This window comes from Nerophis ophidion, linkage group LG23 (genome assembly GCF_033978795.1).
Source record: "Nerophis ophidion isolate RoL-2023_Sa linkage group LG23, RoL_Noph_v1.0, whole genome shotgun sequence".
NCBI lineage: Eukaryota > Metazoa > Chordata > Actinopteri > Syngnathiformes > Syngnathidae > Nerophis > Nerophis ophidion.
The window spans coordinates 26275153-26385152 of NC_084633.1; the positions used below are offsets into that span (position 1 = coordinate 26275153).

General features: G+C 40.4%; 2 protein-coding genes across 5 annotated transcripts in view; both read right to left on the reverse strand.

Moving 5' to 3' along the window:
• Positions 1-8486, reverse strand: part of LOC133541795 (serine/threonine-protein kinase N1-like) — a 140538-nt gene extending 132052 nt beyond the window's left edge. Inside the window, exon 1 of the mRNA XM_061885388.1 lies at positions 8008-8486. Coding sequence (XP_061741372.1) covers positions 8008-8034 — 27 coding nt within the window. The 5' untranslated portion in view covers positions 8035-8486. The remainder of the gene's footprint in view (positions 1-8007) is intronic.
• A 25220-nt stretch (positions 8487-33706) lies between these two features.
• Positions 33707-101106, reverse strand: prr36b (proline rich 36b). 4 transcript variants are annotated; one of them, XM_061885406.1, is made up of 6 exons: positions 100879-101106; positions 67820-67938; positions 66409-67086; positions 65971-66052; positions 42650-42855; positions 33707-38192 (listed from the first exon to the last, which is right to left on the reverse strand). In XM_061885406.1, exons 3-6 carry the CDS (start codon positions 67007-67009, stop codon positions 34732-34734), a joined length of 4350 nt encoding a protein of 1449 aa, XP_061741390.1. In that variant the 5' UTR covers positions 67010-67086; positions 67820-67938; positions 100879-101106; the 3' UTR covers positions 33707-34731. The 4 variants fall into 4 exon arrangements, with proteins under 4 accessions (XP_061741390.1, XP_061741389.1, XP_061741386.1 ...); XM_061885405.1 differs by lacking the exon at positions 100879-101106 and adding an exon at positions 89272-89454; XM_061885402.1 differs by lacking the exon at positions 67820-67938.
• Positions 101107-110000: the final 8894 nt, after the last annotated feature.

Sequence of the window (110000 nt, forward strand, 5' to 3'; positions counted from 1 at the left end):
TAGAGCGGCCGTGAACAGCAACTTGAAGGTTCCAGGTTCGATCCCCGCTTCTGTCATCCTCGTCCCTGCCGCTGTGACACTTTACCCACCTGCTACCAGTGCCACACACACTGGTTGGAAAATGTAACTTAGATCAGTGCTTTTCAACCACTGTGCCGTGAGATATTGTACAGTCTGGTGAGCCGTGGGAGATTATCTAATTTCACCTAATTGGGTTAAAAATCCTTTTTGCAAACCAGTAAGTATACACTCCAAATTATGTGTTGTTGTTGTTGAGTGTCGGTGCTGTCTGGAGCTCGGCAGAGTAACCGTGTAATACTCTTCCATATAAGGTGGCAGCCGGTAGCTAATTGCTTTATAGATGTCGGAAACAGCGGAAGGCAGTGTGCAGGTAAAAAGGTGTCTAATACTTAAACCAGAAATAAACATAAGGTGACCGCCCCTAAGAAAAGGCACTGAAGCTTAGGGAAGGCTATGCAGAACGAAATTAAAAGGCTACTAAGTAAACGAAAACAGAATACTGGACGACAGCAAAGACTTACTGTGGAGCAAAGACGGCCTCCACAATGCACATCCGAACATGACATGACAATCAACAATGTCCCCACAAAGAAGGATAAAAACAACTGAAATATTCTTGATTGCTTGTCACGGTTTGGTTGCGGCTTACTGCGTGGTTCGTTCTCCCAGGATGCAAAAACGGGAAGGTAGGATTTGATTGGTTCTTCATAAATCATCTAAACTTCCAAAATACAGGCAAAACAACAAAAAGGCTCGCGTGCCTAACACACAGGAAGCTAAGACATAACATAGGTTAGGAGCAACGTTCCCTCTAAGTTGCGCGCCTGCGCAATTGCGCACTACTCACGCGTCCTCTGCGCAGCAAATTAATGCTGCGCAGAAAATCAAAAACCCCATCTGCACTTTAAACAAAATAAACACATTACAATTTATTCTGTGATTTTGCAATGCAAGTCTATGAGTGACAAGTGACAACAAGAGTGGCCCCGATGAATAAAACAATCTTTGTCAACACAGTTCAATTTACGGACAGGAATTCCATCAATCACTTTATTGAGCAAAACTGTTTGTAACCACACCAAAAACATGAGTGAAAAAACTTGTATCTATAAAAACTGGTAATTTTCTGCCATACAAACCAGGCTTAAACCAACTTTGTCACCCGTTGTTTCAACAGAAGCCGCTCGCTCTTTCACCTGCACCAACACAAGCACTCATGGCACTTAGCCTGTGTTGCGTTTAAGGCCACACAAAAAGTAGGACAACCCCAATGCCACACAATGTGTAAATGCCAGGTTGTAACACTCAGACTCCTCAATCAGATGTGTGCTTATTTTACTGACATTTATTAAGAATGTTAATCTAAGGATATTTTCCATGAAATATTGTCGCTAGATTTCATAAATGCTAATAAAAGGATGTATTTTACAGACAGAAAATTTTTTGGGCGTATCGATACCAAGTATCGATACTGGCGTGATGGTATCGATACTTCACCAAATTAAGCGAATCACTCCGATTTTAAAAAAAATGTGAGCGCAGCGCTCCTCACCACTCCACCCTGCTCCCTAGTGATGGGTCGCGAACGAGATTTAAAAACACTTTAAAAATTCATCTTCAACCCATGGTAAAATAAAATGAATACAATTAACATCAGTATAATTCGCTCCGAGGTTCACTCGGACACGCACACACACACGGGTGCGTTTCCAGTGCGACTTAATGTCTTGGTTATAAACTGTCAAGTATTTTATTGCACTAAAATAACGATAAGAATTTCTCAGTTCTTTGGTTTTGTGTTCATTTTTACAACTGTTTAATAACTAGTGTTTTCTTTTTTACTTACGTTCTTGTGTGTTGTAAGGCGACTAGCCAATTTCAGTATTTGTTTTCACCTTATTTGCACTACTTACTTTATTGTCATTGATAATATTACTTTTTTAATTTGAATTTCTCAGTTCTTTTGTTTTGTGTTCATGTTTTCAACTTTGTTCAATAACTACAGTTTTGTTATTTACCTTAAGTGTTTGTGTGTTTTGAGGCGACAAGCCAGGTTCAGTAGTTGTTTGCACCTTATTTGCATTACTTTATTGCTATTGATATTACTTTTGTAATAATTTTTTTTTTTTTACTTAAATCGTCGTCCTGTGTTGTATTATTATCATAATGAATTAATAAAGGCAAAAGTACAAATTTGTTTTTCAAAAGTATCGATACCCCGAAGTCCCCCCCCATCAGATGACGACACTTCCGGTATCGGTATCGGTATCCCGCTGATACCGATACCGGGATCGGTATCGATACCCAAATTTGAGATATTGCCCACGCCTAATCTCTGAAAGGGGTAACATTTATTTTAAAGGCAGGACCCGCAGCCAGACATACAATACTAGCACATAGTTCATGAAAAACATGTTTTTTGTTATTGTCATTGTAAGAGGGCAAAATCACTTATATTGGAAAATTATTTTAATAAAACATTTAAATTGTTATGATATCAGGTTTGGGACAGGTGTGACGCTGGTGTGGCCACAGTGTGCACGTCTGATGTTGCTCACATGTGCTCCACTGAATGCTCAGGGTGTTTGTGCGTTTGCTCACAAAAAATTAGAGGGAACATTGGTTAGGAGACAAGCAAAACTTAGCACTGGAATCATGAACTAACAAATCTTACGTGACAGTTGCGGGAAGCATAAAAAGAAGCCAGCAAAGGCAGGCTGCAATAGTGTCTCTTGATTACAAACAGGTGAGTGTCCAGAACAACAGAGCCAGGTGAAAATCATAAGTAACCATGGTGAATAACTCAGGAACTAAAGGAGTCCAAAACAAACAGAAAACACAAAACATGATCCGGACCATGGATCATGACATTGCTAAAAGAAAGTATTCGCGGGAAATATCGCTCAAAGGAAGACATGAAACCGTCACAGGAAAATACCAAAAAAAAGAGAAAAATCCACCAAAATAGGAGCGCAAGACAAGAACTAAAACACTACACACAGGAAAATAGTAAAAAACTCCAAATAAGTCCCGACGTGATGTGACAGTACACCTACTTTGAGACAAGAGCTATAGTGGTGCATGCTTGTTATGGTTTAAAGTCATATCCAACAATTACGACAACCACTTTTTATTGTCAACTGAGTTTCGTTTTTTAATGATTTCTGCTGGTGGTATGCCTCCGGATTTGTTCAACGCAAAAAGTGCCTTGGCTCAAAAAAGGTTGAAAAACACTGACTTAGATATTGGGTTTCACAATGTAAAGCGCTTGGATTCACTAGAGAAAAGCGCTATATAAAAATATAATTCGTTCAAATACACCACTGTACTTGTAACTGTAGTAGCGCCACCATGCAAGGTCTGAATGGTAAATATTAGATAATATCGGCAGTCTGATATTATCGGCGGATAAATGCTTTAAAATGTAATATTGGAAATTATCGGTATCGGTTTCTAAAAGTAAAATGTATTACTTTTTAAAACGCCGCTGTGTACACGGACATAGGGGGAAGTACAGAGCGCCAATAAACCTTAAATCCACTGCCATTGCGTGCCAGCCCAATCACATAATATCTAAGGATTTTCACACACACAGGTGAATGGTCAACAGCCATACTGGTCACACTGAAGGTGGCCGTATAAACAACTTTAACACTGTTACAAATATGCGCCACACTGTGAACCCACACCAAACACGAATGACAAACACATTTCGGGAGAACATCCGCACCGTAACACAACATAAACACTACAGAACAAATATCCAGAACCCCTTGCAGCACTAACTCTTCCGGAACGCTACAATATACACCCCCGCTATCCCCTCACCTCATGCTCTCTCAGGGAGAACATGTCCCAAATTCCAAGCTGCTGCATGTTAAAAAAAATAATGCACTTTGTGACTTCAATAATAAAAATATGGCAGTGCTATGTTGGCATTTTTTTCCATGACTTGAGTTGATTTATTTTGGAGAACCTTGTTACATTGTTTAATGCAGTGGTTCTCAAATGGGGGTACACGTACCCCTGGCGGTACTTGAAGGTATGCCAAGGGGTACGTGAGATTTTTTTTTAAATATTCTAAAATTAGCAACAATTCAAAAATCTTTTAAAAATATATTAATTGAATAATACTTCAACAATATATGAATGTAAGTTCATAAAGTGTGAAAATAAATAATTCAGTGTTGACAGCTACATTTTTTGTGGACATGTTCCATATATATTGATGTTAAAGAGTTCTTTTTTTGCGAAGAAATTTTTAGAATTAAGTGAATGAATCCAGATGGATCTATTACAATCCCCAAAGAGGGCACTTTAAGTTGATGATTACTTCTATGTGTAGAAATCTTTATTTATAATTGAATCACTTGTTTATATTTCAAGTTTTTAATCCTTTTTATATCTTTTTTCTAAATAGTTCAAGAAAGACCACTACAAATGAGCAATATTTTGCACTGTTATACAATTTAATAAATCAGAAACTGATGACATAGTACTGAATTTTATTTCTGTATCTCTTTTTTTCATCCAAAAATGATTTGCTCTGATTAAGAGGTAATTAAATTAAAAAAATGTTCACATCACTGAAAAAAGGTTGAGAACCACTGGTTTAATGCATACAGCGGGGCATCACAACAAAATTAGGCATAATAATGTGTTAATTCCACGACTTTATATATCGGTATCGGTTGATATCGGAGTCGTTAATTAAGATATTATCGGACTTCTCTAGTAAATATACCAACATCGTAACTTGATTTGAGCACAATAGTCTTTTTTTTGTGTGTGTTAAAGCAGGGGTCACCAACCTTTTTGAAACCAAGAGCTACTTCTTGGGTACCGATTAATGCAAAGGGCTACCAGTTTGATACACACTTAAATAAATTGCCAGAAATAGCCAATTTGTTCAATTTACCTTTAATAAATAAATCTGTATATATAAAAAATTAGTATTTCTTTCTGTCATTCCGACGTACATTTTTTTTCCTTTTGCGGAAAGTTTTTTGTAGAGAATAAATGATGAAAAAAACACTTAATTGAACGGTTTAAAAGAGGAGAAAACACGAAAAAAATGAAAATTAAAATTTGAAAGATAGTTTATCTTCAATTTTGACTCTTTAAAATTCAAAATTCAACCGAAAAAAATGAAGAGAAAAACTAGCTAATTCGAATGTTTTTGAAAAAAATAAAAAAAATAATTTATGGAACATCATTAGTAATTTTTCCTGATTAAGATTAATTTTTGAATTTTGATGACATGTTTTAAATTGGTTAAAACCCAATCTGCACTTTGTTAGAATGTATAACAAATTGGACCAAGCTATATTTCTAACAAAGATAAATCATTATTTCTTCTAGATTTCCCAGAACAAAAATTTTAAAAGAAATTCAAAAGACTTTGAAATAAGATTTACATTTGATTCTACAGATTTGGGGAATTTGCCAGAATATATTTTTGATGGGCTTCACGGTGGCAGAGGGGTTAGTGCATCTGCCTCACAATACGAAGTTCCTGCAGTCCTGGGTTCAAATCCAGGCTCGGGATTTTTCTGTGTGGAGTTTGCATGTTCTCCCCGTGAATGCGTGGGTTCCCTCCGGGTACTCCGGCTTCCTCCCACTTCCAAAGACATGCACCTGGGGATAGGTTGATTGGCAACACTAAATTGGCCCGAGTGTGTGAATGTGAGTGTGAATGTTGTTTGTCTATCTGTGTTGGCCCTGCAATGAGCTGGCGACTTGTCCAGGGTGTACCCCGCCTTCCGCCCGATTGTAGCTGAGATAGGCGCCAGCGCCCCCCGTGACCCCAAAAGGGAATAAGCGGTAGAAAATGGATGGATGGATATTTTTTTTAATTTTAATCATAATAAGTTTGAAGAAATATTTCACAAAAATTATTTGTCGAAAAAACAGAAGCTAAAATCCATCCATCCATTTTCTACCGCGTATTCCCTTTTGGGGTCGCAGGCGGCGCTGGTGCCTAGCTCAGTTACAATCGGGCGGAAGGCGGGGTACACCCTGGACAAGTCGCCACCTCATCGCATAGACAGACAACATTCACACTCACATTCACACACTAGGGCCAATTTAGTGTTGCCAATCAACCTATCCCCATCCATCCATCCATTTTCTACCGCGTATTCCCTTTTGGGGTCGCGGGCGGCGCTGGCGCCTAGCTCAGCTACAATCGGGCGGAAGGTGGGGTACACCCTGGACAACTCGCCACCTCATTGCATAGACAGACAACATTCACACTCACATTCACACACTAGGGCCAATTTAGTGTTGCCAATCAACCTATCCCCATGAATAATTAAATTAAAATGTATTTATTATTCTTTAAAATAAAAAAAAATAATTTACTTGAACATTGATTTAAATTGTCAGGAAAAAAGAGGAAGGAATTTAAATGGTAAAAAAGGAATATATGTGTTTAAAAATCACAAAAATATTTTTCTCTTTCTCTCTGGCACTTATCGAGGGTGGACGCTCCCCTTTCCTCTCCCTTATCTCTCCAGCTTGCTTCTTTGTTTTGTCTTGTCTTTAACTTTCTTGTTGCCTCTTTTTGCACTGCTCTCCAAATCTAAACATTGGAACTATTTAACTGGCCTCAACAAAATTGACAAGATCTTGGGTTTGGGGGAACCTGCTGTCGTGACGGAGCGGTTGTTGCTGGACACACGACGGACTCTTGGGAGAAGAAGGAGTGCCGTGTGCCTGGCGACCCTTTTCTGGGGACGACATGAAGATATCCACCTATTCGGGATTATGACAACAGGACATCTGCTGATTGGAGTACGCGTTGCTCTGGTTTGTCGACAAATTGGAAGTTGCTGGCAGTCTTCAAAGTACCCCAAAGCTGCCACAAAATGATTGGAGAATGCGGGAAGAACTGTGGATTACATCGGACTGTCTACCCCGCAGTTTTTGAGGACCAGTCATAGACAATTTAGAGTGAAAAAAACATTTTGTTTTCACTCGCATACAAAATCATTCTAACTTGGATTGTTTCCCTGTCTTTGAGACTCTCCCGAAGAACAGCGCAGCGAAGACACAACAAACTCCCTTCTTGTCTCTCATGGACACACACCTGTTGTTGTTGACTTAGGACTAGCGATTGCACAATACATCAAGGCCGCGGAACAGAGACACACTACGGGCTCACACACACACACACACACACACACACACACACACACACACACACAAAAAAATATACGCCACACATACACCCCCCCCCCCCCAACCCAACGCCCTCGACGCAAATCCTGTAGGGGCGATGAATGGATGGTCAGCGCCTGAGAGCTGCGGCCTACCACCATGACCTTGAACTATCTTCCCCCTGTTGCTAGATATCTCGAGATGTATGTTGTAATATGTATATGTGCTTTGCTCTAGAGGTTTTTTCCCACTCCAGACTGGGCCCCCTTAGGTGCCCAGTCTAGATTGTAATTTTTTTACTCATCCTTCCCCAGCGTTGACCTTTTTCCCATCTTTTACGGGGCGCTTTATGGCGACCCATCAGCGTTCTTGTTCTGTAACCCTGTACACTGTTTATTTGTCTAATCTTGAACAGGTTTGTGCTGAAAACAAAATTTTCATTGTACTTGTGCAATGACAATAAAGACCTATACTAAAATCATTTTTAAGGTTGTATTTTTTTCTCTAAAATTGTCTTTCTGAAAGTTATAAGAAGCAAAGTAAAAAAAATAAATGGATGTATTTAAACAAGTGAAGACCAAGTCTTTAAAATATTCTATTTGAGTTGTGTCTCTCTTCGAATTAAAAATGTCGAGCAAAGCGAGACCAGCTTGCTCGTAAATAAATTAAATTTTAAAAATAGAGGCAGCTCACTGGTAAGTGCTGCTATTTGAGATATTTTTAGAACAGTCCAGTGGGCTCTCCTTATCTGCGTTGGTGACCCCTGTGTTAAAGATATCCCCCAGTAAAAAGATGAAAAAATAATGTAAATAGTGAGGAACTTACTTGGAGCTCGTTGTTGTTGGCCATCATGTGCTGGTTGGCAGGTGACTTCTATTACTGCTGCACTTCAGAGGTCAGATCATGGTGAAGTCCTCCTTCTTGTAGTCCCCGGCAAGTAAACAAAAACAATAACAATTGAGGAGGGGGAAAAACGGTCAAATGTTGGATGTGCTGCAGTCAAAAGTCCAATTGACGAGTCGGGGTAAGTGCGAGCTTCAAGGCTGACAGGAGATGGAGGGAAGAGGACCGCAGGACGCCTGCTGGACTCCAAGCCGCATCACAGTGCGCCTTGTCCCGCCGTGCTGTGAGCAGCGCTGCCTGGCTGTCGGCTCATCCTCCGGAAGGAGTGCCGTGTCTCAGGGAAGAGTCACCGCCGCACTCGACTCCACCACACGCGGACACCTGAGGCCATGCTGCCGGCTTCAGAGCATTCCCGGCCGGCTTGGTGGACGCTGACAGCCGCTGAGTGAGTCAGTGGCGGAAGTTGCTCTCAGACGGAATCAGATAAACACTTCCGTTTCGCCCTTTCAAAGTAATGGGTATCTAAAGTCAGGTTGGGCCAGGGGTTTGGCAACCCAAAATGTTGAAAGCGCCGTATTGGACCAAAAATACAAAAAAAGTCATCTGTCTGGCGCTGCAAAAAATTCAAAGTGTTATAATGGCAACACATGATGTAAATATGCCTGATAAGCACTCCCTAAAGCAGTGGTCCCCAACCACCGATCGATTGGTACCGGGCCGCAGAAGAATTTTTAATAAATGTTTGTTATTTTTTAATTTTAAAAAAAAATATATATATATATTTTTTTTTTTTATTAAAACGACATAATATACACAAGGTACGCTTACAATTAGTGCACCAACCCAAAAACCTCCCTTTTTCATGACAAAGGGAAAGAAAAAAAAAAAAAAATCACCCCTCCCCCCCCTCCCCCCTCTCGCCCCCTGCTGGGCCGCGGGACAAATTACCAAGCGTTGACCTGTCCGCAGCTACAAAAAGCAGTGGTTCTCAACCTATTTTCAGTGATGTACCCCCTGTGAACATTTTTTTTAATTCAAGTACCCCCTAATCAGAGCAACACATTTCTGGTTGAAAAAAAGAGATAAAGAAGTAAAATACAGCACTATGTCATCAGTTTCTGATTTATTAAATTGTATAACAGTGCAAAATATTGCTCATTTGTAGTGGTCTTTCTTGAACTATTTGGAAAAATATATTAAAAAAACTAAAAACTTGTTGAAAAATAAACAAGTGATTCAATTATAAATAAAGATTTCTACACATAGCAGTAATCATCAACTTAAAGTGCCCTCTTTGGGGATTGTAATAGAGATCCATCTGGATTCATGAACTTAATTCTAAATATTTCTTCACAAAAAAAAAAAAAACTTTAACATTAATATTTATGGAACATGTCCACAAACAATTCTAGCTGTCAACACTGAATATTGCATTGTTGCATTTCTTTTCACAGTTTATGAACTTACATTCATATTTTGTTGAAGTTTTATTCAATGAATATATTTATAAAGGATTTTTGAATCGTTGCTATTTTTAGAATATTTTGAAAAAAATCTCACGTACCCCTTGGCATACCTTCAAGTACCCCCAGGGGTAACCGTACCCCCATTTGAGAACCACTGCCCTAAAGGCCTACTGAAACCCACTACTACCCACCACGCAGTCTGATAGTTTATATATCAATGATGAAATATTAACATTGCAACACATGCCAATACGGCCTTTTTAGTTTACTAAATTACAATTTTAAATTTCCCGGGGGTTTCGTCTTGAAGACGTCGTGTAATGATGACGTGTACGCAAGACGTCACGGGTTTAAAGGATATATGAGCACTGCACACACACACAGCTAAAAGTTGTCTGCTTTAACGGCATAATTACACAGTATTTTGGACATCTGTGTTGCTGAATCTTTTGCAATTTGCTCAATTAATATTGGAGAAGTCACAGTAGAACGATGGAGTTGGGAAGCTTTAGCCTTTAGCCACACAAACACATGGTGATTCCTTGTTTAAAATTCCCGGAGGTGAAAATTTACTATGGATCAGAGCGCGGTCAAGCAAACATGGATCCAGACCAAGTGTCAACCAGCAGGTTTCGTGAGAAAATTGTGGTTAAAAAGTTGCTTCTTACCGGAGAAAAGCTGAGCTTGTGCCGTCCATGAAGCTGCCGTCGACTCCCCTGAGACATTGGTGTGAGGACACCCGTGGAGATAGCGAATATCAGGCACTTTAAAGCTTTTTTTACGGATATTCCGGGATGGGTAAAATTTTGAAAACAACTTCAGAAAATAAAATTAACCACTGGGAACTGATTTTTATTGGTTTTAACCATTCTGAAATTGTGATAATGTTCCTATTTAAAGTCACTTGTTTTTTTGTGACTGTTGCGGCCTAAATTGCCAGAATTTGTGGCCGATTTCTCAGTAAGTTGCGACAAAGGTTACAATGTTTTGATGCTTTTATTTTTTCAATAACATTGAATTAACTTAAAGTTCAAGTTAAATTACCACTGATAGTCACACACACACACTATGTATGGCGAAATTGTTCTCTGCATTTGACCCATCACCTTTGATCACCCTTGGGAGGTGAGGGGAGTAGTGAGCAGCAGCGGTGGCCGCGCTCGGTAATCATTTTGGTGATTTAACCCTTAAATCCAACCCATGATGCTGAGTGCCAAGAAGGGAGGCAATGGGTCCCATTTTTATAGTCTTTGGTATGACTCGGCCAGGGTTTAAACTCACAACCTACCGATCCCAGGGTGGACACTCTAGTTGTGATTTTATGAATTAGTTAGGGTCCTACCGGGCATGTAAGATCCAACAACGGTGCCATGTTTCGGTACCTGGGTTGTGCACTTAGTGATCACTCCAGCAGCACTGAGAGCGGACTCGGCCAAATTACCCCAAGTGTAATGTTGCAATTTTCAATGCCAACAAAGAAATTAACAAAAAAATCACTACAACGCAAGTTAAGTTAGGCTCCAATTTTGCCCCAAAAATACGCAAGCTTGATGCTAAAATACGTTGGCTTTGCTATCCCATGCTACTGTTTAGCATTAGCGATTTGAACATTTTAAATTCAACACCCTCAGATTTGTTAATGAAAACTACAATCAAAATGCACATTACATTTAAACAGCTACTGCTTGATAAGTACAATACTTACAGTATAAACATGTTGTAAGGCGCAACAGACATCGACGACTAAAATGACCAACACACCACAAACTAAACACGACTGCCATCTAACGTTTTGGTCTTGCAACTGAGGAAACTATAACAACTGGACAGCTCATTTTTAAATGTTGCAATAAAAAAATAGATATAACAAAACATTATTAATATTTGTTAACACATACAAAAGTACATAAAAATGTACCTATTGAGTATTGGTTCACATGTGAACGGTACCCATCTCTAAGTAAAAGCACATACTCAGAGTTCCTTATCAAATTACTGTACAGTGGGAGAGCGGCCGTGCGCAACCCGAGGGTCCCTGGTTCAATCCCCACCTAGTACCAACCTCGTCACGTCCGTTGTGTCCTGAGCAAGACACTTCACCCTTGCTCCTGATGGGTTCTGGTTAGTGCCTTGCATGGCGGCTCCCTCTATCAGTGTGTGAATGTGTGTGTGAATGTGTGTGTGAATGTGTAAATGTGGAAGTAGTGTCAAAGCGCTTTGAGTACCTTGAAGGTAGAAAAGCGCTATACAAGTACAACTTATTTATTTACTGTTGTCATTTATCTACAGCAGTCATTTTTGTTGATAAATGAGGGACGAGGAGAGATTATCATCACACTTCAACATCTCTAACATGTAAAAGCGACCACTTGGCCATGTCAGCATTACAAACGAAAATATATTCTTAATTGTCATACCCTGGATGCATAAAGCTAAAATAAATGAACTGTATAAATACACAAAAAGTTAATGTTTTGTACTACATTACCCAGAAGGCTTTGCAGCGTAGACCGGAACAGGGAGTAGGATGGCAGTTGTACCAATTGAAAACAACATGTGTTTTTCTTCTTGTGTATTATTTGTATTTGATATTTCTGATATTGTAATCTATGGTCAACAAAACAAAAACATAAATAGATAGATAGATAGATAGATAGATAGATAGATAGATAGATAGATAGATAGATAGATAGATAGATAGATAGATAGATAGATAGATAGATAGATAGATAGATAGATAGATAGATAGATAGATAGATAGATAGATAGATAGATAGATAGATTGATAGATGGATAGATGGATGTATTATAAAATAATTTGGCCTTTCCACCACAAACAGGTTCTCTATGAGGCCAAATGTGCTATTATTTTGAAAAGCTCACCTAATTTCCTGCACTTCACCTGTGTGTAATAGTTGTAGCTTGATTCAAGAAGCGTGCGCATGTTGACAGGAGGAAACAACAGTTGCTGCACAACATTTTTGTGTCATCTTCAAACAGGCAATACATCACGCAAACCATCTTATGATATCTTATGATAAACATCTTGGATAACATGATGCTGCTCACAGGAAAAATATCAGTGTTTACAATAGGGTTAAATATGATCCGAAAGTGGTATTTTTGAGGGGGCGCCACAAAGATGGGGGGGGGGGGGAATCATTCTTTTTTTTCTTTTTTGGTGAAAATTATTTTGATGTGTCCGATTGGCGCCCTCTATAGTCATTCAAACACACATATATATATATTCATCCATCCATTTTCTACCGCTTGTCCCGTTGGGGTTCAATATATATATATATATATATATATATATATATATATATATATATATATATATATATATATATATATATATGTGTGTGTGGGAAAATCACAAGACTACTTCATATATATATATATATATATATATATATATATATATTAGGGGTGGGCAAATTAACGCGTTAATTATGAGTTAACTCATCAATCTATTAACGCGGACAATTATTTTATCGCACATTTGCGTATGTTGTTTACATGCTTTTATTTTGTTAACGCCTTTTCTTAACAAGATGGCGTCGCCCTGATGTTCTTCGGAGTCAAGGAGCTCTTGGTAAAGATGGAACATTTGGCAAAAATACAGCGTGGTCACTCCGGGATCACTTACGACCGCCAGACAATTCTGAATGTGGATAGATCGGGCCGTTTTGGACTGAATGACGCGTGTTTGCTAGACCGGCTAGCTAGCATGGGAATACTTTGCCGGCTACATCCAGCGGCCTGTGAAGCAGCGGAGTATATGTGTTGTCTGTGTATTTATGAATAATGCAGACGAGGAGTGTTGGCTGAGTTCTTAACGTTTGCTTTCAGAGCGTGCATATCACAACATACAAGATGCCGTCATGGCGACACAACCTATACCGGGCTACCGCGCATGCTCGTCACTCCTGTTGCATGCTGGGTAGGGTAGTTCTTTTATTCCCTGGCTCATTACATCACAATATAGTACCATGTATTTGCGTTCAGTTTATCAAAGCACCAGGCAAAAAATCGGAAAATTCCCATCATATCAATTCCTAGATATGGTCATAATTATTTGAAGTGCACTACGCAGAATAAACACAACATTATTAATATTGCTACTACGGATAATTTGATCAAAAATTCCCTAAAACAGCCCACTACCTATAATATAGGTTTTTTAAACATAAGATCCCTGATAAAAAAAATGTTCCTGCTGTTACCTCAGAAATTGCCTGTTCAGATGTTATGATTGTGGCTCAGAGATTTGTATGTAGATTATATTTATTTTCCATAACAAACAGGATCACTTAAATACCCTGGCAGTGGCAATAAGCTTAAATGTTTTTATTTACATTTTTTGAGTTGATTTTCATAAAATATGCTATTTAACTGGTACTGTTTAACAAGGACTGATTTAAATTGTGTTTGCACAACAAATGTTTTGGCGCTTTTGTTCATGTGGGAGAATATTCCAATAAAGGTGCACTACACTCTACTTTTGAATTCATTATTGGGCTTTGCGTATACAATGCAGTTAATAGCGATTAATCGGAGAAATAGTGCGATTAACTTCGATTAAAATGTTTAATCGTTGCCCAGCCCTAATATATATGTATATATATATATATATATATATATATATATATATATATATATATATATGTATCCATCCATCCATCCATTTTCTACTGCTTATTCCTTTAGGGGTTGCGGGGAGCGCTGGTGCCTATCTCAGCTGCAATCGGGCGGAAGGCGGGATACACCCTAGACAAGTCGCCACCTTATCGCAGGGCCATATATATGTATATGTACCGTGGGGCAAAAAAGTATTTAGTCAGCCACCGATTGTGCAAGTTCTCCCACTTAAAATGATGACAGAGGTCTGTAATTTTCATCATAAGTACACTTCAACTGTGAGAGACAGAATGTGAAAAAAAATCCAGGAATTCACATTGTAGGAATTTTAAAGAATTTATTTGTAAATTATGGTGGACAATAAGTATTTGGTCAATAACAAAGATTCTACTCAATACTTTGTAATATAACCTTTGTTGGCAAAAACAGAGATCAAACTATTACTATAGCTCTTTACCAGGTTTGCACACACAGTAGCTGGTATTTTGGCCCATTCCTCTAAGCAGATCTTCTCGAGAGCAGTGATGTTTTGGGGCTGTCGCTGAGCAACACCGACTTTCAACTCCCTCCACAGATTTTCTATGGGGTTGAGGTCTGGAGACTGGCTAGGCCACTCCAGGACTTTCAAATGCTTCTTACGGAGCCACTCCTTCATTGCCCGGACGGTGTTTTTGGGATCATTGTCATGCTGGAAGACCCAGCCACGTTTCATCTTCAAAGCTCTCACTGATGGAAGGAGGTTTTGGCTCAAAATCTCATGATACATGGCCCCATTCATTCTTTCCTTAACACGGATCAGTCGTCCTGTCCCCTTAGCAGAAAAACAGCCCCAAAGTATGGTGTTCTTGGGATGCAAGTCAGTATTCTTCTTCCTCCAAACACGACAAGTTGATTTTAAACCAAAAAGTTCTATTTTGGTTTCATCTGACCGCATGACATTCTCCCAACCCTCTGCTGTATCATCCATGTGCTCTCTGGCAAACTTCAGACGGGCCTGGACATGCACTGGCTTAAGCAGTGGGACACGTCTGGCACTGCAGGATCTGATTACCTGTCGGCGTAGTATGTTACAGATGGTAAACTTTGTTACTTTGGTCTCAGCTCTCTGCGGGTCATTCACCAGGTCCCCCTGTGTGATTCTGGGACTTTTGCTTACCGTTCTCATGATCCTTTTGACCCCACGGGATAAGATCTTGCGTGGAGCCCCAGATCGAGGGAGATTATCAGTGGTCTTGTATGTCTTCCATTTTCTGATAATTGCTCCCACAGTGGATTTTTTCACACCAAGCTGCTTGCCTATTGTAGATTCACTCTTCCCAGTCTGGTGCAGGTCTACAATTCTTTTCCTGGTGTCCTTTCGACAGCTCTTTGGTCTTGGCCATAGTGGAGTCTGGAGTCTGATTGTTTGAGGCTGTGGACAGGTGTCTTTTATACAGATAACGAGTTCAAACAGGTTCCATTAATACAGGTAACGAGTGGAGGACAAAATATCTTCCTTGTCTGAAGTGACCAAATACTTATTTTCCACCATAATTTACAAATAAATTCTTCAAAATTCCTACAATGGGAATTCCTGGATTATTTTTTCACATTCTGTCTCTCACAGTTGAAGTGTACCTATGATGAAAATTACAGACCTCTGTCATCATTTTAAGTGGGAGAACTTGCACAATCTGTGGCTGACTAAATGCTTTTTTGCCCCACTGTATGTATGTATATATATATATATATATATATATATATATATATATATATATATATATATATATATATATATATATATATATATATATATATATATATATATATATATATATATTCATAGTTACAAGCGGCGTCTAGACCTTATATATATACATACAGACTATATTGCCAAAAGTATTTGGCCACCCATCCAAATGATGAGAATCAGGTGTCCTAATCACTTGGCCCGGCCACAGGTGTATGCAATCAAGCACTTGGGCATGGAGACTGTTTCTACAAACTTTTGTGAAAGAATGGGCCGCTCTCAGTGATTTCCAGCGTGGAACTGTCATAGGATGCCACCTGTGCAACAAATCTAGTCTTGAAATTACCTCGCTCTTAAATATTCCAAAGTCAACTGTCGGTTTTATTTTAAGAAAAGTGAAGAGTTTGGGAACAACAGCAACTCAGCCACCAAGTGGTAGGCCACATAAACTGAAAGAGAGGGGTCAGCGGATGCTGAAGCGCATAGTGCAAAGACTTTCTGCACTGTCAGTTGCTACAGAGCTCCAAACTCCATGTGACCTTCCAATTAGCCCACGTACAGTACGCAGAGAGCTTCATTGAATGGGTTTCATGGCCGTGCAGCTGCATCTAAGCCATACATCACCAAGTCCAATGCAAAGCGTGGGATGCAGTGGGGTAAATCACGTCACCACTGGACTCAAGAGCATGTTTCTGGAGTGATGAATCACGCTTTTCTATCTGGTAATCTGATGGACGAGTCTGGGTTTGGTGGTTGTTAGGAGAACGATACATTTCAGACTGCACTGTGCGGAGTGTAAAATTTTGGTGGAGGAGGAATTACGATGCGGGGTTGTTTTTCAGGAGTTGGGTTCCAGTGAAAGGAACTCTGAATGCTCCAGGATACCAAAATATTTTGGACAATTCCATGCTCCCAACCTTGTGGGAACAGTTTGGAGCGAGCCCCTTCCTCTTCAAACATGACTGTGCACCAGTGGACAAAGCGAGGTCCATAAAGACCCGGATGACAGAGTCTGGTGTGGATGAACTTGACTGGCCTGCACAGAGTCCTGACCTGAAGACCTTTGGGATGAATTAGAACGGAGACTGCGAGCCAGGCCTTCTCGACCAACATCAGTGTGTGACCTCACCAATTTCCTTTGGAAGAATGGTGGAACATTTCCTATAAGCACACTCCACAACCTTGTGGACAGCCATCATATTGAACCCTATGGGTTAGGAATGGAATGGCACATATATATATATATATATATATATATATATATATATATATATATATATATATATATACATAAGACTGGTGGTTAAAGGAAAGTCATTTTATTTTAAACAAATGTGACAAACACTTTTAGACAACTTTATTTAATATTTTTAAACAGTTGTGGGGTTGTCGTTTTTTTTTCCACGTCATATGCAAAACACCAAAATGTGCAATACAAAATCTACACCAAACAATATTATTTTGGACGTAGACATTAATATTTCACATGAATGAAGAATAAATAGAATCACTAACACTTTATTCAGATATCAATGGAAAAAGGGGAAATGGAGGCGTCGTAAACACAATAAAATAACATATACAATAAAATATGTCTAATAGTAGCATGCTTTGCAGGTGCAGAATGTCCTTAATTGATCTTCACGTATTGCATTTTTTTTTCATGATAAAAAATAATAAATAAATACATAACTTAACTATATAGCAGCTAGTAATGTTTTTCTCATATCAAATGCATTACTCATATATATGTTCATGTACTAAAATATAGCAGCTTTGCGTGTTTACTCATCTTTTCTTATCATTTTATAGATCACACAAGTAGAAATGTGGAAGTTCAAAAATCCCAAATATCATATTCATAAACATGTCGCATAAAAATATGTTTCTAAGTATGAAATATTACATTAAGATTAAAGATACACTTACACATCCAGCCTCTAGAGGACGCTGCTGTTCTTCTTATCACACATCTTCACTCTGTAGGTGCTTTTTCCCCCCCATTTGTAATAGATTTAATATTATATAAATGTTGTTTTTTGAACATACAGTACTGTGCAAAATTTGCAGGCCAACATTAGATCATTTTGAATTGTTAACAAAACAAACAAAAATACTTTATATGTCAATTGGTCACTTTTGGACAGTGCAGGAAAAGTCATTTGACATATAACAATATGAACATATTCATGCATGCATTAAAAATAATGGGGGGGTGGATACCAAAGAGCAAATAGATTTTTTTTTTCACGAAATATTAGGAGTTAATGTCCAAAATGTGTTGTAGCGTACAGTAAATAATTGGGCGTTTATAATAAATGTACAATAGTCAACAGTGTGGAAAATAACTCAAGTTGCCACAAATGTACTTTAAATGAAATTAAAGAATATATTTTATTCCAAAATAATGGTTTTAGATATTTATGAACGTGAGCATGTTTTTGCTTTAATGACAAAAGACTTCATTGCAATTTTTAGGCTAAATTAGCTCATTTTGAGACTAATATATTCCTGGAGTGTAGAACAGTTGAACTGGAATATCGGACATATTATTAAAGAGTTACATTAAAAAAATAAAATAAAAAAATAAATAAAAAATTAGCTAGCATTCTGGATTTGAAAAAATAAAAACGAATTAATGTTGTTGATCAATTGATATGTGTTATTATTTATTGAGTGTATATAATTGGATTTTTTAAATATCAAATGGTCCAAGTCGGTCAAAAAATACAAAACCCCAAACCAGTGAAGTTGGCATGTTGTGTAAATGGTAAATAAAAACAAAATACCAATATTTCCAAATCCTTTCCAACTTATATTCAATTGAATAGACTGCAAAGACAAAATATTTCATGTTCACACTGAGAATCCTAATTTGTTTAGCAGATAATCATTAACTTAGAATTTAATTGAAAAAAAGGTGTCACAGGGGCATTTTTACCACTGTGTTACATGGCCTTTCCTTTTAACAACACTCAGTAAACCTTTCGGCACTAAAGAGACCAATTTTTGAAGTTTTTCAGGTGGAATTCTTTCCCATTCTTGCTAAGTACAGCTTCAGTTGTTCAACAGTCCGGGGTCTCCGTTGTGGTATTTTAGGCTTCATATGGGAGACAGGTCTGGACTACAGGCAGGCTAGTCTAGTACCCGCACTCTTTTACTATCAAGCCACACTGTTGTAACACATGGCTTGGCTTTGTTTGCTGAAATAAGCAGGGGCGTCCATGAAAAAGAGGTTGCTTGGATGGCAACATATGTTGTATGTACCTTTCAGCATTAATGTTGCCTTCACAGATGTGTAAGTTACCCATGCCTTGGGCACTAACACACCCCCAACTTTGCGCCTAGAACAATCTGGATGGTTCTTTTCCTCTTTCGTTTGGAGGACACAACGCCCAGTTTCCAAAAACAATTTGAAATGTGGACTCGTCAGACCACAGAAGACTATTCCACATTGCATCAGTCCATCTTAGATGAGCTCGGGCCCAGCGAAGCGGACTGCGTTTTTGGGTGTTGTTGATAAATGGCTTTGGCTTTGCATCGTAGAGTTTTAAGCTGCACTTACAAATGTAGCGACCAACTGTAGTTACTGACAGTGGTTTTCTGAAGTGTTCCTAACCCCATGTGGTGATATCCTTTACACACTGATGTCGATTTTCAATGCAGTCCGTAATATCATCGCTTACTTGCAATGATTTCCCCAGATTCTCTGAACCTTTTGATGGTGAAATCCCTAAATTCCTTGCAATAGCTTATTGAGAAATGTTGCTCTTAAACTGTTGGACAATTTGCTCACACATTTGTTGACAAAGTGGTGACCCTCGCCCCATCCTTTCCTGTGAATGACTGAGCATTTCATGGAAGCTGTTTTTATACCCAATCATGGCACCCACCTGTTCCCAATTAGCCTGCACACCTGCGGGATGTTCCAAATGAGTGTTCGACGAGCATTCCTCAACACTCTCAGTATTTTTTGACACAGCTTTTTTGAAACATGTTGCAGGCATCCAATTCCAAATGAGCTAATATTTGCAAAAAATGACAACGTTTTCCCAGTTGGAACATTAAATATCTTGTCTTGGCAGTTTATTCGATTGAATATAAGTTGAAAAGGATTTGCAAATCATTGTTTTCTGTTTTTATTTACCATTTTCACAACGTGACAACTTCACGGGTTTTGGGGGTTTTGTACATTTTTATTTGATTTCTGCACTAAATATTTTTGCTACAGACTAAACACACTTATAATAAAGATATTATTTGTTGTAAGTTGGTATATACTGTAGTTTTTTTTTATGTTAATTAGAATACAATGTTATGCAGAGGTGTACTTATAACAATTTTATAGACAAACTATTATATTTTTCGTCATGGAGTGTAAACAGAAAATAATGGAGAAGCTCTGAGTGAGGAACGTAGCGATTGGCTGTTGTAAACGTTGCTAAATGACATCACCATCTTATTTGCATAATTAACCGAACCCAATTAGCAGACGCTCATTCCGCTTCTCTGATAGCTGCCCAACAATGTTTTATTATTATAATTAGAATGATTATTTTTTGCAAGAAAGTTCATATCTCGTCTTATGGCAACTGAATTAAAGTCACGCTTAAAGCTTCAAGAAGACATTCCAAGTGTGTCTTCTGCTCCTACCAACCATTCATTTTTGCACATCTTTCCTTCACCTTCACACACAACATGACAAAACAGTCAGAGTAAAGTAAAAAAAAAAGTGTCACGAATAACATCTTATAAATAAAAAGTCTCATTAAGAGAAAGCATAATAAATAAAGTCTTTGTCAGTTCTGCCCCTGACAGTTTGTCTATGTTTTAGTTTTTCTCTCTGCATTTGTCTTTTTTTTCCTCTGTGTGTGTGTAATGTTTTCTGTCAGCGCTCTTATTTTGTCTGTTTCCTTTGTTTCCCCTCAGCTGCGACTGATTGGCACCTGGCCACACCTGGCATCAATCAGCCCGATTCCTATTTGTACCTGCTTTGTTCCTCCAGTCAGTGCTGGATTATTGTGACGTAATACATGTTACTTCTGTATTGTATTGTCGCTCCTGTCGTGTCTTGTCATTGCAGCGTAGCGGTAAGCTATATTTCTGTAGCTGTTTGTAGCTTACTGTCTTTTGTTCCCTGCTTCCGTTTTGTTTTCATACTACAAGTAACGACGTCTGTTTCCTGCTAGCTCCCATGCTAGCTCTTTTAGTTTGTTATCCACCTCGTGCGCGCTTTTTGTTAGCACCCTTTTTGTTTGTTCTTGTCCTAGTATTTTAATTAAATCATGTTTCTTTACTCAATGCCTGCCTCCTTCTCTGCATCTTGGGGTTCGTCACTAATAAACTATGACAGACTTATGAATAAAATGTCTTATAAATAAAAAGTATTATGAATAAAAAGGCTTATGAACAAAAAGTCTTATAAATAAAAAGTTGTAGGAATAAAAAGTCTTGGGAATAAAAATTATTGTGAATAAAAAGTCTTATGATATAAAAGTCTTATGTTATAAAAGTCTTATGAGTAAAGTCTTACGAATAGAAAGTCTTACAAATAAAAGTCTTATGAATAAAAAGCCTTAGTAATAAAAAGTCTTATAAAGAAAAAGTATTATGAATACAAAGTTTTATGAGTAAAAAGTATTATAATTACAAAGTCTTATTAATAAAATGCAATATAAATAAAAGTGTTATAAAGTCTTATGAATAGAAAGTATCATGAATAAAAAGTTTTATGAGTAAAAAGTCTTATCCATCCATCCATCCATTTTCTACCGCTTATTCCCTTTCGTATAATTAAAAAGTCTTATGAATAATAGTCTTAGTCATAAAAAATCTTATAAATAAAAAGTATTATGAATTAAAAGTGTTATGAGTAAAAACTCTTATAATTAAAAAGTCTCATGAATAAAAATTATTATAAATAAAAGTCTTAGAATTAAAAAGTCTTATGAATAATGTCTTATAAATAAAAAGTATTATGAATAAAAAGTTTTATGAGTAAAAAGTCTTATAAATAAAAAGTCTTATAAATAAAAAGTATTATGAATAAAAAGTTTTATGAGTAAAAACTCTTATAATTAAAGTCTCATGAATAAAAATTATTATAAATAAGTCTTACAATTAAAAAGTCTTAGAATTAAAAAGTCTTATGAATTATATCTTATAAATAGAAAGTCTTAGTAATAAAAAAGTCTTATAAATAAAAAGTGTTATGAATACAAAGCTTTATGAGTAAAAAGTCTTGTAATTAAAAAGTCTCATGAATAATCAATCAATCAATCAATGTTTACTTATATAGCCCTAAATCACTAGTGTCTCAAAGGGCTGCACAAACCACCACGACATCCTCGGTAGGAAAACTCACACCCAGTGGGACATTGGTGACAATAATGACCCAGTGGGACGTCGGTGACAATGATGACTATGAGAACCTTAGAGAGGAGGAAAGCAATGGATGTCGAGCGGGTCTAACATGATACTGTGAAAGTTCAATCCACAATGGATACAACACAGTCGCGAGAGTCCAGTCCAAAGAGGATCCAAGACACAGCAGCGAGAGTCCCGTTCACAGCGGAGCCAGCAGGAAACCATCCCAAGCGTAGGCGGACCAGCAGCGCAGAGATGTCCCCAGCCGATACACAGGCGAGCAGTACATGGCCACCGGATCGGACCGGACCCCCTCCACACGGGAGAGTGGGACATAGAAGAAAAAGAAAAGAAACGGCAGATCAACTGGTCTAAAAAGGGAGTCTATTTAAAGGCTAGAGTATACAAATGAGTTTTAAGGTGAGACTTAAATGCTTCTACTGAGGTGGCATCGCGAACTGTTACCGGGAGGGCATTCCAGAGTACTGGAGCCCGAACGGAAAATGCTCTATAGCCCGCAGACTTTTTTTGGGCTTTGGGAATCACTAATAAGCCGGAGACCTTTGAACGCAGATTTCTTGCCGGGACATATGGTACAATACAATCGGCAAGATAAGATGGAGCTAGACCGTGTAGTATTTTATACGTAAGTAGTAAAACCTTAAAGTCACATCTTAAGTGCACAGGAAGCCAGTGCAGGTGAGCCAGTACAGGCGTAATGTGATCAAACTTTCTTGTTCTTGTCAAAAGTCTAGCAGCCGCATTTTGTACCAACTGTAATCTTTTAATGCTAGACATGGGGAGACCCGAAAATAATACGTTACAGTAGTCGAGGCGAGACGTAACAAACGCATGGATAATGATCTCAGCGTCTTTAGTGGACAGAATGGAGCGAATTTTAGCGATATTACGGAGATGAAAGAAGGCCGTTTTAGTAACGCTTTTAATGTGTGCCTCAAAGGAGAGAGTTGGGTCGAAGATAACACCCAGATTCTTTACCGTGTCGCCTTGTTTAATTGTTTGGTTGTCAAATGTTAGAGTTGTATTATTAAATAGAGTTCGGTGTCTAGCAGGACCGATAATCAGCATTTCCGTTTTTTTGGCGTTGAGTTGCAAAAAGTTAGCGGACATCCATTGTTTAATTTCATTAAGACACGCCTCCAGCTGACTACAATCCGGCGTGTTGGTCAGCTTTAGGGGCATGTAGAGTTGGGTGTCATCAGCATAACAGTGAAAGCTAATACCGTATTTGCGTATGATGTCACCTAGCGGCAGCATGTAGATGCTGAAGAGTGCAGGGCCAAGGACCGAACCCTGGGGAACTCCACACGTTACCTTAACGTAGTCCGAGGTCACATTGTTATGGGAGACACACTGCATCCTATCAGTAAGATAAGAGTTAAACCAAGACAGGGCTAAGTCTGACATACCAATTCGTGTTTTGATACGTTCTAATAAAATATTATGATCGACGGTATCGAAAGCAGCGCTAAGATCGAGGAGCAGCAACATAGATGACGCATCAGAATCCATCGTTAGCAATAGATCATTAGTCATTTTTGCGAGGGCTGTCTCCGTGGAGTGATTTGCCCTGAAACCGGATTGAAAGGTTTCACATAGATTGTTAGACGCTAAGTGTTCATTTAACTGCTCCGCAACAATTTTTTCAAGGATTTTTGAAATAAAGGGAAGGTGAGACACCGGTCGGTAGTTTACCATGAGGTCAGGATCGAGGTTAGGTCTTTTAAGAAGAGGATGAATAACCGCTTTTTTGAATGCTAGGGGAACAGTGCCCGAGGAGAGTGATAAGTTTATAATATTTAGCACTGATGGACCTAATAATACAAAGAGCTCCTTGATCAGTTTCCCAGGAAGAGGGTCAAGTAAACATGTTGTCTGTTTTATTCCATTTACACGTTGTAACAATTCCCTTAATGTTATTTCCTCAAAACGAGAGAAAGTATTTTGGAGGGCAGTATCCGCCGTATATACAATCGTGTCAGTGTTAATAGAACCCCGTTGTAGCTGGGACGCATTGTCTTTAATCTCCTTTCTAATGACTTCAATTTTCTTACTAAAGAATTGCATAAAGTCATCAGCTGAGTGGGTGGAGCTACTGGAAGGAGTCCCTTGTTGGGTTAGCGATGCTACCGTACTAAACAAAAATTTAGGATCGTTTTTATTACGGTGGATGAGATTTGAGTAATATTTAGCTTTAGCTAAGGTAAGCATGCGTTTATAAGTTATTAAACCATCACTCCATGCTTGATGGTGCACCTCAAGTTTAGTCGTGCGCCATTTGCGTTCCAGCTTTCTACATAATAATTTCTGAGCTCTAGTGTCTTCTGTAAACCACGGGGTGCGCTTTTTTGGAGCCTTTTTTAACTTTAGCGGTGCTATGTTATCAATGGTTTCGCGCAGGGCGTCATTAAAGTTGTTAGTGAGGTTATCAATAGAGCCCACATACTTTGGGAATGGTGCCATTACCGAGGGCAGTAGGTCAGCAAGAGTTGTCGTTGTGGCTGTATTAATGTTGCGGCTGCTATAGCAGTTATTATTATTATTAGTTTGACGAACATGCGTCTGAACCTCGAATTTTATAAGGTAATGATCAGACAATACTTTAGTATACGGGAGTATCGTAACTTTGGAAACGTTGATGCCCCTGACAAGCACTAGGTCTATCGTATTACCGTTGCGATGCGTGGGTTCATTTATTATTTGTGTGAGACCACAGCTATCAATTACAGTCTGGAGCGCTACGCACGGTGGGTCCGATGGGGTATTCATATGGATATTAAAGTCCCCCATTATGATTATATTATCGGCGTGTGTCACTAGATCAGCAACAAACTCTGAGAATTCATTAATAAAGTCCGAATAGGGCCCTGGGGGGCGGTAGATAACAGCCAGGTGTAGAGGCAGCGGTGTGACAGACCTCATAGTAAGCACCTCAAACGATTTATATTTATTATTTATGTTAGGACTAAGGTTAAAGTTTTCGTTGTATATTAGTGCGACCCCCCCACCCCTTTTGAGCGGACGGGCAATATGCGCATGTGTAAAGTTAGGAGGACATGCCTCATTTAGCGCAAAAAAGTCGTTTGGTTTAAGCCAGGTTTCGCTGAGACCGATGACGTTAAGATTGTTGTCTCTGATGATATCATTAACTAACAACGTTTTAGGAGACAATGATCTTATGTTTAAAAAACCTATATTATAGGTAGTGGGCTGTTTTAGGGAGTTTTTGATCAAATTATCCGTAGTAGCAATATTAATAATGTTGTGTTTATTATGCCCAGTGCATTTAGTATAGTTACGACCATATCTAGGAATTGATACGACAGGAATTTTCCGATTGTTTGATTGTTGTTTTGATAAACTGCACGCATCATGGTTAGCCACCTCAGTAACGGGGATTTTCCGATTGTTTGTTTGTTGCTTTGATAAACTGCACGCATCATAGTTAGCCACCTCAGTAGAACACATGTCCAACTCTGAATCCGTCTTCGGGATGGAGGAAAGTGGTGTTCTGTGGGGATTAGCCTTCTGCTTTGTTTTTAGCCCCGCTCGGCATCCGCGTTTCCGATCACACCGCTGGCGTCTGCTCCGTAGAATAACAATTAATATAAATAAATAAATAAATAAATAAATAAATAAATAAATAAATAAATAAATAAATAAATAAAAGTCTTATAATTTAAAAGTCATATGAGTAAAAAGTCTTATAAATAAAAAGTTTTATGAATAAGAGTCTTAGTCATAAATTTTTTTTATAAATAAAAAGTATTATGAATAAAAAGTCTCAGTAATAAAAAGTCTAATGAGTAAAAAGTGTTATGAATAAAAAGTTTTAAGAATAAAAAGTCTTATAAATAAAAATGTTTATGAGTAAAAAGTCTTATAAATAAAAAGTATTATGAATAAAATGTTTAATGAGTAAAATCTCTTATAATTAAAAAGTCTCATGAATAAAAATTATTATAAATAAAAGTCTTAGAATTAAAAAGTCTTATGAATAATGTCTTATAAATAAGTATTATGAATAAAAAGTTTTATGAGTAAAAAGTCTTATAATTAAAGTCTCATGAATAAAAATTATTATAAATAAAAGTCTTTGAATTAAAAGTTCTTATGAATAATGTCCTATAAATAAAAAGTCTTATCAATAAAAAGTTTTATGAGTAAAAAGTCTTATAAATAAAATGTATTATGAATAAAAAGTTTTATGAGTAAAAACTCTTATAATTAAAGTCTCATGAATAAAAATTATTATAAATAAAAGTCTTATAATTAAAAAGTCTTATGAATGTCTTATAAATAGAAAGCCTTAGTAATAAAAAAGTCTTATAAATAAAAAGTGTTATGAATACAAAGCGTTATGAGTAAAAAGTCTTATAAGTAAAAAGTCTCATGAATAAAAATTTATATAAATAAAAGTCTTATAATTAAAAAGTCATATGAGTAAAAAGTCTTATAAATAAAAAGTTTTATGAATAAGAGTCTTAGTCATACATTTTTTATAAATAAAAAGTATTATGAATAAAAAGTCTCAGTAATAAAAAGTCTAATGAGTAAAAAGTGTTATGAATAAAAAGTTTTATGAGTAAAAAGTCTTATAATTAAAAAGTCTTATGAATAAAAAGTATTATAAATAAAAGTCTTATAATTAAAAAGTCTAATGAATAAAAAGTCTTATAAATAAAGTGTTATGAATAAAAAGTCTTATAAATAAAAGTGCTATGATGGTGACTACACAATAAGACCCCCCCCCCACCAGCTGCCTCCCACATTGTCTCATCCCAAAAGTCCTCCTCTTCTCCTCGCCATGACATCATCGGTAACCACGGTGACTCCCTGAATGCTGGCCGACCCGGGAAATGAGGCGAGGGCTTTGGAATTCGAGAGGGAGTGACAACAACTGCACCCCCCCCCCCGCCCCCCCCCCCCCCCCTCCTGCAGATAGCGCCTTCCTCCCCCGTGACAGAAACAAGGACTTCTTCTTCTGCTCCTCCATGACTGATGACTTGATGACTCCATCACGTCACTTGGTGACCCTGCGGCATTTCCACACCACTAACAATCCTCCGGGACTCACTTCCACACCACAACATCTGAGGGGAGCGGCGGTCCCGGGGGGGGGACACTTACCTGTGCACACACCTGAACACACATGACCATATAAGGGCAAATCAGTGCAACTTTTTTTTATTTTTATGAATACTTAGGTCTACTACGCTACTGTATTTTAATGTTGTCATTATGGTGGTACTTAATGAATACTTAGGTCTACTACACTACTGTATTTAATGTTGTCATTATGGTGGTACTTAATGAATACTTAAGTCTACTACACTACTGTATGTGGGTCATTGGCGCCTCGCAACTGTTACAAAACCCCAATATTAATAAATTAATAATGAAAAACATTTCAATAGTTAATATTTCCAAAGTTTTTTTTAGGCCATCTTACTATTAAAGTTTTATAAAAACGAATTTGTCACCATCTCACATGGCAAGTATTATGACTTTCAGGTTTTTCTGACTATTTTGGGTCACTTCCTGCCCAGCGCTCTTATTTTTCCTTGTACTTCCTGTTTGCCTCCACCACCTTGTCTCTGGTCTCAGTCAGGATGGGTCCTCCGTCACCATGTTGCTCGGCTCTTCATACGCCTACCGTGCTTGCTCCTTGTGCACTTCCCAGCTGCACCTCTTCGTTTTCCTGGGTTCCAGAATTTGAAAGGGCTTTTTAATGCACTTGCCTACCGTCTCTGCCTTCCAGGATCCTGACATACACCGGAACACGACAGCATGTCCCGATAAGCAACTTTCACACTTCTGATACGATACCGATATTTGAGCCTGGATGTATTTGCTGATCGCGATATGAATAGGATACGATATCAATATGAAACGATACCAAGCCGATGCGATATCATTAACCCGAGTACACACTTCTGATCACTTTGCAGTGTGGAATGCTAGACAAGGCTGGATCCAGTAAACTGACTCGGACAACTACGAACTTCTGGAGTGTTACTTTGTTTTTTAGTCACGTGACCTTGGGAATTGTTTGATGCGGACACCTATGTTACTGGATTTTTTCTAATACGCTTCTGCCTCGGATACTTTGTAAGTTGCTACTGTAGTTATTTGATACTTTTTTCTGTTGACAATTGTTGAGTTTTAGACCGTAGCTAGACACTTACATGTCTAGCTTGTGTGCTACTGTGTGCTTAGCTGTTGTGTAGCCGCTAGCTCCTAGAAGCCTATAGCTTCCAGTGTGTTGAGCTTTTGTACAGGACACTAAAGTAGAAGGAATTGTGTGCGCTTTGGAGGACATTTAGATGCGAACTGGCTCTGCAGCTTTGCACAAGTGAAGGTGTTGCAGGACTGCTTGGATCTCAAATTGGAGATGCAAGCTGATACTGGACTAATACCAGATATCAGTATCTGTTCGGGACACCCCTATCAAACAGACATTGTATGGAACTGCTCGGATGGCAGTGGACTGGGTTAGGAGTGTATACCTTAGAGGGGATCGACTCCGGACCCCACTATGGTATACACTCCTAACTGTACTTAGTGGAGACCGACTCTGGTTCTCTCCGTGGTATCAATCCTAACTGTAATTTGTGGGCACCGACTCTAGACCCCACTAGGGTATACACTCCTAACTGTACTTTGTGGGGACTGACTGTGGTGGTCTCTAGGGTATACACTCCAAACTGTACTTTGTGGGGACTGACTGTGGTTGTCTCTAGGGTATACACTACTACTTTTACTTTGTGGGAACCAACTCTGGTTTTCTCTAGGGTATACACTCCAAACTGTACTTTGTGGGGACCAACTGAGGTTCTCTCTAGGGTATACACTCCAGACTGTACTTTGTGGGCACCAACTCTGGTTCTCTCTAGGGTATACACTCCTACCTTTACTAGAAAGAACCACAGTTTGTGCCCACAAAGTAAAGGTAGGAGTGTATACCCTAGAAAGAACCAGAGTTGGTACCCACAAAGTACAGTTTGGAGTGTATACCCTAGAGAGAACCTCAGTTGGTCCCCACAAAGTACAGTTTGAAGTGTATACCCTAGCATCTAGGGTATACACTCCAAACTGTACTTTGTGAGGACCAACTGTGGTTCTATCTCAAAGTACAGTTTGAAGTGTATACCCTAGAGTCTAGGGTATACACTCCTAACTGTACTTTGTGGCAACTGACTACGGTCTGCACTATGTATACACTCCTAACTGTGCTTTGTGGAGACTGACTCCGGTTCTCTCTAAGTTATACACTCCTAACTGTACTTTGTGGGGGCCGACTGTGGTTCTGTCCAGGGGATACTTTACAAACTGTACTTTGTCCGGACCGACTCCGGTCCCCACTAGGGTATACACTCCAAACTGTGCTTTGTGGGGACCGACTGTGGTTCTCTCTAGGGTATACACTACAAACTGTATTTTGTTGGGATCTACTCCGGTTCTCTCTAGGGTAACACTCTAAACTATACTTTGTGGGGAATGACTAGGGTCCCCACTAAGTTATACACTCTGATATTGTCTGCTTTCCAATAAGCCCGCCATCAAAGTATTGTTTTTAGCAATGCTTCCCTCAGTGCTGCGTCTCCACCTCCACCACAGTCCAGTCCCCAGGAGAGGAGGCCGCCCTGCCGTCTGGGGAGTAGCTGCTGACCGAGGTGACCGTCGCATCAGGACTGAACTGTTGCAGCAGGTCGGGCCACCTGCTGCTGTCCAGGGGATTCAGGGTGGCCCGTGTCCCCACAGGCAGCACCAGGAGGGGCGGGCAGCCTCCATCCCCGGACAGCATCAGGGTCTGGTTTATGAGCCGTTGAACAATGTCCACCTTCTTGTTCCACTCCTGAGGAGGCAGCTGCCCATGGAAGTCTTCCCTCATCCTTCTCCCTTGCACATTCCTGTTGCGCTCTCTGGGGTCTTCATCCTCGTCGCTGGTCTCCATGGCTTCGTAGATGGTGCACAGGCCTGAGGACGGTGAAAGCGCGGCTCCAGTGGGGCTCCTCCTCATCTGCTGCTGTTGCTGGATCTGCTTCTGCTGCATGCGGTACTGCTGCTCCAGCTCCAGCTGCCACTGCAGAACCTGCCGGCGCTGCCTGTGCTCCAGCTGCTGCTGCTGGAGCTGCAGCTGGAGGAGTTCCCTCCGCTGCTTCTCCAGCTGCTTCTGCTGCTCCGCGCGGAGACGCTCCTCCTCCAGCCACCGCCTTTTCTGTCGCTCCTGGTTTTGGCGGTGCTGCGTTTCGCAGAGCTGCTCCTGACGCAGTTGCTGCTCCTGACGCAGTTGCTGCCCGCACTCGTTGATGAAAGCTGGCGAGATTTGGCCAAAGTGTGCCGCCACGGCCGGATCAATGGGCCTCCTGTTGCCCGGAACCAGCGCCAGGTAGTGGCCGTTGGCCACGGCGTGATTCTGGTTCCTGTTGTCTTCCAGCGAGCGGGTTTGCAGCCACGCCTCGTCCACTTCCTGTGTCTTCTTGTCTCCTGTGAGACAGCAAGGATCACTTGGTGCGCCCATTGGATGCATGCAGAAACAGGACGGGTGGCACAAGGACAAGAAGGACCGGGTGGGTTCAGGAGAGAGCTGACACAAAGGTGCAGGTGCAACTCAAAAGAAAAAGTCAATTTTACGCAATAAACGGCACAGAAAATATTAACACAACATAAATTCATGTCAGTTGATATATTTCTTTAAAATCATTGTGGGTTACGTCTATTTTATTGCATATCGAAGAAATGTTTGTGTTTGACAGGAATCATATTACAGTTCTATTTCTACATATGTAAACACGTCCTTGTGGTCTACATAACAAGTCATGGTGCTTCTTTGGTCAACATGTTTTACAGACCATCTTTAACTTATAGACCAGTAGACCCAAACCAAATGTCCACTGCAGAGGACATTGGTTCTAAAGAAATAGACCAAAAACAAATGTCCACTGCAGAAGACACTGGTTCTAAGGAATAGACCATAAACAAATGTCCACTGCGGAGGACACTGGTCCTAAGGCATAGACCAAAAACAAATATCCGCTGCAGAGGATGTTGGTTCTAAGGCATAGACCAAAAACAAATGTCCACTGCAGAGGACGTTGGTTCTAAAGAATAGACCAAAAACAAATGTCCAATGCAAAGGACGTTGGTCGTAGGGAATAGACCAAAAACAAATGTCCACTGCAGAAGACACTGTTTCTAAGGAATAGACCAAAAAAACAAATGTCCACTGCAGAGGACACTGGTTTCAAGGAAAAGACCAAACACAAATGTCCAATGCAGAGGACACTGGTCCTAAGAAAAATATCAAAAACAAATGTCCATTACAGAGGACACTGGTCCTAAGGAATAGACCAAAAATTAATGTCCACTGCAGAGGATACTGGTCCTAAGGAATAGATTTAAAAAAAGTCCACTGCAGAAGACACTTGTTCTAAGGAATAGACCAAAAACAAATGTCCACTGCAGAGGACACTGGTTCCAAGGAATAGACCAAAAGCAAATGTCCATTGCAGAGGACACTGGTCCTAAGGAATAGACCAAAAATAAATGTCCACTGCAGAGGATACTGGTCCTAAGGAATAGATAAAAAAATTCAAAGGAATAGACCAAAAACAAATGTCCACTGCAGAGGACGTTGGTTCTAAGGAATAGACCAAAAAACAAATGTCCACTGCAGAAGACAATGGTTCCAAGGAATAGAGCAAAAAAAATGTCCACTGCAGAGGACACTGGTTCCAAGGAATAGACCAAAAGTAAATGTCCACTGCAGAGAACACTGGCTCTAAGGAATAGACCAAAAGTAAATGTCCACTGCAGAGGACACTGGTTCTAAGGAATAGACCAAAAAAAATGTCCACTGCAGAGGACGCTGGTTTTATCAGGACATAAATTGACAGGTGTGAACTCTAAATGCACTGATCAGACATTTGTCCAAAGCTATCTGGTCTCTTATTACTGATCATGTGGCTTTTTGCCTAGAAAGAGCACAAAGTAAGAGTGAACTCACTGCCAGGGGCCACACTGGTTCTGAAGGCACATCAGACACTTAACAGAAGCAAATGGGGAAGTTTATAAGACTCAGTAAACAGACTCTCAGGACCAGAATGCGAAAAGTCCAAACTTGTATGTGACTCATGCAGTACACATGCAGGGACCGTGATTGGACACAAAGGTTCCGAGTGTTGGGAAAAGGGAAGTAGGCCATGGAAAATTTACGAATAGGAATACATGAGAAAGACATGCTTTGAGGACAATTCCATTTACACCTATATGATGTAGAAGAGATGTGATTTTAGTCTCCTTGTTGTGGAGATGTAACCATAACCTACGTCACCTTTCAGACATGCAGACACCCAAAGGTGATGTGAATGTGTCCAGAAAACATCTGAGTGAGCCCTGAACGGATGTTGTGTCTTGGGGGTTGCCAACGTCTTGAAAAATAAATACGAATAATGACACAATATTGGCAGTACCTAGTTGATCCTTTATCTTCATAGTGAATTTATGTAGAAACGGTTGAAAAACGAGGGACAAAGCTGCTAGTATTCGATTTTGTGTCCTCTTCTACTGATGTTTTCCACAAGATGCTTAAGCAAATGCTGAAAGAGCATCACCAAACATAGGCTATGGTGTCTACGAAGACAAGGTAGAATGAGACGAGCAGGGGATTTCTTTTAAGCTCATAATGTAAACCATGTCCATTTTAAAGTAATCAGTGACCAGGGTGACAAAAACATGCAATGAATTGATCAAAATATAAGTTTTACATGCCTCTATTCACACTGTCTCTGCGGGGATATAGGCTCGAGATCAGGGAGCGAAATATCGAGGGTGCGTTCCAAGTATTAATCAACAACTCAATGGTGTAACAGGAAACGACTGACAGGAACTTTTGTGAAATTCCGGTCATCTGGACACGATCTGGACACGATGGGTCCTTTAATGTCCCAGAACTATGTATTATTTGTATGGATTTATCCATCAATTCTACACAAATTATAATATCTTAGATTTTAAAATGTTGACTTTATTGTACTTTCCAAGAATAGTCTTTAAACAAGTGATCTAGCTCTGAGGTTGGACAACCCAACAGTCGAGGTTGCCCTTAGTTTTGTAGTCCCTCCCCTTGCGTACAAGCATGTCATTTTGGACTATTTTGTTTTTCAAGGGATGGTTGGCAACCCTGGTCTATTCGGACCCAAGGCATGAGCATGATGAAGGGTACTGGGGTAACTTCGGGGGGAATCTCTATGATTTTTTTTCTTCCAAAATTCCATTTCAGATACACCATTGTACAACGTGTGACATCACTTCCTGTTTACCACGCCTTCCCATGGTTGGGAACAGGATGTGCCATGGGAAACCAAATGTGTGGACAAACAAACAGAGTGAAACAGGAAGGCAGTACGTTGGAGCAGCTGGAAGACTTGGGGGAGAAAATAAGAAACAGGAACAATGCCTTGCAATGATGTTTTAATGGAATTTGGAAAGACAACCTAGCGGGAACCATTAATTTACGAACATGTCTAGAGCAGAATTCCTTCAAAGTTATCAGATAGTACAGTCTTTTTGCTAGTTAAACATGCAATATATTGTTGAAAGAGTTAACCAAACGTCCACTATGAGTGTAAAGCTGCGATGGAGATGAAGAACAATCCATGGCCTCAAATCACAAAAAAAAACAAACAGGCTAGTTAGGTTAGCTGTGCTAACTGAGCTTGATATTTTAGCCACTTAAAACCAAAAGCCAGAAATACGTATTGCAACTGCATGTTATACAACTTAGCGGCCTATGCAAACAAGAAAGCCTGTTGAAAGACACATTAGAAGTTTTACCTCGACCAACTGCGATCTAAGACTCCCATACCTACCGTGACACATTTGTTAAAACCTTGCGACTAAAACATTGCTTTAAAAAGCATGGAACTATCACTATGATGCTGCTGAAGGTTGAGTGTCTATACACAAAATAGGGGCGGGGGGCCGGGTTTGACAGAAACAAAAAAGAAAATGACAAAAAATCAAACGGAAGGAGGAAAAAAAAAAACCTTCATTGACATTTGATTGGTAGAAACAGTAGGATAAATACAAGATGAGTCCACTTTGTTCCATCCGTTTTTGTTCTTATTTTTTTTTTCAGTTTAAAAGTTCAGTCCCATTGGACGAATCAGTCAGTACCCCTTCACCGAATATGCAGTGTGACTTTAGAACAACATTCTACTGGACTGTGGTCTTGGCTATTGTACATTGGAGCCGTACACTCGAACCTGTGACCATAACAGTATGAACCATGGAGGCTTGATTTCAAAATTGCTACAGTCAATATTTCCGTCTCCTTGGTCATTTAAAAAAAAAAAATTGTGTTCCTAATATCTTTCTCTCCTTGTTTTGTTCCTAACCCAACTGGAGAGAAGACAAACACTAGGTAAAGGGGGAGGGTTGCAGGGAAAAGGTGCATTCCAGGGGGTAATTGTGAAGGGCTTATACGTTACCTTCCAGAAAATCAGTCTTATCACTTATGGTAGAGTAGTAGAGCGGCTGGTTGTCATCTGTGTTTGTAGACTCCTGGGGCCCAAGGAGGTGACTGGCCTCCAACGCATCAACCTCCTCGAGGTGGTGTGAGGTAATCTCTCCCCCAAACACGTAGTGGTGCTCATCTAGACTGGGCTCTTTATCTTGCTGAAAACCCAACGGCATCAGGTCCACAGGTCGTCCCAGCAGGTCCTCCGCCTGGGCAGCAGCAGCAGCGGAAGGAAAGTTCAGTTCCTTAATGAGGGAGGGGTCCTTGGCCTCCTCGGGCAGCTGTTCCTCATTTTCCAAGGAGAATATACCTGGGCTCTTCCCACAGCTTTCAGCCATGGAGTGGGCATTAGAGTTGGATGTGGTACAGTCAAAGCCATATGATGCCACAGAATTGGCTGACTGAGGAGTGGCGCCACCTCCATCCTCTTCACCGTCTCCAGCTCGTATCACTACTGCTTCCTCATCCTCATCAAGCGCAGGTAAATTACATGTCGGAGTAGGGCTTTCAAATCCGGCACTTTCGTCCATCATCACTGGTGCATCGGGGTCATTTATCTGCATCTCACCCTCTGTGTCACTGGCCTCATCTACAGAGGTAGTAGGAGACGATGGGGCAGATGCTGGAGCTGTTGGGGGTCCTGTACCCAGGACTTCATCAGCAGGAAGAGTCTCAGCCTCTTCCTCTTCTCCGTCACCTTTCTCTAAGTGAATACCCAGATCCTGCTCCATGTCAGGCTGTACCGCAGCAGGGACTGGAGTCTGCTGTTTGTCAGAGCGAGATTCCACCCCTGAGCTGCTGTCGTAGTCCCGGAGATCCTCTGGTGTGCTTGTCTCGCTGCCGCTGTGGGCGGTTAGAGCTGTACCGCTTAGAGGGCTCGATTGGGACATGCCCACAGCTTGGGCAGCAAGCATATTCTGAGTCTCCTCAGGGTCGGAGCTCTTCGTCTCATAGAACGACTGTTCCTGCTGGCAGTCTTGCCCTGAAAGAGGAGCCAAGAAAGGGCCACTGCCATCCAAACCAGGCTGGGCAGGAGACTGTGTGGGTGTTTCAGACTCTGCTGCACCATGGTCTGAGAGAGGGCTGGGGGATGAGACAGAGAGCAGTGAGGCTGGCTGAGCCCATGTATCACAAAATGGGGTTGTCTGACCCCAAGAAGAAGCGGGAGGGACACACGAATCGGCCTGGTTGAGGTTGTCCAAATGTCCGTCCTCATTAAAGTCATCTTCTTCTGCATTCTCACAGCTTTCTGTTACTCCTTCACTGTGCATCTCTACATCCTCATCCTCCTCGTCTTCACCTTTTTCCTGTGGCTGGAATACCTTATGCTCCTCTGCTCTCTCTGAACTTAAGTCCATTTCATCCTCACGTTCGTCCTCTTCATCCTCATCTTCCTCGTTTGCCAGTGTTTCCACATTCGGAGAGCCCATGAGGTTACCATCACCCTCTGAGCCTCGGAGGCTTGAGTCGATCAGGGCATCTGAACTCTGTGTGCCTTCTAATAATGCAGTGTGCTGGGTGCTGCTGAGGTCAGAAACGCCATGTTGCCGACTGCTGGTGCAGCTGCTCAAATCCTCAGAGTCCATTCCTGACAACAGGTCATCACAGTGCCATCCAGAAGATCCACTAAAAGCTGAGGGTCGGATGTGGAACTCCTCAGAAGGCTGAGAGGTACTCATATCAGTAATCATTGAGGACAGCTGATGGCCCAATCTCCTCTGTTCCTCATCCTCTTCATCCTCGTCGTCATCTTCATTTATTTCCTCATCGGCCTTCTCCACTGCTACTTCCTTTTCACGTGGTGAGAGCATGTCCCTTGAAGTAAAGCCCTCAATGGGTAAGGCGCCCAACAATTGAGGCTCTGCCATAGTGAACTTCTCTGTGGAAGGAACAATTGTAGTGAACATATTCTCTTGTTCTTCTTCTTCTGCTTCTGCTTCCTCTTCCTCGTCATCATCTCTCCTTGTCTCCCATGTCTCAACCTGTTCATTATACTTCTCTGTTGCAAAATTCATCATACCATGGGGCTCCTGGGGAGCATCATCACCAAGGTTCGTGTTCCAGGGATCTGGTTGGACATGCATGTTCAGCAGAGCAGAAGAACTCTGAGACTCTCCGACAGGAGAAACAGTTCCTGGGGGAGAGCACGGAGGTGACATGACTGTTGTTCCCAGGGAGGGAACTGATTCATTGGCAGACTGTTCAAACTGGAAAAGGTTGGGCTGTTGTGGCAGCTGAAATTTGGAGCCAGCTTCTTGACCAAATGCAGCTCCCAGTTGTGGCTCAACTGATGGATCAAAAGATGGTTCATGAGGGACTTCAGGAGACATTTCATGTGCATAGTCCAGATATTCTTCCTCTTTGGGCGGTGGTGTGAACTCTCGTGTTGGTTCTGGCATTGAGTCATGCATGGTTTCAGGGAATTTGTCTTGTGCAGGTTCTGGAGTGTAACCGTGTTGGGTTTCGGGAGTTGGTTCATATAGTAGTTCTGGTGTAGCTTCCCGTAGAGGCTCTGGACTTAATTCTTGTACAGGTTCTGGTGTGAGCTCTTCCATGAACTCTGACACGAGTTGTTGTTGAAGATCTGGTGTAGGTTCACGACAAGGTTCTGGAGTAGATTCTCGTTCAGGTTCTGGTGTTGGTTCTCGAACAATATATGGTGTAGGTTCCCTCATGGGTTCCGGTGATGGTTCTCTAACGAAGTCTGGAGTAGGCTCCCTCATATGTTGTGTCTGCTCTTCTTGAAGGGTTACTGGTTTTGTTTCTACGACCGGTTCTGGGGTAGGTTGTTGCATGGGTTCTGGGGATGGTTGTCGAATGGGCTCTGATGTTTGTTGTCGAAGGGACTCTGATGTTGGTTCTTGCATGAGTTCTGGCGTAGGTTCTTGTATAAGTTCTGCTGTTTCTATTAGTATTTCATGTACTTCTGGCGACGGTTCTGGAGTGGGCTCAGAAGATGTTTCTTGTACTGCAAAGCTCAATGGGGTCTGACTAGATATTTGCTCTGCAGTATCAAGAGATGCCACCCCAGCCGCTTCTACAGGTGGTTGTGGTTCATCTGACACAGCAATGGTAGCAGCTGCAGTAGCAATAGCTGCGGCGGCAGCCACAGCAGCAGCTATTTCTTTTCCGGTTTCAGCAGCTGCTTCCGCTTTGGGACCACGTTTCACGGGAGTTGGGGTGCTGCTGCCCACAGTCTTCTTGGCACTGGAATTTTTGGTTGCCACTGTTTTGGAGGCAGATGTCTTAGAGGCGTCCTTGGAAGGCATGGACTTATTCTCTTGTGTTTTGGGACGGTTAGCTGTCTTGATGTCTGCAACTTTAGATGGCTTTTTGGCTGTGATATCGGATTTTGAAGTCGGTTTAGGTGACTCTGGTTTCGCCAGCTTTTTCGCAGCTGGGGTGGCAGGTTTGAGAACATCTATGGAAGGAAACACATAAGATCTATCAAAATATTATCAATTATATGGACAAAAAGTCGGCATTAAAGGAGCCTATTGCGGTAGCACAATTGAATCAAAATAACATTACTTTTTGACCTATTTATAGCAAAATGAAGGAAGCAGTGTGAAACTTCTTGTCTTACCATGAATTGAGTTTAAAAAAACAAGTTAAAAAACTTATTCGGGTGTTACCATTTAGTGGTCAATTGTACGGAATATGTACTGAACTGTGCAATCTACTAATAAAAATTTCAATCAATCAATCAAAAGTGTTTGTCTCTGTGGGGGGAGGCAGGGAAGCTATCATACACATACACAGAAGTTGAAGCTCGTAACGTTAACATGGGGTAATGTAGGAGAAATTATCAGGATTAGCCCCAAAATGTAATCACTTGTTTTTTATCCCATTTCCTGAAAGGTAGATCAAAAGCCGCATATACCTTTTTGAGCTATCTATAGCGGAATGAAAGAAACGTAGTGAACACTCGTTTATGTCTCTACTATATTTGTCTCTGCAGCGCTGCTAGCGTACACGCACACACACACACATAAGGTAATGTAATAGAAATGATCAGAATCAGGCATAAAATCTCATCAGTTTTTGAGTCATTTGAGACACTTCCTGAAAGTTTCATTAGAATCTGCCCAAAATTGTTGAATTATATTAGCTAATTATACAAACTAACCAACTAGCTAATCAACTGACATAAACAAAATGACATTACATAAAGTTCTAATAAGTTACAATTCTCCCAAGACGAGCATGTGGACTCTGAGTGATGAAATCATCAAACCGAAATTTTCGAGAAAGCGTTAATACATCACAATAGATCATAGCAATCCCCAGATACCGTAAAACTAATCTTAATGCTTGGAATGACAGCAGGAAAATATGATTGGATTTGATACTGAACAAAATTAAGGCAACGCCACTGCATTATTGCCTGTCTATCGCTGATATCACGGTTGGTCTTATTGCTGTAAAATCCACATATTTTGATTTTGTTGAATTTCACTGCTTAACAAAAAAGATCTAAAAATGTTGCACTGGGGTGAGCGTTGTATCACAATTTTAGTTTGGCTTTATAAAAGCCCGGGGTATCCAAACTTTTACCACTGAGAGCTGCATACTCAAAAATGACACCATATTTTTCATTTTCAGAACCAAAACAATATTTATTGTAACCTTTAGGACACTCAATTTTGGTGAACGCTAAACGTCATTAAAGTGTTGAAATATGTCACTTGATAAACTTGATATATCGCGGGTTTGTCTCTGTGCGATATAGAAAAGGACTGTATCGTGAAATTCGAGTATACGTTCTCACGCAGTTGCTTTTAGCTGCGGGCATTACACTACATGCGTTTCCCACTCTTTCTTGTCTCTCCTTCTCACAGAGACGTAAAACAAGCGCACCTTCTCACACACGTCACGTGTGCCACGTCACACGCTCTAGCGGAGCAGACAAGTAGCAACATGGTAACGTTAGCTGTGATGCTAACGGTGCGGGTGGTAATACGAGAGAGAGAAGGTGAGAATCCGGAAACAAATGGAGGAATAATTAACTACCAAGAAAAACAGCACAAGGTCCATCGTCTGGCGGTGGTTTGGCTTCAAGCGGGAATATGTTTAACATTTATGCGGCAAAAGCGTTGCTACAAAAAGTAGCACCACTGCTAATGTAGCATCATTTGAAAAGTCCCCCGCTAGAGAATGCTGAGTGCTTGAAACTCCGCATCAACATCTCCGGCCGGTGCCACACCAACAAAATGCCGAAGCAACTATTTCCAGATCAACACCGTATGAAAAAAAAAGAAGATAATGTCCGCAGGGACCTATTATTCAGCTAATTTTTATTTGACAGTTATTGAAATATCTTGTGTGACATCATGCACAAAAGTGCACTTTATTTGTTTTAAACTGTTGTAGTGGCGTTCTGTACAAAAAGTGCACTTTAATTTAGTGTTGTTTTAATATGTCATCTTAGTGACATCGTGCACAAACGTGCACTAATAGCTTGTTTTAAAACGTTTCTGACAATCTTGCACTTTCTGTTTTGGAAATGACATGAATGTTTGTGCCACTGCTTAATAACTGTTTAATAAATACAGTTTTGGTCAACTGACTTAGTTGTGATTTCCCTCTCTGCATGAAAGTTTAAATGAGCATATATTAATGCAGTATGAACAAGAATGTTTTAATGTAGACACATAGAATCATCATACTGCTGTGATTATATGCATCAGGTGTTCATTCAAGGATAAGGCAAAATATGAAGATATATATCGTGTATCGTGATATGGCCTAAAAATATCGAGATATTAATAAAAGGCCATATCTCCCAGCCCTACTTTCAACACTTAAATATCTATAGATCAACTTCAAATTGCCAAAAAGTGACTTTTTTCATGTTTCATGCCGCCCTTTTTTTTTTTTTTTTAAATCTTTTTTTAAGGCAAAAAAATACAAAATATCCAATATTTTTCAGAAACATTTTTCCATCCGTCCAGTGAGGTAGAGCTTTAAATAATTCATAACAACATTGCTTATGACTCATTATTATTTTTTGAAAAATGACAGTTTACAAACAAAATAAAAATCTGACTACTGTGAAGGTTTTGGGAATCCAAAATACCCTCACTCATAAAGGTGTTAGAAAGGCATATTTTAACATATATTATTTTTACTTTTAACACTTAAATCTCCATACCAACTTTGCATCTATAAGTCATTCAATTTATTTATTTATTGTTTCTGATCAATGGGCAGCACAATGAAACAGGGGTTAGTGCATCTGCCTCCCAATCCGAAAGTCCTGAGTAGTCCTGAGTTCAATCCTGGGTTCGGGTTCTTTCTGTGTGGAATTTGCATGTCCTCCCTGTGAATGCGTGGGTTCCCTCCGGGTACTCTGGCTTCCTCCCACTTACAAAGACATGCACCTGGGGATAGGTTGATTGGCAACACTAAACATTGGCTCTAGTGTGTGAATGTGAGTGTGAATGTTGTCTGTCTATCTTTATTGCCCCTGTGATGAGGTGGCGACTTGTCCAGGGTGTACCCCGCCTACCGCTGGAATGCAGCTGAGATAGGCTCCAGCCATACTTGCCAACCCTCCCTGATTTTCTGGGAGACTCCCGAAATTCAGCGCCTCTACCGAAAACCTCCCAGAAGAAATTTTATCCCGAAAATCTCCCGAAATTCAGCCGGAGCTGGAGGCCACGCCCCCTCCAGCTCCTTGCGGACCTGAGTGGGGACAGCCTGTTTTTACATCCGCTTTCCCACTACATAAACAGCTTGCCAGTAACATCTACTGATTTGAATAAAAAACTGCACACACAAGGAGACGAAGCAGAAGCCATGGCGACGGCGTCTGTAACAGAGTGATTCTATGTTGTCTGTCCCCATCTCCTGGTGAATGTTGGCTATAGTGTTATGGGGTTGCTTTTTGATTGGCCAACGATTTACGTGGTGTTGGGCACCTGACGGCAAGTGAGGGAGTCTGTTCTGAAGCTCACAGTAAAGAGACATAACTTCATCACCTCGCCTGGTTATTGACTCCAACCCAATATATTACATAGTTGACGAGCAAAATGAAGAGATAAATAGCAGAACAAAGGTTACTCAAATAGTGAAAGGTAAGTGTTTTTTTTTTTTTTAGTAACCAGCTGGCACAGTACAGTTAGTAGAACGACTGTGGTTTTATTACTGTGTATTTGATAGGTGCCGTCTGAAATTCAACTATTTCTTTTATTTATATATATAATAAAAGTAATATATATAGCTAGAATTGACTGAAAGTCAAGTATTTCATATATATATATATATATATATATATATGAAATACTCAGGTTGGTGAATTGTAGATGTAAATATATTCCTCCCCTCTTAACCACGCCCCCTGCCCCAACCACGCCTCCGCCCCACCCCCGACCAAGCTCCCCCATCCCCACACCCCCCCACCTCCCGAAATTGGAGGTCTTAAAGTTGGCAAGTATAGCTCCAGCAACCCCCGAGATCCCAAAAGGGACAAGCAGTAGAAAATGGATGGATGGATGGATGGATGGATGGATGGATGATCAATGAATGTTTTAAAGTTAAAAAAAAAACAGCCTCAATGGCAGCTTTGTTGCATTAGTGTCAATACTACAACATTTTCTTGTCATAGTCCGCCTGTTTCTCTCTTTTATTCCACTTTTTATGTTTTTTCTTTGTAGTATTATCTTAAAAATGTGCCACGGGCTGCACTATGGACACCTTTGACTCTAAGAATAATCTATTACATATTGTGTAATGGATGGCCCTTTCTTCTTACTATTTCTTAATAATACTTCAATGACCATTGTAAAGAAAAATACTTTTTGTAAAACATCAACCCATTCAACGTGTCTCGTCTTATGCCAATCCAGGTGAGCAGTCGCATTTCAACGAGCGTACCTTTTTTTGCAGGAGTAGTGGCCCGAGACGTTTGTGATGCTGGGATTTTGACAGCAGAGGGAGTAGATGAGGTGGATCTGGATGCAGCATTGGAGGCTCTGGGAGTGGCAGGTTTAGGTGTAGCTGGAGAGCTTCTGGTTGTGCTGCTGGGTGGTGGTCGTGTTGAGCCTGTGGAAGGACGGGATGCTGCCGTGCCGGTTGTGGGCCTGGGGAACGATGACAATAAGGTGGTTACAGACTGGTATGCACATTTAGAGCTCATATTAACTGGAATAACGTACAGTATGTGCAATATTGGGATTGGTAATATATGTGGAGGCATTTCTCTGACGTTTCAGCAAGTGGTCAACACTCAGTCTTTATATGACCATGACTGTTAGAGATAGTACATTTTTAATGTCTTAGAGTCTTAAATACAACATAAAAACATTCAAATGTACAAACCCCGTTTCCATATGAGTTGGGAAATTGTGTTGGATGTAAATATAAACGGATAACAATGATTGACTCGTCAGACCACAGAACACTTTTACACTTTGCATCAGTCCATCTTAGATGATCTCGGGCCCAGAGAAGCCGGCGGCGTTTCTGGATGTTGTTGATAAATGGCTTTCGCTTTGCATAGTAGAGCTTTAACTTGCACTTACAGATGTAGCGACAAACTGTATTTAGTGACAGTGGTTTTCTGCAGTGTTCCAGAGCCCATGTGGTGATATTCTTTAGAGATTGATGTCGGTTTTTGATACAGTGTCGTCCGTGGGATCGAAGGTCACGGTCATTCCATGTTGGTTTCCGGCCATGTCGCTTACGTGGAGTGATTTCTCCAGATTCTCTGAACCTTTTGATTATATTATGGACCGTAGATGTTGAAATCCCTAAATTTCTTGCAATTGCACTTTGAGAAACGTTGTTCTTAAACTGTTTGACTATTTTCTCACGCAGTTGTGGACAAAGAGGTGAACCTCACCTCATCCTTTCTTGTGAAAGACCGAGCATTTTTCGGGAAGCTGTTTTTATGCCCAATCATGGCACCCACCTGTTCCCAATTAGCCTGCACACCTGTGGGATCTTCCAAATAAGTGTTTGATGAGCATTCCTCAACTTTATCAGTATTTATTGACACCTTTCCCAACTTCTTTTGTCACGTGTTGCTGGCATCAAATTGTAAAGTTAATAATTATTTGCAAAAAAAAAAATGTTTATCAGTTTGAACATCAAATATGTTGTCTTTGTAGCATATTCCACTGAATGTGGGTTGAAAAGCATTTTCAAATCATTGTATTCCGTTTATATTTACATCTAACACAATTTCCCAACTCATATGGAAACGGGGTTTGTTTCAGGAATTCATTAAAGGCCTACTGAAACCCACTACTACCGACCACGCAGTCTGATAGTTTATATATCAATGATGAAATATTAACATTGCAACACATGCCAATACGGCCTTTTTAGTTTACTAAATTGCAATTTTAAATTTCCCGCCAAGTGTCCTGTTGAAAACGTTGCGTATGATGACGCGTGCGTTTGACGTCACCGGCTGTAGCGGACATTTTTTTCCAGCCCGATCCAAGCTATAAGTAGTCTGCTTTAATCGCATAATTACACAGTATTCTGGACATCTGTGTTTCTGAATCTTTTGCAATTTGTTCAATTAATAATGGAGAAGTCAAAGTAGAAAGATGGAGGTGGGAAGCGATGTATTGCGGCCGCCTTTAGCAACACAAACATAGCCGGTGTTTCCTTGTTTAAAATTCCCAAAGGTGAAGCTTTACTATGGAACAGAGCGGTCAAGTGAACATGCTTCCCGACTACATGTCAACTGGCAGGTTTCGGTGAGAAAATTGTGGTAATAAGTCGGCGCTTCCCGTAGTTATGAGCGGAGCTTGCGTCCTCCTGCAGCTGCGGACTATTACCTCCTCCCACCGGAGACACTGGCGGTCACCACACCCGTGGCCACACCCCTCCGACTTTCAGGTACCATATAATCTCACTAAAACACTAGTAACACAATAAGCAGATAAGGGATTTTCCAGAATTATCTTAGTAAATGTGTCTAATAACATCTGAATCGCTCTCACTGCTCTCTCCTTTTTTTCCCCTTTTTTTTTTAAACTTTTTTTTTTCTAGTCCTTCACTCTCACGATCCTCATCCACGAATCTTTCATCCTTGCTCAAATTAATGGGGAAATTGTCGCTTTCTCGGTCCGAATCGCTCTAGCTGCAGGTGGCTATGATTGTAAACAATGTGAGGATGTGAGGAGCTCTACAACCCGTGACGTCACGCACACATTGTCTGCTACTTCCGGTGAAGGCAAGGCTTTTTTATTACCGACCAAAAGTTGCAAACTTTATTGTGGATGTTCTCTACTAAATCCTTTCAGCAAAAATATGGCAATATCGCGAAATGATCAAGTATGACATATAGAATGGACCTGCTATCCCCGTTTAATAAGAAAATCTCATTTCAGTCGGCCTTTAACTCTGGAGGCAGCTCAAACTTATCTTAATGCAATGATTATGTCTATTATGTTTATTATTGTATAACATGTTTGTCGCAGGCAAGCAAAATGACACTGAGGCCATTGGAAACTTTGTGTGCAAGACCTCCACACAATTATTTACAATAAAATAATGTAATATGTAATTTAACATTAATATTATATACAATTTAATGTATTTTACTCTTAGTAATAGGGGTTATTATTACTAGTTAAGGGCGTGTGGAGACACAATTAGCTGCTAGCCGTTTTTCAGCTGGGAGACTAAAAATGAATACAGTCTCCACCAGAGGGTAATTAAAAGGCATTAATCAGCCGTGGTGATCACATAACCTTTTTCACGAAAATCGTTTGAACTGATCTGTTGTCAATCGTTCGGCACATTCCTAAAACCAACAAGAGACAGCAAAAGGGCACACAGTAGAGTCTTGGCTGAATGAGCCAGTATCGGACACTTCGGTCTCCTTATACGCATCCTCGCTCATCCATGCGGACTGGACACTGGCTTAGATTTGGTGGGCGGCCAAGGTGGAGTCGACTCTCTCGGTTGCTTTGTTGGGTCTGCTCCTGTCTCTGGCCATGCTTCCCCAACCCCAGCAGACGATGGCGTGGAACACCGCAGAGGACACCACAGTGTATATTTTATTTTTATTTTTTTTGTTGTTGTTTTACTTTTGTGGCTGTGTGTAGAAGTGGCTGGTTGCATGGACACCACAGTGTATATGTCATTTTGTTTATTTTTGTTGTTTTACTTTTATGGCTGTGTGTAGAAGTGGCTGGTTTCATCAGCTCTGCTCGTTTAATGTCTTTAATGTCCTTTTTTGTCTTTGATGTTTTATGTTTCCCACTTACACACATGTTATTGTGTGCTATGGCTAAGATCTTCTTTTTCTTCCTTGGCCGGAGTCTGGACCCTCTCTCCAGGGGCCCAGGCATGAATATATATATTTTTCTCCCCCCTTCCTCCTTGTTTCCCACCATTTTTGTTAGGGGCACCAGAAGTTGGCAGAGCCGTCAGCGATCCTGTTCTGTCTCCCTGTAATGTTTGTCTGATATTGAATGGGATTGTGCTGAAAATGTCAATTTACCCCCTGGGATTATTAAAGTATTTTTGATTCTGATTCTGAAAAGCATCAATGCCCAAAAAAAAATAACCTTGTAAGTGAAGGATAGACTAGATTAGTGTTAATTAGTGCTGACCGGAAACTGACCTTACCCAGAAGTCCAAATGTGACATCAACCCAAATCCATGCTTAAGCAGTTTAAGGAAAGGATCTGAACCCAAAAACTACTCTGTCAAGGACAGTTGGAAATCCATTATAGCAACTTGTAATTAGGATGTGACACGTTTTAGTAAGTGAATCAGCATCCGTGTCTACCTCCCTACCCGGTTGATTAGGACAAAACATTACAGTCTCATGAAAAACTTCCCTGAGGAACAGTAAAGTGGGACAGGAAGTTAACGACAATGTATGTAACCCAGCCGAGGTTCACGCAATCCTTGGTCTCTGGACAATATCCTGATCCCATGAGGGAAGAACACGTGGGGCAGTGCGCTTCAGCCTGCGTGCTGTGCTTGCTTCCTCGCCCTGAAGCGGACTGTGTCAGGTCTGAGTAAAGTCACCCACATCTCGTCGCCCTGACAAGGCTCGGGTGTGCGGTCTTGAGGCTACAAGCTACACGAACTGCCTGTTTCTAAATTAAGAAACAAGTCTGCCCCAGCAGAAAGGGAGCAGCAGGGAGAGTGAAGACACATTAATGTTTAATAGCGAACAGGCAAAAATAACTTTTCTGGTTCCCGTCGGTGGAACCATAGGCTGTGTTACAAGCCCGCTCGTGGTGCATGAGCAAATACTGGGCGAGTCACAATTTGGAACTGGTTCTGGAAACATGAGTTATGATTGAAGCCCCGAGTCAACAGGCGGTGACAGAACAGGGATGTGGTTTTTCAAAAGTACAAAACTGTGTTTTGACAAAATTGCTATGACAAGACCACTAAAAACAGATTGCTTTCATGCATGTGTCAAACTCAGGACCCAGGGGCCAGATCTGGCCCGCCACGTTGTTTTATGTGGCCCTCGAATGCCGGGAAATAATGTGCATCATCTTTCTATCAAAATGTTGTATTCCATCCATCCATTGTCTACAGCGTATTCCCTTTGGGTTTGCAGAGGGCGCTGGTGCCTATCTCAGCTACAATCGGGCAGAAGGCGGGGTACAATCTGGACAAGTTGCCACTTCATCGCAGGGCCAACACAGATAGACAGATAACATTCACACTCACATTCACACACTAGGGACCATTAGGTGTTGTCAATCATCTTCTTCCCAAATGCAAGTCTTTGGAGGTAGGAGGAAGCCGGAGTAGCCGGAGAGAACCCACACAATCACAGGGAGAACTTACAAACTCTACACAGAAGGATCCCGAGCGCAGGATCGAACCCAGGACCTGTGAGGCAGACGTACTAATCCCTTTTTCACCGTGCTGCCCTGTATTTCTTATTTAAATTTTAATAGAAAAATTGCAAGGACTGTATCAATTGCATGTCTTTTACACTTGAGAACTATCTTGACTATGCAAAAAACATTATGTCAACATAGGGGTGTCCACAGTGAAGTCCGCAGCTCTAGTTTTGTTGGCCCACAGCATTATCTTGGATAAGAAAATAACAGTGAAAACGTAAAAAAAGAGCAGAAAATTGTAATGTAATGCGAAAAAAGCTATAAATTTAATGCTAAAAATTCACGCGTGTCCAAACTTATTCCACCAAGGGTCAAATTCTGGGATTGAGGGCCTCACCTTTTCTCCTCCAAACATATTGATGGGTATTGTGGCTCCATTTTTGTTTCATCTGACATCACATGGACAAAGATAAGATCTTCTGGAGGAAAATTCTGTGGTCAGATGAAACAAAAAATGAGCTGTTTGGCTACAATACCCAGCAATATGTCCGGCTTCCTCCCACCTCCAAAGACATGCACCTGGGGATAGGTTGATTGGCAACACTAAATTGGCCCTAGTGTGTGAATGTGAGTGTGAATGTTGTCTGTCTATCTGTGTTGGCCCTGCGATGAGGTGGCGACTTGTCCAGGGTGTACCCCGCCTTCCGCCCGATTGTAGCTGAGATAGGCGCCAGTGCCCCCCGCGACTCCAAAAGGGAATAAGCGGTAGAAAATGGATGGATGGATGTTTGAAGCAGAAAAGGTGAGGCCTTTAATCCCAGGAACATCATTCCTACCGTCAAGCATGGTGGTTGGAGTATTATGCTCTGGGGCTGTTTTGCTGCCAATGAAACTGGTGCTTCAAATGGGACAATGAAAGAGGAGGATTACCTCCAAATTCTTCAGGACAACCTGAAATCATCAGTCCGGACGTTGGGTCTCGGACACATTTGGGTGTTCCAACAGGACAATGACCCCAAGCACACATCAAAAGTGGCAAAGGAATGGCTAAATCAGGCTAGAATTAAGGTTTTAGAATTGCCTTCCTAAATTCCTGACATAAACGTGTGGAAAATGCGGAAGAAACAAGTCCATGTCAGAAAACCAACACATTTCGTTGAACTGCACCAATTGTGTCAAGAGGAGTGGTCAAAAACTTAACCAGAAGGTTGTGAATGGTTACCCAAAGCGCCTTATTGCAGTGAAACTTGCCAAGGGACATGTAAGCAAATATTAACATTAACATTGCTGTATGTATACTTTTGACCCAGCGGATTTGGTCACATTTTTAGTTGACCCATAATAAATTCATAAAAGAACCAAACTTCACGAATATATTTTTGTGACCAACAAGTATGTGGTCCAATCACTCTATCACAAAAAAAACATATATATATATATATATATATATATATATATATATGCCTTAATTAGATTATCCAGAGCGTAGTGCTCGATACCGTGGTAGAGCGCAACTGTTTCAGGAAACAGTTCTGTAGAGATAAAGTAGTCTTGTGATTATATATATATATATATATATATTTATACACGCACACACACACACACACACACACACACACACACACACACACACACACACACACACACACACACACACACACTTATTGTCTTCAAAGTGTGCATTTTTTTTTATAAAATAGGGACTTGTCGATGCTAGAGAACCCATTAGTCAAGTTTACATTAAATTCTTACTGGGAAATCTGCTTCAATATACGAACGTTTGAGTGTTCCAACCATGTTCAAGAACCAATTGAATTCATAAATTGAGGTTGAATGTTGTCTATCTGTGTTGGCCCTGTGATGAGCTGGCGACTTGTCCAGGGTTTACGCCGCCTTCCGCCCGAATGCAGCTAAGATAGGCTTCAGCACCCCCGCGACCCCGAAAGTGACATGCGGCAGAAAATAGATGGATGGATGATTTAATTTTTTTTTTTTGTATTCTGGCCGTCCATCACTCGAAACGTTTTTGTGTTTTACAGTAAAACTAAAACTGTTAATACTTACTAAATCGTCCCATGTGTGACGTCCGTAGGAGTGTTTTTATGCATATTTGTACGTGCTATTGTAATGTAATGATGCCAGCGTCGTTAGTAATAGCTAATATGCTAACACTCTTACGAGTGCCTGTGTTAGTATTGTTAACTTACACCGGCATTATTTTTGTATTGTTTCAGTTTCGTAAATTCACCTGAACGTCACTGTGGAGTCATTGTGTCTATTTAGCTGATTGAAGAGCTAGCTTCCGCAGCAAGTGGGTCCATAACAATGACTTTGGTTTTGTTTGATCAGCCGTTTTACTGCCGTGTGACAGACACTGTTTGGAAACAATTATGGTATGTAAATAAACATTTACAACATTTTTCTGTGTAAATAACTCCTTTCATAACATATATATCTGCAGAGATTCAAAACTTGGCTAAGAAAACAAAACTAACACAAACAGACTAAGGACATAAGACAAAACTACACTTGCTGTGACGTGAAAAGCATGAAACTATGGCATGATGTTAAAAGCATGAAACTATGGCAAGAAGTGAGCAATCAGGAGTGTGTAGAGGGTGATGTCGCCAGGCTGACTGCCTGGCAACTACAGGCTTAAAAAGTGCTGTGGTGATTAACAGGTGCATGAGTCCAAATGAATCAGATGCGTGACATGAGGACGGGTGAAAACTAATGGGTTGACACGGAAACAAAACAGGGAGTGAAAAAAACAGGAACTGACAAAATGCAAAAACCAAACAGAACATAGCCAGACTAAACATGATCACCAAGACATGACACCCTAAACTTTAGTTGGTGCGCTCGATAGTCCAGAAAATACGGTAAAATTATTTATACTTACTAAACCTTCTCATGTGCAATGTCTGAAAGGGACCAGCGGTAGAAAATGGATGGATGGATGGAGGTGCAACTGTGAAATGTAGGACAATGTAGGACAACAAAAGCTACTCTGCTGAACTAGTTGAAAGAAACAAAAGAGCAGCACAAGTTGTCTGCTTAAGACATACTCTCACTAATATTAAAACCACTGAAGTGTAAGCTGAAACAAAACATTTAAAATGAGATGGAGGAAATGAAATGAAAATAAACTAAAGATTGACAGAGAAGGACAGTGGTATTCTACAAAAGAATAGTGCTGGCAGTAGAGATGCAGTTTGTCAAAGACAGTGTTCCTCATCAAAGTAATAGGGATCATCTGAAAGGGCAAGACTACTTTATAGAGCGTTGGAGAGGAACCAGGCCAGGGAGAAATGAGTGGTGGGGCCGGGGGAAATATTCATCCCATTACATTTATCTTATCACTGTGCTTTGTTCTGCAAATGGAAAAAGGGAATTGGCACAGCTGTATTCAGTGCCGGTTGTTCACTTATTGGTGTTTTGAGATTACAAGAGGTTTCCCAATGTTTGGCAAGGAGGTCGTTATCTGAAAACATTGCTCCATTGATTATCTAATTACTGTATGTTTTGCTTTCAATCATTCTGTAATCATGATCGCCGTCATCTGAACGACACCGAGGACAATAAGATTTATTGTGCATAAATAAGGGCCATTTGGCTGCAGTATAAAATCCAGAGTACAGCTTGTAGTCAGAGACAAACAGCCTGTCTTTGTCTCATCACAACAGACCTCATTGAGAACAGGGATTAGTTAAAGTAAAGATCCCAGGAAGGCGCTGGAGCTGCAAAATCAGATGACTCATGTGGTTCGTTGCCATGGGCGCGCTGAGACACACAGCGAGAAACTAATAAGTTTGCCTGAGGAGTAATGATAACGCCAGCTTGGTTGCAAATACGAATGCCCTCAATTATCGGAACTGAGAAAGGAGAACTGTGCGAGAACATGGCTGCCTGCTGGTTCTGCTTTGTTCCCAGTCATCGGCAGTGAGTCCTGGGTTTAAATTAGGAGTCACGCCATCCAAACAGCAAATTAAAAAGCAAGGGGTAAAGACCACAAATCATATAACAAATAATGAATGACAATTATGCAGCAGAAATAAACAGGCTGGATATTAATACTGGACAAAGCTCAGAGTAGACACATCGGGAAAGATGCAGTCATGCGAATTAGGGCATCTTGGGCATTTTATTGTCAAATAATCCTCTCAAAATGAGATCATGACTGTTGTTTTCCCTCCGCTTCCATTTCCCTGCAGGTGTCCAAAGAAGACAATGGTAACTGTTGGCTAAACTCGGTCACACTGGTGCTATTTTGGTAAACATTGCCAGTGGAGCGCCGTTGTCACTTTTTGGAGGACAGAAAACAACGGGAGTGCTGTTTGGGGGGGAAAAAAAAACGGAAGACCCGACGAATCTCACATCGTACAAGTGATGCAAACAGTCGTACTGACATAGGACGCCGAGACCACAGATTGTGTTTAGGCAAAGGTCAGGCACAAAGGGACAGAATAACACGTCAAGATGGCAGCAAACTGTTGTTCATATGTGTTGTCCTCTTGTTGGCCCAACAGCCATTGCTAAGTCGCAAAGCTAAACTAATCCCTGTCAGGACTATTAGCCCTGAGGCAATCTCACAAAGAAGAGTTTCAGTTCAGAGAGTTCATTAAGGCCACGGGTAGAATCTATTACAGTAATCAATAAATGAATAAATAAACAATAGTAGTTTTTGAAATCTTCTCTATCCTGAGTGTTTAAGACTAAGACTTAGAAAAACTTTTTTGATCGACAAGGGAATTTTGATTTAAAATTGTTTTATTTACTTAAATGTGTCGCTAACCAACAAGCTATTTACAATCATACATTATTATAATTACATCTTACTCTTATGTATATTGGATGGATATATTAATAGTGTAACTTCTGTACAGGGTATCTGCAGGTTTCAGCAAGTCAAATTTAAGACTTTTTAAGACCTTTTTAATGGCACCTTTTTTTTTCTCTTGTTTTTGAACACTGACTTTCTGCTGTGAAGACAACGCCTTTGTTGCAGCTTGCTCTCAAATTCGAGCCGGTGTTCTAGTAAGACATGCACCCTCCTGGAATTCACGCACACACCTCCTGCAAGTGTGTTACAAGAATCCCTGAAACGTACTTGTGTCTCCCTAGGTCTGCATTCCTTTTTTGAAGGAATATTTCATTCGAGTACAATCTTTGTGCATGTAAACCATGGGTGTCAAACTCTGGCCCACCGTGTAATTTCATTTGGCCCTTGAGGTAATATCAAATTAAGATTAGAGCTGGCTCGCCGATATTATTCAGCGGCGGTGCCTCTGTAACACCGCATTCACCGCTGATACTCGTACTTGCTAACCCTCACGATTTTCCCGGGAGACTCCCGAAGTTCAGTGCCGCTCCCGAAAATGGTTAAACAGCTCGCTCCAAATCAAAAGGAACTGGGTTCAAATCCCAGTCAGATCAATCGGTAACTAGGATAGCTTTTATATAATAGTTTACTGAGACAGGTTCTCAATTAAAAATTTCATTGGGGCCCGAAATTTCCCTTTAAGAAGACCAAGGATGGCTGAGTGGTCAAAACAGGCATCTCCCAATCAAAGAGGACTGGGTTTAAATCCTAGTCAGGTTGATCGGTAACTAGGAAAGATCCAGTGGGAGGAGTTAAAGTTCACCCGGACAACAATATTGGGGATGTGTCTTGAAGGCACTGCCTTTAGCGTCCTCTACAGCCTGCCGTCACGTCCGCTTTTCCGCCATACAAACAACGTGCCAGCACAGTCACATAATACATGCGGCTTTAACACACACAAGTGAATGCAAGGTGTACTTGGTCAACAGCCGTACAGGTCACACTGAGGGTGGCTGTATAAACAACTTTAACACTGTTACAAATATGCGCCACACTGTGAACCCACACCAAACAAGAATGACAAACGCAACAGAAGAAATACCCAGAACCCCTTGCAGCACTAACTCTTCCAGGACGCTACAATATACACCCCCGCTACCACCAAACTCCGACCCCCCCCATTTTTATTTACATTTTATTTGATAGCCATTGATATGTTTTATTTATTATTATTATCATTTGAAACTCTATTTTGCTTGTCACTATACAGTTATATAAGCCTTGCTTGTTCAATATTCAATGCAAAACTTATTTGGGTCTCTAATAAAACGTTAATTTGTTCAACCTTGGCCCGCGGCTTTGTTCAGTTTTAAATTTTGGCCCACTCTGTATTTGAGTTTGACACCTCTGATGTAAAACACTGGGTAAAGATGGGCAGGGCCCAGCAGCTCATCAGTCAATAGCCGATCAGTCAAAAAAATCCCATGATCGGGTCCTGATAATAGTTAAAACTAACAAGGAAGTCGACTCGCATCTGTAAACGGATTTTGTTCATTCAACTGAAATGTCAAAGTATATTGGTCATGATTACAAGCTTCCACAAAACACAACTTTACACTCAAACCACTAGACAACAATACTTCCTTATGCCCTGTCTTGCATTACTCCTCCCACTGATTAACACTATATCCATTTGCTAATAAGGTCTGCGGTGCAGCTCTATAAAACCAAGGCAATGGAAGACTGCATTGCACAGTCATTGGCCACACCCACCAGGATGATTTACTGCCCCTGCAAAAGTGTCTGGGGCACAAGACCTGACCACCGCACACATTTACTGTCAGACCATTACATCAGCGGCAATTTGTTAGATCACAAGGAGGGCGAATTGAATCCACTGCAATAATTTACTGTCCCAGAGGGACCATCAATGAGGAAAATAGCATGACTAATACGAGAGAATGGCGTGCTGAGTGGATGGCAGGGAAATAAAAGCAGAATTGGAACGTCACCTGATGAGCAAACAAATAACCTGGCCTATTGCCACGTCTGCGTTTGAACAGCGAATTCAAACAGTGATCTCTTGTTGTTTCCTTTAATGTCGTAAAAAGTCATGTCACGTAAAAACATAAGACGCGGTGTTATAGTTTTTCAAAGGACAAAGTGGCATTTGTGGCACAGCTTAATGCTTTGGAAGAAAACTACCTTACATGGAATACAGATCTATCCGTAATGTTTACATTCTTTGGACACATGGTCAATGACTTATGGGCAATTAGCCTCCCAAGAAAGATGGCTTTCATGTTTGCAACCACTGATGCTCAAATTCACTCAGCCTCCGACATAAGTGTGTGTTCACACTTGTAGTCTGGACTAATGTTCAGTTAAACATATGCAGAAAGCTGGGCCTTGATTGGACCGTGGATGTAACAAGTCCATTGTCTGACAAAAGTCATGCGTCCAAAACATGACGTCTTCTACATCGCATACACCCAAGGGACATTTGTTTCTTTGTTGGAATTAGGGCTGGGCGATATATCGATATACTCGATATATCGCGGGTTTGTCTCTGTGCGATATAGAAAATGACTATATCGTGATATTCGAGTATACGTTCTCACGCAGTTGCTTTTAGCTGCTGGCATTACACTGCTTGCTTTTCCCACTCTTTCTTGTCTCTCCTACTCATAGAGAGCAAGTGCAACTTCTTACATACGTCACATACGTATACGCCCTTACGGAGCAGAGAGGTAGCAGCATGGGTAACGTTAGCTGTGGTGCGGGTGGTAATACGAGAGAAAGAAGGTGCCAATCTGGTAACAAATAAAGGAAGAATTAATTCCCAAGAAAAACAGCAGGGGGTCCATTGTCTGGCGGTGGTTTGGCTTCAAGTGGGAATATATCGAACAGACAACCGTAATTTGTAAAGTGTGGGGCAAAAGCGTTGCTACCAAAAGTAGCATTACTGCTAATATGTAGCATAATTTGAAAAGTCACCTGCTTGAGAATGAAGAGTGTTTGAAACTCCCCATGTCAACATCTCCATTCGGTGCCACACCAACAAAATGCAGAGGCAAACATTTCCAGATCAACACCGTATGAAAAAAATTAAGTCAACAACAAAAGGAGATAATGTCCACAGTAACCTACCACATAGCGAAGGACAAACACTATTTGATTTCCTATTATGCAGCTCATTTTTATTTGACAGTTATTGAAATATCTTTTGTGACATCATGCACAAAAGTGCACTTTATTTGTTTTAAACTATTGTAATGGCGTTCTGTACAAAAAGTGCACTTTATTTTAGTGTTGTTTTGATATGTCATCTTAGTGACATCATGCACAAAAGTGCACTAATAGCTTGTTTTAAAATGTCTCTGACAATCTTGCACTTTCTGTTTTGGAAATGACATGAATGTTTGTGCCACTGCTTAATAACTGTTTAATAAATCCAGTTTTAGTCAATTGACTTAGCTGAATTGATTAACGAAGACCCTGACTTAAACAAGTTGAAAAACTTATTCGGGTGTTACCTTTTAGTGGTCAATTATACGGAATATGTACTGTACTGTGCAATCTACCAATAAAAAGTTTCAATCAATCAATCATGTGATTTCCCTCTCTGAATGAAAGTTTAAAAGGCGGCATAGCTCGGTTGGTAGAGTGGCCGTGCCAGCAACTTGAGGGTTGCAGGTTCGATTCCCGCTTGTGCCATCCTAGTTACTGCCGTTGTGTCCTTGGGCAAGACACTTTACCCACCTGCTCCCAGTGCCACCCACACTGGTTTAAATGTAACTTAGATATTGGGTTTCACTATGTAAAGCGCTTTGAGTCACTTGAGAAAAGCGCTATATAAATATAATTCACTTCACTTCACTAAAATGAGCACATATTAATTCAGTATGAACAAGAATGTTTTAAAGTAGACATGTACAATCATCATACTGCTGTGATTATATGCATCAAGTGTTAATTCAAGGCTAAGGCAAAATATCCAGATATATATCATGTATCGTGACATGGCTTGAAAATATCGAGATATTAAAAAAAGGCCATATCGCCAAGCCCAAGTTGGAAGTGAAAAAAACATGACATTTTACGAGGTGAGATGTGACGAGGATGATATAAACTGCATACATATATCATAAGGGTTCCTGGAGATGTTTTGCAAGGAGTCTGCATTCGGGCAAAATCAGCTAACTGTAATAATGAACACCAACAAACACTTGGTTGAAAAGAGGCAAGTATGTTTAATTACTGTATTTATGCTTCTGGCCTCACATATGGCCTTGAAATTTATTCCCGTTTATTATATGTATCATTTTCTGATGAGTCTCACTCAGGCTTCTGTTGGGTTTTGCTAACTTGCTGGTGTCAGAGAGGAAAAGTCTAGAAAAGCTCCTCGCCATTATGGACAACACCTCCCACCCACTACACTCGGACCTTGCGGAGAGAATGAACACGTTCAGTGGAAGGCTCAGACTCCCAAAATGCAACACGGAACAACACAGGAGGTTCTTCATACAGACAGCCATCAGATGGTATATTGCGTATGTTCTTTTTTGACTGTACTTGAATGTATAATAGATTGTATTTATATTATTCACATGTAAAAAAATATCTAAGAGTTTATTGTTTATTGTGAGCGAACTGTGGTGCTGAATTTCCCCCTGGGATCAATAAAGCACTTTCTATTCTAGTCTATGCTAGTTCCACTCACATTTGGTGACATCATATCCGGTGTTGTTGTCCCATCAGCATTCACACTTGTATTACTCAAGCATAAAGTGTATATGCAGGCAGGCTAAGAACCATTTCTCAGACGGTCCGGTCCTGGAAGCGGGGGAATGCTTTCACACTTGGCCATTGATGGGGTAACTAACTTTGGGCTTTAATAACAGCGCCACCGCGAGGTGTATTTCTTAGTTAAAAAAAAATAGGAAGTGGACGTTTTCACAGCAGGTCAGAAGTAGCAGAATGCTTTCACACGATCGTGTATGTTTACTGAAAAGGACTTCTCTGTAGAGATGTCCGATAATGGCTTTTTTGCCGATATCCGATATTGTCCAACTCTTAGTTACCGATATCAACCGATACCGATTTATACAGTCGTGGAATGAACACGTTATTATGCCTAATTTCGTTGTGATGCCCCGCTGGATGCATTAAACAATGTAACAAGGTTTTCCAAAATAAATCAACTCAAGTTATGGAAAAAAATGCCAACATGGCACTGCCATATTTATTATTGAAGTAACAAAGTGCATTATTTTTTTTCACATGCCTCAAAACAGCAGCTTGGAATTTGGGACATGCATGAGGAGGTTGAGGTGGGTGGGGTTGGGGGGGCGGGGTTGAGGTGAGGGGTAGGGGTTGCCGGGGGGATGTATAGTGTAGCGCAGGGGTCGGGAACCTTTTTCGCTGAGAGAGCCAAGAAGCCAAATATTTTAAAATGTATTTCCGAAAAGCCATGTAATATTTTTTTTAACACTAAACACAACTAAACGCGTGAATTTTTGAGTAAGACCAACATTTGTAGAGTATAATGGGTCTCTTATTCTTTTTAATAACATTGTTATTCTGAAGCTAACTGTGGAGGGGGCGTGGCCTGCGGGCCTGCAGCGAAGCAGGGTGTTGCCAGGACCGGCCTCGAAATCAGCGACAGGTGCGTAGATGGCCCACCTGGGCCTTGTTATCTAATCATCTGTCGCAATGTTATAAGCAGCAGCCAGGAGGAGGGACGGGGTTGGGGCTGGAGCCAGAGCGCGAGCGAGAACAAAAGAGAAAAAGACAAATTGTTGGAAAGCAACTGAGAGACTTATTGAATAATAAAACAATATTGTAACCCTGAAACAGGCTCTCATGTTGGTGATTGGTGGTCTTAAGAACCCCCTAGAAGGCAAGCCCCACACTAACCAATAATAAATAAATGACTTCTTACCATTAATGCAATTTCTTGAACATAAAAATGCATGAGAATGTTATATATTTTTAACTTTATTTTTAACACTGTGAATACAAGTGGAATTATTCAATACTTATCGTGTTAAGCAATGTCAGCTCAGATTTATCCGAGAGCCAGATGCAGTCATCAAAAGAGCCACATCTGGCTCGCGAGCCATAGGTTCCCTACCCCTGTTGTAGCGTCTCGGAAGAGTTAGTGCTGCAAAGGGTTCTGGGTATTTGTTCTGTTGTGTTTATGTTGTGTTACGGTGCGGATGTTCTCCCGAAATGAGTTGAGTTTGAGTTTATTTGGAACATGCAAGCATACAACATGATACATCACAATTTTCAGTTTCTCTTTTCAACATGTTCGAAAAGGAGTAGGAAAAAGCAGAGCTTATTTAATCCTACCCCTTTTCTTTTACATAAAAGTTGATAAAACATTTGTTCACTTCCTATTTGCAATGTATTCACAATATACTCCATAAGTAATCACAATAAAAATAAACAAATAAACAATTGGTGAAGTAAGTTATATTCCATAAGAAGAGAGAAGTAAGATTATTTTGAGAATGAAAGAATGGATGGATGAATAAATTCAGAATGCTTATCATGATTCTTCTTCTTTGTACTTTTTTAAACACTTTAAGTTTGAAGAGTTTCTTGAAGTAGATTAAAGTGGAAATGTGTTTGTCATTCTTCTTTGGTGTGGGTTCACAGTGTGGCACATATTTGTAACAGTGTGTGGAGAGGCTGACCCGGCAGTCCGACAGCGAGGCAGGGCCCCCTGCAAGATGGCGGCATGGAGGCGTGGACGGCAAGCAACCGGCGAGGCGGAGCGCGCCGGGATCGACGCCGCAAATACTATCGGGTGCGTGGATCGGCCAGCTGGGCACAATTAAAGAGTCCTGTTGCACTGTGTAAAAGGGCAGCAGCCGTGGACGTGGAGAAGAGAGACGGAGAGAGGAAACAGAGCCAACAAGTGGCAGATGCCGAGCGAGAGCGAAAAAGAGCCCAAGGAAGAAGACGACGCACAAAGCTGAAAAGCTGGAGCGGAAAAGTGAGCAGCGAACGGCAAGGCTGAAGAGCAACCCGGAAGAGACTATGGTACCGAAAAATAAAAGAAGTCAAAACCTGCTCGCCAGAATGTCCTTCCTTGGTGGTCCCTGGAACCCGCACGACAGCAAGCGACTGTCAGACAGTGTTAAAGTTGTTTATACGGCCACCCTCAGTGTGACCTGTATGGCTGTTGACCAAGTATGCCTTGCATTCACTTGTGTGTGTGAAAAGCCGTAGATAGTGTGATTGGGCCGGCACGCAAAGGCAGTGCCTTTAAGGCTTATTGGCGCTCTGTACTTCTCCCTACGGCTGTGTACACAGCGGCGTTTTAAAAAGTCATACATTTTACTCTCTGAAACCGATACCAATCCTTTTAAAACCGGTTCCGATAATTTCTGATATTACATCTTAAAGCATTTATCGGCCAAAAACATCCACAGTCCGATATTATTGGACATCACTACTTGTCTGATACAACCCACGGCAGTAATGGCCTCCTCAGCAGGGACGCGGCTTATTCTGCCATTGTAGCTTCTGGAAGCCACCATTTTCCTTTCACTTTACTGTGCTGCATGCACCATGTGTTCCAGCCCTCCCTTACCGTCTCTATAATCATCATCAAGAGGAACGCACTGACAAATATGGTACATTCGGTAAATATACAAGCCTGCATTATAGTACCATATTAAATATGGTCCATGCACCCAGGCATGGTAGTACAAAGCTAATGGCACAAACCCAAGAATCTTAAGTTTAATTTTCTAAAAGCTGCGGAGAAAGCTTTAAACCAAACCCATGTCAATTAGATAACATTTGTCTCCCAGCTGGAGCTTACAGCGCATGGATTCCATCCAAGTGGCCGTCGGAGTAACAGTGGGCAGACATATGCATGAGTGACAACCACGCAGACATGGGAAGTCTGGTGAGGCAATTAATGCGGTTGTCGAGCGCTCTACTTCTCCGCTGATAGCGGGCCTGAATTAAGGATTTGGGCAAGGTAGGGAAGGGGCACAATCTAATTAGAGAAGAAATGTATGTCCTTGTCAAAGCAGATCACGTGGACGGATACTGACATGCACGCACACACTTAACGTCGTATGCCCCAAAGCGTGCACGGTTTTGTGGAGGGCGGAGTTATCTGTGATGATCGTAGCTGCACAGCTTTTAATTGTAACACATTTGATTTCACAAGAACCCATTTTTTAATTAGATACATCCCAAATAACTGTTTAGGTAGATAATAATCACACTAAGTGAGATTTTATACAATGTTCTGTCTAATTATAGCCCTGGGATTGTTCTGCTATATATCCAGTACAGGCCACAAGTTTAGAAACACCTTTGCATTCAATGGGTTTTCTTTATTTTCACGACTATTTAGATTGTAGATTGTCACTAAAAGACATCACAACCAGGGTTTCCCGCAGCGTTTTGTTGTTAATAACAAAGAGCCACCCCCTAAACCAGGCCTGGGCAATTATTTTGACTAGGGGGTCAAATTAAAGAAGAAAATGTGTCTGTGGAGCGGTATATCTATTTCTAGGAACACTAATACAAAACCTCACAATAATGTCTGATTGAATGCTAAAAACGTTGACAGACTGCCTTAAAAAATGTAATAGAATTTTACCTTTTTCTATGAACGATAAAACACTGAATTAGGGGTGTAACGGTACGTGTATTTGTATTGAACTGTTTCGGTCCGGTTCGGAGGTGTATCGAACGAGTTTGTAAGCTAAAGTCTTAACAAGCTGCTCTGCTTTCTGCCTCTGTCTCAGCACCCAGCATTGTCCCGCCCACACAACCATCTGATTGGTTACCTACAAAGCCAATCAGCAGTGCGTATTCAGAGCGATGTAGTCAATGCTTGAGCGTCGAGCAGATATGTGTTTAGCAGCGGACAGCGTACTCTGCCCAAATTGTACTAAACACTTCCAAGTCAAAACTACTGCTAGCATCACTATGAGCCCGTTGACCTTCTAGAAACTTAAACTGCAGCTCAGCTAACTTGCAGTTCTGGCTTGAGGTGAGGGCTAATTAGCTCTTAGCGTAATGTCAGCTAATTTTCCTGTGTGCGTGTGTTAGGGGCAGCAAAGCCCTGTCTGTCTGTTATTTCACATGAACTAACATGAAGTCCATGGTGTTCAGGGATGAATAGTCTCTCCTATTGCTATTGTACTATTTTTTCAGCTATAGTTACATTAATCATTAGCAGCCTAGTTTTGAATGGCAGGGTCCCTGCTATCACATGTTGACAAAAATATAACATTTACATATTAAAAGTCAACTACAGGCTTCCCAAATGCTGTAATATATTAAGCATGATGCGTTGACTTGAAACTGTTTAATGTTGCACTTTTTATATGTAGAATAAAGGTTTTGTCATTTTATTTAATCAAAGCAACTTGAGGCAGTTTAATGTGGATTAACGTGGGCAGAATTATTATAGTGTTCCCAATGTTAAAAGGATAAAGCCATTGTTTACAAATTTGGTAAATAAATAACCAAAAAATTTATATTTTGTTGTTTTCTTACTGTACCGAAAATGAACCGAACCGTGACCTCTAAACCGAGGTACTTACCGAACTGAAATTTTTGTGTACCGTTACACCCCTACACTATATATTGACAAAATATGAATGTCGCACCCCCTTTCAATCGACATAATTTACAATCGAGTAAAACGCGACAAAAATGCAACAAACAATTAAATAGGAACGCGAAATGTACAAAATAAACCCACCTACAATCTGATATATCACTAAGCTTTAGAACTTTGTTGTGAAAATCTCCTGCTGACTACCAAGGCCGAACATCGAGTACCATGACGCGGACAAAGCAGAGACAGGGCGATATCACGAGTGTCAGTACATTTGCATTTCTGAATAACCATATATTGTGTCTAATTGGGGCCACTGAAATTACCCCCATTCCTTTAGCAGCAGCTGCAGTGATGTAACCAGGAACCTCCCGAATAAATACTGGAGCATGTGGGCTGGACTTTAGAGCGTAGTTTAGTTCTGTAACTAGAGTACAGCCCAAATACGTCTGTCCTCATTGAGCCAAATTGAACTCTGTCTCTGCATGATTCCTTGCTTCTTGTCTGTTTAATAGATGTCACCAGTGTTTGAACCTGACAATAGTTTACATACCAAATGTCCATTTCCATGTATTACTAGTAATAAGAAAAGGTAAAAGCCTGATTTATCTATCAAGGAGGAAATTAGCAAATTTGGCATCAGATTAAAAATCTTCTCCGCCTTCAATGCTCTTCATCTTTCAGAGGCATCCCCGATACAAATCCTAGTTTTGTTCCTGGCTTTGTCATGAATAAGTTGAGAATTGTAACTAGACCTTTTAGATTTACTAAGGTCTGGCATGTTTAGTAACTTTACCAGTGGCAGTAGCTAGACAAAGGCGTAAATGGCAACCTGGATGTGACACAATCACAGGCTTTCTAATTGGTCAAACTGTAGAGGGCGGGGCTTCAAAATGAAAACACTAACAACATTTCAGGGCTGTAAATCTAATTTTGAAATGAGCATATCCCGGCTGAACTACTGTTATCAGTTATAGAGGTATTGGAAAAGAACATGATTTATTAATGCCTTCTGACATAACAGGGTAATTTAATGATGACTTGACATGAAATTATTACATATGGCTCCTTTAAACTTGTAAAATGAGGTACAGTAAAACTGTACCTGCCGGATCTCAAAGCAAATTGCTGAATCTGTAAAATGTGACCAAAGGGAGCATGTGAACTAGTCAATGGTTGATAAAGATGGCACAGAGAGAGTTCTGCATGCCCTTGTGTACAACTTTTAATGAGCTGTTTACTCATCTACCTCAGGCTAAAGCTGTAATCTGAATGTAATCTCCACAATCCAACCTCTACCCAGGGCAGGTAGCTGGGGGAAGTGCCAAAGGGGCATGCGGTGCTTCAAAATAGAGGCTTCTAATTCAGCCTGGCTACCTTCGTCCTAAATGTTAATGGATTATTTCTGTTGTAATTTAATTATTCCATGGCTCATATTTACTTACTCCAAGTGGCAAACAGGGATGTAAGGTGGCTGACCAAACAACGCGTTCAAACACACAGACACACCTGGCAGGATTATATAGTGGAGCATAATAGACAAACAAACTTGGGGGGGGAGTCTGAGCGATAAGACCGGATTCATAATGTCGCCAGACATCACCAGACAAAAGGTCTCTTTCAGCCTGCCTGAGCTTCTCGCTGCAACATATGTAGTGTGACTCAAGAAAGGAACACATGATACCACACAAACAGAAACAGCAGATGCTGGGCTTTGAACTCTGAAAACAAACACAAAAAAATATGTTGTACTTACTCCATAATTTTGCAAATTCTATTATTATTAAAACGTGTTTAAAGTCAAACCCTGCAAGGCATTCCTAGGAGGCTTGTTTCGACATCGGGTGGTTGCTGGCCTACTTAGCCCCAGCATGTCTCAGCCTCGGCGTGGGGTATCATTGTCCTTTATTCCTAGACACTATTTATTTAACAGAAAAGGCACCGAGTGAGCTCATCGCTGAAGAAGGCCAGCCAACTGCTTCTTGCTGCGAAATAAGGAGCTTTGTAAATTCAAACTACTCCCGTGCTGTTCTCACCTCCAACGCAATGTATCCAGTCTGACTACTATGGTGAAAATCAGGTTACTCGCTGGTCTATCGCTGGAAATAAATTTAATTAAATGTATTTCTTGGGGGCGTTGAGGAGTGTAGTTGTCTGTGGCTTCATGTCAATATTTGCCTGTACTAAATTGAATGATGGATGATTTTTTGTTTGTTTTTATTTTATATATACTTTTTGTGTGTTAAAGTTAAAGTTAAAGCACCAATGATTGTCACACACACATTAGGTGAGGCAAAATTATTCTCTGCATTTGACACATCTCCCTTGATCACCCCCCGGGAGGTGAGGGGAGCAGTGAGCAGCAGCAGTGGCTACTTGTTTGAGAGAGAGAGAAAAAAAAACATTTGATATGTCCAATAAACAAATGTTAAAAAAAAAAATAAAAAAAAGCAGAGAAGCACAATCACGGAGTACTTACAAGCAGACACAGTGTTTAGACAGAAAAGGGAAAAACATTTTGCCTTAAAAACTAAAGATAAAGGTGAGTTGTAACACTGAAACGCCCTCAGGAAGAGATGCTTTCAGACATTGCTAAAGTCCAGCCGCAGATGTTTTAGCTACTTGTAAATCACTAATCTTTGCCTCCATGGGGACAAATAAAGTCAGTTTCATACAGGTAACATAATCATTGCAGGATGAGGAATAGCTAAATATGCTTCACTACACACTGTAGGAGGATACAATAGCTCACCGGCGTGAAAATGTAAACAAACACCATTGGTGCATCTACACCTAACTTCCACTGTAATGATACCAAGTACAAGAGCGTATTTAGTTGATGCTCCTAGGATTACGTCGATATTTTTTGGCATCACATCTTATTTTGTTTTTTTTTAATTCATACTGTGTTTATAAACTCAGGAAATATGTCCTTGGACACATGAGGACTTTGAATATGACCAATGTAAGATCCTGTAATGACTTGGTATCAGATTGATACCTAATTTTCAGCCAAAACTAATGTAAAGTATCAAAAAATAGAAGAGTAAGTGATTATTACATTTTAACTGAAGTGTAGATAGAACATGTTAAAGGATAAAATCAAGCAGATATTAACAATAAATGAACAACTAGATTAATAATTAATTTTCTACCACTTGTCCCTAATAATGTTGACAAAACAATAGGTAGATAAATGACACAATATGTTACTGCACATGTCAGCAAACTAATTAGGAGCCTTTGTTTGTTTACTTACTACTAAAAGACAAGTTGTCTAGTATGTTCATTATTTTATTTAAGGACAAACTTGCATTAAGAAACATATGTTTAATGTACCCTAAGATTTTTTTGTTATAATAAAGCTAATAATGCCATTTTTGGTGGTCCCCTTTATCTAAAAAAGTACAGAAAAGTATCAAAAATAATTTTGGTACCGGTACCAAAATATTGTTAATTTGACTGATACAAGATTTTTTTCCCTGGCTATTTTGTATATACTTTTTGTGTTTTACTTGCATAAGAGAGAAAAAAAACAACATTTGACACGTCCAATAAACAAATAAATATATATTTATATATATAAATATATATATATATATATATATATATATATATATATATATATATATATATATATGTATAAATAAATATATATATATATGTGTGTATATATGTGTGTACATATGTATACATGTGTGTATAAATATATACACACACATATATACACACATATATATAATATATTTATACATACATATATATATATATATATATATATATATATACACACACACACACACACACACACACACACACACAGACAGACGGATATACCGGCCCACAGACACATTTTCTTCTCAAAATTTTGCCCACCAATTCAAAATAATTACCCAGGCCTGCCTCAGAGGGAATGTTGCCTGTGGACTGACACAAATATATCGTAGTATGGCAAACGTTGGTGAGGCTTCTTTAACTTCGGCACACCTACCTTGTTGTCTTGGATACAAGGGCCTTATCAGTCTTGGCTGCGGTGGCGGACTTTGTGGGAGCCGCAGAAGCAGGTTTGGGGGCTGGAAACAAAGGAAATACGTGGACACGAGGACAAAAGAGTGTTCGGGGAAGAGAAAGGTGACAACAGAGGAGAGATGGTTAAGTATTAAAAACAATGGTAAGAAATATAGGTCAGACATATTTCTCTGGTACAGTATAGCATGGAGATCTAGGGCGAATGCAGCAGTCACTCTTGCGTGTCTAATGTGTGTACTCAATCCATCTAATATGTGTGTGAATGTATCTCATTTTACCAATTAGAGCTGTGAACTACTGTTAATGAATAAGTTGCCAACAGCAGCTGCCCTGTGACATGTAGAGTAGATGTGTGTAACACTTTGATCAGGAGGTTTTGTTCTTCGTATTTTCAACCAACCTGGGGGCTTTTTAGCAGCAGCTGCGGTGCCGGTTTTGACACCATTAACTGTTGTAGATGTCGCCTTCTTCATCGCCGCGGTTCCCATTGCTGACTTTGGGCCGTTGGTGGCAGGGGACGCAACTTTCCTCTCGCTCACTTTGACCGTACTCCTAGAAGCTGGGGCCCCAGCGATGGTCGTCGGTTTTTTTGGAGCAGCGGAAGTCGGAGTGCTCTTTTTATCCAGGCCAGATGTTGTCTTCCTCGTCACACCGTTGGTCTGGGGCTTCGACACGCCATTTGACAGGCGGCTCTGGGCTGTGTTGGGCCGCGAGCCAGGTGTGTTCTTGGTCGTGTTGGTCGTGCCAGCTTTTGTTTTCAATGTGGTCTTGTTCGTGGTTTTGGCTTTGAGGTCTCCAGAGGTCTTGGCTGCTGGAGATTCCTTGACCTTTTCTGGCAGAGGTTGCACCACATCTACAGGCTCCTTTGCCATTTCTTCCTCCACTGCAATGGCTGCCTGGATGGGCTCCTGCTCCGTCCCCAGTGCTGCATCATTTACTGGACTGGATTCTAAAGTTTCCATTGGCTCCAGTGATGCTGAGATAACCCCATCTGGTTTCATCTCCTCTTGTATACAAGTGGTACGTCCAGTTCACTTCAATCTAATCGGATAAGCACCGATCAGGACACAGGTCTGGTCTGCAGAGAGATATAGAATAAAAGAAGTTAAACAACAGCAAGATCAAACATGGAACAGAGTCTGCTTTTGTGTCTATCAGCAGAGACTTTGGAATGTTGTTATGGTGAGGAATCAAAACATGAAAGTACAGTACATGGCTAATCGCAGCTTCATCACACACAAAAAATGTACACTAGCTAATCACGTTAAAGGTTATGTTATCAGACAGAAGATATCTCTAAGAAGAAAATAAGGAACTGATTCTAAAGTACTGCAAGCTTACAAAACAAGAAATTTTCTTAGAAGTTTGTTTAAATGACAAAAGAACTGCAGTGACAACCTGTACTCCTAACGACGCTCAACGACAGAGCCACATCAATCAAGTTCCGTGCTCTCTGCACTGGCTTCTAGTCTGTCTTGGAGTTTATTCTAAACTTTGAATGATTGTTTTGGTGGACTCTTACACATTCCTCGTCATTATAGAGCTGAACGGTCTGCCAAACAACAGCAATGTGACGGACTTTGGACTACGTTACAAGCCGAACTAAGGACCGTCACAGACAAATAGTTGTTGAGACCAAACTTAACACCTATTTGTTTAAAGCTGCATTTGGTACTTAAAAATAAGGTCACAGTTTTATGAATTTTAAACTTATTTGTCTATTGTTTTATTTTATTTATAATGTGCTCTTGGAAAAGGGTGGCGTGCGGGTTGGGGAGGAGACCCTGCCCCAAGTGGAGGAGTTCAAGTACCTCGGAGTCTTCTTTACGAGTGAGGGAAGAGTGGATCGTGAGATCGACAGGCGGATCGGTGCGGCGTCTTCAGTAATGCGGACGCTGTATCCATCCGTTGTGGGGAAGAAGGAGCTGAGCTGGAAGGCAAAGCTCTCAATTTAGCGGTCGATCTACGTTCCCATTCTCACCTATGTTCATGAGATTTGGGTTAGGACGGAAAGGACAAGATCACTGGTACAAGCAGCCGAAATGAGTTTCCTCCACCGAGTGGCGAGGCTCTCCCTTAGAGATAGCTGGAGGCGTGTCTTAATGAAATTAAACAATGGATGTCCGCTAATTTTTTGCAACTTAACGCCAAAAAAACGATTATCGGTCCTGCTAGACACCAACCTCTATTTAATAATACAACTTTAACATTTGACAACCAAATAATAAAACAAGGTGACTCGGTAAAAACTCTGGGTATTATCTTCGACCCAACTCTCTCCTTTGAGTCACACATTAAAAGCGTTACTAAAACGGCCTTCTTTCATCTCCGTAATATCGCTAAAATTCGCTCCATTTTGTCCACTAAAGACGCCGAGATCATTATCCATGCGTTTGTTACGTCTCGTCTAGATTACTGTAACGTATTATTTTCGGGTCTCCCCATGTCTAGCATTAAAAGATCAACACCGTATGAAAAAAGTAGTCAACAACAGAATTTAATAACGTCCGTAGTAACCTACCATATAGCAAAGGAAGAACACTATTTGATTTCCTATTAAGCAGCTCATTTTAATTTTGACAGTTATTGAAGTATCATGCACAAAACTGCACTTTTTTTGTTTTAAACTATTGTGGTGGCGTTATGTACAAAAAGTGCACTTTAATTTAGTGTTTTTGATACTATGTCATCTTAGTGACATCATGCACAAAAGTGCACTAATAGCTTGTTTTAAAATATCTCTGACCATCTTGCACTTTCTGTTTTGGAAATGACATGAATGTTTGTGCCCCTGCTTAATAACTGTTTAATAAATACAGTTTTGGTCAATTGACTTAGTTGTGATTTCCTTCTCTGCATGAAAGTTTAAAATGAGCATATATTAATGCAGCATGAAAATAATGTTTTAATGTAGACGGATCGATTCATTATACTGCTGTGATTATATGTATCAAGTGTTCATTCAAGGCTAAGGCAAAATATGGAGATATATATCGTGTATCGCGACATGGCCTAAAAATATTGAGGTATTAAAAAAAGGCCATATCGCCCAGCCCTAGCTCCCAGACTCTGGAACAACTTGCACCAGTCCCTCTGTGTTGACACTTTCAAGAAACATTTGAAAACTTCTCTTTTTAATAAAGCTTTTAGTTAATTCACCTTTTGCCAAGGACTATAAAAATGGGACATATTTAGTCAAACACAAAAGTACATATTTGGCCAATTATTTTTGTCGAGCTGAGCTTTCCTTGCAGTCTCAGAACAAACGCCACTGATTTATGTATTTTTCATCAGTTTCTGCCTGTAAAACTATAATCATTGTCTGAAAAATTTGTTAATATTTTGGCTGTCTAAATAGGATTATTTGGAATTATTGAAAACATTATTTATTGTGGGATGAATGACCTTAGTTTTCGTAAAATGTGTTTTTGGCCGACTTTTTGGCAACTGACAAAAGAGCAAAGACAGTTGTGTAATTGGGTTAATACACGCATCATAACGCTGAAGCCATACTGGACAGGAGGCATGATGTGAAGCATATGAGGAAGGATAAAGGGCAACCATCTGTGATAAAAGCTGTCATATGTTGTCAGCCTCAATTTAACAACTGCTTCTCGTTTAGTTCCATGAGCTACTTTCCGATGGAATGAGGTGAGGGGAAAAAAGAGAGATGGGTGGGATGGCAGGAAACATTCACAAACAGAACGAGGAGTTGGCTTTTGGTCGTGAGGCAACCTCTAAAAGCAAGCGGAGGCCAACTAAAAGGAGGATGTTTGGCCTGCGGAGCATGGGAAATAGGCGGGTGGGAAAGCGCAGCAGGAAGGGGGAAAAAACAAAACATTAAAAAATAGGGCGCTATTCGCTCGCCTTGCTCTAAAATCCAGAAGAGTTTCATCATCCTACTTTCCGCTGACCGAAACACACAAAGTCACTGTCCTATTTCTGGAAGGCGATGCGCGTCATCCTCCTGCTCCAAACTTTATGGAAACAATCCTTGCTCCCGACTCGCCTTATCCTCCATTTGTGCGATCCAAACTAAATAGCTCCCGTCGTTCTGCAGCAAATTTCACTTCATCATTTACCCTTCCTTCCCGGTGTGCCCACTACCGAGTTTGATCAGTCCAAGTCTCCGGAAGTTCACTGTCGTCAAATGACCAACAACTGGTTTTATCACCTCAGAAATAGTTCTAAAGCAGGCCTGGGCAATTTTTTTACTCCGGTGGCAAGATTTAGATAAAAAGTGTGTCTGGGGGCCGGTATATCTATTTTTAGGAACACTAACACAAAACCTCACAATAGTGAAGTGAATTTATATTTATATAGTCAATCAATCAATGTTTATTTATATAGCCCTAAATCACAAATGTCTCAAAGGACTGTACAAACCACTACGACTACGACATCCTCGGAAGAATCCACATGAGGGCAAGGAGAACTCACACCCAGTGGGACGCCAGTAACAATGATGACTATGAGAACCTTGGAGAGGACCTCATATGTGGGCAACCCCCCCTTGGGGACCGAAAGCAATGGATGTCGAGCGGGTCTAACATGATACTGTGAAAGTTCAATCCATAGTGGCTCCAACACAGCCGCGAGAGTTCAGTTCAAAGCGGATCCAAGACAGCAGTGAGAGTCCCGTCCACAGGACACCATCCCAAGCGTAGTCGGATCAGCAGCGTAGAGATGTCCCCAACCGATACACAAGAGAGCGGTCCATCCTGGGTCCCGACGAGCGGTCCATCCTGGGCCCCGACTCTGAACAGCCAGTACTTCCTCCATGGCCATCGGACCGGACCCCCTCCAAAAGGGAGGGGGGGACAGAGAAGAAAAAGAAAAGAAGCGGCAGATCAACTGGTCTAAAAAGAAGGTCTATTTAAAGGCTAGGGTATACAAATGAGTTTTAAGGTGAGACTTAAATGCTTCTACTGAGGTAGCATCTCGAACTGTTACTGGGAGGGCATTCCAGAGTACTGGAGCCCGAACGGAAAACGCTAGCGAATGATAGCGCTTTTCTCTAGTGACTCAAAGCGCTTTTCCATAGTGAAACCCAATATCTAAGTTACATTTAAACCAGTGTGGGTGGCACTGGGAGCAGGTGGGTAAAGTGTCTTGCCCAAGGACACAACGGTGAAAGTGGGAATCAAACCTAATCACTAATCAATAATCAGCGCACCTGGTACTATAGAAGACAGACAGCATAAAGACCAGAGGACCCGAAGGTCCAGTGCCGGAACATAGTTCACTCTTTGTAGTAAGCATCCCCTCTCTGGCTTCCCTCCTGCGTACTTTCTCTCACTGTGCCTTCTTTATGGCAGTGTCTTATGTCCTTTGTGTTCCCCGCAGTGTCTTGTTACCGAGCTGTGTACCTCGATTTCCCTCTGGATTCCTCGATCCTCGACGCGTGCTTTGACATGGACCTCGTTGCTTCTCTCCGGTGAAGGGAATTTATATTTATATAGCGCTTTTCTCCAGTGACTCAAAGTGCTTCTCCATAGTGAAACCCAATATCTAAGTTACATTTAAACCAGTGTGGCTGGCACTGAGAGCAGGTGGGTAAAGTGTCTTGCCCAAGGACACAACGGCGAAAGTGGGAATCTAACCTGGAACCCTCAAGTTGCTAGCACGGCCACTCTACCAACCGAGCTATACTGCCCCAGTAATGATTGAAAGCTAAAAACGTTATGACCGAACACATTAAAAAACGGAATGGAATTTAAAAATATGGAGATATATATCGTGTATCGTGACATGGCCTAAAAAAATCGAGATATTAAAAAAAGGCCATATCGCCCAGCCGTAGCTCCCAGACTCTGGAACAACTTGCACCAGTCCCTCCATGATCTCGGCTGTGTTGACACTTTTAGGAAAGATTTGAAAACTTATTTTTGTTAATGCATCTTTTGCCAAGGACTATAAAAATGGGACCCATTACTTCCCTGCTTGGCACTCAGCATCAAGGGTTGGAATTGGGGGTTAAATCACCAAAAATGATTCCAGGGCGCGGCCTCCGTTGCTTCTCACTGCTCCCGATCAAGGGTGATTGGTCAAATGCAGATAATAATTTGGCCACACCTATTGTGTGTGTGTGTGACGATCATAGATACTTTAACTTTTTAACTATAATTTTTATCTGCACTTTGTATGTTGTTTTCATTGAATTGTTGTTTTACTACGCCTACGGTTTGCACAGGCGAAATAAAACAAGACTTCCTTTTTATTGTCATTCAAATTTGAACTTTACAGTACAAATAAGAACTAAATTCTGTTACCTAAGCTCGTTGTAGTGAGGGATAAAATCATAAAATGTGTAATTTTATCTGTGAAAAAGCGCCTTATAAATAACATTTACTTACTTACTTACCAATACCGCCAACACTCCTCTCGCTCCATCCCTCTGTTCTCTGTTTGCCTTTGCACAGATGGCCTGAGCAGCTGAGCGAGGCCAGAGGGGGAGAAGCGCAGGACAGAAAAGAAAAAAAAAAACCAAACCAGGACTTGTCACACACCCTGCAAGTCGCAGGCTGACTACCAGAACAACCTGAGAGGTTGAGCAGATGACGACGGGTGGCTGTTAGAAAATACACTCGGGCCACGCCCTTTAGTCAGAGTGTTTTTTTTTTAGCAGTTGTCTTAGAAATGAATTAGTGTGATGAAGGAAGGGAAAATAAAATGTACGTCAGAAGACTTGGACTATTGACTGGAAAAAAAGATTCTAAGCACCAGATGCGGATTTATGAGCAGAAGAACAGTTGATTTGCTACTAGACTAAACATGGTTCACTTATGAAGTGTCGTTATTTTGCAGCTCTAAACTTGTAGACCATACCGCAATTAAATGAAGGCAGACATGCCCCAAATGATCTATTTCCATGTAATGGAAGTGAGCAGTTGAGACTAAGCTGTTTATTAGGAGGCTCATTTGCTCAAGAAAGTACATTACGCCAGGGGTTCTTCACTTTTTTGACCTCGGAGCCCAACTTTTCCACGGATCACACTCAAATATTGACACTGAATTAGTAACCTTACTCTTTTTTTTCATTTGTATCTGATGAATATTTTTTACCTACTTGCAGTTCACAACTTTATTAAATGAAATAAAAACGTCCATCCATTCTTTTATTTTCTAGCGTTTGTCCCTATCAAGGCCGCGGGGGTGCTGGAGCCTATCCCAGCTGCACTATCACAAATATTATGATTTATTTAGGCTGATTAGTAAAAGAAGAAGGGACTCATAAATGATTCACAAAATAATACATTCACATACAATTATATTGTGCTGAAATATATAAATTAAATTAATAATGAAAATATTTTGTATAATAAATTGTCAATGAAATTAAAGTGCATATGAAAATACAGCATCAGTCGTAATTTTTGCGCTTAAGAAACTTCTGTGTGACTTTAACTCCAGGCTTCTTCTGTTTGTTTGAAATTGTCATTACTGCCACAAGTGGTGGAAAAGTGTATTACAACTAGGGCTGGGCGATATGGCCGTTTTTAAATATCTCGATATTTTTAGGCCATGTCACGATAGACGATATATATCTCCATATTTTGCCTGAGCCTTGAATTAACACTTGATACATATAATCACAGCAGTGTCTAAATTAAAACATTCTTCTTCATACTGCATTAATATATGCTCATTTCAAACTTTCATGGAGGGAAGGAAATCACAACTAAGTCAATTGACCGAAACATTTATGTCATTTCCAAAACAGAAAGTGCAAGATTGTCGGAGACATTTTAAAACAAGCTATTAGTGCACTTTTGTGCATGATGTCAGATCAAAACAACACTAAATTAAAGTGCACTTTTTGTACAGAACGCCACTACAATAGTTGAAAACAAATATTAAGTGCACTTTTGTGCATGATGTCGAACAAGATATTCCAAAAACTGTCAAATAAAAATGAGCTGCATAATAGGAAATCAAATAGTGTTTGTCCTTCGCTATGTGGTAGGTTACTGCGGACGTTATCTCCTTTTGTTGTTGACTATTTCTTTCATACGGTGTTGATCTGGAAATGTTTGCCTCGGCATTTTGATGGTGTGGAACCTAATGGAGATGTTGAAATGTGGAGTAAGCACTCTTCATTCTCTAGCAGGTGACTTTTCAAAAGATGCTACATATTAGCAGTAATGCTACTTTTTTGTAGCAATGCTTTTGCCCCACACTTGACAAATTACGGTGGCCTGTTCGACATATTCCCACCGCCAGACGATGGACACCCTGCTGTTTTTCTTGGGAATTAATTCTTCCTTCATTTGTTACCAGATTTGTACCTTTTTTCTCTCGTATTACCACTCGCACCACAGCTAACGTTACCCATGCTGCTACCTCTCTGCTCCGTGAGGGCGTATACGTATGTAAGAAGGTGCGCTTGATTTCTGTGAGAAGGAGAAACAAGAAAGAGTGGGAAAAGCCTGTAGTGTAATGCCCGCAGCTAAAAGCAACTGCGTGAGAACGTTTACTCGAATATCACGATATAGTCATTTTCTATAAAGCCGCAATATATCGGCCAGCCCTAATTGCAACTGATTAATACTGCGGACCACAGCTGAGAAACAGATATTTTTTGGCTGCCAACACTGCAATGTTATTTGCTAAGGATGCTCCAATCAGGATTGATTCCGATACTGATCGTTCCTGAGTGAGATGAGCCGATACCAATATCGGTCACGTGTATTAACTGGAATTTTCTAAAAAAGGGCATTCATGGTGAGTGACAATTAAACAATACCAACACATAATTTAAACTACTTCTGTATTTTCTTCGATCGCATTCAACTATCTACTCCTCCTCCACCTGCTAAGTCCCCCTGTGTCCATGGAGTTATTGGTTTTATTATATTATCACAAAAAAAAAAAAACGATTTTGAGAAAGTGAACATATTGAAGTAATAACTCTGGTATTGATCAAATAATTTTGCTTCCCATGGTATCGACACCCCCATCCTCCTCTTCCATGTCGTGTACCGACTGTGACCATGCCGACACACTAACAGTTGCTATGTTGTTCTCTCGCTCCACCACGGGTGTCAAACTCAAGGCCGGTGGACCATATCCAGCCTGCCACATCATTACCTGTGGCCCGTCAAAGCCTGGAATTCATATGTGTCTTTTTTTTAGTAAATGTATTCAAACTTTCTATTTCGAAAGGACAAAATACATGTACTTTGTATATCTTTTAAACATTATTGAAACGCTCCCCACCCACACCATAGTAAATAATTAGATGACCATAGTAACTAATTAGATTACCATAGTAACTATTTACATGACCATAGTAACTATTTAGATGACCATAGTAACTGGTATATCATCCATAAGCGCAGATTCCAACCATTGAAATACTTTGTATAGTTCAAGACTTACGGTAGTTAGAAAACATGACTACACATCATAATGGCAGCTACACTTTCCATCTTAAAGATCTAAAAAAATTATTTGGGAATGTCCGGCGGGCCAGATTGAAAAGCTCAACGGACCGCATGTGGCCCTAATTTACCCAGAGGTCTGAGCTAGATACTTAGCGGGGCTAGGATGCAAACACATCTTTCGTGACATTAGCATGAAGCAAACAATGAAGCCAGGACGAGTGATCAACAAAGGCAGGCCTAAATAGTGTCTCTTGATTACCAACAGGTGAGTGTCCCAAACCACAGAGACAGGTGAAAATCATAAGTAACAATGGTGACAAAACAAACTCAAGGGTGCATAAGAACAGGAACTAAGGGGGTCCAAAACAAACAGAAAACACAAAACATAATCAGGACCACGGATCGTGACAATACCAAGTTAATGAAACGACAAAAGCATCGGTTTCCATTGAGATGCACATGTGGAGTGGAGAGACCCAACACTTCTAAGGCAGAATCAAGTGGTTTTCAAGTGTTTATTGCACCCTGTGACACAGGTTTGCCTTTGAGAGCAATGGAGTCATTGGAAAGGCTGACTCTGAATTCCTCTACAACAGTGGTCCCTAACCATCGGTCCAGGTACCGGGACCGGTCCGTAACGCATTTGCTACCGGGCCGCACAGAAACATTAATTAATTTAATAAAGTACCACATTTTGTCACCGATTCTGTTCATAACTTTTATGGACAGAATTTCTAGGCGCAGAGGGGTTCCGGTTTGGAGGCCAAGCGATTAGGTCTCTGCTTTTTGCAGATGATGTAGTCCTGATGGCTTCATCTGGCCGGGATCTTCAGCTCTCACTGGATCGGTGTGAAGCGGCCGGAATGAGAATCAGCACCTCCAAATCCGAGTCCATGGTTCTCTCCCGGAAAAGGGTGGAGTGCCATCTCCAGGTTGGGGAGGAGACCCTACCCCAGGTCGAGGAGTTCAAGTACCTAGGAGTCTTGTTCACGAGTGGGAGAAGAGTGGATCGTGAGATCGACAGGCGGATCGGTGCGGCGTTTTCAGTAATGCGGACCTTGTACCGATCTGTTGTGGTGAAGAAGGAGCTGAGCCGGAAGGCAAAGCTCTCAATTTACCGGTCGATCTACGTTCCCATCCTCACCTATGGTCATGAGCTTTGGGTCATGACCGAAAGGATAAGATCAGGGGTACAAGCGGCCGAAATGAGTTTCCTCCACCGTGTGGCGGGGCTCTCCCTTAGAGGTAGGGTGAGAAGCTCTGTCATCCGGGAGGAACTCAAGGTAAAGCCGCTGCTCCTCCACATCGAGAGGAGCCAGATGAGGTGGTTCGGGCGTCTGGTCAGGATGCCACCCGAACGCCTCCCGAGGGAGGTGTTTAGGGCACGTCTAACCAGTAGGAGGCCACGGGGAAGACCCAGGACACGTTGGGAAGACTGTCTCCCGGCTGGCCTGGGAATGTCTTGGGATCCCCCGGGAAGAGCTAGACGAAGTGGCTGGGGAGAGGGAAGTCTGGGTTTCCCTGCTTAGGCTATTACCCCCGCGACCCGACCTCGGATAAGCGGAAGAAGATGGATGGATGGACCACATTTTGTCTGACTTAACTTTCTCCCATCCCACTAAACACACCAACAATCTTGTTAATAGTTATATATTACAACTCATTTTGGGACAATGCACATTAATAGACATTTAAAATGTTAATGCGCAAGATTGGAGCCAAAGGCTAATTTGTTGGCTGTTTTTATCTGCCACACGGGGACAGCCGGTCCGTGAAAATAATGCATACATTAAACCGATCCCTGGTGGAAAAAAGGTTGGGGGACCCTGCTCCACAACATATTTGGGCTTCAAATGATACATGCTGACCACCAGAAGGGTATTTTCTCAAGACTATGAGATATATAAGTATAAATGGTGTGTACAACTAGGGCTGGGCGATATATCGATATACTCGATGTATCGCGTTTGTCTCTGTGAGATATAGAAAATGACTATATCGTGATTTCCGAGTATACGTTCTCACGCAGTTGCTTTTAGCTGGGGTCATTACACTACATGCGTTTCCCACTCTTTGTAGTCTCTTCTTCTCACAGAGACTTAAAACAAGCGCACCTTCTTACATACGTCACATACTGTCGCATCACTGAGCAGAGAGGTAGTGGCATGGGTAACATTAGCTGTGATGCTAGCGGAGTGGTAATACGAGAGAAAGAAGGTGCGAATATGGTAACAAATGAAGGAAAAATGTATTCCCAAGAAAAACAGTAGGGGGTCCATCGTCTGGCGGTGGTTTGGCTTCAAGTGGGAAAATGACAAACAAGCATGCGGCAAAAGCGTTGCTACAAAAAGTAGCACCTACTGCTAATTTGTAGCATCATTTGAAAAGTCACCTGTAAGAGAATGAAGAATACTTGAAACTGTGCATGTCAACATGTCCGTTCGGTGCCATACCCACAAAATGCCGAAGCAACCATTTCCAGATCAACACCATATGAAAAAAATAGTCAGAAGGAGATAACGTCCGCAGTAACCTACCTCATAGTGAAGGACATACACTATTTGATTTCTTATTATGCAGCTCATTTTTATTTGACAGTTATTGAAATATCTTGTGTGACATCATGCACAAAAGTGCACTTTTTTTGTTTTAAACTATGGTAGTGGCGTTCTGTACAAAAAGTGCACTTTAATTTAGTGTTGTTTTGATGTGTTATTTTTGAGACGTCATGCACAAAAGTGCACGCATAGCTTGTTTTAAAAATGTCTCTGACAATCTTGCACTTTCTGTTTTGGAAATGACATGAATGTTTGTGCCACTGCTTAATAACTGTTATGTTCAATAAATACAGTATTGCTAAATTGAATTAATTGAGTTTTCCCTCGCTGCATGAAAGTTTAAAATGAGCATATATTAATGCAGTATGAAAAAGAATGTTTTAATGTAGACACATAGAATCATCTTGCTGCTGTGATTATATGTATCAGGTGTTCATTCAAGGCTAAGGCAAAATATCGAGGTGTATATCGTGTATCGTGACATGGCTTAAAAATATCGAGATATTAATAAAAGGCGATATCGCCCAGCCATATGTACAACACATTTCTAGCAGCACTTTCTAAACAGATGGTTGTGTCCGCTTCATTAGACACATTTCAGATATATTTTTAAACGTTGTATCTGTTGAAAACAGAGTCTGTCAGAATAGTATCTGTACAAGGCAGCTGGAGATCACATGTCATTATCCTGACCACAGACACACGGATCATCCGGACACAAAGAATACGAAAAGGATATCTGGTCGTGTGACTGCTTCCTGAGTTCAACCAGCTGGGCCTCGCTTTCCCCCCCGTTCGGCTCAAACAAAAGCAGAAGAAAGTACACAACGCGGCAAACAATTACGGACCAGCGTCCTCCTGTTATATTGGCTTATTTCTAAACCATTAGCTCTGTCTCCGCCCTTTTGCCGTCCTGTCTCTGTGGTGTTTGGCGGCCTTCGGGCTCTATCCGAGAGTCTCCCACAATTATATTTCTGGCGAGCCTCAATGACTAGCCACACAGTAACCCACACAAATACTTGGACCGATGTAAAATAACAAATGTCGACACCGGCATATTATTAAAAGGATTAACGTTATTTTCAGATTTTGAATAATGCAAACGGTGTATAGTCTTGTATACAACGCAGCTAATAGGTCTCACCATCATCAAATAAGGGCAACAGGAGCTCTGCAAGGTGAGATCATCCCCCTCGGAATCCCCGCTTCCTAATACTCACACCGGGGCCATAAACAAAGCGTGTGTGTGTGTATACAGTGCTCGGGTAAACACTGTCAATAACTGGAAGACATCCAGCTCTGCTTAGGGATCCAAGCTTTGCTGGATGTCTACACACAAACACTGGTCATGAATAATCAGGTCACACACAAAAGTATTTCCTTCACTCTATTTCCATAAGGCGGGTTGCACGCATGTTTTGACATACAGCACAAATCCATTTTATTTCAAGAGTATCAGACTAGAAGCGACAACTTTTTTCCTACGCTTTGAACCCAGCGGCCAAAATGTTTTGTGTTCAATAGATTTCATTTAACGCAACTAGAAAACGGTGGAAGAGGGGTTAGTGCATCTGCCTCACAACATGAAGGTCCGGAGCTCGGGATTTTTCGGTGTGGAGTTTGCATGTTCTCCCCATGACTGCGTGGGTTCCGTCCGGGTACTCCAGCTTCCTCCAAAGACATGCACCTGGGGATAGGTTGATTGACAACACTAAATGGCCCCTAGTGTGTGAATGTGAGTGTGAATGTTGTCTGTCTATCTGTGTTGGCCCTGCGATGAGGTGGCGACTTGTCCAGGGTGTAGGGACAAGCGGTAGGAAATGGATGGATGGATGGCAACTACAAACACTAAACCGGTGAGTTGTTGTTCGTGCTATCTTCATAGCTTCTTTTTTCTTTATGTCCTGGGCATGACGTTAAAAGTGCATCCGGCAGTGGAGGCTCCTCTATGGGGTCTTGGGGCACTAGGAAGTTAACCCTTGGCAAAGGCCTTATACCTGACTGCCCCTTAGCCAGGGATACGGTGAAGACCTCAACGGCAGAGCAGGCGGAAGACGGTAGATTTAAGAACCACCACAACGGCTGCGATGGTGGAAGAAGGAACCCCCACATCCTTGTGGGCCCAGTTATGAGGAAATAACAACCCAAGACCTCAATGGTGGAACAGGCGGAGGATGATTGCTAACCCTATGGAGTGTCACAACGGCTGTGACGGCGGTAGATGTCTGCAGCAAAAAAGGGTCCCCGGTTGTCTTGGACCCTGACCCGGATCTGTCAAGGACCGTGTGGTGACTGTCTGTGCACCAGTTTCTCCAAGTTAAACAAAGTCACGTGCAGGCATCCTTCATAGAGGGATACCCCCCCTACCAGGAGGATCGTCATACTCGCTTCGAGTGACTTCAGGACGAGTTCGCTCAATGCCAGTGTTGCTGGTTGAAAACGTAGTTCTTGTTTTAATGCCTTAAACCGGACGTAAAACCGTCCATAACGTTTACCCACGAAAGGACTATTCATCCATCACTCCATCACTGAAAGTTTTACAATTTGACTACAGTGAATTGCTAAATGTAAGCAGCTACTTTTTTCCTTAGCTTTCGACTCTGCGGCTTATAAGAAAGTGCAGCTAATTTAGGGATTTGTCTTTGTTAAAAGTAAAAAAAAACACACACAAAAAAAAAACCAAGAATTAGAGATGTCCGTTAATGGCTTTTTTGTCAATATCCGTCATTTTCATATTGTCCAACTCTTAATTGGCGATACCGATATCAACCGATACCGATATATACAGTCTGTCACACCTGGGTGAAGTCTTGTCTGGTTTTCGTCTGGTGTCATGTGGTCTTTTCATTTCCTGTTTTATTTTGAAAGTTTAACTCTCCCTCTCGTTTCAGATCACTTGCCCTTCCTCCTGTTTCACTGGTCTGACGTCCTTCCTGATTGCCTGATTGTGCCCACCTGTGTCACCCTCCCTCATGTGTATAAATGTCTTGTCCTCCCCTTGTCTTGTGGCAGAGTGTCTCGTTACTTCATGTGCGTACCTCCAGCGTTCCCTGCCATAGCATTGACCACAGCCACGTTCTTGTACCTTTTTGGATCCACGGGAGTAATTTGATTTGTAAGTTTTGTCAGGTAAGATGATCTTCCTAGTATCGCCTCCTTTAGAGCGGCTTTTGTTATACTTAGTAGTGTTTTGTTCATAGCCCCTTTTTTCCCTCCGTAGACGGAGCGTTTTGAGTTATTGATATTTTTGTTTAGTGTAGAGCTCAGGTCAGTTGTGTTTTTATAGCCTGTTTTGTTTCTCCCGTTTTGGACCACTTCCCTTGATCAAATAAATACATTGTATTTAAATCCTGCATCTGTGTTCAGAGTCCTGTTCTGGTTGTGACACAGTCGTAGAATTAACAAATTATTATGCCTAATTTTGTTGTGATGCGCCGCTGGATGCATATAAAAATGTAACAAGGTTTTCTAAAATAATCAACTCAAGTTATGGAAAAAAAATGCCCACATGGCACTGCCATTTTAATTACTGAAGTCACAAAGTGCATTTTTTTTTTAACATGCCTCAAAACAGCAGCTTGGAATTTGGGACATGCTCTCCCTGGGAGAGCATGAGGAGGTTGAGGTGAGCTGGGTTGGCGGTGGCGTGTTTATGTTGTGTTACGGTGTGGATGTTCTCCCGAAATGTATTTGTCATTCTTGTTTGGTGTGGGTTCACAGTGTGGCGCATATTTGTAACAGTGTTAAAGTTGTTAATACGGCCAACCTCAGTGGGATCTGTATGACTTTTGACCAAGTATGCCTTGCATTCACTTGTGTGTGTGAAAAGCCGTAATTATCATGTGATTGGGCCGGCACGCAAAGGCAGTGCTTTTAAGGTTTATTGGCTCTCTGAACTTCTCCCTACTACGTCCGTGTACAGAGCAGCGTTTTAAAAAGGTCATGAATTGTATTTTTTGAAACCGTTACCGATAATCTTGAAATTGATACCGATAATTTCCAATATTGCAAATTAAAGCATTCATCAGCCGATAATATTGGCAGTCCGATATTATCGGACATCTCTATTAAGAATTTATTTTATTGTTTGTGCATCTTTTCGACAAATTTGTGCTCCAGTGTTCTTTCTTTTTAGCTGTAGTGGATAGGTTGATTGGCAACACTAAATTGTCCCTCGTGTGTGAATGTGAATGTGAGTGTGAATGTTGTCTGTCTATCTGTGTTGGCCCTGTGATGAGATGGCGACTTGTCCAGGTTGTACACCGCCTTCCACCCGAATGCAGCTGAGATAGACTACAGGACCCCCCGCGACACCAAAAGGGACAAGCGGTAGAAAATGGATGATTTAAAAAAAAAAATCTGTCTTCTGGCAGAAGCAACGTTTGTGTTTTTTACAGTAAAACCAAAATTAGTTATACTTACTAAAATCTTCCCATGTGTGAGTTCCGCAGGAGTGTTTTTATGCATATTTGTACGTGCTATCGTAATGTAATGATGCCAGCGTTGTTAGCAATACGATGACTTCTGTTTTGTTTGATCAGCCGTTTTACTGCCTTGTTACAGACACTGTTTGGAAAAAATTAAGGTATAATTAAAAATTAACATTTACTATATTTTTCAGTGTAAATAACTCCTTTCGCAACATATATATCTGCTGCATATAGTCCGGTGCGGCTAATTAGTAAACATTTTTGTCCCCTAAAATTTAGTGGGTGCGCTCGACAGTCCAGAAATTACGGTAAAATTATTTATACTTACTAAACCGTCCCATGTGCAATGTATGTAGGAGTGTTTTCATGCACGTTTGTATGTGCTGTCGTGATGTAACGAAAGTGCATTTTTAATGCATTCATAAACACGTTTACGCAGGCAGTGGGTCCACGACGATGAACTCTGTTTTGTTTGATCAGCCGTTTTACTGCCGCGTTTCAGAGACCGTTTGGAAACAATTCAAGTTTGTAAATAAATATTTTTCTGTGTAAATAACTTCTTTCACAACATATATATCTGCGGTTTACAGTCCGGTGCGGCCAATTAGTAAACATTTTTGTCCCCTAAAATTTAGTGGGTGTGCTCGACAGTCCAGAAATTACGGTGAAATTATTTATACTTACTAAACCATCCCATGTGCAATGTATGTAGGAGTGTTTTCATGCACATTTGTTTGTGCTGTCGTGATGTAATGAAGGTGCAGTTTTAATGCATTCATAAACAAGTTTACGCAGGCAGTGAGTTTTACAACAATGACCTCTGTTTTGTTTGATCAGCCGTTTTACTGCCGCGTTTCAGAGACCGTTTGGAAACAATTCAAGTTTGTAAATAAATATTTTTCTGTGTAAATAACTTCTTTCACAACATATATATCTGCGGTTTACAGTCCGGTGCGGCCAATTAGTAAACATTTTTGTCCCCTAAAATTTAGTGGGTGTGCTCGACAGTCCAGAAATTACGGTGAAATTATTTATACTTACTAAACCATCCCATGTGCAATGTATGTAGGAGTGTTTTCATGCACATTTGTTTGTGCTGTCGTGATGTAATGAAGGTGCAGTTTTAATGCATTCATAAACAAGTTTACGCAGGCAGTGAGTTTTACAACAATGACCTCTGTTTTGTTTGATCAGCCGTTTTACTGCCGCGTTTCAGAGACCGTTTGGAAACAATTCAAGTATGTAAATAAACATTTACAACATTTTTCTGTGTAAATAACTCATTTCACAACATATATATCCACGGTTTACAATCCGGTGCGGCCAATTAGTAAACATTTTTGTCCCCTAAAATTTAGTGGGTACACTCGATAGTCCAGAAAATACGGTAAAAAAAACGTATACTCACTTAACCGTCCCATGTGCAATGTATGTAGGAGTGTTTTCATGAACATTTGTATGTGCTGTCTCAATGTAATGAAGGTACATTTTTAATGCATTCATAAACACGTATACGCAGGCAGTGGGTCCACGACGATGAACTCTGTTTTGTTTGATCAGCCGTTTTACTGCCGCATTTCAGAGACCGTTTGGAAACAATTCAGGCATGTAAATAAATATCATTTTTCAGAGACCATTTGGAAACAATTCAGGCATGTAAATAAACATTCTGTGTAAATAACTCATTTCACAAAGTATATATCTGCGGCTTATAGAGATAAACCGCGGGTCGGGTGGTTGACATGACGAAAAAATAGATTTTAATTAGATTCGGGCGGGTAGCGGTTGAACCATCCGGAAATATTTGATATGCATGGTTCTGTGATCGGTATCCTTTGCCATTCAAAGTGCCATTTAAGAACCGTGTCATAAAGCGAAGAAGACAATAAGAGACGCTATAATTCTCCTGAATGACTGCCGGTAGTCACCCAGATAATAAGTATTAGGGCGTGCTATGAAGTCATTGACTTTGTCGCCCTCTACAGCAGGTACGATCTGCTTGTCAGTCCAACATCATGTTGTGTGTGGCTTCCACGGCAACACACACACGACTGCAGGGCATACTGGGTGACACAGAGTACACTAAGAGTTGTGATATAAACAATTTTAACACTCTTAGTAATATGCACCACGCTGTGAAGCCACACCAATTAAGAACGACAAACACATTTCGGGAGAACATCCTCACAGTAACACAACATAAACGCAACACAACAAATACTCATAATTGTTGTGTTGCGTTTATGTTGTGTTACTGTGAGGATGTTCTCCCGAAAGGTGTTTGTCAATATTGCTGGGTGTGGCTTCACAGCGTGGCACATATTAGTAAGTGTTAAAGTTGTTTATATCACAACCATCAGTGTACTCTGTATCACCCAGTATGCCTTTCAATCTCGAATTTGTAGTTGCGTAAACTGCACACACAACATGTTGCCGGACCAACAATCGGTTCGTACATGTTGTTGAAGGAGTCTAAGGCAATGGCTTCACAGCACGCCCATATTCTTGTAATCAGGATGAACGCTATTGGATAGTCGTGGGAACGTTAGCGGCTCCAATTGTCATCATTACTCTGTGAAACAGGTTTAAATAGCTCTGTGAGTGGTAAAGGCGGACAACCTCTGATGTAATTCAGGGGGCGGTTGTCGGGCGGGTATGGTCCTGATAAAATGTTGGTTCGGGTGGACGGCGGGTGGATGACGACTTTGGTGATGTGGATGCGGATGATATAATTGCCTATCTGCGCATCTCTAGCGGCTTATAGTCCTGTGAGGCTAATATATGTATATAAAAAAAAATCCAATACACGACGGGTGCGGATTATATACCAGTACGCTCCACAGCCCAGAAAAAACTGTAGTTTAAAAGAATTGCGAAAGTGAGACAATGCTCGTGAGATCTGCTAGTGATCGATTTGTCTCTCAGGCTACGGTGTGTGATCTCTTCTTAACATTTAACATCTTAACGCAGATTTCACTCATCCAAACAAAGGCCTAAATCAAAGTGCCTCTTTTAGCCAACCGACCATCCGTGGGCAAGTATGAATTGTACGAGCAGAAATCCAGCCCTGCTCACACAGTACACAACTGTGTACACACAAATGCATTCAGTGGGCCTTCTTCTATCCCCGGGGCCTACTCTAAATAGTAGTCAAAGAGAGGAATTGTGGGGGAAGGACAAAGCTATGATGGGGGCTGGGTAAGGAAGATGGCAGAAAAGATGCCAAAGAAAGTGAGCTTTTGTGACTGATAAAACACACTATTAATATTCCACAAGATGGATGGAATCCCCCAATGTCTCTGTGAGGCCAGACTCTTTCATCAGCAGCGAAAAAAGGGGATGGATGTCGCTGGTCTGTTTTTTAGGGCATTGTTCACGGGCATTTAGTGGCCTCTGACCCCGTAATTGATGTGCTTTTATCTCCGCAAGCACAAACACAAGATGCGTTCTTGGGTCTTTGACCTGTTCATAAAACGTCGTCCTGTGACAAAACGGGGGTTGCAGTTGCAAAACACATGCTGTTTCTATAACAATTTCTGGGCAACACGTTATAACCCTTTTTTTCCCCCCTGAAACGTGTAACTCTGAGACAAAGGAAATGTCTGCTGCGGGGAATGCGGCTTCTCAGGAGTGGTACCTCAACTTAAGAGTGTTCCGAGATAAGAGCTGTCTCTGCGCTAATTGTTCGCTTTAAAGGGGAACTGCACTTTTTATGGAATGTTGCCTATTATACACAATCTTTATGTAAGACAAGAACACTTATGTTTTTCTTTTTTAATGCATTCAAAACAGTAAATAAATACGATCAAAAGTCAGCTTAAAATTATTATAATTACAATTATATTATATTATAAATAGACTAATTAAAATTATTCTGCCTATAAAAGCCCTTAAAAAACATCCAAACACCTCCATTAGGGTTTCATACACATGATGTAAGTATACCGTATTTTTTGGACTATAAGTATTTTTCATAGTTTGGCCAGGGGTGCGACTTATGTGTGAAATTATTAACACATTACCGTAAAATATCACATAATATTATTCAACTCATTCACGTAAGAGACTAGACTTCATGGGATTTAGCGATTAGGAGTGACAGATTGTTTGGTAAACGTATAGCATGTTCTATATGTTATAGTTATTTGAATGACTCTTACCATAATATGTTACGTTAACATACCAGGCACCTTCTCAGTTGGTTATTTATGCCTCATATAACGTACACTTATTCAGCCTGTTGTTCACTATTCTTTATTTATTTGAAATTACCTTTCAAATGTCTATTCTTGGTGTTGGGTTTTATCAAATACATTTCTCCAAAAAATGCGACTTATACTCCAGTGCGACTTATACATGTTTTTGTTTTTTTTCCCTTCTTTATTATTCATTTTCGGCAGGTGCGACTTATGCTCCGGAGCAACTTATACTCCGAAAAATACGGTATATGTAATGAAGTAACAGTCACATTTACAAACCCCGTTTCCATATGAGTTGGGAAATTGTGTTAGATGTAAATATAAACATAATACAATGATTTGAGGTGGGCAGGGTTTTGAGGGGGGCGGGGTTTACTGTATACTGTAGCGTCCCGGAAGAGTTAGTGCTGCAAGGGGTTCTGGGTATTTGTTCTGTTGTGTTTATGTTGTATTACGGTGCGAATATTACTTTGAAATGTGTTATTCATTCTTGTTTGGTGTGGGTTCACAGTGTGGCGCATATTTGTAACAGTGTTATAGTTGTTTATACGGCCACCCTCAGTTTGACCTGTATGGCTGTTGATCAAGTATGCATTGCATTCACCTATGTGTGTGTGAAAGCCACATATATTACGTGACTGGGTTGGCACACTGTTTGTATGGAGTAAAAGCGGACGTGATGACAGGTTGTAGAGGACGCTAAAGGCAGTGCCTTTAAGGCACGCTCCCAATATTGTTGTCCGGGTGGAAATCGGGAGAAATTCGGGAGAATGGTTGCCCCGGGAGATTTTTGGGATGGGCACTAAAATTCGGGAGTCTCCCGGGAAAATCGGGAGGGTTGGCACGTATGAAAAGGGGGGTGGAACCAAGCATCTTTACGTGTCATTCTTGCCATTTCCGGGACTAAATTAAAGTGTGCCAAATTGTCAGAATACGTCCTCATCCTTCTACTATCCAGGTGAGAGGCATGATGATTAGGATCTACAACAGAGTTTGACGAGCAAGGAAGCAGCTCACCGGTCAATTATGTCAACATTGGCACACAAGCTAGTGATCACGGCGCCGCTATAAATAGTTTGTGTTAGCACTTATAATAACAATATCACTAATACTTGTTGATATTCCAGAAACGAAATGTAAATGGAGTATTGTTGGTGTTTTTTGGATGGTTATTTATTGGGTTTTAATGGCAGAATAGAAGACCTCCCATTGGCTCTGTTGTAAGCAGACTTTTATTTACGAATTAGAATGCATTTTTAAGAATATACATCCGTTTTTATGTCTTTCATAATGATTGTGAACAATAGGCAAAATTCCCCAAAAAAGGTGCAGTTCCCCTTTAAGTTGCAAGCAAAAAATGTTGTTACAAGCATCCACGCCATGAACTGACGTAGCAAATGTCACTGTAGACTTCGTAGGATCCGACAAAAAAATCTGGTATTACTCGTGAGTCCAAATCAAGCCGGCATTTTACATTTCCTTAGCGACCTTCTTAAATAAATCTGTGTTGCTTCCCTCGTACCTACTATCGAGGGGCTTCAAAATGTTGTTCTTTTAATTTGTGAAGCAAAACGTATCCTCTTCATGACTATTGTTGCTACGTTTTAATTGAATGGTTTCTGCTTGCGGGTTATATCCCGCGCATTGAGACTGAAGCATACGCGATACAAAGATTCCTCACCGGAACACACCCTCGAGAGATCTGGTTTCCTATCGCATAGTTCAGGTGTGTTAGTCCGACTTTTCAAAAACCAAAAACGATCGGATTAAGGTGTTTCCACGGACTGTACGAGGCTTATTTAGAGCCAAACTATTTTAGACTAATTTAGTGCATGCGTCAAAAAAGTATCGGATTCAGTACACAACCCTATTCGAAATAGAAATGTTTTGAGTTATGAGTTCCATCACAGAGCCAATTAAGCTCGTAAATTGTGGAACTACTGAAATAGTTTCATTAAAAAGTTTGTATTTTAGTGTGAGGCAAAACACTGCAAATGTTGTATTAACTTACTGTTCCCTTGCTTCAAGTGACCGCCGAATGGACTCACAATTTGTGAGTATGTGTGCCTTTGTGTGTGTGGAATCTCCTGTTTGCAAAGAGAAGTAATTTCTCTTCAGAGGCAGGGTGACAATGTAGGATTCAACCCCTTGCAGAGAGGGTCAGAATCCCGACGCCACATCTTAGCAAGGGGCTGTGGGTTGTCCATTCAACCTATGGTAAATCACAACAGCAGACTCGACAGACTATTCATTCTAATTTGAGATTGCTAAACCCGTTGTGTTCCATATTACAGAAACCATATTGTGAAAAGAAAGGTTATGTGACAGGCCTACGTAAACCGACAACAAAAATATGTGTCTGTGCTGAAAGTATAAAGGGAATTGCATTTGCCGGATCGTAGCGAAAAATAAACAACATAGATGATACTGAGCTGCCTCTATCAATGCAACACTTATCAGAGCACAAACATTCCACAAACACCCCCAACTTGAGGTCAGGAAACCGCCTATGTCTCTGACTGTCACACAAATTCCAAACAAAGCATGTTTGTAGGAGGACAGTCCAAGCAGGGAGCTAGAAGAAGCAAGATAGTTTTTAAGACATTTCAAGTTAAATCTCCAAATGTCTACAATTGAAATGAACTTAACACAGGAAAATGGAAAATATTGAAGATATTGGTGATACAGACCGGTTGTATCTTGCATGGACGGCAGGCTCGCAAGCTCCTGAAATGTGCGCAGTGCAGCTATCCGCATCAGTCAATATCCATCCAGTGGTTCAACGGTCTGCTGAGACACTTTACGAGTCAAACTTGGCCAGATTAAAAGCTCCACTGTAAGGAGCAAACAAGTCTTTTTCTGTCTACTTGTTTACGTCGCTGGTGTGTGTGTGTGTGTGTGTGTGTGTGTGTGTGTGTGTGTGTGTGTGTGTGTGTGTGTGTACAACAGAGCGGCAGCTTGCGTGACAGACACCTGGATCTCAGAAACGTGATTAGAAGGGCTGGTACTAATCCTAAGGACTCATTGGACTTTCACTCTGAGATGTTAAATTGCCCTTGAATGAATGACTAGATAAAAAGAATCAGAGAAGCACCCTGTGGCAGCTACTGAGGCTATACAGTATAATCGATCATGCACACAGTGGTTTATTACCATATCTGCAAACTGAAACTGAACTGAAATAAATTACAAATAAATATATAGTGTCGATTATAGTTTCAAACTCCTCCCAATAAACAATCTCTTGCAAACATCAAATGCATCCAAACACTAAAACTCAGTTATTCCAAAAGTGTGGTCACAATCTGCGAGACAACCCCCACCCCCCGTGTAGATGGACAGATTAACACATGACAGAGCTTGTTAACCCTGGACAAAGAGAGATACTAATCTTGTACAGTTGCTCTCAGTTTACTGTCGTAAAAAGTGTAAGAATGAAAACTACATCGGCAGGAGGGGTAAAGATATGCTCGAGAAATAGCAAATACAACAACGGAGAGACAGTTTAGACCTTGGAATGGTCCAGAAATTAAACAATACCGTGGGGATGCAGGGCCAATGGGTTAGCCGGCCCTGGAAAAGACAATACCCCAGCCACAAACAAGGCCCCATCAGTGTTTAATCAGTGTGTCCTGATACAGCCAGACTGGTGCCCACCACCTACAGAGACAGTGACAGTGCAAAGCTTAACTGTGTGGATATTGATCCCACGAGACACAGTGGGAGGGAGGGGGTATGCCTGCTAGTGCCACAGAGGAAGTGCATTAGGAGGCAGGTGTTCCTCTGATGCTTTTAACATTTTCCCCGGGGAGAAACGAAAAATGGCAGTGACTCTTTTTAGGTCTATGGACCGAGCAACAGGCTAAGGCTAATTTGTAACTTGAAGAGCTGCTGGATCATCTCCATAATGGGCTGTCTGCCCACAAACAAGCTCCTCTCTGGGGGTAAATGAGATCAGCCGAGCCTAGGACCAGCTGGTGGCTTGGATCAGTGACACAAGATAAAGCAAACAGTGGAAGAGGTAAAACCTACGCATCTGGACAGGATGGCAAAAACAGACCCAGGAGGCTGTCGGCACACTGGATTTTGTACAGGACATGACGGCCGGCTGGGCAAGTATAAGTGGAACAACTGTGTCCATAAGAGGATTATGACCTAAAGAGGAAGAGGAGCAAGGCATGTTCCAGATGGAATCAGATCCTCTGCAAGAAAACAAATACTGTGGACGGCTGACTAGACATAATAATTACAACTGTGTAAAAACTAACCTCACCCTTCTCGACATGCATCACTAACCACTATTGGGCCAAGCCTAAACAACCAAACAAATATGCATAAACAAAGTATAAGCGGCCTATATTATTGTTAGGAAATGTAGAAATAAGGGAGGTTGGCACTTACAGCAAAAAGTTTAATAATAGCTACACTTTTTAGCGTGAAATTATCTGATGTAAAATTTGGTTGATTGGAATTCCAAATCCATGGTTTACAAGGACAATAATTTGTTTCGATCGTGACGTGCGTATTCACACACCAAGCATTTAAGGAGAATAAACCGCCTGGGCAATCACAAACTGCAGAAATTCTAGAAATGGTAGAAAAAGAAACTATTTCCGCCTTCCGTTAACTGCACGTCCTTAGCTCATCCGCCACTTGTCCTTTGCACGTTTAATTTTCCTCCTCACTGGTGCCGTGTTTGTTTATATGAATCAGTTTACCAGTGATTGCCCTATTTTCCTCATGAACTTTGGGGTTGTTTTTGTCCTCATGCGTGTAACAGTTTCCTCCTCCAAAAAAAACATCCATGCCGTAGAAAGGCAAATTTGACAAAAGTCCATCGCTTATAAAGTCATCCGTCAGACTGTAAAACTGAAAGCTGGCGGGGCCAGATCCACTTTTACCGTTTTGTCTTTTAGCTTTCAAACTTCTCTAGCAGTTTTTAATCTGATCCATTGTTCAGTGCAATCCGGTTTCCTGCAGTTTTTTATGAACTTGTTTGATCAACTCTTGTTTCTAGCCTTTGGACCACCAAGATGTTCCACAATCTTGAGTTATTTCAAATGTTTCTAACAACAAAGTTATGTCGGCAACAGACATATACTGCTTCCTTCCCACCATGTTTCCTTCTTGGTGTCAACATCCGGCTGTCAAAAAGACTGAAACAGGTCACACTGACGTAGTAGCGAAGGTGATTTACCCCAACCATGAAGACAAGATTCGAATGGGTGTGTACATGGATGCCGTTCTGAATAGCATAAACCACCATTCTAGTTGGGAATTAAGTTTCTCTCTGAATGGACTGTATTGTATCAGAATCTTCCATTTGACGTGTTTATATGAAATATTCGTATTCTAATTGGGTAGGGGTGTAACGGTACACAAAAATTTCGGTTCGGTACGTACTTCGGTTTATAGGTCATGGTTCGGTTCATTTTCGGTACAGTAAGAAAACAACAAAATATAAATTTTTTGGTTATTTATTTACCAAATTTGTAAACAATGGCTTGATCCTTTTAACATTGGGAACACTATAATAATTCTGCCCGCGTTAATCCACATTAAACTGCCTCAAATTGTTGCTTTGATAAAATAAAATGATGCAACTTTTCTTCTACATATAAAAAGTGCAACATTAAACAGTTTCAAATCAACTCATCATGCTTAATTTATTACAACATTTGGGAAGCCTGTAGTTGACTTTTATTATGTAATTGTTATATTTTTATCAACATGTGATAGCCATTCAAAACTAGGCTGCTACATTAGTAATGATTAATGTAACTATAGCTAAAAAAAAATAGCACAATAGCAATAGGAGAGACTATTCATCCCTGAAGACCATGGAGTTCATGTAGGCTTTATGATGCACTTACATTATTATATACACTATCACAGACAGAAACTCTTCATTTAATATAATGTCTTTTTTTGCTGCTTCAACACACCTCAATCAACACTGTCCGTAACACACACACACACGCCGCAAAATGAGCTAACGTTACACTAAAAGCTAACTAGCCTTCACCTAAAGCCAGAACTGCGAGTTAGCTGAGCTGCGGTTTGTTTCTAGAAGGTCAACGGGCTGATAGTGATGTTTAGAAATTAGTTGACTAGGAAGTGTTTAGTATAATTTGGGAAGAGTCCGTTTCTCCCCTGTTAAACTCATATCTGCTCGATGCTAAAGCGCTGACTACATCGCTCTGAATACGCACTGCTTGATTGGCTTAGTATGTAACCAATCAGATGGTTGTGTGGGCGGGACAATGCTGGGTGCTGTGTACAGACAGACACAGAGGCAGAACGGAGCAGAGCAGCTTGTTAAGACTTTAGAATAGGCGGCTACTTAATATGTTCGTGTGAAACTCGTTCGGTACTCCTCCGCACCGAACCGAAACCCCCATACCGAAACGGTTCAATACAAATACACGTACCGTTACACCCCTATAATTGGGGCTTTATTCCGATTACTTGACAACAGACGACACCAAAATCTGTAGGCCACACGTTGTATGTAGTAGCGCATGTCTGTTGACAATTTTCCAGGAACTGTCGTGCCATCTTCATAGTTCTATAAGACCAAACTGAGGGAAGGATGTGAAACTATTATACATCCACCCACCAAAGGAATTCATAAAGTCCAAACACAGCAAATTATTGCAGCTGCTGGCAAATAAAGCCCCAGTGCCAACTGCCTGCCTTCTCAACTGTGACAACAGCAACCAAGACTGGGACTGCCCAGACAATACCGATGCTCATCATTGCTTTAGAATCAGTGTATACTTTACTACATTTCCTTTAGCATGTCTCTTAAGATGAACAAAATTGGATATCAGGACTATCTACAGATTAATTAATCTCAAAATAAACCTCTTGTGTTGTTGTTGTTGCTGCCTTGGCTTTAAACAGAGCTAAGCATAGCGGTGGTTGTTTTATTGATGCTGAGAAGTGCAGGGATCACGGGTTCTGGATGAAAAAAGACTGATGACCAGAGGCACAGGCTTGCCCTTGTCACTATTGAGATTTAGAGAACTGTGGGGGGATTTCATTGTGAGTCACACATTCACCCAACACCAGTCCTTAGGCTAAGGGCGAGCTGACTCACAAGTCTATTAATGCAACAATCGTATCCCTCCTCGGGTTAAGAGGCCAGCTGGGAGCAAAACGGGTCATTAAATTCTAAATGGCTCTAAGACACAGGCTTGCAAAAGCCATTCCACGTGAAAATGACAGTTCATGCTCATTAAGAGGGTTTTTCATGAAATAATCTGAACAGAGGGTGCAAATTAAAAGCTGTATGTCTTTCCTGTGTTTAACAGTAACTAATAAAAGTCAAAATAAAACTGCAACGATGCATGTAACCTTAACCAACACTATTTAATATGCTGGCTTTTTTACTACATGTTCTTAATGGGTTTAAAAACAAACACGGTACCTTGATATCCGGACGCTCCACTTTTGTATGATGTTTTTTTGTACATTTTGCAACAAGTTTGTCCTGATATCTGTTATCGTACGGCCAAATATTGCGCGTGACAAACTAGTCTGTTTGCCCGCGTACTATTCCGCGTAATCGAGTGCACAAACAAAGAATCCTAGGCTTTGGTGACTCCGTTTTGGACGTTTTTATTGGGTTTCATTTCAAAATAAGCCACTCCCTCTCCCAAATCGACGTCTTTGTCAACAACCGTTTTCAATAAAGGTTGGAATGATGTTAAAAGGTTTGTTTTCTGCATGAAAACTGTTTATTTGTGTGTGCATACAACAGACACTGGACCTCGCCGGCCAGCCAACCACCCGGAGCCACGGTTAGTACTTCTTCTTTTGGGGATGCAAATATGATTCCATCACCACACTCCTGCACACACTGATATGCTTCAATACAGATTTATGAATATGATTTTAGCCTTACTTGGCAGTGATATCATATTTGCTTCGGAAAAATCTACAGGTAGTTTGTCAAGCACACCTCTGTTGGAGTCTTTCTTACCTCCAAGTGCACACAAATTATAGCTAAATCTAAATTTTGAAAATAAGAGATACAAATAGGTTAGCGTTTATCCATATTGGTCTTGAGAAACGGGAAGTTAATGGTATTGGCTTGAAAATAAAATCCCTAAATACATCTAAACCACTGAATCAATCAATAAATGTTGGTTGCATTATGCATCCCAATGTCAGTCAATGGAGGAGTTTTCATATTTCCAATGATTTTTGTCTATTTTGTTTGGCTCTAAAACTCCTTTCAACTAAAAACAAGAGTCTGCTTGACAACACAGTTTTGTAAAAATGGTTTCAACTAGGACCGGGCAACAAGGTTGAAAACTGTAGCACAATACAAGTGTTTTAGTTCAGTCGATATCGATAATTATTGATATTTTTATGACTTATGGATAAAAAATATATTAAATGCAAACATTTTTATTTGAAATGTAACCTTCCTCTGGTTATAATAATACTCTTAGCTATCAAGGTAAAAAGGAAAGAAAATGTCAACACAACCATGAAAAACACTTAAAGAATGTAAAGACAATTCTAAAATCACATTGAACACTTAACAACCTCTTAAAATGATGGTGCACAAATAAGGAATATGTAAGAAATACTTAATAAAGTGCAACAAATGAGTGCAAATTGTGATAATGTACACATTTAAACCGGAGACAAACTGTTTCAAAAGTGAACGTGGCTAAGCCAAGGTGGTGTGGTATTTCTGATTACGAGCACCTTGGTCTGACTAAGGTTTGTTTTCCAAAAAAGATCCAAAAAACTGGCATACTGTCAAAGTGACGTGTATTTTACGCTGATTTCCTCTCTTTCTGCGGCACTCGTTTTTACCTTCTCTTCTCACTTCATGCAAAGAATCAACCGCGAGACGACAAGATGGCGCAACAGAACCCGATAGTTGATACTGTCACATGAGTGGCTGTTATCCGTGATCACTTCCTGCGTTTATCAGGGCCTCTGTTCATGCAACTTCCTGTTTCTTCCCACGAAGAAAAAAAATACATCCTACGTTTTATCGAACACATTAATTTTCGCGATGTATAATGATATCGTTTTATCGCCCAGCCTTAGTTTCAATGTCATTTTTGCATTTAACAACAAACTCTCGAAGCAACAAAAAAAACAAAAACAGTCTGGCAGTACTCCTGCTCTGCAAGCTAATAATCATTTCAAAACCAACTTAAAAGGGCTTATAAAAACAAAGTGTGGTCTTTAATGGCAGCTAAATTCAATTTCATGTGATTGCATTAGACTGTGGTCGTTCTGCCATGCCTTGTCTGTCCTCCAGATACGCCGCCAACACTGTGAGTCAGCCATTCTCTCAGCAGTGCACCGTGTGGGCGGACTAGCTGATGTTCTTAGCCCGCCTCAGATTTAAGAGTATTGGACTGTCTCCAAGCCCTCTGCGGCCGAACCTTAAAAGTGCTTTTATTAGTCGGGCGAAGGTGCCATTTACTTAGGATGATGCCAATACACTCAATGTCCATCACCGCCCACCTACGCCCACGACTACGCCCACATAACCTCAGAGGGTGAAGGACAGCGATTCGGGATGGACATAAAGATTTTCACATGTTTGCACGTTGGTAAATACTCTTGGTGAGGCGCGACTGGCAGCCATCTCTCCTCTCCATTGTTCTAGATGGGAGAGTCATCCGTCTTGTTGCGCACACTCGCTGAAAGAGTGTGTGCAAAGAAGCCGCTCTCAGCGCCTACAGCCCTAACTCCTAAAGCACAATAGCTGATCACTTATAGGGCTGACATTAATCACCCGTGATTACATGCCAGTGTGAGGCTATGGTCACACCAACGCGGATATTTGAAAAAACGCGTTTCGCCCACACATGAAGATCATTTGTTGTCCTCGGGGCATTTGGTCGATTGCAATTGGATGGTTCGTCTGTAATCCAAGCAAGCTTTATCAGTTCATATAACATTGGTCAGATCTACTCTGACCAGTTCATGCCTTAAGACTAAGATTGGTCAGATCTAGTCTAAACTAGTTCTAGCTCACAGACTTAGATTCGTTAGATCTAGTCTGACTAGTTCATGCTCACAGACTTAGATGATCAGATCTAGTCTAACTACAAACGCTGTTGCCATATGAGTTGGGAAATTGTTTTTATATAAATATGATTTGCAAATCCTTTTCAACCCATATTCAGTTGAATATGCTACAAAGACAACATATTTGATGTTCGAACTGATAAACATTTGTTATTTTGCAAATAATCATTAACTTTAGAATTTGATGCCAGCAATATGTGACAAAGAAGTTGGGAAAGGTGGCAATAAATACTGATAAAGTTAAGGAATGCTCATCAAACACCTATTTGGAACAGCCCACAGGTGTGCAGGCTAATTGGGAACAGGTGGGTGCCATGACTGGGTATGAAAACAGCTTCCCAAAAATGCTCAGTCTTTCACAAGAAAGGATGGGGCGAGATACACCCCTTTGTCCACAACTGCGTGAGCAAATAGTCAAACAGTTTAAGAACAACGTTTCTCAAAGTGCAATTGCAAGAAATTTAGGGATTTCTACATCTACGGTCCATTATATCAGTGGTCCCCAACCTTTTTGTATCCGCGGACCGGTCAACGCTTAATAATTTGTCCCGCGGCCCGGGGGGGTGTCATTTTTTTTTTTCTTCTTTGTCATGAAAAAGGGATGTTTTTGTCATGAAAAATGGAGTTTTTGTGGTTGTTGCACTATTTGTAAGTGTATATTGTGTTTTTTATGTTGATTTAATAAAATATATATATATATATATTTTTTTTTTTTAAATAAAAAATTCTTCTGCGGCCCGGTACCAATCGGGCCACGGTCCGGTGGTTGGGGACCACTGCATTATATCATCAAAAGGTTCAGATAATCTGGAGAAATCACTCCGCGTAAGCAACATGGCCGGAAACCAACATTGAATGACCGTGACCTTCGATCCCTCAGACGGCGCTGTATCAAAAACGGACATCAACTTCTAAAGGATATCACCACATGGGCTCAGGAACACTTCAGAAAACCACTGTCACTAAATACAGTTCGTCGCTACATCTGTAAGTGCAAGTTAAAGCTCTACTATGCAGAGTGAAAGCCATTTATCAACAACATCCAGAAACGCCGCCAACTTCTCTGGGCCAGAGATCATCTAAGATGGACTGATGCAAAGTGGAAAAGTGTTCTGAGGTCTGACGAGTCCACATTTCAAATTGTTTTTGGAAATATTCGACAGTGTCATCCAGACCAAAGGGGAAGCGAACCATCCAGACTGTTATCGACACAAAATTCAAAAGCCGGCATCTGTGATGGTATGGGGGTGCATTAGTGCCTACGGCATGGGTACCTTACACATCTGTGAAGGCACCATTAATGCTGAAAGATACATACAGATTTTGGAACAACATATGCTGCCATCTAAGCGCCGTCTTTTTCATGGACGCCCCTGCTTATTTCAGCAAAACAATACCAAGTCAGATTCAGCACGTGTTACAACAGCGTGGCTTCATAAAAAAAGAGTGCAGGTATTTTCCTGGTCCGCCTGCAGTCCAGACCTGTCTCCCATCGAAAATGTGTGGCGCATTATGAAGCGTAAAATACGACAGCGGAGACCCCGGACTGTTGAAGCTGTACATAAAATAAGAATGGGAAAGAATTCCACTTTCAAACATTCAAAAATTAGTTTCCTCAGTTCCCGAATGTTTATTGAGTGTTGTAAAAAGAAAATGTGATGTAACACAGGGTGAACACGCCCTTTCCCAACTACTTTGGCAGGTGTTGCAGCCATGAAATTCTAAGTTAATTATTATTTGCAAAAAATAATAAAGTTTATGAGTTTGAAAATGAAATATGCTGTCTTTGTAGTGCATTTAATTTAATATGGGTTGAAAATCATTGTATTCCGTTTTTATTTACATCAAAAACAATTTCCCAACTCATATGGAATTGGGGTTCGTAGTTCATGCTCATAGAATTACATTGGTCAGCTCAAGTTCAACTAGTTCATGGTCAAAAGACTTTGGTCGGTCAGATCTTGTCTGATCAATTCATGCTCATAGACCTAGATTGGTCAGATCTAGTCCGATTAGTTCATGGTCATAGAATTAGATTGGTCAGGTCTAATACAACTAGTTCATGCTCATAGAATTAGTTTGGTCAGATGATCAAGTCTGACTAATTCATGCTTATATAATTAGATTGGTCAGCTCTAGTCCAACTAGTTCATGCTCATAGACTGGGATTGGTCCGATCAAGTCAGACTAGTTCATGCTCTCAGACTTATATTGGTCAGATCTAGTTCAACTAGTTCATGGTCATATACTTTGGTCGGTCAGATCTAGTCTGACTAATTCATGCTCATAAAATTTGATTGGTCGGATCTAGTCCGACTAGTTCATGCTCATAGACATAGCTGGTCAGATGCTCTTGTCTGACTAGTTCATGGTTATAGACTTAGATTGGTCAGATGATCTTGTCTGACTAGTTAATGGTCATATAATTAGGTTGGCCACATGTAGTCCAACCAGTTCATGCTCATAGACTTGCATTGGTCAGATGATCTCGTCTGACTAGTTCATGGTCATAGAATTAGATTGGCCAGATCTAGTCCAACCAGTTCTTGCTCATACTCTTAGATTGGTCAGATGATCTTGTCTGACTAGTTCATGGTCAGAGACTTAGATTGGTCAGATCTAGTTCAACCAGTTGATGCTCATAGACTTAGATTGGTCAGATCTAGTCTGACTAGTTCATGCTCAAATACTTGGATTGGTCAGATCTAATCTGACTAGTTCATGCTCATAGAGTTAGATTGGTTAGATGTAGTCCAACCAGTTCATGGTCATAGACTTAGATTGGTCAGATGATCATATCTGAATACTTCATGGTCATAGACTTAGATTTGTCAGATCTAATCCAACCAGTTCCCGCTCATAGAGTTAGGTTGGTCAGATTTAGTCTGACTAGTTCTTGCTCATAAACTTAGATTGGTCAGATGATCTTGCTTGACTAATTCATGCTCATAGAATTAGATTGGTCAGATGTTCTCATCTGACTACTTCATGGTCATAGACTTAGATTTTTCAGTACTAATCCAACCAGTTCACCCTCATAGACTTAGATTGGTCAGATCTAGTCTGACTAGTTTTTGCTCATAAACTTAGATTGGTCAGATGATCTTGTCTGACTAATTCATGCTCATAGAATTAGATTGGTCAGATCTAGTTCGACAAGTTCATACTCACAGAAATAGATTGGTCAGATGCTCTTGTCTGACTAGTTCATGGTCATAGACTTAGATTGGTCAAATCGAGTCCAACCAGTTCATACTCATAAACTTAGATTGGTCAGATGATGTCGTCTGACTAGTTCATGCTCATAGACTTAGATTGGTCCGATCTAGTCTGACTAGTTCATGCTCAGGGTCTACTTCAGAACCTGACGCTGATTAAACGGCGTCAAAAAGCATGTTGTTGCAACGTTAAACTCAACCTCAGAACCTAATTCAACAAGAAAATCTCAACGTTGTTTCAATGTCTTGTGCCTGCTCTGTTCTCGCCGGCGAGGTTCTCCGGCTAATGATTCCCAGAGTAAAATGGCGGTGTCGTTAAGAAATTAGATTGCATGTTAAAATATATGTAGATATATTTTTTTCTTTTTGTAAGTTTTTACAAAAAAAAACATACAAATAACAAAATTATCCTGGGATTCAAACAGCTTCTTCGAGGTGTGGGTGAATTCTTCTTTTTGGCAGATTAATATGGAAGGTTTCATTTCAATGGAGCTGCAGACAGCCCCCCTCGCCCACCCAACCCTAGCCTACACACACACACACACACACACACACACACACACACACACACACACTCTAAAATGAGACAAGAACATTTCTGAGCACTCCCAGAACAATGGGCATCCACGGTGTAGCATGAGGGTGAGGGGGATGCAGAATTTGAAAAAAAAAAGATGGACAATGTTGATAAATCTCTCTGGAAAAAGCCCAACATGAGCATTTTTCCAAGAATAAATGTGTTTTAGCTCCCATGCTGCCCGCCACCGCCCAATAAAGCCCTTTTCAGCCAATGTGAAAGTGAAACTGAGGCAAAAACGCCTTAACACCCTCCTACATTACCATGGCAAACTGTTGAGTATTTTTGTGAATAATAACAGGCAGGTATGTACCAAACCGCCTCGGCCGCCTTTCTAAAAAATGACGCCAAAAAAGAAGGTTTTTATTGTCTAAATGAGCGATAATTAGCTACGCCGGTGAGAAAAGTGATGCTAGCATGCTAACACTCACCAGGCAGTGCAGCGGCGAGCTAGCAAGATCCTGCCCAGCTACGCCCAGTCTTCACCGGCCGCCTCTTTCAGATTCTCCGGGAAGAAACGACGGAGAAGGAGGTCACGACGTAGACGTGTTGACGGCTTCCAGTCCAGGCAACTTCTCCTCCTTTCTTCTTTTTTTTTTTTGGTGTCTCTTTTTTTTTAAACAAGTGATGCTTGTTCGCTGGGAGGAAGAAAGAGAGAGAGAGAGAGAGAGAGAGAGAGAATGACGCTTCATTAACCACACGCACGCGCGCGCCCGTTTACACTTACACACACGCAAGCGCGTGCACACGAGCTGTCACGCGCGCAGACCCGGGAACCGATGGATGGACAGGCGGAGGAGAGGGATGCTTTCACGGACCGGGGGAAAATGTGGGATAACTGGAAGCTGAGCGAGGTCGTTGATAGATATGGCCATCTTGGAGGACAATAATCATGGAACAGCGAATACGATTACTGAAGGACGGGGTGACATTGGAAATATTTGCGTTGAATATGTAAATATTCAATTAAAAAAATCAACACATTATGTACACCTATTTGTGGAAAATGATAAAATAATAGGAAATACATATTTAATATTCTACAAAACATACACACAATGAAAATACAAATGAATAATATAATTTGTATATTATCAGATCATGCAAGAAATAGACAAACATATTTCAAACATTTTTTGGAAGAATAAATACTTATAAATCTGCTTGTCTCCCTGATGTATATGATTTCAAAACGTTTTTATTTGTGCATGAAAATATAATACATGTGTATATATGTGTGTATGTATACAGTAAATGTGTATGTATACATATAAATGTGTGTGTGTGTGTGTGTATATATGTATGTGTGTATTTATATACAGTTTATATGTTTGTTGTATACATATAAATGTTTGTGTGTATATGTATATGTGTGTATATGTGTGAGTATATATGCGTGTGTGTATATACGTGTATATCAGTATATATGTGTGTGTGTATATATATGTGTGTATATATAAGTGTTTATATAAGTGTGTATATATATATATGTGTATATATACAAAGTATATATGTTTATGTATACATATAAATGTGTGTGTGTATATATATGTGTGTATAAATGTGCATATATATATATGTGTGTGTTTATATATACATGTGTATATGTGTGTATGTATGTTTGTGTATACATATAAATGCGTGTATATATATGTGTGTGTATATATACGCGTGTGTGTATATGTGTGCGTATATATGTGTGTATAAATGTTTGTGTATACATATAAATTTGTGTATATATATGTGTTTATATATATGCGTGTATAAATGTGTGTGTGTATATTAGTGTATATATGTGTGTGTATGTTTGTGTATGTATATGAGTATATACGTCTGTATATATACAGTATACATTTTTGTGTATACATATAAATGTGTGTATGTATATATGTGTGTGTATAAATGTGTATATTTGTATATATGTGTGTAAATATATACATATATATGTATATATATATATATATATATATATATATATATATATATATAAACCCCGTTTCCATATGAGTTGGGAAATTGTGTTAGATGTCAATATAAACAGAATACAATGATTTGCAAATCCTTTTCAACCCATATTCAGTTGAATATGCTACAAAGACAACATATTTGATGTTCAAACGGATAAACATTTTCTTTTTGCAAACAATCATTAACTTTAAAATTTGATGCAAGCAACACGTGACAAAGAAGTTGGGAAAGGTGGCAATAAATACTGGGGACAGGTGGGTGCCACGATTGGGTATAAAAGCAGCTTCCAAGAAATGCTGAGTAATTCACAAACAAGGATGGGGCGAGGGTCACCACTTTGTAAACAAATTGTGGAACAGTTTTAGAACAACATTTCTCAACGAGCTATTGCAAGGAATTTAGGGATTTTACCATCTACGGTCCGTAAAATCATCCAAAGGTTCAGAGAATCTGGAGAAATCATTGCACGTAAGCGATGATATTACGGACCTTTGATCCGTCAGGTGGTACTGCATCAAAAAACGACATCAGTGTGTAAAGGTTATCACCACATGGACCCAGGAACACTTCATAAAACCACTGTCAGTAACTACAGTTGGTTGCTACATCTGTAAAAGCAAGTTAAACTCTTTTATGCAAAGCCAAACCCATTCATCAACAACACCAAGGAACGCCGCTGGCTTTGCTGGGCCCGAGCTCATCTAAGATGGACTGATGCAAAGTGGAAAAGTGTTCTGTGGTCTGACAAGTCCACATTTGAAATTATATTTGGAAACTGTGGACGCGGTGTCCACCGGAACAAAGAGGAAAATAACCATCCAGATTGTTATAGGCGCAAAGTTCAAAAGCCAGCATCTGTGATGGTATGGGGGTGTATTAGTGCCCACGGCATGGGTAACTTACATATCTGTGAAGGCACCATTAATGCTGAATGGTCCAGACAGGTTTTGGAGCAACATATGTTGTCATCCAAACAATGTTATCATGGACGCCCCTGCTTATTTCAGCAAGACAATGCCAAGCCATGTGTTACAACAGCGTTGTTTCGTAGTAAAAGAGTGCGGGTACTTTCCTGGCCCGCCTGCAGTCCAGACCTGTGTCCCATCGAAAATGTGTGGCGCATTATGAAGCGTAAAATACGACAGCGGAGACCCCGGACTGTTGAACGACTGAAGCTCTACATAAAACAAGAATGAGAAAGAATTCCACTTTCAAAGCTTCAACAATTAGTTTCCTCAGTTCCCAAACGTTTATTGAGTGTTGTTAAAAGAAAAGGTGATGCAACACAGTGGTGAACATGCCCTTTCCCAACTACTTTGGCACATGTTGCAGCCATGAAATTCTAAATTAATTTTTATTTTCAAAAAAAGTTTATGAGTTTGAACATCAAAAATGTTGTCTTTGTAGTGCATTCAACTGAATATGGGTTGAAAATGATTTGCAAATCATTGTATTCCGTTTATATTTACATCTAACACAATTTCCCAACTCATATGGAAACTGGGTTTGTATATATATATGTATATATATATATATGTGTGTGTGTGTGTGTGTGTGTGTGTGTGTGTGTGCCCTGCGTTGAGATGGCGACTCGTCCAGGGTGTAACCCGCCTTCCGCCCGAATGCAGCTGAGATAGGCTCCAGCGACCCCAAAAAGGACAAGTGATATAAAATGGATGGACGGATATATATGTGTCTGTTCACTGTTACTAGTAAAATGTTGCTAGTTATCACTAGTCGTTATTTTATTAGTACAATACAAATATTTAAAGTGTGACTGATTTAATCCCCAAATGTTTTTTTTTCACATATTTATTAAAGAAATCATATAAAATGTAGGAATATAACAAACGATGTAACAATATTCATGCAATAATACAGTGGTTCACCTTATTCACGCATAATAAAGTAATAGAAATTAAAACTGTAAAAAACACGCAAAGGCTACACCAAACACACAAAATAAAAAAAATAATCAAAAGCAAACATTGTATATATATTATTATCTGATGCTGTAACAGTTATATTGACACATATTTCAAACATTTTTGGTCAAAAATAAATGGTTAAATATATGATTTCCAAACCCTTTAAAAACATGATATATATATATATATATATATATATATATATATATATACATAAATCGACATGCGGTAGAAATGGATGGATATAATGAAAATAATAATAATAATATCCATAAATATACTTAAACCGGACTCATGTCAAGTTTCTATATAAACAAGTGAAATAGTGTAATTGTAGCGTGCACGTGGTGACGTCACCATTTGTATTGTAAAGACGACCCACTGAGAGGTGGAAGTTACTAATCTTCCCTGAAGGCATCATTGAACAGACAGCGCGCCATGCAGAAATTGAAAGGAGTGAATAGCGAAACGAGCAGCCAATCACGTCCCAGGGTGAGGGATTATTCAAATGATAGATGATGTCACCTCTGGACGAGTCAGCCAATCACCTGTCAGAGTTCCTTCTGGTCGCCTTGTGTCCTCCCTCCTCTTTTCTTTCCTCCTCAAACCTTTTCTTCCTTTCTTCATGGCTCAATGCACACACACACACATACACACACACACACGCACACACACATGCACACGTGCACACACACAAACACGCACGCACACGCGCACACACACAAACACGCACGCACACATGCACACACACACACACCATTGAGGTTTTATGACACGCTTGTAGACCAAAAACCTGTTGGTTGTGATCATTTGCATGATGAATTATGTTTTTGTACCAATAACATCCATTCATTTTCTACCGCTTATTCCCTTGGGGGTCGCGGGGGGGCGATTGTGCCTATCTCAGCTACAATCAGGCGGAAGGCGGGGTACACCCCGGACAAGTCGCCAGCTCTTTACCTATTATTATTCCTTATTTTCATTATCATTATTATTATATACATTATTTTATATATATTCATTTATAGATACATTTACTTATTATATATATTTATTTTATTAACATTATTATACGCTGTATATATGTATTCATTAAAAAAATTCAGCATTTATTATACATACTATTATTATCCATCTATTTATACATACAATTTGTTTATATCTTATCATATGCATTATTTTACTATGCATGTTCATGCATTGATACATGTGTTACATGTGAATTATTATACACAATAATTTATTATACATACATACATTCATTTATGTATTTATTATATACATGATCTTATTACATATAAAGTAATTTATACATAGATTTATTTATTATATACAATATATTACTGCATACATAATTGTATTATATGTAGCTTTATTTATACATAATTATTTAAAGAAATTGTATTACTTATATCTCTTCATATATAAATTTATTTATTTATTATGTATGTATTACATACATTATTTTAGTATGTGTATTTATTATATATATCATATGTATTATTTTATTATGTATTAAATTTCATATGTCCATTAATTCATTATATATATTATTCTAATACATATATATATATATATATATATCCATCCATTTTCTACCGCTTATTCCCTTTCGGGGTCGCGAGGGGCGCTGGCGCCTATCTCAGCTACAATCGGGAGGAAGGCGGGGTACACCTATATGTATATTTAATCATACATTGACTTATTATATATATTATTTTGTTGTATATATTTTTTCATATATACATTTGTTTATTTAATATATATTATTATTATTAAATACACGATCTTCTTACATATAAGTAATTTATACATACATTTATTTATCATATACAATATATTACTATATACATACATAATTTTATTATACATAGCTTTATTTATAAAAAAATTATTATAGACATTTTATTATGTATATTTCTTCTTATATACATTAATTTATTTAACTATTATTTATGTATTACATTATTTTAGTATATATATATATACATTTATTATTATATGCATTATTTTATCATGTATTAAATTTCATATATACATTAATTCATCATATATTATTTTATTATATATACAAGCATACATTGACTTATTTATTATACATGTTATTTTGTTCCATCCATCCATTTTCTACCGCTTTTTCCCTTTGGGGTCGCTGGTGCTTATCTCAGCTACAATCGGGCGGAAGGCGGGTACACCCTGGACAAGTCGCCAACTCATCGCAGATATTATTTAGTTCTATAAATTTATTCATATATACATTTGTTTACTTATTATATGTATATATATATATATATATATATGTATATATATATACACACATATATATATGTGTTATATGCATGATCTTATTACATTAAATGTATTTATACATACATTTATTTATTATATACAATAAATTACTATATACTGATTCATACATATATTTATTATGTATATTATTATTCTGCGCATAATTTTATTATGTATATGTATAATGTAACATTATACATATACATATATATATTTATTTATACACTTATATTATGAAATAATGATGAGCTATTATGTAGCTATGCAACACCTGTCAGTCCACTCAGTGAAAGCCCACAGAGCAGGACTTGTGTAGAGAAGGCAGCAAAAAGAAGGAGCAGCAGTGTTTTGGTCAGCTTGTGCAGGACTAAACAGTCTCGGTGTTATTTCACAGCTTACACGCTTTTGTCTCTGCTCGTCAGAAAGGTCTTTTCACGGTCGTCCGGCTGGGTGGGCATCGTGCCGCCTGTCTCTCGTCTGCCGCCCCGCTCTGTCTGCGCGACTCTTTTGTGTCTCCTTTTGTGCGCCTCTTCTCTGCCGCGCTCGCCAAAGTCCGACACCATCCAATCCTTGCTATTAAACACCTTATAATGGGACTGTGGCTTGTCGTTACAACTCTGTAGAGCTAATAGTCTTAAACAACTTATTTATCTTGTCAAAATGAGGTTTGCAATAAAGCTACATAGTTATTGTGACATACTATCCATCCATCCATTTTCTACCGCTTGTCCCTTCTGGGGTCGCGGGGGGTGCTGGAGCCTACCCCAGCTGCATTTGGTTGGAAGGCAGGGTACAAGATATTCAAATAATAACACTGTAGTGACGCTAATGCCTAGCTGGTAAATAACGCGCTAATTGCTTGCTGGCAACTGGTGTTCTAACGGCTAATTGACAACTGGCGCACAAATCGCTAGCTGGAAACTAGCATGCTATTTGCTAGATCACAACTGACGCGATGATTGCGAGATGACAACTAGTATTTTTAATCGCTAACTGGCGACTAGTATAAAATTTACTCGCTGTTAATTAGTGTTAATTGCTATCTCCCGCTACCCCAAACACGGACAAGCGGTAGAAAACGGATGGATTGATTGCAATCTGGCAACCAACACGATAATTACAAGCTGGCAAACTGGGCGCCAATTACGAGCTGGCAACTAGCAGGCAAACCGCGAGCTGGCAACGAATGATTTAATTGCTAGTGGACGACCAGTGTGCATACCTTATTTCCTTGACTAGCCGCCGGGGCGCTAATTAATTTAAAACCTCTTCTCACTCCTGCGTTTATTCAAGGCATGCGGTAAAATTAAGCAGGCGCTAATAATTTTCTAACCTCTTCTCACCCCTGCGCTTACCAATTTCATACAGTAAAAAATTGAGTGTAATACAAAAAATAAAAATAATTAAAGCTGCAAGCAGCGTTGGTCGGGTCCGCTTTGGCTGCTGCCCCCGCCACTCAAGCCCTGGTCTAAGTCAGACCTACATAGAGGTTTTTGTTTCATGTCTCTATGACATTCCTAACAGCAGTTACAAGCAGTTTTGTCTGTGTTTTTTCCTAGGGGGTGCTAGAGCGCAATGTTGATTTTTGGGGTTTGGTTTTTTATTGGATGGCAATTTTTGCCAGTCCTGATGTGTGTGTAAAAGTTGGTGAGTTTTGAAGCATGTTAAAGGGGTCAAATTACAGCTCGGCTTTTCTGGATGTTGTTGATAAATGGCTTTGGCTTTGCATAGTAGAGCGTTAACTTGCACTTTGAAGCATTTTAAGGGGGTCAAATTACAGCTCAAAGAGGCAAAAACTGCATAAAAAAATACTTCTGCGGCCACGGCCCGGTGGTTGGGGACCACTGTTCTACATACAACATGTCATCGCGCCCACCATGCTATCTGCGTGCCGGTAGGACGCATGCATTTCGCTGCTTCTCATACGAGATTGCAATGCATACTTGCTCAACAGCCATAACATTTTCACTGATGGTTGTGATATAAACCACTTTAAAACTCTTACGAATATGCGCCACACTCTGTGAACCAGCCTCAAACAAGAATAACAAACACATTTCTGGAGAACATTGGCTCTTTAACACATTATAAACGCAACATAAGAATTACCCAGAATTCCAATGCATCCATGATTTTTGGCTATATTATACACGCGCCCCCAAAACCGCCCACCTCAACCGACGCACGGAGAGAGAAGGGGGGGGGGGGGGGGGTTCGGTGCTAGCGGGTGTATAATATAGCTGGGGTTGTGGAGCGGGCCTGCGCAAACCCACCCCTCCCTCTGTTGCAAGTTGGTGTAATATATGTATGTTTAATGTGTGCAATGCTATGTGAGTTTTTTTCCTTGGACTCAGTCTAGACCTCTCCTGAGGGTCTAGCCTTGGACTGATATTTTTTTACTCCCCCTCCCTCTCCTAATGTCACCCTTTTCTTATCTTTTTAAGGAGCGCTGTAACCGGCTGATCCGTCGGAGGTCTCGTCTTGTGTCCCCCCCCCCGTAACGTATGTCTGCTCTTAGCGGGACTGTGCCGAAAATGTAATTTCAGTTCTGATGTGTCTTGTACATGTTGGAATGGACAAATAAAATGATTCTGATTCTGATTCAAGAGTCATGGATGCATTGGAATTCTGGGTAATTCTTATGTTGCGTTTATAATGTGTTACAGAGCCAATGTTCTCCAGAAAAGTGTTTGTTATTCTTGTTTGGTTAGGGTTCACAGAGTGTGGCGCATATTAGTATGAGTGTTAAAGTTGTTTTATATCACAACCATCAGTGTGATCTGTATGGCTGTGGAACAAGACCCCTGGTTTACACATAATAAAAGCAAAAAAAAAAACTCCTTTACCAATTTGAAAATGATGGTAGGGGTAACATCACTCGTGAAGTCACAAATTTGACCTGACGGTAGAAGTAAGCATTCGTTTATAAATTTGGCGAACAAACTCGGCAGTAATTCAAGGCAGGCGCATATTACATGCCCGGCGGCTAATCAAGGAAATATGGTATCAGCTGGCAATTAGCACCCCAGTTGCCAGCTAGAGTGATCATTTTGTTTCATCGGACTACAGAACTTTCCTCCGGAAGGTCTTGTCTTTGTCCATGTGATGTCAGATGAAACAAAAATGGATCTGTTTGGCAACAATACCCAACAATATATTTGGAAGAGAAAAGGGGAGGCCTTTAATCCCAGGAACACTATACCTATCGTCACGCATAGTGGTGGTAGTATTATGCTCTAGGCCTGTTTTGCTGCCAATGGAACTGGTGCTTTACAGAGAGTAAATGGGACTATATATACATATATACACACTCAAGAGTCATTTTATGATGGGAAGCCATGGATGGCAGGAAGGTGTGTTTATGTGGA

Bases quoted from the DNA above. Each gene is read 5' to 3' on its own strand.
- prr36b (XM_061885402.1), bottom strand. From the start codon at position 67,009: ATGAAACCAGATGGGGTTATCTCAGCATCACTGGAGCCAATGGAAACT. The intron at 66,053-66,408 runs GTTGGTTGAAAA...CTTTGTTTCCAG, and splicing joins TGCTGCTAAAAAGCCCCCAG to CCCCCAAACCTGCTTCTGCG. The intron at 42,856-65,970 runs GTAGGTGTGCCG...ATCGTTCCCCAG, and splicing joins CTTGTATCCAAGACAACAAG to GCCCACAACCGGCACGGCAG.